The sequence below is a fragment of the Dermacentor albipictus genome, chromosome 1, assembly GCF_038994185.2.
Source record: "Dermacentor albipictus isolate Rhodes 1998 colony chromosome 1, USDA_Dalb.pri_finalv2, whole genome shotgun sequence".
Taxonomy (NCBI): Eukaryota; Metazoa; Arthropoda; class Arachnida; order Ixodida; family Ixodidae; genus Dermacentor; species Dermacentor albipictus.
This window is the reverse complement of record NC_091821.1, coordinates 395,146,982-395,288,656: the sequence shown is the minus strand read 5'-3', so window position 1 is coordinate 395,288,656 and position 141,675 is coordinate 395,146,982. Positions and strand designations below refer to the sequence as shown.

The window sequence follows — 141,675 nt, the reverse complement described above, 5'->3', positions numbered from 1 at the left end:
TCGCACGTCAACTCTGAAGGAACATCATGGCGACGGCAAAAATGCACTTGGAGTGTCCACATAATTGCTATCGCAATAAGCGGAAACTTTATAGATCGGGCCCAGCTCCGACGCGGCCTGTTCAAATACATGTAAAACGCAAAAAGCTTTTTGTCTGAGATAACCCCTGCACCGATGTTAATGGAACTAATTGTATTTGAGAAATAAATCTGTTATAAATTTTGTTATAATTTGGTATATATGATTTGTTATGACGTAGTAGTTCTGCGGAAACCCGCAAGGTGGATAGAAGTAATTAATTGAGGGAAATCATACATCCACGCGTTCGTAGCAATTGCTACAAAGGAAACCCATACGGGTTCCTCGAAAGAAAAGCCCCAAAAAGTGCTTTTCTTTCGTAGGAACCCGTATGGGTTGCCTTTGTAGCAATTGCTACGTACGGGTGGATGTCTGATTTCCCTCTATTATAATTTGTTATATATTACGTTATAATTTGTGAATGTTTTGTGAATTTTGTTATGAAGGTTTTCAAAAACTCGAACGTTTGAAAAAGTAGAAGCACGAAGTTTACAAATTAATAGCTCTGCGTCAAGAACAGAAATCGCGGTTCTGTAAACGGCATCCGCTATACAATTGAAAGCGGACAAATTTGATATGTTATTTTATATCTTACGTAAATTTGATACATTGTCTACAAGGGTTCTGCAAAAGCTTTATTTCTATATTTCTAAGTTCTTTAGATTCATGTGTAACATTTAAATTTTGTCCGCTTTAGATGAACTATTACGTGCAATTCTCATAATTGTGATATCGTTTTTCATTGCTGAGTTGCCGAGTTGTAAATTTGATAGTTTCCTTTTCTGACATTGCTTTGTTTGACACTTTTGATAAGAAATTTACGACCTAAATCAAGAATTTGAAACTTACAGTCACTAGATTTTAAGTTTTTCTTTTCAATGCAACAAACCCCGCCGAATTTGGCGCAGTGGTTCGCGACAAACACGAATTCTCCTTTCACATGTATTTAGACAGGAGCGCCCGAGCTAAAGCTTCCTATTAATCGGGGGTCATGATCTGGTCACTACGACATGCCTCATAATGATATCGTTGTTACGGTTCGTAAAACCACACAGTGACATATATATATATATATATATATATATATATATATATATATATATATATATATATATATATATATATATATATATATATATATTACAATGCCCGTGGCGCCGACGTGGTAATCCTCTTCTTGGTGAACACGTACATATGCGGCACTGGATTTCATGTACCTTACTTTGGTGTCTGTTGACTCCATAGTTTTAATTCTCATAGTATTCCCGATTACTTTAGCTGGGTTGCGCGCGCAAACAATGCGTCAGGGTGCGAAGACGCACATGTTGCGCTTAAAAATGCAACCTTGAAGCTGATATGACCTGAACTAACACCAGTCACAGTCGGTGCGCGTGCGCTCCATGGTGATCCCATATATGGCGCCCGCACTCCCGACCGGAAGCTTCAAGTCTGCTCACGCCAAAATAAGAACGTACTATTCACTTTGTGGCCGCTTAGATAGTGGCACGGGCACAAACGCTGCCTTTATTGCTGGCAGGAGACCACGTCAACACTGCTCAAGTGCAGTTATAAGGCTGGATTTCTACAGGCAAGTCTACAAACACAGAGTCACACAGCAACATCATTCCAGCTGGCGCGCCGACATAATCGAAATGACCACCTGTGTGCAGTACGTGGGTCCCGCAGAGCTTTAAATGACTGTGCTCGCTTCTGCGAGGCCACACGTCGGAAAGCACGCCGCGTGAATATGGCTTGATTGCAATCTGCAGCTGCAGACAGCTGTCCCAGCTCTTGACCCGCCGCAGCGACGCTGCAGTGGCCATGGCGTTCTGGTGCTGAACATGAGGCCACACATCGATTCCCAGCCGGAGCGGCCGCAGTTAGATGCGGGAGAAATGCAAAAACGAAAAAAAAACACAAGAAAGAAAAAAACACTCGTGTGCTTACATTTGTGTGCGAGATAAAGAACCCTATGTGGTCAAAATTAACTGGCGCTCCACCCACTATGACGTCTCTTACATGTATATCTCAATGTTTCTTTGGGACGTTAAACACCATGATTCAATCAGTAAGCCACTCAATCAGCTCTTGACTCTAAACTAAGCTGTCTGTACCTGGCTTACGCAAGCTAACGTATACATTTTCATTGACGAACGGAGATGTTTGGTTCTTTTGTACACCTGGGAGTTTCGTTGTAACTTTTTAACAAATTGCACGAAACTCCACTGTAAAAAAAATCTTTGCACGTTTTGGGGTTTATCTTGTCCTCACGCGATGAGCCTCATCTGTTTTCCGTGCGTTCCTTAACACTCAGCACTCTTTACTTTCCTACCAGGAACGCTGTATGTCATGTTGACACGCACATGGCTGTTTGTGACCTTAACGTACCGGGAATATATTAAAGTAAGGAGATGTAGGCAAGATAGATGACCATTATTTCAGGGGGGGGGGGAGGAGGGACAACAACGTAAGCTTCAAAGTGTGAAAATTTTTCTAATGTACGTAGTGTGGCATTGACACTGGCGCTGTCATAAACCTGAAATTACCTTGACGAATGGGTGTTCATATACTACGCATAAAATGCAGCTTTCGTATATTCTTTGATATTTGTGCACACATCCTGAAATTTAACTAAGCACGGAACATAAAATGCCACATCCTTTGAATATGAGGAAATTGGTGGTGGATTCCAAATTGAAAAGGTGCGCCAACAGTCACGGAACTGAATTCAGCAGCAAGTATACAAGGCAGTATTTCAAAACCGCGATAAGCTATTAGTTTGTTGGCCGAGTTGCAAACGACTTGTATAAACAACAGGGTAACTTTAATTCTTCTTCGAAATAGAGGGCGTCGAGCCAAGTTTGCATCTTATTTCGTCAGAGAGTTGCTGAAACAATCTTCTCTCGTTTCTGCTCTACCAGATATCCTAGTATTGTGTGCCACTGTATGACTATAGAACTCACGAGAGGTCGAAGTGCATATGCTGTGACGCCGATAGAGACGTTACGCACTTCCTTGAGGACTTGCAACACACCGAAGGAAGTGCGATGTGTTGCTACGTAGCTTAAGACAGATGACAGCAGTGCCCACAGCTGAGCACATCGATATGCGGTTCCACGCAGCTAGACTCGATAACGCAAGTCCGCTTTCTTTTATTCTTCATAAAAAGGGTGTTCTCTGTACCACTGACAAGGCTACATTAATTTGAGAGGGTAGAAAGTTTTTTTACCGGTGCGTTATTATCGCGAGGAAGGCGATGATTGCGGGCAACTGGAGCAGCCTTTCCCAAAACATCGCGTAATGCGAAGCGTATAAAGTCATCTTTAAAGGTAAATATTTGGTACAGTTTCATTTTCTTCTTCCTTTTGCAAAAATCTCCTCTTACGTCCTACGTCTCCGGGGTTCTTCAAGGCAATAAAATTAAAATGAAAAGCAGTGCAAGTATGGTAACTTCTGTAAATGTTATCACCACAACCGTCACTTAAAGGCGGGGTAACCGAAGAACGTAGAGTAGGTGCACAAAGGAATCCACGAGAAACTGAGTTCAAGCTAGGCAGTACACAGCAGGAATCGGGAATCACGAACGTTACGTGCTATCTTTTGGGACCATGGCTCGGTCTAGAGCACCTTAATCCAAGGCTCAATCCCACCGGCGACTTAAGGAAGTCGCGCTACCATTTGTGACTGGCGACCAAAAAGCGACTGAAGGCGACCGATGCTCAACGGGCAAGCTCGGGCGAGCGGGACCTACAAGTCGCAGTCCCGGAGATTATCGTTCTCAGCGAGAACTCTTGGGATCTACGCAGTTCGCGCGCACTTCGCTGGTTTCGCGTTCAGGCAACAGCCATGGATTTTGATTCGAGCGAAGAGGAAGACGTCGTTACTGTGCTGATGGTCTCTGCCGTGTGTGGTGTCAGCTGTGGCAGCGGGGAAGCCTATGAAGAAAAAGCGAAGCCTGTGGGTGCGCCCCTGCCACCTTCCGCGACAAGTGGCCGGCTACGCAAGCCGCCTTCTGCTCGAACTTCGCGCGCGTGACGAGGAGTAATATCGAGAGTACGTTGTAATTTCTAGTTCGCATTGCCTGGGAATCGGTGCATAATTTTTGTGCTTTCTTTTGCTGCTGTTTAGCTTCCTGTAAATGCTACCGCGTACATTCGACACGTTGCAGGAACTGGCGCGCCAGCATCACGAGGCAAGACACCAATTACATTCCTGTAGCCTGCCGTGTTGGTGTGGACTTTGTGTTTGGAGCGACGCAGGAGGCCGCCGGATGAAAACACATGCTACGATAACTTTCGGCGCGCCGGTTATTGGTTTAGCAGTTTTGCGACCGCAGTCGCGCGACTGACAATTCGAGCAGCGAGCGAGTGGCCACTTTGGGACTGCTCACTTTGCGACCAACTGGTCGCGCGACCGCTGTCAGTCGCCGGTGTGAATGAGCCTTAACGAGACAACCAGGAAAGTCTCGTGCAGAGGAGCTACACAGCGTCGACTGATAGCATTACAGGGCCTCTTTGAAGTTCCCCCTCTATGTGGATAAGTAGCGAGACTTGTAGACGCACACTCACCAGCGGCAGAAGCCGGTCTTCAGGGGACTGCGTTGGCTTGCAGCTCGCGATGCGGCGAGTGCCGGAGAGTGCCACCAAGCGTATCGCGGCCTGTTGGTTACCCGTGGAGACCCGACCGCACAACAGGCCCACACTGGGCTCGGGCCCACCGTCGCGCTCGGCCAGACCGCGGGTTCCGGGTCAGCGGTCTGCTCGCGGGGCTTCCTGGATTCGGCTAGATGCCGGCTTGCAGCCTGTTGGGCAATTCCCGTCCCGTGCACCTCACTGTGTGCGTCGCCCGCGCTCTAGCTGGGTTGGCCCCGAAAGGGAGCTGATATGTACATGTCGCAGTTCTCACGAGTCGATTGGCCTCGCACTGTGCGTCGGTGCTGTTGCGAGTTGGAAGACATCCCGTGTCCACGAAACTTACTCGCTTGGTGTGATTAGTTCACGGCTCGTTACAGGATAAGTCGACGCACGCATGCAGAGAATAGGGCAGGGCGGGAAAGGATGCCTTCTTAATATGAGCCGCACAGATGTGAAAAAAAAATAAAGGGAATGTTAAGATAGTTGGAATACAAATTCCTTTAGATTATTGGTCCAAGGGTGCAGCGAAAATTTCGATTTTATAGCTTCTTTAATTGAAACAAGTATACCGAATATCGCGTGCACGAGTGATTCACTCTTGAATATGGTGAGTTGCGTCTACAAAAGTTAGGCAGAGATAGATGGTGAAAGTTGCACACTTATCTTACTATCTAAGTTTTCCAGTGCAAATTACGAAATAAACGACGCTTTTGTAGTTGTGCTAGGATGCAGCAACAGGCGGTGACAGTTCGAGATTTGGCGGGAGAAGATCGAGAAGAACGACTGCAGATGATTTTTGCAATTTATTATGTCGATTCCAAGTCCACATTTCTGGTGTGAACGTTGAACCTTCAGAGGCACCTCAACCAGTATTAGGTGTTTGTGCTTGCCCCAGAGTGACCTAAGTTACTATATAGTAGTCCGGGCCCAAGGGCCTTGCTTACGCCAAGCCCGGACCAAATTATTGTTGCCATCGTAAGAGCCTATATACATTCATGGCCTACTTTATATAACTATATTGCGATGCGGATGATATTCGTGAGGTTACGTGGTATGCAGTTAGCCAAATCTTAGTCGCCATGGTACGACGCGCTTCTAGTATTTAAGAATGTTCAGAGCACTTTAACTGAGCAGACATACTGAACATGCAACGAAACAACGGCGAACATCCTCGACAAGAGCAGCGGTGGGGGAAACCTCTTTCGAAGTTCCGGCAAAGCTATGCGGCTGAATTTACTTATGACAATTCTTTTACATATGTATTCACCCTGTGGAGGCGGTTGGCAGTGACGTTACAGAGGTTACGCAGAGCTGTGTTCACCAGCGTAGTTGGTCATGAATTTCAAATGTACCTAAATATAGGGCAGGGCCTACACGGCCTGCAGCGCTGCCACAACCACCGGAAGTTGGCAACCTAGTACAATGAGCCCATTGACACAGCCAGATTGGCCACCGGCGCATTTTCTATAGGCTGAAAATGACGTTTTGTCTGATCGTTGCCATTTTATGGAGTCAAGATAAATGGCCGCCGTGCCACCCTTCGCTTAGACAGACTCGAACTCTACTGGTTTTCAGGCACGGCTAATTACCCCGACTTCGTAAGCAACGTAACGGCCAATCAATCAATCAATCAATCAATCAATCAATCAATCAATCAATCAATCAATCAATCTTTATTATTATAACAGCTCACGTTAATTACAGCATAGAAAATGTGCAGACGAGGGTCCCAAAGAACAAGACTGCAACGGCACGCTCGGTGAAGGTTACATACAAATAATATCGGGATTAGCAGCAGTGAGAACAATCGAATCGGTACATCAAATAAAAAATAACACGAAGCATAAAGCATAAAACAAACATAAAAAGCCCGAATGCAAAAAGAGGAGAAACTTGAGAAATAAGTACATTATATAGAAACGCAAATCTGGTGCAAGTACTAAAGATGCACGAGCACAAAGATTTTAACATAAAATCTTTTAGTGAATTCTTGAATGAAAGTAATGCTGGCTTTTACATCCGTGGGCAGGTTTCGTAATGTGATCACCCAGAAGGGTGAAGATGGCTTACCATAATTAGTAAAAATCTTAAAAAAGTTCAAAATCAGTTATGTTCAATTAATAAAAAACTTGGAACAAACACTTCAGAACATTACATCTGCCGTGGTGTGCTGCAGGGTGGAGTGTTGAGCCTTATTTTGTTCAAGCTCGTCCTGGCGCAGGACTAGCGGAGTGTAGGCGAGCCGGTGATCCGGTAACGAAAGGCGTTTATTCATGGGAGGGAGCGATATAAGTACACTTCAAAAGGGGTGACGTAGGCGTCACATGTTAACAGTCTGGGCGCTATCAGAATGACAGTGTGATATGGCCACATCTCCCCTTTAATGATGATAAGGTCTAGAAGTTTCATCTGGCAACGGGTATCGACAGGGTTCCCGACGCAATCTTGTGCTCCTGCGTAACTGCTGTTGTCCAGGCTGGAGGTCGTCTTCTAAAGGCTCCTGCGAGGTTGATTCTGGCTCCGGTTGAGGTGCTGCCTCCCGCAGGTGTTCTCTTGTGCGACGGATTTCATGGCCGTCTTCGGTCTTCACAATCGTAGATCTTGGCGTTGCGGCTGGCCTTAGAACAATAGCTGGAGCCCAGGTTCTCTGGAGAGTGTCGTACGTCGTTACGCGTTGTCCCGGCGTCAGCGGGGAAAGTTTCCTGGCGCTGCGGTCGTAGTGGATCCTTTGCCGGCGCCGGATCGTCTGGAGACGGTCGTGGACCTCCTTGCTGGGTATGGCCTCTGGCTCCAGGTGAATTGTTGGTACCGGCAGGAGGGTCCGGGTCTGCCGCCCCATGAGCCTCTGCACAGGAGACTTCAGAACTGGGTCCCTGGGGGTATTACGCCACTCAAGCAGAGCAATTTCAAAATCTGGTGTGCGAAAAGAGCACTTTTTGAGCAGCTTTTTGGCCTCCTGAACAGCTCTTTCCGCCATGCCATTAGAACGCGGGTGCTATGGACTTGACGTGACATGCACAACGTCTAGTTTACTAAAAAAATCTTTGAAATCTGAGCTACTGAAGGGGGGCCCATTGTCACTATACAGCTTCTGTGGCAGCCCATGCACCGAAAAAACTTGTGCACACCAAGTCTTGAGCGCATTAGACGTGGTGTGGTGAAGTTCTCGGACTTCGAAGAAAAAGGAATAGAAGTCAACCATGACGGCGAACTCCCGACCGCCATAGTGAAACAGATCCACGCCTACGGACTCCCATGGCAGGGTCGGAACATCATGGCTCAAAAGGGGAATTTTCTGGTTTCGTGGCTGGTGCATTTGGCATACCTTGCAGGTCTTGCAAAACTGTTTAATATCTGCGGACATATTTGGCCAAAACATTACACTGCTGGCCCTCGCTTTCATCTTATCTGCTCCAGCATGCGCTGCGTGGAGGAGCTGCATGATCTCTGCCCGTTTCGATTTCGGTATAATGACCTTGTTGCTTCGGAAGACTAGCCCATCTTGTGCGTGAACTTCTTCCCTGTAGGTCCAGTATGGCCTTCCCGGCTCTGGGACACCATGCTTGTGCTCTGGCCACGCCGTCTCTGCGTATTCACGGATGATGATCAGTCCCGGATCCTCGTTTGTCGCATCCCGCAAGGTTTTCAAGCGGTGTTCCGACGCTGAAACATAGTCAAGCACATTCACTTGAAACTGCTCGGTTTCTTCTTGCAGTGCCATCTTATTAGGAAACCGCGATAACGCGTCCGCTAGGAATAGCTCTTTACCCGGTTTGTATTGCAAAGTTATTGCGTAACGCTGCAAGCTGAGGCGCATTCGCTGCAAACGAAGCGGGCACTGATGCATGGGCTTGGAGAAGATCGGTATCAAAGGCCGGTGATCCGTTTCGACGATCACGTCTGCTTGGCCGAAAATATAATCATGGAACTTCGTGCACCCATGTACTATCGCAAGCGTTTCTTTTTCAATCTGCGCATAACGCTGTTGTGCCTCTGTTAGAGATCTGGACGAGAAGGCTACGGGATGGCCGTCTTGCATCAAAACAGCCCCTACGCCCGACTGGCTAGCATCGACAGAAAGCGTGAGTGCCTTCTTCGGGTCGAAGTAGGAAAGAATCGGCGCTGTTATCAGTGCCTGGCGCAGTGCTTCAAAACTGGCCTGTTGTTTTTCTGTCCAGACTCATGCGTTATCTTTTCTCAGTAGTTCTCTTAGCGGTTCCGTCAAGACAGACATGTTGGGAATGAAACGCTGTACATAGTTCATTGTGCCGAGAAAAATTTGCAGTTGCTTACTGGTCTTAGGCTCGGGTATTTCCACAATGTCCTGAACACGCTCCGGGTCGATGCGCAGGCCTTGCGTAGTGAGGATGTGTCCCAAGTAGCGAACCTCTGCCTGCAGGAAGGTGCATTTTTTTGAGGTTGAGTCGCAGATTGTGCGCACGGCAGCGTGCCAGTACGAGTGTCAGGTTGCAGTCATGCTCATCCTTTGTCTTGCCCCAGACTAGTATATCATCCATTACAACTGCGACACCGGGTAGACCGTCTAACAAGCGATGCATTGCAGCTTGAAAAATTTCTGGGGCTGACGATATTCCAAAGGGCATTCGCAGGAAGCGATAGCGCCCGTATGGCGTACTCATAGTGCAGATTTTTGAACTTTCTTCCGTTAGCTTAATCTGCCAAAATCCCGATGCTGCATCAAGCGTAGAAAAAAAATCTTGCCCCGGACAGCCGCGGAACTATGTCTTCTAAACTGGGCATGGGGTAATTTTCTCGAAGCAACCGTTTGTTCAGGGCGGTTGGATCGAGGCAAATACGCACTTTTTCTTTTTTCACCACGGTCACCATGTGGCTAGACCATTCGGTTGGTAAATTTACCTTTGTAATGACGCCCTGCTGCTCCATGCGCTGCAGTTCTGCCAGAACTTTGTCTTGCAGGGCGATGGGGACCCTCCTAGCAGGCACGACGGTTCCCGCGCTGCCAGGCTTCAGCTTCATCGAGTACTCCACGCCTTTCAGTTGTCCTAGCCCGCTGAAAACATCTGCAAAAGGTTGGGCTGGGCGATATAGTTCTTCACTATAGACTTTCTGTATGCGGTATATGAACCCCAGGCGTTCTGCGACTGCCCCGCTGAGCGTGACTGGAACATCGTGCTCGACGACGAAAAATTGTTCTTCACATTTTTGTTGTTAGCGTAAAGCAGAAGCTTGATTTTTGCTTGTGCCGTAGTCCTGTGACCAAAGAACGCTGTTAGAGTCACCTTGCAGGCTTCCTTTGGCTTAGCAGGTAACCTTTCCAGCTCGTTTTTGGAGATAACGCAACAGTTCGCTCCTGTGTCCAGTTTGCACGTGACAGGTTGGCCTTCGATGTAAACTGTTGCTGTCCATTTATCAACTTCAAGCGAGTTTATCGCTAGCCCCGCAAGAAAAAAATCTGTCTCGGCCCGTACCTCCCGTAGCTCTTTTCCTGGACGGCTGGCGTTATGCGTGGCGCCGACTGATTTGCAAACCTGGGCAAAATGGTTCTGTGCACCGCACTTCCTGCAATTCTTTCCTCTCGCTGGACAATTTCCACCAAGATGCATCTGGTAGCCACACCTACTGCACAGCTTCTTTTCCGTCGCAACCGAGTTCACTATCGTAGTTTGCGCTCCGCCTGTTGCTGCGCTTATCTCTTGGAAGTGCTGCTTCTCTTGCTCTTCAATGCGGCAAATGTCTACCGTTTTTTGGTAAGAAGGGTTTTCCGCTAATAGCTTCTGCTGCAAACGCTTGTCTCGGACGCCTAGAACGATACGGCTGCGTAGCATACGGTCTTCTAGAAGTCCGAATTCACAGTTCTTGGCTAAAATTTTCAGTTCGATCAACCAGTCATTAAATGGTTCGCCTTCTTTCTGTTCCCTTGAACCAAAGCGGAATTCGTGGAGGGTTAAGTTGTTTGCTGGCTTGTAGTAGTCCTCGAATTTCTTGATCAAAACTTTGACGTCATTTCTGTCCTCGTCCGCGTCGAACTTGAAAGTGCTGAATGCTTTCCTGCCTTCTTCGCCTATGCTCACGAGAAATGTTGCTGCCTGCACATCGGTTGGCTGCTTAGTCAATTGAGTAGCAGTGGCAAACAGTTCGAACTCACTCTTCCATGTTCTCCAACCAAGCCAGGCGTCGTTTGACGTATCCAGGGGTTTCGGCGCCGGTAGTAGAGTCGATGGAACTGGCAGCGTCGTAGGCGGGGGTGGTGTCGTCGTCATCTCAACTGGGCTCCGCTGCCACCATGTAGGCGAGCCGGTGATCCGGTAACGAAAGGCGTTTATTCATGGGAGGGAGCGATATAAGTACACTTCAAAAGGGGTGACGTAGGCGTCACATGTTAACAGTCTGGGCGCTATCAGAATGACAGTGTGATATGGCCACATGGAGTACCTACCGCAGGCAGTTCATGTCTCAATATACGCAGACGACATTTGCATCTGGGCCTCTGCGGTGACTCGCCCTCAGGTACGAGCCAGGCTTCAGCGGGCGGCAACCATGACGGCGTCCTATCTCCGAGAACAAGGCCTCAGTGTGTCTCCTGAAAAGTGCGCATTGGTTGGCTTTACGCGCAAACAAATGTCATTGTATCCTGTTTTGATCAATAGTCAAGCTGTATCCTATGTTAAGACGCATCGCTTTCTGGGTGTAATCATTGACCACAGCCTCTCGTCGAGCCCTCACTGCGTCCATCTGAAGAAGAAGTCAGCTGCCATTGCACAGGTCTTCAAATTTCCTTGCGGGAACAACTGGAGTACACCAGTCCATTCTATGATGCATCTGTACAGGGTACTGTTTCTCGAACTCTCTACGTTACAGTCTACCAGTGTTGTCAAATGCATGCAAGACGAACTTTCGTGCTTTGGAGAGCATACAAGGTCAAGCCCTACGCACGTGTTTAGGGCTGCCGCGGTGCACCTCAACTGCAACAAACATTGCCATCGTGGGAGACCATATGATCCAGATATATGTAGCTGTCGACTCTCTCAGAGCGCACATTCGCCATCTGTCAAGGATCCCCGACCATCATTTGGCCTCCCTACCAGCCGAGAGACCTCAAGCGACCTTTTCAAGAGTGATTAACGCTCATCAAGAGTACATACCGTCATCTTTTACACCGGCGGCGAAGCCTTCACCTCCACTGTGGTGCCTGCGACAGCCTCAAGTGAATTTTACTATTCCTTCAATTACAAAAAAGTCCAATCATCCATCGCCGGCTCTTCACCAACTTACGCTCCTATTACTGCACCAGACGTATCATGACCGCATACGTATACATACCTATGGTTGGACCTCACCTACCAGCTCAACTGTCGCATTCGTCGTTCCAGCTAAGCAGGTTACAGTTAGATTCAAATTGCCACACATGACTACATCTACGTCGGCAGAACTTGCAGCTCTCCATGCCGCTATGACGTACAGTCGCGGACAGAATATTACGGACCATGAATTCTTAGAAAAAGCTGAATATCTCCGCAACCTCACAACGCAATCTGGTATTTGCATTTTGGACCTCAACTAGAATATGCTAACAACGTTGTTGTGGGCAGTTTTACTGGTTACTGCTACAGGCTGCTCGGGAATTGAACGTTTTCGGAGATCCCGTGGTCCATTTTATTCTGTCCGCGACTGCACATCACCGAACAGCCGACAAATAAGGGGGTCGTTTTGGGGGGATTCTAAGGCAGCTCTTCACAGTACCAAGTCTCTATTACACCGCAGAACGTACGAGCCGATGATATCTGACATCAGGGAAGTGTACCACCATGCTCTGCAAAGAGGACACCACATCATATTTCAGTGGATTCCTGCTCACTGTGGCATTGTCGGCAAGAATCTAGCTAACAAGGCTGCCCGATCTGCCCAGACGCGCCCAACACCTTTGGCGAGGTCGAACGCTGCCAGGGAACTTCGCCTACTTGCACACAAAAAGTCACAAGATCTCTGGATTTCAAGTGCCTTCAATTGCCGATTACGTAAACTGGACCCCATGCTACGGCTACAACTGCCATCTAGCCTTTCCCATGGTGAAACAACCTTGCTGTGCCGTTTGTGACTGCGAGTGGCGTTCACAAACGCATACTCGTATCGTTTGGGAATGGCCGAGAGCCCGATGTGCGACTCCTGTGGGTGCGAGGAAACCACCGAGCACCTATTGTGTAGCTGCCCTCACTACTATACACAATGCCTCTCTCCGCGGGCGACTTTGTACCGACTGGACTCAAGACCGTTCACTGACTCAAAGATACTCGGACCATGGCCACACCCGTCACTGGCACGAAAAGCGATTCATGTACTAGTGCAATACTTGAAGTGTACCTGCTTAAGAGACCGTTTATAGGGTCCCTCTGTATAGTGTCTCTCCCACACGCATTCAGTGCTCACTCTCTCCCTTTTTTCCTCTCTCTATTCCCCTTTCCCCACTCCCAGTGTAGGGTAGCAAACCGGGTGCTCTTCTGGTTGACCTCCCTGTCTTTCCTGTGTTTGCTTTCTCTCTCTTGGAACAAACAATTTGCATTTTAGGATCGGCTCATGCAAAGCAAAACGACATGGCTTTTGCTACACAGGCCGTATAACGCCATGCAACGCAGCGCCAGAGTCCAGAAACTTATCGTAGACTTTGATAATCATCGGTAATTCTACCGGAACTTTCTTTACTTATCGCTTCATGACAGTCGGGATAAGCTTCGTGTCTGCAGAGTGAAGACGATTTTCTTATTCCCTCATGGACACAGCACGTTTCTAAACAAGTACACAATAATAAATTATTCTAGCAGCAATTTATTGCTGTGTTACGCAGAACAGAGCTAGCCTTGACTGGTATGCAATGAGCTCAGCGTCAGCCTGTTCTCGTCGTATTTGTTTGCCGCCAGCGCTCGCTCGTCAGAGTTTTGTCGTCAGCTGCTTTGTCATTAAACCCGCACCTTGTTGGTGATTCCGCCCTTGCCCGAGGTGGTGTTTCGGGTGAGTCTTGCGATCGCTCACGTCAGTTCGGAGCGCAATATGTCCCGGTAAAGCTCGCTGTTTTCCAATCCGGCGCAGTCAGCTACGCGATGTGCTCCTAGTATCCGAGCTGCTACATAACCTGGACGATGCAACCGTGCACGCAATAGTGGAACTATTCAATATAGACTGAAGCAGAGGGACCTTACCCTCCGAATTCAGGCATGCGGAAATTGCGCTCATACACAAGCCCGGAAAGACGCCATGCCTGGAGAAACTAAGAGCCATTTAGCCCAGGCCTTGCCTCGGTAAACTGATGGGACGCGTGATTCTAGACAGGCTAAGACGCATCTAGGAGAGCACCAACTGATGCCGAACGCGATGTTTGGTTTTCGGCCAAACTTGTCAATGCAAGACGTTCTTCTGCTGCTCAACGAGGAAGTACTAAATGCAACGATGCCGTGCCGCCCGAAGGCAATTCTTGCACTAAACGTAAAGGGGGCCTTTGACAACGAGGCGCACGAAGCCATGCTGGCCAATCTCGGTGACACGAATTGCGGACGACGGACATACAACTACGTGAGGACTTTCTTCGTAGATCGTACAGCCACAATAGTGCTGGGAAACGTGAGGTCTCAGGGAGTAGACGCACCGAATGGAGGAACGCCACGAGGAGCAGCGCTGTCGCCCACATTTTGCAACGTGGACATGCTGATACTTTCAGCCCAACTCGAGAAAATAACGGGAATCACACATGCCTTGTACGCAGATGACATCACGATATGGATGGTCGGGGGGTCTATAGGAAAGCAACAAGAGGCATTACAGGACGTAGGAGACGTTGTATAGCAAGATACGCGGATGCAAGCAAACTGCAATGTGCGCCGAAGTCGGAGCTCCTTATAATCGAGAAGCGCTCATTAGGACGATCTACAACCTTGGCACCAACCATCGACCTACGAATAGGTCCTATACAGAAATCTCCAATGTAGACAGACTCCCACATCAGCATACACTCACAAATAGTCGGGGACGGAGGATACGCTATAGAGACGCTACAACACACGACCACGGAGATCTTGCGCATGATGCAACAACGAATTATCAGCAGGAACAGGGGATTCAAGCAACTGGACCTGATCCGACAACGGCACGCTCTGATCGTGAATTGCATTAAGTATTGGACACCATATATAAATTTCGGCAATGCGGAAGTGGAGGCTCTCGACCGACTGATACGCAAGGTGTATAAACTAAGCGCTTGGACTCCCACCCGGTACGGTCACTTTTCGCCTCGAGGAGACAGGGTTGCACAAAAAGGCACATGATAGCATAGAGGCCCACCTAGTAAGCCAGAAGGAAAGGCTACAACGCACGATAGCGGGACGCTGGGTCTTGACACGTCTTGGACGTGACGTCCGGAAGACCAACGCACTTAGAAAAAATCACCAAACAAATACAGGAAACTATGCACGTCTCCCCGATTCATCAAAACTGAGGGCTGAGTGAGTTTGTGTGGATACATCTTAACAAAAAGCCATCTTGAGACCATCGCTGAGACCACCGTCTATTAAGAGGGTCTCATCGATTCCCAAGGAACATGCACCCGAACTTTCACATCAGACGGCGACAAGCCCGAGCGCAGGCGCTCGTAAGGAAAAATTAGAGCCACACTCAATGTGTTGTACTTAGTCGCGGCCAGCACCGCAAGAAGCACCGCATTTGTCACCGGCGTTGTTTTTTCATCCATTTAAATTTCCATTACCATTTCGTTTCTTTATTTCATTTACTAAGCACAAGTAATTTCCCCTATGTTGTCCTTGGTGTCAGTGTGTGTTGGCTTCTTATGATATGACTAATAAATATCGGGCCCCTCGGTTAACCCCCTTTCTTCTCGTTTATAACATAACGAGGTTCTCGAATCCGGCAACATTGATGCCTTCAGGTAGCATGCGTGGGTTTATTGACCAGTTGCCTTCACCCAAAAAGATCACGTTCTCGTGACGCCTGCGGGAAAAAGGACGTTCCACGTCCGCCGCCCAGGTCTGTGAGTGGTGGCGCTGGCTAACAATCCCAGGGTTTTACTAGGGCACATAAATACCCAAGAACGTGGATGGGCAAACGCCGCCGCTGTAGCTCAATAGAGCATCACATGCGAAATACGAAGGTTGTGGGTTCAATTCCCACCTGCTGCAAGTTGTTTTTTCATCCACTTTAATTTCCATTAATTTATCGTTTCTTTATTTCGCTTACTAATCCCAAGTATTTTCCCCTATGATGTCCTTGGTGTCAGTGTTTCTTGGCTTCTTATGAAAGGCCCAGAATAGCAACTCTGGTCTATCGGGAATCAGCGCTGGCTGCAGCAGGCGCTACGGAAGTTTGACCATGCTTGAAATATGCTGACGCCGTCAGGTGGGGAGGCCGCGAAAATGGTATGCCATTTTGAACGACAAAAGCTGCGCCACCAGTATATGCAACGTTTGCTTTTGCCCGATGCGTACAGCCAAGTCCTGCCTACGGTCGCCATGACTAGGCGCGTCGACCGGGGAGCGTGTGCACGCGCTGTTACATTCTAGTACGCCGGGTGCTCACGCAGTTAGATGAGAAGCTGGACACATGTACCTCAAGTTGAGTAGTAAATTTGATGGCGCGAAATCGCAGCATGCGCTACCGAAGATTGTTTCCCCCAATCATATAGCTGGGTGTTAGAGCGCTGCTGTTGGCACGCGAAGTTTCACAGCTGGTTGCTCATCGGCAAATGCTCATTACTCGATCACGACAGCGACTAATAAAGGTTCACAATAGAATTGATGCTGACACACCCGATAGCTACCGTGTCTGTCTCCTTTATACGACATCGCGCGATAACGATTCGTCAGGATCCCCCCAGCGCGCACCTATATATACACTTTCCTTATCTAAATCTTAGCTCCGCCACCACATTTTCCTCCTCTCCGCTCCTAGATACATTCTTCCCTTTCCATTGCCCTATCCACGTCTCTCATCCAACGGGAGCGACCATGCCATCCTGCAATAGAAGCAAACAATGCTGCAGCTTTAAAAAACAATCTATACGTAACCGCATAGCGCGTAGCTTTATTTTATCAACATAGTCTGCTCAGGAGCGTCGCAATGCGGGATCGTTGGTATGGCGCCTCGGAAGACAAGGACGCAAGAAGGCACATAAATGACACATACACGGCGCTCAGGAGGCATCGATAATGCTGGCAACCGGCCTATTCAAAACTACTGCGCAGCAGCACACCGCGTACGTATACCGTTCTCAAGTACGGAGTGCATCGGGCGGAAAAGGTAAGGTCTGCTATCCAACTTACAGACGCTGCCTGTAGAAACTGAAGCTCTAATGTAATCCGGCTACTAGATCAGCGGGGGCGTGCTGGAATGGTAATACCATGTGTGCTAAAATTAAGCTTGAAACGCAGTGGAAAACGGCGGAAAAGGTTGGTTCACTAAATGTGGAAACCCGGTAAGCTGCTCGGAAAGCAACCTACCCCGAGTTGAAGACAAAGAAAAAGACGGGTGGCGTTCGGATGCGGTTTAGACCTAACGCGATGCGAACAGCTCTCGGTCCGATGACAACTAAGACGCTATACGGCACTGGTACGAGCCCTCTCATTCTCGCGTCCTATAAACCTCTCCTTTCACTACAGTTTTGAACACCAGTCCACGCTATAGTATTTTACTACACCGTGGACTAACATTCTTTTTAATATTCGCTACTACTACTCGGAAAGCCATAATGAATCCTCAGCTATATATTATATTGGAGTTTAAAGCGATGCGCAGCAAATTGACCAGCAAAGCATTTTTTGACGCGTGATCTGCGAACTCTGCTAGTGTCTTACGCCCACTATGTGCATCTCGGTGTTGTTTGACGGTTTCTAGGGCTAGGCATCGGCTAACGCGTTTCAATCAAAACCTTTTAATGGAATAATTATTCGCGTAACTACATTTGTGAATTTACTCAAGGGATCCAGGGCTGGCGATTTGTGCGCACTGATTCATAGAAAACCAAACAAGCAAACTCTGCGGTTTCATTCGACAGTTGCCTAACACGTCAGTGACGCATTCCGTGAAAGGAGATACGAAGTTCACTCAGATGCTATCGAAGGTCCAGCTGAGGAGGCAAAGAAGTTTGTCAAAGTGTTCTGGTATCTGGCAATTCTGTCGCTTATTAAGTCATGATAACTGCACTGAAGCACGGCGCTGGAATTTCTCACCGCTGGATTTAAGTGTAGAACAGGCGGGCGCCATCTTTGTCGAATGATTTCAAATTTAATCTGCGCTTTCTTTTCTAGCGATTCGGCAAGCGAAGTGCTGATACATCACTGTTGACGCTTGCCTAATTGACTTCAAGCTATTGTGGCCTGTCCTTAGTTGTAGAATTTTGACTTGAAGTTCTTTGTGTAAAGCACCGATTTGATGCAACGTTTGTCTTCGTTTCTTCAAGCGCCACGTCTGCGGCAAGTCTGACGTCAGGAACGATGGGCTTGTATTATTGCTGGCTCTTGGTGCTCACTGCAGCAGCAACTGGTGAGTATACTGCTATTCGTCGTAATAGAAAGGGGCAACACGTAGTTCAACAACAACAGCAACACGAGCGCAACACGTAGTTCTGTTGGCACGACCACCTTACAGTGGAATGAAAAATTTTCTAAATTAATTTCAAAAAATTCTACTGCACCACTCTATTGTTGCTCACTAGCGTCTACACCAGAGTTGACTGGCCAGGGCTGGCTGCCTTGTAGAACACCACACTGGTCTGGTACCCCATCGTGGGCATGGTAGATTATTTTGGGGTGACTTGATGGCACTCCGCTGCCCCCTGGTGCATGTTCGGGCGTTAGCTTGTTGAATATTTAGGGCTTCTCGACACAACGGCTTCTCGAAGCCGTTGTATTGTCGAGCTTTTGTATATTTCTCTGCGATTCGGCGCGCTAGATAATTCAACTACAGTCGAGAAGTTACGCCTGAACAGCGAAACGTTGAAAGCGATAGCAAAAGTTTAGCCTTGACCTGAAACTCTTCGGACAGTGTTCTAACAATACGCAGGGACTTCGTGTTGGCGCCAAGCAGCTCACGAGGCAACTGTTGCTGTGCAGTAGCGACATCGCCCTGGCAGCTGCTAGGCGTCTCGAATGCCCGCGTGATAGGAACGGCCCACTAGCGTTGCAGGCGTCACACCTCGGTGGTGCACACGAAATGAGACCGAAGGCAAACCGCCCACCCTTCTAGTTTGAGGTGTGCGGTCCGTTGCACTGAGACCACCGGTAGCATCAAATGCTACCGAACAATGACGGCGACCTAGTTTTCGCAGGTTGCTATCCTGCCGCATATTCTATACCATCGAACTTCGGAGGCGGGGTTACTGCGGAGCGTTGCCATAGCGTGGGCGCAGTATCGCGACGGATTCGATGTTTGTGATTTGTTGCTAGACAATCTTCAGATTCCCTAGTCCCCTCGCCTAGGGAAGACGATGGTATTAAAAGCAGATTCTTTTCGAGAGTGAGGACAGAGGGTCCTGATTTGAACTGAGACCTTTAACTTGCTCCTGCATGGAGTGGGCTTCCGTACTGGAGCCGTGTAACTAAGCTAAATAAACCCTTTTTCCTTCATTTATACTACCGGGCATATTCGTTGATGGGCTTAGTGGACCCTTGCCCCAACGGCACCCTAAGCTGCAACAGTACGAAGATAACTGCTATCACAGTAATAATATTTACGGGTAGTGGAATGTACAACGGGGTAGAAAACGGGGCAGGGCAGATAACGCGAGTATGTTAATTGTAGGGGATACGTAAATTTAAGCAGAGACGGGCTGATTCATCATTCGGGTGTCCGATGGGCTGCCTTCCAGTGAGGGTGCTTGAGAGATCAAGAGATAAGAAATAATGATATTTACCGAAGACTAACGAGTAGAAATATGCCGTTAGGAAAAAAAAACATATGTGCACTTATATTGCGCTTCGTATGTCACTCCACGCTTTCACAGGTGTTACCTTGTGGTTTTGCACCCATGATTACCGTAGAGGCGCAATACTTCGTATGAAGTTCAAAGTTTGTGGAAGACGGTCTCATCCGGCCAGAATATGTCGGAAAATGACTATACACACTGAAGCCAATGTCTTATGAAATAAAAACTTGACATGCAAGAGATTCTATCGCATATGTTTACATGGGAAGTAACGGGCTCAAATGCATAAAATTTTGGTGCTTTTCAGATGCACGTGCTATGTCATTGAAAGCCTGCACAAAAATGTACCCAAAAGTAAAAAAAAAATTGCCCTGTTGGCGTCTTCATGTTGATCGCATGCCATGTCAATGGTGAGTGATGGTACAGAACGCTCAAGATTACGTGTTCTCTCATTAGGAAACAAACATGTTACTTCAATAGTTATTTTAATGTTGCAATAGTTTAACCAGTGATATACCACAATCACAGTCGGCACAAAGGTATTTAATGTGAGCCGGTACCTTTTCTTTTACAGCTCGGTTTGTCACGATGGCTAGGCTTTGGGAAGCGGATACGCGCTCTGGATACGCACTTCGACTTCAGTTATGGCCGTAGCCGCAGTAATTTTCATATGAGGGCAGTTAACTCCGTTCGAAGAGGAGTTTAAATATTGTCGGAAGGACGTGCTTCACGCGGCACCTTTTCAACCTCGTTTAGAGAATAGACTTCATAGCACCATTATCAAACACGCTCTTTCTTCTTTCTTGAGTCCGAAGCGGCTCGGTCTATATGTAAGTATGAGCGGCGCATGTTAGTCATTGCATTACTTAAGCTTTACTTGATCCTTAAGTAGATACATACTTTCAGTCTGTCTCTCTGTCAGTGAGGAAACGTTAGGGTCAAATTATTCGAATCACATGAACGCCACTTGCCCGTTTGGCCCCTTTCAAGTATCATAACAAGGAGGACTGGCAACACGTGCATCACAGTGAGGATGCACTTTAGCACGGAAGTTATGATTCCATCTTGCACAAAAATGGGGGCATGTTACTTTCTATCGTTACACCAGTGCCCTAGGCAGAAAATTCTTGGGCTTTCCGACGAGACTTTCAGACCTGACCAACACGGGAAGTTGGCCTAAAAGAGTGCCGTCATAAAGTTTTCGTCTTTCTGTATTTATATAAATATATTGGTGAAAAAAAAATTTTCTCTCGTAAAGAATTCAATTGTGCGTGTGCTTCGAGCTAGACAGTTTGTTTAATAAAAGGCCACACAATTGACTGCGACAGACATCAATATAATTACTCCGCAAATACGAAGACTCCCTCAAAGAAAAAAAAAGAACACACAAAGGATCATAACGCCACCTGCACTTCCTTCCTGTGGAGCCTGAAGGACTTCAGAATAAAGTTACGTAACCTTAATTGACGCATGTTTGATAGTCGATCATTATTCTTGAATGAAGGGGGCTGTCTGTGCCTGTACATTGCATATGTCGCATTTTGGGAATGGCGCAGCGCTGGCCGTGACCCCACTTTCCGCAATGGTCAACGAACAAGTGGACTGCGTGCTCCAGAGTGGCGACCTGTGCAAGTTCGAGAATGAGGACAGCAGCTGCGACGACCTTGCGGGGTCCATCAATATGTGGAGTGGCGCTGCGTCTTCCTGTCGTTCCCAGTTCTACGAAGGCTACATCACCAATCTGGACCAGGGTATTCGGCGAACGGGCGACTGCGCCTCCGATCCACACGACCCTAACGTGGTCACGTGCGAACTGAGCTTCGTCGACGTCGAGCTGCACTACCGCTGGCTCCTGCTGAGGGCAAATCCCAAGGTGGAGGGGGACGAGTATTCGGCGCAGTCAGACGCACACATCGAAGCGGGAAACTTGAAAGTCACGCTGACCGAAGGATCGGGACTGCTGTTGCTGGAGGAGGATGTCGGTGAGTGCTAGATACAGTTTGAAGGGTCTCGCTTCTAGCCGTAGAACGCGCATCACAAGATTTGCGTGCCATACTTGACAGCGGCGATTGGATCGGAGGTGTGACGGGCAACACAAGCCTAATCCAGCATACGTGCGATATACCGCCACCCAGTGGTTACACGAACAGCTTTTGGAACGCTTTAACGTCACGATAGTATCTTATGCCTCGTTCAACCCAGCCAATTTACTATGCTCTGAGAAGGTGGAGTCCACAGGCAGCTTTCTTCGGTTATGCGCCTACTTCTATAGGCTTAAATTTCACGACCAAAGGGCGGCGAGAGGCTGCATCTGGGGCATCACCTGTGAATATAATCTAGCGCACAGCGAGAGCAAACTGAATAATCCTCACTGCCTTTGCTCTTTTCTCTCTTGATGTACGATACACTCGCTTCAGAGTGATTAGTAATGTTGAGTTCTCGAGTCCAAGCTTTGGTTCTCGTGACTTTACTTACATCATACTCTACCAAAAATCAGTCCGGCACAAACATGTCTGTTGAGCTGAGCTATCTCGATTGTCAATATATTGACACCATATTTTGTCGACCCGTCTTCTGCTCGCAGCGTACGGCGACTTCCAGGCTACATCATTCGAGGCGGACACAATCGAGATCCGCGAGTTGGTATTCGACAACCCTACCGTCACTTGTAACGGGGAGGTGATCGACACGAACGAGGAAGCGTTTCAGGTCCAGCTTCGAAAAGCGCTGCTTCTAAGGATGGATGAATACATCAGCGGTGGGCGGTTCGTCGACGCCTTCAACGAAGCACTTGAGGAGGAATATAAGTAAGCGCTGGAAATTGTTGGCCGATTTAAAGGGGGCGTTGTATTCTTGTACCTTGTACCTTCTGCGTTTTTTATTTCCTTGCTTGCAACGCCCACCAACTGGGATGAATAAATGAAGTGGATCGTGCTGTGTCTTCACTGCCGTATGTCTTCCTTACAGCACTTTAACTACGGTCGCATTCTATATGTGAATAGTGTCCGTGGTCGAAGGCTGTTCTGTTTATATTGCTACCGCCGACTTAAACAGTGTGATTGCTCTGTCTCGTTCATTTTGTGTTTTTGTTTAGTTTAGTTTGACAGCCACGGGGTACCAGCACCTTAACTGACATAGAAAGGTCCGGCACGAGATGCACAGAAGGCTTCGCTTTCGTGAGGCAAATATTATGCGGAGCAGATCCTACTCTGCGTGAATGACAGCCTGCGTGAACGTTACAATGTGAGGCGCAGTATAGTATTGCCTCAGGCTGTGCACTGGAGCGAGTGTGGCTGCAGACTGAAATATTAAAGGCTGCGTAAGAGAAATCATTGAGGAAGGGGCAATTTCTGTTTAAGTGTGCCGTCAACTGCCCTCACCGATAATGACTTAGATTATTTGAGCATAACAAGTGCCTTCGATATATCGTAGAAGTAACAGTGGTTGCATGCGATGTGATTAGTTGATTTTGACTGATCATTTTAATTTCAGTCTTTTCATTGCGCAAACCTGTATAAGTGTTCTTTCTGCGAATAAAATCAGAAGTATGTAATGTCCGCCTTCGTCCGTGTCTGTGTCTACGTCTAGTCCTGCGATGTAAGGATATTTCGGAAGGCCTACCAGCTAGCGCAAGAGAGAGAGAGAGAGAGAGAGAGAGAGAGAAACTTCATTCAACTAGTCCAAACTTTGACCTTCACAAGTGGTACACTCACTGCAGTGACAGTGCTTCGTTTGTTGACACAGTCAACTTCCGTTGATTCGACCTCAAGTAATTCAGCTTGAACACAATGAAAAGCTATGACGAGAAAGCTTACATTGCTTTGAAAAGAAAACTCCTTTAGTTCGAACTCGATATTATGTCGCTCCGGTTAATTCGACCGCCATCCACTCGCATCGGCGTCCCCTCTGGCGCACAGCGGTTATTATAATTGCTGCTGCGATGCTACTGCTTCCCTAGGCAAGTTGCCGTTTTACATAAATGTATTATCCTTTAGCGGCCAACGATGCCTTCGTCGCTGAAGCAATTCGTTGCCGCTCAATTCCTTCGTGGCGTGTCACGCTGAGCCAGTGTTTAGACATGTGGGCGCCCTTCGCCTCGTGCTGGTTGAGCCGTGCTTCAAAAAAAAAAGAAAACAGAAATAAAAAAAAAGAAAGAAGGCCTTACAGACAACTTCAAGCAATAAAGAAAGCATGATTTGTTCGCTTTCCATGCATTTTTAAATCGACCTTTCGGATAATTTTGCCAAATTTTGCGGTCCCGCATGGATTAAAGTGACGGGAGCCGACTGCAGTTGAACGGCGACCCAACATGCACGCCATGGCAATGTACATGTGCTTGCTTCTGAGATGCACTTGCAGTGCTGCGTTTGCTTGTATTACTGAATCCATATGAAGGAGTACTTCATTGTGAGAGGAAATATTATGCATAATTGTAGTAGTCCAACAGGGGCAAGAAAATCTGCCTGTTGTCTGTGTGCACGATCATGTCTGTTCATGAAACACCCACTTGTGTCTTTCGCGATTGATTTTATACTCCAAGAAAGAACAGTTGGCCGCACAGATGAGGCGTAAACAAATTCGGTGTATAAGATTCGTGTTGCTCAAAGGGCCGCTATTCATCTCAAAACTAACAATATTTTCTTTTTAGTTATCATATTAAATAAACGTGTCGTAGCCTTGCGGCAAGCGGCGACAAAAGTTTATGCTTGTACCATCGCGGCAGCAGCTCGCATCCCCATAAACAATGGCAAATTTGAAGTTTTTCCTTAAAAGCCAGGCAATTAGCTATGCCATGTACCTGCTGGACTGAACGACGTAGGCGCTAAAACGCGATTTTTCTGCATAATTTTACCAAGTACAGTGCGCGCGGTAAGTGCAAAATCTTTTTTCGAACACGTTAAGCGAATTATGCATGTCCAAAACGTTTTAGTTTTAGTGGGAAAGAATAAAAAATTGTCTGCTGTCTAAGTTCATTTCACATTGTTTTTTTTTTCTCGATGCTCGCGTCAAATAATGGATGGAGTTGAAACTAGGCGTGACGTGTTGCCTGTGGCCAGTTTTTACTGAGTGTCCCCTCTTGTTGAACTTCATGAACCCTCATAGATCAGTGGTATCTTTATGGGTGAAGGAAGGCTCCAACGGAAGGCGCATACCGCGACCACCAAAACGCTACGGGGATGTGGCGTGTTCGGCATTAAATTTTCGCACAATAGAAATTTTCCTGATGTCTACAATGCACCAAGTCGCCCTATACACGTGGATCCAGAAATTGACTTTATTCCATCATCACCAAATATTTCAACAAAGCCTTCATAGAAACAAAGTTTTATACATTATTTTCTTTATGGGGATTCGCCTTACGTGACGGACAGGTTTAATTTCTAGCTGAGTAGGCATAGAAAGGCTCACGCATTTAAAAACTGTTTTGTCTAATCATTCGCAAGAACAGAGAACTATTTATTGGGGCGAACGCAGTCACTGCAAAAAAGTCTTTCTAGCCTTCACCGCATTGCACGCGACGTATGAAATGTGCTCTAAAGCTAATGCGATAGCAATGATACGGACGCTCAATGCGCGTTCGCGCACTCGGTGCTGTGGTGTTGTACGGGTCCTGCCTATCAACGGCACATACAATCGCTCGCAGAGTGCTGAATGGTATCCAGAGAATCGAGTGCGTTGGCTGAAAAACACCATAGTGGAACTATGCAAGTATGTGCGTCTCTCTGTGGAAAAACAACGAAGCGATGTGGACGTACTGTCAACGCTAAACTCAATCGCTTTGGTGGCGTAGCCAGGGAAAACGTCTGCCTTCAGCTGCTTGCAAGAGTGGTGTGCGGCCGCAACTTAAATACTCTGCTCGAAATGCTGTGTTTTAAACGCTTTCGAATGTAACTTGGTATCCACCAAATAATATGACAACGTGGCGTTTTTTTCTGTATTCTCCAAGTACTTTTCACAGTATCTTGCACCGAGTGTTTAAAATAGCACCTTCATAACTGCTCTGTGCTGTATCGGCGCTCAACGAGCTTGGCGCGCCATGCGAAGGTGGACGGAACCGCCCATTTGGTCTGAATTGTTCGGCGCCCCGAATGGTTACGACACAGATGAAACGGGCGGAACTGCAGGCTTACTGCAAATAGAAACAAAGTTAGAAGGTGCGATCCTCAAGCTTGACAAACCAAAAGTAATACCGACCATGCCTTTCCTGCAGCAGGCTTACAGCATGCGTGGTTCGATTTAGAATAGGAAGGGCGATATGTTGCAAAAGTTTATCAGTCTACATCGGCGACACTGAACTGAATTCGCACCCTGCAGCGATGGACACCAAGGACCCGTGAAACAAGGTTGGTGCGGCCTGGGCCCTACTTACGAGAGTTATTTGAATGTGTGTAAATTATTGAGAAGAGGGTCCAAGCAGGGTCAAGTTGCGAGAGAAAAACATTACAGTGCAGCTCTTCCTACGGGCCAATAAGGCTTTCTAGTAAAAGTTCGATTCGCTTTACTTTCATTCACGCTTCGGAGCAAGAGCTATCGCTTAAGTATCTTTGAAGTAATTAAATACTTTTACGAGTATTTAGGCCGCCTCCATCTAAATACGGCCGCCACGTCTGGAAATGGCAAGTGCATGCGACAGCAAGTAAGGAGACGCCAACGCTGGAAATGAGTGTGTGGAGTTCCGGTCCATTTCGCCAGTTTCATCGGAGCAAATCACAACGACGCAATATTACCTGTGATTGACGTCTCCTCTAAATTTGCCGATTTGAACAGACTTGATTGGAAGAGTGCAAAAAAACACTAATTTCAGCACACCAGAAATGTACACTCACTTTCAATATACGAGTTGAAACACGGTGCCCGTCATCGAAGGAGCTCGAAAACGGCACGGTGGCAGCTGGCCAACATAGGAAAATTTACCATAATAAATACCACTAATAAGAATGCACAGTGCTGAACCTTTTCTTACGTCAGCACGGCCGTGCTGACGTACAAAAAGATAAGCCCCTTTGACCATGAGCACCATTCATACTGAACGCGAGTCTCCTTGAAGCACCGTGAAAAACATGCACGACACTGAAGACAAAGCGCGAGCCACTGAATTTATTCGTCCCAGCTGGAGGGCGTTGCAAGCAACATCATTAAAGCGTATGAAACACAGCGTACAAGTATGCAAATCCCCCGTTAAGTGGGCGACCATGTTCCCGCGTTAACTACTGCACCAGCTCGAGCACGTCGTTGAAGGCGTCGAGGAACCCCTCACCGCTGACATATTGTTCGATCCGTTCAGCCAGCGCCTTTTGAAGTTCGACCCGAAACACCTCCTCGTTCGTGTCGACCACTTCTCCATCGCAGCTGATGGTGGAGTTGTTGAATACCAGCTTGCCAATCTCGATCGTGTCCGTATCGAATGATGTGGCGTGATAGGACATGCCGTCGGCTGCAAGCAAAAAAAGAGGACAAGATATTGCGTGGTCAGAATTTTGGAAACTGAGGTTGTTTAGTTCAATACGCAAGTTTGAGCCTGGCTGATCTTTGTTGTATAGAGCGCACATGGCGTAAATGAGGTCATCAGAACTGCAGTTGGCTGCAGACAAATCTACATTGTGGATAGCATTGAAACTGAAGAATGAGTAGTCCGAAACGGTAAATCGCACGCCAAGAGAGAAAACAGCCAACAACAGTGAAGATAATCAGTCTGCTACTCAGTTCGATACCTTAAAGGCACTACTACTCGTACAAGCAACAAGTTTCTGACGGAGTTTCGGCGTCGACCGACATGACGCGGCATCGGTAGATGTCCACCGGCTTTCATGCACTGCTAGCCACATTGGGCGTCGGCACTGTTATCTGGCATGGACAGACATCACATTGCTCGACGATGGTGGCCGACGCTGCCTGAAGACGGCCGGTGCCGACACTCTAAAGTCAATAAGAAACCCATTCCTTTTAACATGATATCGTTAAAAATAATGGGTTTGTCTCGAAAATTTCTGTATGTATTTAGGTATACGTATATGCCACGCCTTGCTGTATGACATGCGGTATATGCGGGTTATATTGTAACACCATTATATCACTAGAGCTGCTCATACTCTGTCGTACATTCTTGAAAAAGTTATTCCTTGGAATTTAGAGAATGACAGCGCACAAACAAATGTCATCAAACAAAACACCGACAGCGCATGCCTTTTATCTTAAATCTTCTCAGACCTCAAGCGACCTTTTCACGAGTGATCAGCGCTGATAAAGAGTGTATACCGACATCTTTTACACCGGCGGCGAAGCCTTCATCTCGCCTGTGGAGACTGCAACAGCCTCAAATGAATTTTGCCATTGCTGAAATTACAGAAAAGTCCAATCATACATCACCGGCTCTGCAGCAACTTACGTTTGTATTACTGCACCAGACGTGTCATGACCACATTCATATATATACCGATGGTTCGACTTCGCCTACCAGCTCAACTGCTGTATTCGTCATTCCAGCTAGGCAGGTTACAGTAAGATTCAAATTGTCACACATGACTACATCTACGTCGGCAGAACTTGCAGCTCTCCATGCCACTATGACGTGCATCACTGAACAGCCGACAGAGAAGTGGGTCGTATTTTGTGATTCTAAAGGCAGCTCTTCACAGTATCAAATCTGCATTACATCACAGAACTTACGAGCAGATGATATCTGACATCAGTGAAGTGTACCATCATGCTCTGGAAAGAGGACACCACCTTATATTTCAATGGATTCCTGCTCAATGTGGCATCGTCGGCAACAACCCAGCTGACAAGGCTGGCCAGTCTGCCCATGAAGATACCCAGATGCATCCAACACCTTTGGCGAGGTCGGACGCGGCCAGGGAACTTCGCCTACTTGCACGCAAGAAAGCACAAGATCTCTGGATTTCAAGTGCCTTCAATTGCAGATTACGTAAACTTGACCCCACGCTACGGCTACAACTGCCATCTGGCCTCTCCCGCGGTGAAACAACCTTGCTGTGCCGCTTGTGGCTGGGAGTGGCGTTTAGGAACGCATACTTCTATCGTTTGGGAATGGCCGAGAGCCCGATGTGCGACTCCTGTGGGTGCGAGGCAACCATCGAGCACCTATTGTGTACCTGCCCTCGCTACGATGTCCAACGCCTCTCTCTGCGGGCAACTTTACACAGAATGGACTCGAGACCGTTCACCGAGTCAAAGATACTCGGACCGTGGCCGCACCCGTCACTGGCTCGAAAATCGATTCGTGCACAAGTGCAATACTTAGTGCATAAGCGCACCGGCTTAAGCGACCGTCTATAGTGTCCTTGTGTGTGATGTCCCTCCCACACGCACTCAGTGCTTACTCTCTCCCTTCTTCCTCTTTCTATTACCATTTCGCCCACCCACAGTGTAGGGTAGCAAACCGGATGCTCTTCTGGTTGACATCCCTGCCTTTCCTATCCTTGTTTTCTCTATCTCTATCTTCTCAGACTTGAATATTAAAAGTGCGAAACAATAACAGAAACCTGAAAATTATGTAATTTTCTTAGCGTGGCTTTGCACTACCTCGGGGATCGGCCCACGCAAGAGGCCACGTTTCTAAAGCTAGGAGAGAGACTCTTGGAAGTGTATAGTAGCACTCACCGACATCCTCCTCCAGCAACAGCAGTCCCGATCCTTCGGCCAGCGTGACCGCCAAGTTTCCCGCGTCGACGAGTTCGTCCGGATGCGCCAAACGCACGTTCCCCTCCATCATGGGATTTCTCCTCAGCAAGAGCCAGCGGTAGTGCAGCTCGACGTTGGCGAAGCTCAGCTCGCACACGGCCATGCTGGTGTTGTGCGGGTCGAAGGCGCAGTCGCCCGTGCGCCGAATGCCATGGTCCAGATTGGTGACGTAGCCTTCGTAGAACTGGGGACAGCAGCACCGCTCAGCGTCACTCCACATGTTGATGGAGCCGATGTGGTCGTCGCAGCCACCGTCTTTCTCCGAGAACTTGCACAGTTCGCCGCCCTGGAGCACGTAGTCCACTTGTTCGTTGAGGAACTCGGTAAGCGGGTGCATGGCCAGCGCTGCGACATTCACAATATGCGGCATATTCAATATCGATGTGTATATGCCAGGTGCTTCTGGGAAGGCCTTAAGCAATTTTTTTAGGCAATAGCACGATTTCAGTCCTTGGGCTGGTCTACTCGAAGGAGCGGACATCACTTGCGCGAGGGATGGAAATGCGTTACTCATTAACAAAAAGGTTTGTAACTAATTACCATGTGGCACATATCGCAATTTACAAATTGTAGCTGGACAGTTTGCGAAGCGGATCCACTTGCAAAGAATTCTCAGGGCGAAACCAGTTTCCAGACACTAATTACCGAAATTTGCGAAGAATTGCATCGGTGATCCAATTACTTTTGTGCTTCGATATATGAAATGACCTCTTCTTAAAAAGGTAAGTGGAACGACAGGGCATTCTTACCGTAACTATGAGGACGCATGTGTTCAAAATTGTATGATGTACAGAATTCGTTTGATATGGACATGGCTTGCAGTCTCACCATCGGCAATTTGTAAATTGCGATATGTGCCGGTTGGGTAATTAGTAGAAAATTTAATTATTTAATTTTTCGTACCTATTCTATTACGCTTTTCGTCTTCTCGATCAAATAATACCTGCCTTTTCGAGTGGACCAGCTCAAGGACTAGAATTGTGCTATTTGTAAGAGGCGATTTTTAAAAATGGTTTCACTCTCGTTATCGCGTTTGTAGAAATCTGTCAATGTGATCGACAGTTTTTCTGCGCGTTGCTGTAGATTACCGTGTGAATCATTTTACTTGCAACAACATGCACCCTCTGCATCAACGACTGGATTTTAGCTATTTGTCACATTTTACAATGTTAGGCAGATTGGGGAGCCTGGAAAAGTAAAACTTCGACTGGAGGTATCGTTGAAATTAGCCTCCGGTGCTCCTAGCACTTCAATAAAAAAAAACCAAAAATTAACGCTTTGGTTGCCTTGTAAAGATATCTTTTTTTTTTTTATGACAGCAGCATCGAAGCTGCAGAACCTTCTCTCGGGTTGTCATTTTTTTATCAGACGTATATAGGCTGTTTTAACGGTATATCTCAAACAAATGTAGATGCTCACGAGTGCGTGCTATTTTGCTAATTGTGTTCGGCTAATCTGAGTTAGGTCACGTTGTTCCATTTGGTAAATTTACTAGGCTCGAAGCACGTTCACCAGTTATATATTCTCTGAAGGAATTGTGAGGGAGAAATACTGTATTATTTCAGCACTGCTAATGGAACAGGGCATGTCAAACATTCTGTCAAAGAGAGAGAGAGAAAGAAAGGCGAATGACAGACAGGTAGGTTAACCAGAGGATTGGCTATCCTGTACCGCAGAAGAGGGAAACGGGTGCGAAAGGTGACAAAAAGACAACATTGCAGCGCTTTCAATACTTGGCCATGTACAGCAACGATCTGCACAGTGGAATAGAGTAAGGCCACTTTCGGTTAAGAGAGGCTTCAAACTATCCGCACCTTGGTGTCTGTTTCATTTGCCCCTGCTGGACGAAACCGGAAAAGGTAAATCGCGTACAAATTTGGGCATGCCGTGACAAAAGGGGGTAAACGCGCACTACTATGACATTTTCGGTGGTCTTCTGCGCTGCTGCAACTGGCCGCTCACCGTTCACTCAGTAGCAGGCAACGGGGGAGTTGGATCGAGTGCCTAAACGTAGTGATGTCGTGCTACCACGTGACCACCTCCTGTGGCATGACGTAGCGACGCCTACACTTCCTGGTAAACGAAACCGGTTCGCAGAAAAATGCTATTATAAAAGTTTAGGGCGCGCTGTGACATGACAGTACATTTTTCTGCTGTTACGAGATCCGGGACCTTCAAAATAGGAAAACGAGCAAGAATGCATCGTCATTACTCCGTTAAGGCCCGCTGGCCAGTGCTGGCAGGAGTCATCTAGCATGTCGGTACACGCGCACATTTCCTGCGTATATGCCTCTGGGGTACAGATAAAGAGCAACGTGCATCCATTTTCGTACAATGAGGAACCATAACTTTGATGCAATAGAATGCGCTGTGCGATGTACTGTCGCACGCAATAGAGCGCGCGAGCCGTGGCTGCTGCGTTGCTTTCAAGAAAAAAGTGGAGAGGGCGTAGCCATATGAGCAATGCGCATGCATGACCCCTTCCTTTTCTATTGTCTGCTTTCTCCGCTGGACGATAATACACTGGTCCACCGAACAGCTATCGCTGTATCGCGGATAAAAAAAATATTAGAACACCGGTGCAATCCTCAGGATTAGTTTTAGTCGATATGCCTGCATATGCAATTCCTATATTGAAATATGTGCTGTAATCAATAGAAAAATTCATTCGCGCAATATGTTAACTATTTAGTTAAGCATTTTGATTTCTCTTCGACTTAATGGCCACTTCATCGAGTAAGATCAAGAGCTAGAAGCGAGCTATGTGCCAGAGACAATATTTAAACATTTCGTGCAGATAAAGAAACACCACCTTGTATTTGTCTGCACCCCCTAGCAGACTTACCCACACACATCAGGGGACAGTGTCACGCCACCAGGTAGCTCCAGGATAATCTCCGATGCCCCCTAAGTGACATCAGACCCCCTGGTGTTCAAGCGCGTGGCTGTCCAAATGCATCCTCATGTAATAATTAAATTATTGGGGTTTTACGTGCCAAAACCACTTTCTGATTATCACGCACGCCGTAGTGGAGGACTCCGGAAATTTCGACCACCTGGGGTTCGTCAACGTGCACCTAAATCTAAGTACACGGGCGTTTTTGCATTTCGCCCCCATAGAAACGCGGCCGCCGTGGCCGGGATTCGATCCCGCGACCTCGTGCTCAGCAGCCCAACACCATAGCCACTGAGCAACCACGGCGGGTATCCTCGTGTACGCATCAGAGAACATCAGTAGAGCTTTTCAAAATGGGCATCTGTAGTGATTCGCTGTACGTCTCTCCTGCTATCGTCCCACCATTTCCACCGTAAAGCGGACGCGTCAAAAGCATTTCGAACGGCGCTTTTCGTTGTCTATTTTTATTCGGATGGAGTAGCAGTACTCACCAGTTGCCCCTGCAGCGAGCACCAAGAGCCAGCAGCACAAGCCCATCGTTCCTGACGCGAGACTCGCCACCGACGTGATGCTTGAAAAAACAAAGACGAACGCAGCATCGAATAGGTCCTTTACATACTTCATTCGAAACGAAAATTCTACAACTGTAAAGCGCAGACCACAATCGGTTCAGACGAGATTATCAAAATCGTGCAACCGTAAACGCCGATGCCCTACCATCGCTTGCCTGCTTAATTGTAGCAAACAGGATATTACCGTTGAAGCGCGGCATCACTGATCTATGGCCTCGTACGCGTAACGACTCGCTACTTTGCGGCGTCAGCTTCTATGCGCGGCGCCTGTAAAGAATCGGACGGCAGGGCTTACCGTTTCCACTCGATGCGTGCTGTGCTTGAGACGCACGCTGTGTGCCGCTGCGCGTAGTTTTGACCAGACCTGTTGGTAGCATTATCGACACTGCTGCGCAGATTACGTTGATAAAATATAGAGCTTCGGCTACGTAGGCCGTTTGTAAAGCAGTAGCTGTTTTTTTTTTTCAGGCACTTTCGTGGCATTTCATGGTCACTCTCATTGGACGGCAGAAGTGCACAGGACAACGGAATGGGAAGAATGTGCCCTGGAGCGGAGAGGAGGAAAATGTAGTGCGGCGGTGCTGAGAAGGCTTAGAAAAGGAAAGTGTAAAGGTGCGCGCAGGGAAGGGCTGACAATGCGATAACGCGCGACGTCGTAAAGAGGGACACACGCGGCTGGTATTGCGGCGTTAGTACCAATTATGAAGTTCACCTAGCTTTGTTAGTTGCCGTCGTGAGTATAATAATAAAAGTTCTTTCTTGGACATTTGCCTATGAGCATCCAGCGCTGAAACTTCGCGTGCCAACAGCAACGCCATAACGTACAGCCTAGTGATAAGAAGAAATGGTTTAGCAGCACCGTGCTGCGAATACGGGAGCCTCCACGCGTTTACCGTTCACCTTGAGACACACGTGTACAGCTTGTGACGTGACTAGGCACCGGCGTGCTAGATGGTGAAAGCGCATGCGCTCCCCGTAACACGTGTGGTCGTGGCAGGCTTGGCCAACGCCTCCTAGGCCTGTGCACCTTGCTTAATGACATCTTGCTACTTGGGCCGAAATTTGCGCTGCCAAGCCCGGCGAGACGAAAGCGGTGGCGTGAAAACCACCGCGGCGTCTCACTGGGAGCATCGCCATCAGATTCTATGGCAGTCGGGCAAGGTAGTATGACATCATGGATCGAATTGTACAGATCTCGTGCCGTCTAGGAGGCGTTGGCTTGGCTGGACACACCGGGCGAAATCAAACGTTGATACTGTCGCGCGTCCGTTATCGTCCATAATGTCGGGAAGTTTTCGTGGTTTCCCCGGACGGCGTTAGTAGATTTCAACTGTGACGTCAAACTGCCATTGCGCCTTCTGCTCAGCGCTGGTTCCACCATGGACTATAATTCTTTACTCGCGCACACGGCTTAGATGATGCGCACGTCTCGACCCCGTCGCCGTCTGTCCCACCAACTCGACGGCCTGTTTGATGATGGAGCAGCTGACGCCATAACCGTGAGTCCATGACTGGCGAACGCTGGCGGTAAGCATACGACAACAACGGGCTGAGCCATTTTGTGCTCAAGCTGGGACCAAAGTACCAGCGAGAGCACCTATGTTGTGCGTCATACGACATTAAATCGCGACATAAAAAACCTGCAAATATACGTTGTCGCCCCATAGCATGAACTATCTGAAATAACTATATGTTAATGCTACATAGTAAAATATCTGCAGCACAAACAGACATCTTAGTGGAAGAGCGCGTGATACTTAACAACTGAACGGCTTCTCAGAATTTTCTTAAATTTGCTATTGTAGTGGTGCCAGTGGCGATCACACTATACAAGCTTGCCTAATGTGCTGCGCGCTTGTCTTTCATTTGTTCTTTACGCTGTTTATGCAAAAATGCCTCCGAAATGCATACTTAATTCTGCTGAGATATAGAAGGGGAAAAAAACGAAGTTAGAGAAATCTTGGAGAAGCATCTCGACGTCGTTGCACTGCTAAAAAAGCTGTAGATAAGGAGAAGGGATGGACCTGATTGAAGAAACTTGCAGTGTCCGTGAGTGAATTAGAACAAAAGACAGCAGGCTTGTGCAACATTGCAGAATCCCAACCCAATTTGCAGATGAGGTTGTTCCTTACGAGAAGTTGCATTAAGAGTTTCAGTTGACTGAAATTAAATTATGTTCTTTAAAAAGTTGCCTGTATATAACTGTTACGTTTGAAACCTTGCCCGCATATAGCTTTCGTGCACTTCTTTCGTGCACTTCTTTACAAAAAGAGCAATTCATCCGCACACATTTTGCTTCTTTACAAGGTTGACCATGTTATCCCCTCACCTTCGCCCCCATCTTTGCTAAATTAGATCTCAGCTGCGCGTACATTTCTCCCAGGGCAGCGGGCTAAATTCCGCGTTGTTCGTAAAGCACAACTTAAAGAGCTCCGAAACACTTGAGTATGTAATTTACGATGGAGGTCGTCCGTAATTAGTCCCTACAATTATAACTTTGCCCGCACATTACCATTAACGTGCCCATTATTTTCGATAAATATAAACAATGGGCCTTAATTAGTTTATTGAGGACACCGGAGTAGGCAAGTATGAACGTCGATGACGTAGATGTTGTTATATATATATATATATATATATATATATATATATATATATATATATATATATATATATATATATATATATATATATATATATATATATATATATATATATATATATATATATATATATATATATATATACATATAAAAACAAAGGAAGCAGGTTAGTAGGTTTCAGTAATTATTTGCAAGTGCTCTAATTAGACCAGTAGCGTGAAACATTGTTACGAATTTCACTTACCATGGCCTCCTTTTCCACGAAATAGAAACCTGGCGTAACCAACACTTATGTCGGTAGATTGGAAATTATAGTAGATCGCGGCCGTAGCACACGTTCTAACATTTCATTAAGATTTTTTTAACAAATACTGGATTTAATATAACCGCATTTAAATTCGCACTTACAGAAATATGCCATAGCGTTCCATACATTGTCACTAAATTTGATCTTGATGAGACTCGCAGTTCTGCCAGCGCTAAGGACTAAGTTCAACGCCACCCGTAAGACACGCTCATAATGTTCCCAGAGCACGTGCATACTTAATTGATTGACAAGGCCCAAATTGACCCACTCACTTTGAACTTTGCCACATGGAAAAGTTCTGTTAACCGTTAACCATTACCTGGTCATTATTACTTCGACCGAATAGAAAGAAGCTGCCTTGTTTATTTGACAGAGCTAGGACACCAGAAGAACATCACAACATGCATGAAAAAGACCTAAAAAAAAAGAATCGAGGATCCAATAAATATTTGTAAGGCTCCTAATTAACCAGGAATGTTAAGATTCCCCACACTTTTGCTAAATGTTAGCTTTGTGCAACACCAAGTTCTCTCGGGGCATTGTAAAGCGTAACTGATAGCGGTAGCGCCAAACTTGCAGCACTTATTAAATGAATTTTTCACACAGGCTCTGTTTGATCCACACGGTTTTCAGTAGACACGCTTTGTTATTTCGCCTCGACAAATTGTCCACTCAATATTGGGCACCGGCGTTTGAGGACGTCGGAGCGAATGCGCTTTCTTTTGCAGGCGTGGCCGTTGAGAGAGCTTGACTGGACGTGCCGGACTAAAGGGAAATGTCGATACAGTCGCACAGCTGTAATCATTCAAAATTTAGCGCCATTTTCGTTGTCTCTCTGTACCGGGCAGCGTCAGCATATTTTTGTTTGCACACTCAAACTGTCGTAACGCCTCCTGGCTAGAAGTGGTTCCTCATAAGGCGATTCTAAACGAAGGTAGTACCTTTTTATAGGCTTAATTGATGACGATTTGGGATTTTTATGGCGCAGCAGCCATGCAGGCTACGATGCGCCAAATAGACTTAACTGCCCATTCGATGCACGAGCACAGAATTCCTCGATGCAGAATTCGGCGCGTGCGTTCGTATGATCTGGTGCGCAGCTGATCCTTGCTGAGTGGACCTGAAATGCGACGCGTTGGCTACGTCGTAAGAAATCTGGGAAATAACATAGGCTACACACAGGTGACCTCAGCTATCTTCAACTATCTTGAAGCGAAAGTATTTTTTATTGTTTGCGCAATCAAAAAGGACTTCCTTTAAGAAAATAATAGTATGAGAGCGCTATTGCATGTATCGCTTTTTGCACACGAAGTCTACAAAAAATGAGTTAGAAACACGAGAGAGAGAGAGAAAGATAAAGCGTAATTCCAGCCGCCTGGCTTGTGATTCCGGGTTTTAAAAAAGTGTGCTTCAGGAAAAGATACCTGATACTAAACGTCGGACCCTTAAGTGCAAATCACGTGCATGCGCAGCGGCGTCGGCGTCAGCCTGTGTCTGTCTGAAAAAACGACAGTTGTTTGCCGCTGTGTTGTGAGAAAGAAAAACAGAGGAAAATTTCGCTGGTCGCACCCGCGACGACTCGCACGTGAACACTGGCCAGAAAGGGGGAGCAACCAAAGGAGAAAAGAACAGGGGAAAGCAAACGACGTGCAGACGAAAAAAGGTAACAAGAAAAGCACTGTTTCGTATGTTTACAACCTTTACAAGAGTGGCTATTGGTTCAATTTACTCGAGACATTTTGCCTTCCGGGCAGGCCCTCTCGTGAATCCGTGCCAGTTCCATATTATGCAGTTCTTCCCGTGAGCACTTGTGGATAAGGGTGAGATTGCTGAAATTAGGACGGTCCCCACCTTTGTAGAAGGGCCAGAGTGTGGAGGTGCTGTTGAAGGGAGCGTACTAAAGTCATTGGAACTTCCAGTCACTTTAGGACCAGTGACTTTATAGTTCCATTGACTTTAGGACACACAACCTGCCCTCTCCTCTCCCAGCCTCCCAGGCGCGTACTCCGATATCTGGCCGGTGCAGATCTGAATGCCACTCGCGCGTCTCCTCTTGCGAGACGCGCCGGCAGAGGACCGAGCGAAGGAAACTGAAGGTGCCACGCGCTGCAGGAATCGGGGGTTTAAGCAAGGAGTTTAATTGCTAAAAACGCTGTTCTCGTTTCACGATCATTTGCGTATGAGCATTCGCACTTTCGAGACACGCTGGCGTCGTTTCGTGTATTTTTGCCGAAGGCGCAGAGCGGTGACGGGTTCCCGGCTTACGCGGATTCTGCCACTTTCGGCACTTTGCAGAATTGCGACAAACGATGGACGGACGGAACATGGCCGTAAGTTCATTGTGCCACAACGCAAAAGCCGCTGAACGTCAGTGAAAGTATAGGCCCCCGCAACTATGCAAAGGTTAAGAAACGAAAGAAGTTGTGGGCAATAAAGCTGCAGATCAGGGAGAGAGAGAAGTGGTTCTTGATGGGAAGGGAAAAGCTGACGCTACATTCTGCAGCCTTTATGGGACGTGGCTCAGATCGGGAAGAACGCGAGAGACCAAGTGATCGCGTGAGGCGGGAATTTCAAGAAAGAAGTCGTCTTCTGAGACCTTTTTGTGCAAAGGGGAGCGCCAGAGAGGTATGGAAAAGAAGAAGAGTACTTGGAACAACAAAAATAAATAAATAAATAAAATCCACTCTATGAAGTTCGATGACCAGCGCAGCTGTTGAAAGTCGCCACTACAACTGCTGAGGGTGCTATACAATGCTTTATGGCTTTAGAGTAATATAGTAGTGCTATGTTAGAGCAATGGTAGGAATGGGAGCAACCGTAATTTTCACAGTGCGCCACTGCCGATAGCGGTGCTGCAGCGACATTGCAATCAGTTGCTAGGCTGGTTATTTTATATACGAAAGGCTAAGGACGTCACACCGCACGTCGAAAGCTGGCGTCGCCACGGCAGCTTGCGCAACAGTAATCTCTACCGGGAAATATATGCGGGGAGCACTGCATGCTTCGCATTGCTATCACGAGGTCCTGCCTTATAATCAATCACGGGGTTTTGACGCTTGTTTTAAGCTTGCTCTTTATAGAAGCATATGCTATACTATGTTGTATGCGTGATACCAAAGAATGTATGCACTGTTCGCTGCACTTTGCCTAGTGCTTGTAACCTCTGCCATATGTGGATATGAGCCATTTCATTTTCTGCTTCCTTACGGGGGTATGAGCCATTGATGATGACATTTTACAGTGAAGCTGTTTATGTGGGCCCTAGCTGTGCCGTCGTTGTCGTAGTTCGGTAAAACTATCATCATCAGCAATGGCTCGAGCATCGTCATCTTCTTCCAAAGATGGTTCGCTGGCGCCCCTCGGCGCTACCACGCGAACGTGCTCGTGCCACCGCTCCCGCGTTCGTCGTCGTTGTCTTCCACAGCTGGCTTCGTTGCCGCTCGTCATTCCAGCGTAGAATTTCACTTCTCTTCTGTCGTCGCAATGAGGAGACCGCGTTTACGGGGGTATGGGTCATTGCTTAAAGGGGTATGAGTCATTCGTTGTCTTAGTGACGGACATATTTAAGTTAGAACAATTTAATTTTGAAGAATCGCAAGTGTCAATGTCGGGCGGATGATGTTAACCATGCTACGGAGCAAACTCGAGACATCGAACGCACACGACAACGGCGGACTGCAGGCATATCATCACTGACGTTGTTCTCTACGTCGCAGCCGAATGTGTGTGCAATCTCATTAAGAAAACAAAGACGTCAGTCGTCAAACCAATCCAAGCAATCGTCAAAATGATTGATTGCAGCGCCTGCATATCCAGTGGTGGGCTTTGCGCCCAATATACGGAGCTTTGGATTAGTGGTTCCGCCCATTCCATCCCAGCTACGACAGCGAGCTGTGCGAACTCCTGAGGAAGAAGTTGCCTACTGCGAGCCTCAGCGGAAGTTGTCTTGTCAACGGGCTCGTTGTCGTACGGCCTGTCTCTCACACACACACAAAAAAAAGACGCTGGGAGAACCGAAAAAAGAAACATTCCTAAAGCATGCTCACCACGATAAGCACGCTAAAGTGCAAATGAGGGAAAAGAATGGCGAAACAAAAATTTGGAGGACGCTTAAGCTTCGCCTTTAAGAGTGGAACGCGATAGCATTCAGAGATACCTGTCCGCTTCTCACGCTTCCCGGCAATTTCAGCCTATGTAACCGTAATGTTTACCGGGAAACGCTCTTGGCGAACGCTATGCACGAAGGCGTGCTTTCTGGTAGAAACGCGGCCTCTTGCGTGGGCCTCGGTGCGGCGGAGGCGAGCGCCATCTGGAAGTGTTTCAAGGAAACGGACGCGCCGTTCCGAGGACTCCGAGATAGTCTCGCGCCGGCGCGTGCAAATGGCGAACGCCTTGGCCAGCTTATGAATGGTAGAAACGCTGGAAAAGGGGTTTGCTTGAGTTTTCGCGTAGCAGAATTTTGTTTTCTCTGGTATTGAAATTACAATCCGAAGCTATCATGTCTGCAGGTCGTGTCTAAGTGATACTTTATAATTTTTCTACGTACTTTGGCTTGAGAAGTACAATTAGTTCAGTAACTTCCTTGCGCCGCATAGAGAGCCTGGGTATGGATGCTCAGAAAATGCCCGAAATGACGTTCGACGCTGGACGCCAGACACCTACGTGGAACGCCTACGCCGGATTTTATGCGACGCGGAACCCTTAACGCTATCACGTTAAAAGATTTACAATGTACACTGCTTGCGAAGTTTGACTTGCATGGTGTGGTGTAACACTCGGTGATACTAACACAGCTTCGCTGTTTGACCATCTTCACGGACTGGAAGGGGCGGTACTTTTTTGCATCTGCTGTGTACGTTGCATGCGTTGTATGGTTCCAAAGAACGCTAGCACTGTTTGCTTCATTTTGCCGATTGCTTGTAGCCTCTGCCTTACGGGTCTATGAGTCATTACAGTTTTTGCTTACGCACGGGTCTATGAGCCTTTGATGACAGTTTTTATTGACGGAGAACAAGAATGCACGAAACCCTAGCCAAATACAGCTTCGCTATAAAACGATTAATTGCAATCACACATCTTTAGCGCTTCCCTTTGATGAAACTGTTCTAACAACATGCCTAGCAATTCACTATTTCGATGTGCATATCTTCTGGGGCCATTTTGGTTAGTAATTTGAATGTTGCATGACATTCTGTTCTTCTGCTTCGATTATATTACGAGTAATTGTGATACACTTATTATATCCTTATTCCGGAAAGATAGAGTTCTGCCCATCCGGTACACGAAATGCGACGTAGTGCGTGGGTGGACTGGTTTTTATGTTCTTCAAGACGTTCTAGGAAAACGACTGGTCCAATGTTATTCCCGGGAAAACTATGACCCCTTGCTACGGGCACTAGTAGCTGGTTGGTAAAGAGATTTATGCCATTCTCCGTCAAAAAGCGCGCGGCAATGCCATTTGCTCTCTTGAAGCAGGACTTGCCCTTCAAAACAATCGGAACCCGACGTTCATACGCATGTCATACGAATAGATTGATATATTAATAGATGAGGTTAGCACATCAGATCGCTTGCACATTACTACATTGAAAAATATTTGTCCTAAAACCCTTCCTAAGAGGTACTCATTGATTTAAATCCATAGGTACACAGCGCCTGTTACTCATCATCATAAATATGCTGCTATGTGACAGAAAATCTGCAATTCACCGCAAGTTTCCTCCTTCAACATTTCGGTCATGAAGCCTGCTGAGTTCTTGCACATGTCCGACTCTGTGAAAAGCGTGGCGGATGTCTAAAAAAGCTGCAGCTGTTATTCTGGCAGCGTCTTCCGGACTACGGCCCATCGTGAGCTGTCAATCCTTGAGGAAAGCTTCTTATAAGTCGGCATCACGTGGAAGGCGATCAAAGGCGGACAATAAAAAAAGTATTTATTTCGTTTATTTTCTGACGCGACCACACCACAGGGGGTTGGTGAGACGGAAACACGTGAAGCAGACCGTGTGGCCCTGAAGTAAACTGTCTGCTTTCGCCACCTCCGACAGACGCAAAAACGCCTTGGGAATACCAAAAGTATCTCGTTGAGGGCGCAACCTTCCGCGCTCCTCCTTCCCGTCCCCAAAATAAAGTATGTTCTAAACGCTGAAAGACGGAAATTACAGATTGGTTATTAAACACTTTCACACTTTCGCAGCATTAATGACCAATCGACTCCCAAAGGGTCAACTCCAAACTCCCAAATCAGCGTTGTCCTGTCTGTTTCTACTTCTTGTGCTCGCGTCCGTACTTGCTGGAAACCATTATACGCTTCCCAAAGGGTCCTTTTTCTGCTCGAAAAGTGAGAAACAGGTCGATTTGTGCGTAGTTAAGGAGAAAAATATACTGTTAGTCATCTGAGCCCTGCCGCGCAACAAATCAGCAGAAAATAATTTATAAAACCACGTGCATCTGGGACAACGTTTGCTGTTGTTGTACTTCGAGTGTGTTTTTGGAATCAGCAGACTAAGCAAAGTATGAACAAGTAACGAACAAAATCAACGGTTTTACAATTGTAAAAAAAAAAAGCCATTTCATGTATTGCAACGAAATTTTACCTGAAAGTACGTCACACTGTGATCATTCAGTAAAGAGAAAATTAAATATCGAAGTTACACGAGATAAACGTTAAGTTGATATAAATTTCTCTTTTCTTAGTTTTTGAACTTACCTGGAGTTAAAACCTTGAGAAGAAACGCCAGTTATGAACCGTACGCACCTGGATTAGGACCTCTATGGGGCTAAGCGCAAGATATTTGGGCCCTCGTGCAGTCAGTTTTGCAGAAAAGCTCGCAGAAAAAGAAAATGCAAGCACGGTTCCCTTAGTGCGCTTTTCTTTTCCCTTTCAGTGCGTATCATTAGAATAAAAGCACCTGAGTTGCAGAGAAGCCATTCGTTGTAAAAAGGATGTATTAGGCTTTGATATATTATATGCATATTTATTATATTCGGAGCACATCAGAGGCAGCGTCCGCTCAGATATGGGCATGTATCTCCAGACGGCGTGGGACCGCCACTTACTGGAAATCATTATACGACCTTTTTCGCAATGGTTCCCAGTTGCCTAGAAGTATGTGTGACACCGAGTTCACGTTCGATGAAAATGGGCGCCATATTAAAGGTGGTGCGTGCGGAAAGCTTGACATTTCACGCTTATGATCACTGGAAAATATTACTGAACACCCATTTTCTGCCTATTTCCGCACGTTCCATAGGTCACGTGTCAGGTGTCCTCAGGTGTCATCGCTGAACTGAACGATGCACCTGCTGTGTTGTGTATCGGTTAAAATAGTGACTAAAATAAGGTTAAAATAAGGTTAAAACAGGTTAACGTAAGGTTAAAATAAAGGCTAATTGTTATCAATACTCCTGCTCACAGCGATGTGCTATTCTACTGCGATGTGCAAGCGTTATTTAGTACTATTTCCAAGACTGACTTAACATGTACGCTATAGCGTGTTCCAGCTAACGTTAGCCAAGGTGTTCAACTAAAAAAAAAAAGATTAGAAAGTCACGGTATAAGACACGATTTTACCACCTACGGTGCTCGCTTGTCAGACCTCTGACGACCGAACACCGTAGATTTTATGATGGTATCTTGCAACACGTTTCCTAACTTTTTTTAACAGCTCGGCTAAGGTTAGGAGGAGCACACGATATATCGGAACAGAAACTAGCCAACAAGAATATTGATCCGACAATATCTTACTTTCAAAGTACGGGTGACTGAAGATGTGTGGAACCTTGAGCATCCAGTTATTGAAAATACATCATGAGGTAAAAAGTTTATTCTTCCCGTAGGAAGGACGTCCAAGCCGACAATGTAAGCATAGAAAGCTGAAACGCTTCGAGTGATCCGGCCGAGACGCCTGCAAAGCTCAGTTCTGCAGATCGACGAACGCCTTCTTCAAGTGGTCGAAAAAGGTGTTCGTGATGAAGTCGTGAGCCAAGTCGGAAAGCGCACTTCGAAAAAGGTCACTAAACTGCCGCTCCATTGTGTCGATCGTCTTTCCGTGCCAGCCGACGGTGGGGTTTTCCACGACCAAGTTCTTCATCCGGACACTGCCTAGGTTGAGCGCCACAATGTGGAATCGGTCATCTATTGCGAATAGAAAGCGGGAGATACGTGTTGGTGCAATTTTATAACCATGCGAGGCTTGTTAAAACGAACACAAATTTCGGCGCCCGGAAACGGTCATAGCTGATCCTACGTTAAAAAAGAAAGTACACGTAGCTTCAACGTTGGAGTTTGCAGAGGACCGCTATGAAATTAATGCTACGTATACCCTCACAGAAAGCCGGGCAGAGTGCTCGTCAAGTGGTGCAATTCAGTCAGCGTTCAAAATAGGCCGTCAAGACAGGTATTACCCAGGGGTCAAGGAGAAAGGATGCCGACCTCGCTCACAGAAGGGGATCTTAATCTGCTCTTTCTTTGGGCACTAAACGTTGTACAAAGATGATATTGCCTTTTTTTTTTGTCTCGCGGTCCACAGAACGTGTGCTGGTCATATATAAAGTAGCGTTTCTAGACAAGTAGGCAGGTTAAAATTCGCAGGTTTTCCAGATTACGTTTTGACTAGAGCATGGGAAAAACAATTCGTAGAATCAAGTTAGGAGAAAGCTGTCACGGTAGTGCAAAAAAAAAACGAAAAATTGGAGGAAAGACCAAGAAACTAGATATTGAATCATCGCAGGTCTCACGTACGGCGGTTTCGCATTTACCCAAAGGCGGAAGAGAAAAGCAGAAAGATATATCAAACTTAACACACCATAACACAGTTTGCCTTGTGTTGCTGTTGTAAATAGGATGAGAATGTGGGACTATTTTTTCATAGCGCTCTTACTTGTGCGCGCTTTGTTTCCGTAGCTTTCGCTTCGCTACGTTCACTAGTACATAAAGGTTTTCGCGAGTGTGGACTGTTTCCTCTTTCTCTTGAGGGTCGTTGAAGGTTGTCCTCATACGAGAGGTGTAATGCTCACCAGACTCCTTGCTTGTGTACAGCGTTGCCTGCGCGTCTTCCACGGTGGCGGACGCATTTCCCGCTTCGACGACGGCCAGTGGTCCGCCATGCTGCGTGTTTGTGGCCGCCACGCGCCAGCGGTAACTCGTGCGGATCTTGGAGAAACGCACGAAGCAGCTGGCATTGCTCCCGGACCATGAACCGAAGATGCACTGACCCTTTCGCTGGATGCCCCTGTCCACGCAAGAGACCCTGCCCTCGTAGAACTCGAGCCAACTCCACCACGGATCGTGCCACTGGTCCGACGAGAATCGACGAGTCTCGTTGCCGCATGCTTCGGCGGGGATGATCTTGCACAGTCGACCACTCTTGAGTGCCTGGTACAGTAGGTCGTCCAACGACGGCGGAGCGGGCATCATGCGCCCCTCTGGGTTGTTCGCTGTGCGCGCGTACAAAGAAAAAGTAAGAATTACATCCCTATATATACACAGATCGGTGCATTTACTACTACATCTCCACAGCCGAGTGGTCTAAGAATATGAGACATCCAATTTTTTTTTTCGGTCGTACAAACAGATGACGTTCATTCATTCTGCGGATCGGATCAATGCGCTACAATATCTTATTTCTCAATACTTTTACGCATACCTTTTTTTGTTGTTGGTGGTATAATGAAAGCGAAACGCCGACGAAAGGCGCTAGTAGTTGTCTGGGTTATAAGCATATACCGCCTTTTTGCCTACCGACGACGTAACTGACCTAGAAGTATAGACGATATGCAAGACCTTCAAGTGCGCTTCTGCACACACCTAGCTCGACCTAATGAAGACTGCGGACCTTGGGATAGGATTGTATCTAATTGTAATTAAAGTGTTAACATACGAGACTGTGGCATCGCTCCTGCCGCCCTCCGTTCCTCGCACCACTCAATGTATACTGGCGAAGTAAAATGTGTGTGCATAAATCACAGCCTTCGCAAGATTCCCTTAACGTTGGAAAGCATTACATGCGGTTGAAGTTTCAAACGAAGCAATTGTATGCGGGCAACGTATTAAAGTACGCGATTTAATTACAAGCGACTGAAATTCTTATAGCATCTATACTCAAGAAAAACAGTTTCGCTGGAAATTGGGTTGTAATGCTGGAAGCTCGCACAAATCTACTTCCTTTTCCTTTTTATTTTTCCTTTTTGTGCACTTATTCATTTTACTCGGTCAGATAGTTATTTCAAGCGATCACAACTGTCACTGTAATGCTCAATTTTATGCGACGCACGATTTCCCGCTTAAATTTCCTGGCCAGGACACTGCCCGACAGTGTCCTGGCCAAGGACGCTGCCTTCAAGGACACTGCCCATTTCGCTAAGAACGCTTCTAAATTTATAATCAGCGTCTGTCTTTCTCGCTGTGCGCGTGCGTGAGTGTACGCGTGCGCCTGGCTATCGACCGCGCGCACACACGTGCGCGTAGGAATCTTGACCAACCAGACTCCCCTTTAGTGTTACAACTGTGGCCTCCGAGAACTGTCGGCGCGCGCCGCCCGATCTTGGGTGCCGTGCTTTAAGCCATAGAGTTTCTCTACAATGGATGACTATAGGGAAATTTGGCGCCGCAGTCATACAGCTTCTATGAGAATGATGAGCAAAGTACATGAATTTGTGTGTAATATTCGTGCTTGCGGCTTCAGCTCGTTGTTCTGGCGTTATCTTTCTTACGCTTTATCTTCGTAAATGTTTCTAAGAATGCATACTTTTCCTAAAACGCACTGAGGCAATACAAAGCTCTGTGCAAATGCGTACCCGTACTCATCACCAATTGTCGCATTTCTTACAATGAAATACATTTTGTTGGAGGTAACCTGCAAAGTCGCAGAGTCGTCTAAAGCCGGGAGGACGAAAGTTTACGCAAATCTATGTTCTGCCCATCATTCTCTGGGTTTGATGAAGCGAAATACTTGCAGGTCCCGTAGATATACCAGCGCCAGAGTTCCCTCTAGCGATTCTTGCAAAAACTCTATGACACCGACTTTTCTGATACCCCACTGAAGTGTATGTCTGGCAGTTGCCACTGAAGAAAAATGTCTTATAGGCATTCGCAGCAAAGGCCTACAATGTCCGGCACGCTGAAGCTCCGCCGTCATGTCAAGTGGGACGCAGGTTCCATTTCTTTCGACGCTCAGCATGACTGGACAGCCGCTTGAAGTTGAAACGTTAATCTTCCTCCGTGCTGAAAAGAGATCACGGGAGAAATTATCACGCACAGTGTTGCGGGCTATCACCATGGCGTTGCAGTCTCCCGAAGAGCCTTTAAAAAGAAAGCAACAAAAAAAATGACACTGACTAACTTCGGACTGATTAAGTGTTCTTTGCAAACACTGCGAGCAACTGAGGTGAGGTAAAAGGTTGATTATTAGCGGGAACATTGAAGGCCAAACTATTTCCCTTTCTTGAACTTCCGCTCGAACCAGAGCACCGAACCATGCCCTAAAATTGCGTCACATGCCCAAGGCCGCAACACGAAACGGAAGGAAGAAAAAATTGCGCTGACTAAATGCCGTTGAATAAAAAAATGTCGCAGTTTCACCTTAAAGGCAAAGCAGTGATTGCGATAGCAAATTATTAGACAGCTATGCGAAGTAAGTATAGCAGTTTTATCGGCCATGTAAACTTTCAAACATATGCTTAACTAAATTAACAAGCATAATGTCACACACATGATGTCATTTCTTTCTGCACGTTGCTTATATTGACGCCAAGAATCTTCCTTCAGCAGCGCCATGCCGCGTATATGATAATTCGGCTGTAATATTACTGATGGTCCGATTTGGCACTATTCAACACATCGGAGAATCGGAAAAACTTCGGCAGGATTGAGGCATCATCGAAACTGGCCTCCAGTACTCCCGTAGAACTTCCACGATCAGATAACGCGAAATTCATGCTTTTGTTAAATCGACTACAGTTATTTTTAAATGACAGCAGTAGTGAACACGCAGGAGTTTCTGTCGAGCTGTCTTACTCTCAATTCCGACGTCTAAGCTGCTTTAAAGATGCCCAATACGTGCTCAGCAGTGCACGTTGTTCTGATTAGTGCGTTTGACTAATAACAAATGCAACTTTATTTTTTCTGCAGTCAGCGTATACGTAAACATTAGTTTTAACTTGGACATAAATTTGTTACTGTTTAGGGATTTCCGGGTTACCGCTGAGGCGCAGATGGCAGTAACAAAGCTGGTAGCGACATCTTGGGACGCTTTGTCCAACTAAAATGGGCATGAAAATTTTTTCGCGGGAGTTATCGCATAAAAAAAAGAATGCACAAAACTATTTCACCTTAAATATTACGTTGCTACGACAGCTTTACATCGGCAGTTGAGCAGAATGTTTCAGGTTACTGTCATATTATCTTTGTGAGACCTCTGTTTAAGCTCTGCGTCAAAAGATACCGCCAGCAGTGCTGTTGCCACCGTAAACCTCCCGATTATGCAATCCGGTATTCCGAAAACCTTAATACATTTACGGACGAGCTAAATCTGTCTGTGATGAGAAATACTTGTAGACGTGTGGCGTTTTCACTCACACAGGGACGCGCAGTCGATTTCTGAGACTAACCTTCCACAGAAGCTCAATCTACATTCCGAACACTTTCTTTTGGAACACCGCTTGCGCAAATACCGATATTTATTACTGTGCGTTAATGTACCGCAGTGACTAAGTACCATAAGAAGTACGGGAAGGCTACAGCGCCAGTTTAGGGGTGCCTGCCTAGGCTAGCTTGGCCCTACAGAAAAGCTGATCGAGTGCAATAACCGAGCATGACGAGGCTTGTGGATGCTTCCCAAACTGAACAGTCATTGCTTCAAGAGCCCAATCAATTCAGAAGAAAAAAAAACAGCCTGGCGCTTGCTTCACGACGTCAGAACAAACGCTCCCTGACAATAGAGGCACACCAGTTTTACCATTTTCGAAGCCACCGCTTTCCAGCATACAGTCTAAGGAAAATTGCACCCTCGCAGGTGGACTGGATGCCAAAACTCTCTTTGCGCCCTTACTTTCTCTGAAAATTTTGAAAATGGGTGCATTCGATTGCTGAACACCCTTACTGCAGCCTTTAATTTGAGGGTGCTAAAAAGCGCTTTGTGCAAAACATACGCCTTTCAGAATTGAAGGATGCTCGGGTACTTAGTAGCCGTAAGTGGGTATCTTCCAGCGGTTTGCATCAAGTCGCGAACGCTTACTCCTATCATATCGGAATGGCCGAGAGCCCGATGTGCGACTCCTGTAGGTGCGACAAAAGCATGGAGCACCTATTGCGTACCTGCTCTCGCTACGACGTACAACGCCTCTCTCTCCTAGGGCAACTTTAACGGTCATACCTTGCTGGTGAAGCAGCGCACTCACACGGACATAGTGAAGACACACAAGACGACACTCGCTGCTTGTGTGTCTTCACTGTGTCCGTGTCAGTGCGCTGCTTCACCAGCAAGGTATGATGATTAGTCACCAACTAGCCCAACTTTCCATATTTCTGAACTTTAAATCGAATGGACTCGAAGCCCTTCTCCGAGTCAAAAATACTCCGACCGTGGCTACACCCGTCAGTGGCACAAGAAGCGATTCATGCCTTAGTACACTATTTGAAGTGCACCGGTTTAAGAGACTCTGTCCTGGGCATAAGCCGACGTGCACTCATTGCTCACTCTCACCCTCCTTTCCGCTTCCTATTCCCCCTTCGCCTTACCCCCAGTGTAGGGTAGCAAACCAGGCACTCGTCCGGTTGACCTCGCTGCCTTTCCTTTCCTTGCTCTCTCCCTCTCGCTCTACAATTTTCTTATTGACACTCTTCATTGAATTATAATGTTTGAGAAGTTGGCTAATTAATTAAGACTAATTATGCAATTAGGTTGAACGCAAAATGCAATCCGAGTATCTCCAAGCGACGGCAAACAGCGTTACCTTGTTTCTGTCTACCTACGGAGCATTCACATATCTTTAAACCTTGGTGCACGATAGTTTGGACCCCCTGTATATGTCTACGCATGCAGCGTAAGCGTGCCATCTATAACCACACTAAGGGAATAACCCCTTGATAAGGTTCGGGATTTTCTTTTTCGAATTACGGTGCTTAACAAGCGCAAAGCTTACAGAGTTCACTGATCTTGTGGTTCATAAACTGATGGCTACAGCCTTGCTATCAAATGTGGTTCCGTTTCACTTCCTGTTATGAGCGGACCGCTACACTCACCATCGTGGGTCCACTGTGCCCATCGAAGCAGTGTCGGGTCCAGCTGTCCCGCGACATGTCTGTCATGCCACAGTGGTCCTTGAAGAGAACGCGCAAACTGACATCAAAGGTAACGCGAAATCTCTCTCTCTCTCTCACACACACACACACACACACATTATATATATATATATATATATATATATATATATATATATATACACGCGCAAAGAAAAAGAAAACATCGCATGAAAAAGATCCCCCCGAACGCTATGACACTCCGTCATATTGAGAATCCGGTGCTGGGCTCACACGGGTCCCTTTGAGAAATATTTATTTTTAATCTCCCTTGTTTATTCAACCATGTGGCTCCCACGATGCAAGTTATCAAACACACAACTAGGGATTGTAGTTTTCGTTCTTTTTTTTACCGATAAATGCCGAAAACAGCCTGCCGATTCCAATTACAGAATTTTGGTTTAAACCGATTAGTGCCAAATTTGGGAATCCATCATGGCTCGCCACACTTAAGCAACCGTCATCCACACAAGCAACCACACAAGTACCCTTGAAATGTACCGACTAAGTGGCCATGCCTCTTGGATGCAGCATTTAAATTGCTTTGCTTTCCTTGTATTTAGCGTCAATTCGGCGCACAGCTTTGCCCAAAAGAGAAGAATAATGAGAAAGGAGCGCTGCCAGCACTCTGATGCGAATCCATATGGTGAGTGCATTTTAACAAATTTCCAGTATAATTAATTCAACTCACTGCTTTGGTCTCAACGAAGCTTTCTCATTTACTATTGTCTTCCCAATACAGAAATGTGTTGAAAGCAGCTTTTCAAGGGGTCGAAAAAGCCGGAGCTTTCGAGGAAGGCAAATGCCAATAAATGCCTGGGTAATTAAAAAGAACAACCGGAAAGTCCAATCCTCACACATAATTGTTTTTTATGGGAGAGGAAACCATGAAAGAGTGATAGTGTCGCCGTATGTTTTTTACGTTTGTCGCTAAACTCGGATCGTAAGTCGCTAAACTTCCCCTAAATCTAGCTTCAAGGTAGTTTAAATTGTCGCTGAAACTGTCAAGTGAACTTTATACACTGTAGGTGTTTGGAAATGTGTGAAATGAGCGAACGTAGCGTGAATCATCTACCGAAGCGTTTCGCATTTGTCCAGTGTGCGTACAGGTCGAAAATGAAACAGCAAGTTTACCGGAAGTGTGTACGGGGATTTTAATTTACTAATCTATTTACGCAACAACGGATAAGGCAAGCTGGAATTTAGAGCTTGCCTTCAGATTGTAAGTTTACAAATACAGGACGATGATGAAAAAAAAAAACGGGATTGCTGATTTTCATAGCACGAAACTTAACGCACGTGGACCACACACTATCCCTGCAAATATTGTATTTTTTTCGGAGCTTGTGAAAGAAGAACAAATTTCTTCGACACGAGATTCGTCGTATGTCGATATAATACGACAATGACAAAATCGTTATGTATAGGTGCACGGCCGGTCTGGAACACGAGTCTGGTGCACCAGAAATGAGACGGCATGCTCAAGACCGGTCGTAGCAGGGCAGGTACTACGCTTCATCCCCCCCCCCCCGTCCACCCGAAATCTTCGTGGAGCGTTAATTTGTACCAAAGATGAGAGAATCGGAAGCGGTGCGCTCAAATTCAAGTGCACCAGCCGAGCCGCTCCGATATATGTGCGCGCCTTTCTGCAGCCGATGTGTCTCATTGTGCATCTGCTGCTTCACCACACAACGACCAAACCCTGGCCGTCCAGAGTGCCCGCGGTCGGGCCGTCAAGCTCGGCTTGGCTACGTGGGACTAGCCTAATGTCGGCTACGTGGGACTAGCCTAATGTCGGCTACGTGGGACTAGCCGGGTGGCCGCGGCGCCTCCTCTGCGTCTTCTCTGGACCGAATAAGGTTATTTGGCTCACTCACTCACATTTTACTGCAATATAGGTTTATTAAGTTAACTTACTGCCACGGTTGCGAACATTCAGCCATCGAACGGACTTGCGAAACGGCAGAGCTTTCAGCGTTGAGACCCATTTTAAATTGTTAAAAAAAAGATTGTGCAGATCTAATGCAGATTTTGGAATCTACGCGAAGCATTCGTGAAGTAGTTAATGAAATGCTATCGATATGCCTATTTTATTCCTGCGCCTTCGGCATAAAGGAAACTGGCTCGCGCATGTGCACCCGCGCTACGAAATCTGACAAATCTTATACTGGTTTGTATATTTCTTCATCCTTTTCTTGTTTGATTTACATGCACCGGCCGCTTCTTGCCCGATCCCCCGTTGTGGATATGTGCCACAGTATGGAAATTATGATCATCATTAATACCAGGCTACTGCCGCTGACTTGTAGTTTTTGAATAACAAAGAATTTGAACTAGAGAGAAATTTTTCAAGCAAATTTTATTATTACTAAGTCGCTGAAGGCAGCCAATTATTCTTCTATGTCGCTAAAAGATCTCGTCGGCCACAAACTAAAAAAATTTGTCTCCTGCTAATTTTGACATGCTGCCGTTGCGGCGACAGCGTGCCGGTGTGCTCAGCGGCCAGCTTCTTTACCACGTCGTCCGTGAAATGCACACGTGCACACGTCCTCGCCGGCGCAGCCATGTTCTCCGTCGGTGTGGCGGGACGGGCGGCTTGTCTCGTTTCTCGCAAGTTCTCATACACCGCGAGAGGCCCGTGGGTAACGTGACCTCTTAGGGTCAGCGATGTTTGAGGCTTCCCCAACAACCCTAGGACGCAAGTAGACGTAGCGGTCTGCGCACGCGCAGTACCGTCGCCCCTATTTCTTGCGTACGCAAGCCGCTTGCGTCCCCTATACTAAAGCTCTCTAATCTGTGTACAGTATTGCAAAGCGTGCGTTGCAAAGGCTTCAAGCACTTCAAAAAAGTGGCGTCACGCTGATGCGGGAACACGTTTAACCTTATAGGCCACGTAGAGCAGCGAGGGCACTGCCTTGATGGCATCCGATGGCGTAAGTGCTAGAAACGACGGGCCTCTACAGTACTCACCGATTGCCGCAGCTGTGATCACCAGAACCCAGGAAAAGGCACGCATGGTACTGGATGCGGAACCTGCTCGAGATGTTCCTAGCGTGGGAACAAAACAGTTAAATGTGAGTCATATATCGCAGTGCTTCGATAACTTTTTGGCATTAAGATTTTGCGGCGTATTACTATTATAACATGGCTAAATTATCCCCGACCGCACAGGCAGAAATGGTGAGACAGCGGTAATCAATCAATCAATCAATCAGTCAATCAATCAATCAATCAATCAATCAATCAATCAATCAATCAATGATATTAATACATTACAGGTTAATCACAGCTATAAAACGCACATACGATGGTCCCAAAATACAAGACTGCAATGGGACAATCGGTTAACTTTTTATATAAAGAATACAAGGATTAGCAATAGTGCGAACAGTAGAACCCAATATGTAAAATAAGAAATAACACTACGCATGACAGAATAAAAAACAAAAAGCCTAAATGCAAGAAAGCAAGAAATTGAGTAACAAATACCTTATATATGAACACAAATCTAGTACAAAAAAATAAAGAAGCACAAACATTAAGAACATAACTAATAAACCTTTGATGAATTCTTGAATGAAAGGAAAGGGGCGATGGATTTGAGAGACATAGGTAAATGATTCCATAATGTGATCGCACGGAAAGATGAAGATGATTTACCGTAATTAGTAGAAACCTCGGCTAGGATGAAGTTATTGGTAGCAGCAAACCTGGTACAGTTAGTATTAATTAAAAGATATGAATCGACGAAATTACTAGAAAGTTGAGTTATTTGTTTATACAATAACACAACCAGACTAAACCGAAACGAGTTATTAACAGGCAAGATATTGTTGCAGCGAAGCAGGTAAGTGGCGGCGCCGTCGCAAGAACAGTGAAAAATAATCCGAACAGCCTGATTTTGTTAATGCTCAAGGGACGAAATATGACACTAATACGCATTCCCCCATGATACGATACCATAACTGATGCGACTATGCATGAAAGCGAAGTAAACACAAAGATGAGTCTTATTAGAAAACCACACTCTAAGAACAGTTTACACCCTTTGGAGTGCCCCTTCTGCCACACAGCAATAATCGTCATCTGCCTTGATGCGTTTCCTTTCTTTAACGATGCGAACCCGGAACTTTCCAGTAACGAACGGCACGCGCGTTATCAGCATAGAACAGTTTACACCCTTTGGAGTGCCCCTTCTGATAACGCGCGTGCCGTTCGTTACTGGAAAGTTCCGGGCTCGCAGCGTTAAAGAAAGGAAACGCATCAAGGCAGATGACAATTATCGTTGTGTGGCAAATGGGGCAAGCCAAAGGGTGTAAACTGTTCTTAGAGGGCATGCCGAATGCTGTCATCTTTGCTTTCCTCGACATAGTATATATACGTAAGGTTGTGAGCCTTGATATGGCACTTGTCTGTTCACAGGAAATGTCATTTGTGCGTTTTTGTGTGTGTGTGTGTGTGTGTGTTTAAGGGCACTGGCGAAAACCTTTTGTTCTCGGGAGACGTGTGATTACATAAACCAGCCTTCGAGAGCTACCGGAGAAGCCAACATCAAAAAAGACTCGGACGGTCTTACGCACAGTCTTTTTTTTTGTTTTGTTTTCTAGTCCCGGCTAAAAAACCACGCGACAATGTTCTTTTCATTTGTTTTTGTTGAGACGCGATGAATTGTATCGAATTCGCTGGGAGTGATAGGACAGTGAATAGCTTGCCCAATCCGCTTCACAATGGCCGCACAGTCCTATCCCCCGGAGGGGCTGGTATGCCCTTGATTTAAATATTACTTAGCCGCGAGCCCTGCTCAAGTTCTGCGACTCTTCTAGTTAGCGCCTCATTTTGCACAACCATTTCATTGTTAGCTAGTGTCTATTCATCCTGTTTCGCCCGGACAGAGTCAAAACTGTCACGCAAAAATCGCACACTCTCACTTAGGAACAGGTGTTACCCGAGGCCTTCCTGAGCTAACTTCTCTTTAATTTTAGCTGTTAAATCACTTAGTGAGAGTGTATGTCAAGATTAGGGCGAAGGCAATGACTCAGGCCATCTCTGCATTGGATGGCATGGTCAGCACAGGTAGCGAATACACACAAAAAAAAGAAACATGCACTAGGAGGCAGCAGTCACGGCAAGAAAAAACACGCAATTGCGGGTAGAAAGCAAAGGCAGCAACCTGCAGAGCAAGCAAGAAGCAATCAGCACAGGTTCTAGTTGCCACGACCGCTGCATCAAAAATGGTTCTGCTTCATAGCGCAAGTTCTGTCATTGGTGGCGTCTACACTCCTAAGTGAGCGCAAGTTAATTTACCAGCTGCAATAGACCCAACCACACGAACAACCGAGCCAAATTCGGCTGAGAACGATGTATCTCAGGTAAGGGTCACGTCGCTGCTCATCGGCGATGTCACCAAACGCGGTAAGCGCGAGGACGGAAGTTGGCTCGTCGATTTCAGGCTGGTCTGGTGGGTCTGCTGGATGACGTGACAAGCAATCAGCGTCCTCGTGGAGTCGGCCTGTCATATACATCACTGTATAAGAGTACTCTTGGAGCCGTAGAGCTCACCGACCAAGCCGTCCAGCTGGATCTTTCATAGACGAAAGCCAGCATAGAACGTGGGGATTGGTAATAACCATGGAAGGCCCTCCGTAGAGGTAGGGGCAAAATTTACCTACTGCCCAAGCGAGGGCGAGGCATTCACGTTCGGTTATCGAGTAATTGCGTTCGGCTGGTGACAGAAGAGGGCTAGCGTACGCAATGACATGGTCGCAACCGTGCTGTCGTTATGCCGAAACAGCGCTGATACCATGGCCACTGGCGTCGGTGCGAACCTCCGTTGGGCGGACACGTCAAAGTGGCTGAGAATCGGTGGCGACGTGAGTCGCGTTGTCAACTCAGCGAATGCACTAGCTCGGTCGGGACCACCGACAAAAGTCGCGTCTCTCTTAAGAAGTTCCGTCAGAGTGCGTGCGATGTCAGGAAATTTCGCGCGAATCTGCGGAAGTAGGCGCAGAGAGAGGACTGCAAAGCTTCGAACGTCCGTTCCGCAGGTGGGCACAGGGAAACCCTTGACCCCGCGAGCTTTCTCCGGATCGGGCCGAACATCGGAATAGTCGACGAGGGACCCGAGCACGGTAAGTTGCCGGTGGCTGAAGTGACATTTCGTCGAATTGAGTGGAATTCTCGCCTTGGGGAACACTGAAATAACTGTCGAGAGACGCTCGAGGTGTGTGTCAAAAGTCGGAGAAAAGACGATGACATCATCGAGGTAGCACAAGCAGATCAACCACTTTAAGCCGAGAAGAGGGCGTCCCTCATTCGTTCGAATGTGCCGAGAGCATTGCATAGCCCGAATGGCATCACCTCAGAATGATAGGGTCCATCAGGTGTAATAACCGCCGTCTTTTCACGATCCATGTCATCAGCTGCAATCTGCCAATACCCTGAACGAAGGTCCATCGAAAAAAAAAAATACTTGGAACCACTGAAATAGTCAAGGGTGTCATCTATCCGAGGTAAGGCGTACACGTCTTTTTCTGTTACTTAAGTTAAGATTCCGGTACTCGATACAGAAGCGCCAGCTGTTGTCTTTCTTTCTAACGAGCACGACAGGAGATGTCCATGAACTTGAAGGTTCGATGATATCACGGGCGAGCATTTTGTCAGCTCAGTGGAGGAGACACGATAGGCGTGCCCGTCGGTCTATAGGTTTGGCATCGCCGGTGTGAATCGGACGCTTGACCACTGTCGTTTGGCCCAGTGAGCGGTCATTGAGATCAAAAATGTCCTGGTTCAACATGAGCAGGCCCGGAAGCGCTTGTATGTATTCGGCCAGAAGGTCAGCGGCGTTCATCTTCATAATGTTACCTAACATCGTTGGGTTCGAATCAATAGCAGCAGGAGGCGGTGTGGCAGGCTCAGTGAAGACGGAAGCATGATAGTTGGAGGCTGGAGCAAGGGTTGCAAGAGAGATATCCATCTGCGTCATACCCGCCATGGTTGCTTAGTGGCTGTGGTGTTGGGCTGCTGAGCACAAAGTCGCGGGATCGAATCCCGGCCACAGCGGCCGCATTTCGATGGGGGCGAAATGCGAAAACACCCGTCTACTTAGATTTAGGTGCACGTTAAAGAACCTCCGATGGTCGAAATTTCCGGAGTCCTTTGGCACGTAAAACCCCATAATTTAATTTTAATCAGCGTCACCGCGTGTGCGTCACACCGTTACCTTCATCATGACTGCAGACGGCGATGTGTTTAACATTCAATCACCACAGCGACGGAAACAAATGCGGCGGTCAAGACGGGTTATGCATGAAACGTGCAGTGCAGCGCGGCATGCCTCTTGCGCGCTTCCCTGAGAACACACGCCGCCAGATACCGCCGCCGCCGCGAAGCCTGCAATTTGGATGCAATTGGACGCAATTTGTTCCTGCAGTTGTACGTGAGTGGCCCAGCTTTCTTGATGGCCCGCGTACACTACTGCACGTTCCTAAGCCAGTCACCCAAGTTGTCTTTTCGTGGGCATAGCTAGTGGCACTTACACAATAGTCCAAGTTGTAGCGTTGAGGCCGAGAGAGCATCTAGTGACAGCTGCATTGTGCAGTTCCGTAGAGGAGGGAAGAAAAGCTGGGAATAAAAAAAAATCCCGACCCAACCTCTTCCCTCAAACAGAAACTTAACAACACACAATAACAACACACTGTATCAACGGATCAACACTATATACAATATATACAGCCCTGCAGTGGAGGTCTGCGGGGTGTGTACAGAGGGTTTTCGCGTACATCCTCCATTTGTACGCGGCCTTCGGGGCCGGGCTTCGAACCCGTCCCACTACAGCGCAGTCGCGCAACCCCCAAGCCACTGCGTTACCCCGAAGGGTGTAAGTTAAGGGTTCCAGCTACCTTATATGATTTGCGTTGGTGCGATGGCCGAAGCGGAAAGCAAGGCAGAGTAATCTGATCAATAAATAAGCTCGATGGTACGGTGCCTTAGGAAATGAAGAGAATGTATTTCCCTATACCATTCGTATCTGGCAATAGGTGTTAATCGAGGCTGTCGGCGACGTTTGTGATATTGGTACATGTGATGCTGGAGAAAAGAAGCTTGACAATATATCTACAAGATATATACAGCGGGCCGAAGACAGGCATACAAGATGGCGCCCGTACGCACGACTATCGGCGATGGTCATCCTCGTCAGTCCTCTAATCATCGTTCGCTACATGCAGCGCCTCATAGAACTATCAATATCTCGAGCTTTGATTTATTCGCAAACGCAGAGAAGACGGGAGTGAGAAAATGTTCGAGCCATGAAAATCCCACGTTTCTTACATAGGACTCCTCCCATTATCCACTCCCTTTAACAATATCTCGCGAGCGTCGATTAGCGCCTTATACAAGGCCGAGAAGCGGTGAGATTGGCGATAGTAGACAGTTTTAGTTTGGCGTCTGCAGGAACTCTGCGTACGCAGCAAACCCGCGGAGGCGTCAGTGTACATCGAAAGGATCGGAGTCGGGCATGAATTAGATGGTAGCTGGCCCATGGCGTCGTCCAACTCATCCACGCTTAGGACGTTGTTGAAGTGAGAGACTTGTTCTCATCGAGAACGAAGAATATGGGTTTATTTACAGTATCTACATAAGGACGTTGCACATCATCAGTCTAGCGTGACTGCGTGAGAAAAGCACACTGAGGAGCCGCGCGACAGCCCCTTAAATGCACTCTGTCCTCCCTAGATCCATAGGTGAGGGAAAAACGTTCGACCAGAGTCATCGTAGCCGAGCCGCCCATGAGCGGGAGGGCTTACACACACTTCCGCACAGGTTTCACTACCCCCACCGAGGTGAGACGGTCTTCGCAGAACTGGGTCTTGCGTCTTGAAATGCGCGTGGGACGGTGCCGCCAAATACATTCCTTCGGGAACTACCCCGCTCCCGAGAGACCAGGTCGGTGGTAGCGAGTTCAGTAACAACGCCTGGTTCGTCGAGCTCGTCCCGGAATTCCGGCGACGAAGAGTTGCTGACTCGGCGTATGGTCCTCCTCACACAGACAGTCGCCGCAGCAGACATCGTGAAGCCAAGAGGCTGCGGAGCGACGCCTTGTCGTCCTTTCGAAGCAAGTCTCCACAGTAGACCTAGTGGCGCCGTTCGGTTGGAGAGTGATGGTCGGTTCCTAAAAAACGCCAACCCCGCTGCTGCAGCTGGCTGGGAAACTTTGCATGTCGGCACCTCTGCAGGCCGTTCCTAACAGCATGCGCAGTACGCAGGAGCACGCACGGTATCTTGCGTGCGCGCGCAGCTTTTCAAAAGCTGCGTAGCATCCGCTGCAGACTCAGCGGGTTTTGCGGCACGTTCTTCGCTTGTTCTCGCGTTTCCGCGAGAGCGCGTTTTCCGATATCGCTCTTGCCGAAGATATGACTCCCGCTTGCGGTTTGACTTCGTGGCGGCTGATATTGGCTACACAGTTTCAGAAGGTGGCATATCGCGGCGCTCAGTGGCACACTACTGATTCCTACTCAATAATAATAATAATATTTGGGGTTTTACGTGCCAAAACCACTTTCTGATTATGAGGCACGCCGTAGTGGAGGGCTCCGGAAATTTTGACCACCTGGGGTTCTTTAACGTGCACCTAAATCTAAGCACACGGGTGTTTTCGCATTTCGCCCCCATCGAAATGCGGCCGCCGTGGCCGGGATTCGATCCCGCGACCTCGTGCTCAGCAGCCCAACACCATAGCCACTGAGCAACCACGGCGGGTAATTCCTACTCATGCAAGTCGCCAATCCACTTCTCAACTTTCGCGTCTGGCCAACTATTGCCGTATCGAGCGCGCGCGCGCTTTGCTACGCGCGAACAACCTCACGCGCTGCGCACGTGGATGGTTACAGACGCCCAACTAAAGCTGCCTCGTAATACGAGTGCAACACGCTCTTCAGTTCCCAGCGTTGTCGGCTACGCCCTTATATTTGGTTACCCGTGAGGCCCAGCCTGTTGAATAAACTCCTTTCTTCTTACATGGCAACGATCGAGCGGATGCGGCTGCCCGATCTGCCCATGACGGCGTCAACGGCGTTGCCATTCCTCTTTCGAGAGCCAACGCAGCGAAAAAACTTTCCGCACTTGCGCGTGACCTGACATTAGCTCCATGGAATTCATCCGAGTTCACAAATGCACGCCTTAATACCCTGGACCTTAATTTACAGCTCCGTATTCCGCCCGAGCTTCCACGACGTGACTGCACCCTTCTTGTCCATCTATGGCTTGTTGTAGCATTTTCAAATGCGTACGCTTTTCTTATCGGAATGGCCAACAGCCCACTTTGTGACTTCTGCGGGTGCAATGAAACAATCGAGCCCCTTCTTTGTCAGTACTCTCGTTTCAACCCGCAAAGAGCAGTCCTCTCAGCCACCCTAGACAACCTGGACAAGCACCCAATGACAGAAAACAGGATCCTTGGAAACTGGCCTACGCAAGCATCAGCGAGATCCGCTATGAAGGCGCTGCTGCGGTACTTCAAAGACGCGGGACTTTCTGATAAATTGTGACTGTAAACTGTGTGACGTAGGATTGTACGGTGGCACTGCGTAACACTAGGAACGTCTTTGCTGACTGTGTGACAGTGGCCACAGAAACAGTTCGTGTGTACGTGCGTGTGTGTGTGTGTGTGCATGTTTCTCTCCTTATTTTAATTTCTTATCCTTCTCTCTCTCACCTGTCGCATCCCCTTGCCTCACCCCAGTACAGGATAGCCAAGCAGAGATAATCTCTGGTTAACCTCCCTGTCTTTCCTTTGCCTTTCTCTCTGTCGCTCTCTTCTTTCTTCTCTGGCGCGTGCGCAGTTTCAGTAATAAAGGCAAAATGTAAACAAATATAAACTCATTGCAGATATGTCACAACTTGCTCGTTCACGCGTTTGGCTTTACACGGTGTTTTGTAAGCAGAACCGAGCAGCGCTCTAGCAGTGCTTGCGTGTCGTTCTGAAGTGAACCACGCAGTAGACGACGCCCACATTCGAGCCTGTATTGTGCGCTTGCACGCAACTATCCCCGTTGACGTCACTCCTTACCGTTAAATGGCGCTGAATGGCCATCATTCGCGTAATATTGTTAAAATCGTAATTAATCGTACGCCTCAGTCTGTTACAGCAATCTTGCGGCGCGCGTCGCAGACCCCATTGCGCTTCAAGTCCCGAGGAGAGAACATACTCGCAACCAATTCTCGTCATGGTGGGTAAAATGTGTTGGCATGAAAGCACATCTGGAGCAATTGTTACAACTTTTTTTCGCTTGCAGCAACGAACACCGCACATACGTAGTCCGCAGCTAGCGTGCGTCGTGAACAAGCATTCACTGTTCAGCGAACGTTTCTTGCTGTATGCTTATCGCTTAGCTGCAGTACAAACGACTCGTTTCACATCACTTAAGCCTGGGGATCTGCTACCACAACGAGCACACGTAATGAATGAGATGGACTGGCTTACCTTGTCGCCTGCTGTACTACTTCGCCTCTGGGGCCAGAAAGCGCACTGCGTGCCACTGCCCCTGGTTTTCTCGGAAGAGGGCGCCACCGTAATTTTGCTAGTGTGGGTGAGGTCACTCGAAGACAGCCACTAATCGAACGAAAACGTTGGTTCTTGCTGTTTTCACGACCATGAATTCATGATCAGACGCTGCGCGTGGTTGACGAGCTTTCCACAACTAACGGGGCCGTTTCCGTCCTCAATTTAAACGTGCACAGCCTCTCGGCATACGCAGAATATCTGAAGGCCGATTTCATGCCATCTAAATCAGATATATGCTAGCTCTTATAGAAACGTGGGCCACTCAGCCGTGCAATATATCACAGGGCTTGAACGAGCGTGTTACATCTTCGCATATACACGAATTATACTGCGAAATTTGAAATAGGCAAGTGACAGCGTGCCTACCTTGGGGTTAAATAATGAGTACAGCAGACTCGTGATGCTTCGGAACCAGACGAAAGGAAATGACATACGAACAGCCATATACGGCCATACGAGCATACGCCATACGGCCATGCGGCCATACGAACACATAATGCTGTCTGCGCTCGTACGTGGGTTGTTTTGTCCTGATTTAAGCAGATCTAGTTTTGCAGATGTCAATTAGCGCGACAATCTATTTTCGTAAAAGACGCTGCCGTGCCTGTTTGCGAGGGGCCCTCTGCAGGGTGTGCGAAGCGGTATTAGCGGCGACATCTTCCGCATTAAAACTACTGCGCTTTGATTTCTTCTGGTCGCTAAACCCGGTCCCTTCGCATTCCACATTGCATGCAAAATAAGGACTTGTTTCCCACCTGCTTGACGTGCTGCGGCTTCCCAGATAATCATCAGGTTCTATGGGATTATCCCGGCAGCTGTGCAGCGGGCTCTGGTGCCACAGTCACATATCTAGTGCACGTATACCAGCGACTCTGGAGGAGCTCGTTGATGGAATCCTACACAAACTTAATGAGGGCATTGTTTCGACACCTGGCTGACGACCGTACAGCCATCTTTTACAGCGAAGCTACATATGGCTAGTTTCCAGCAGATCGATGTCCGTAGACCAAAAACCATGGGCCGATTCCGAAGATAGTGCAATACCGGGCCGACCTGCGGCGGAGGTGAAGGAGGCTTCAAGCACTCCGCCAACTTGCAAAAATAAGTTTATCTTGGTTCCAAATACAGCCCGTTTCGGATATTAAGGATGTTAATCTGATAAGAACTGATACTACACTTTGACCCGTGTCGACCATGTCTACGTTCGCACCATCCTCTCTTTGTCGGCGTTCCGAGCGCTTGCGTGTCTCCTTTCCTCCTTCCGCTCTCCCGTGGTGGCGGTCCCGTCGAAATGTCACGCGTTTGTAGTTTCCTCCGGCTTCTCGGGGCGGCGGTCCCGTCGTCCACACGAATTTATATAAAAATCACGGTAGATGTTTTCGTACCTATGTTCAAAATTATATGCCACATCTGTTTCGTATGCTAAACAGCTTCACTGCTCATCCACCTTCACATAGAGGAATGGTTCATGTTGTTTACAGAGAAGCTCTTTAGGGCTAGCCAATTCGTCCGTCCGTCCGTCGGTCGCCTATACGCCGCAAACTGCAGCACCACCCCATATGCATTCGCAAAAAAGGAGAGAGGGAAAAGCACGCGATTAGCCAACACCACTTAATAGCACAAGGCCTGAGTACTCCGATGACGTCACGCTATCTGGCCCAAAATTTCCTTTGACAAGGCTCGCATGGCCAAAGTAGGGAGGTCAAAATCACTGTTATTCACTCGGGACCATCCCATTATATTCTATGGCAGTCGAGCCAGGTAACATGACATCACGGATCGGAGTGAAAAGGCCTTCTGCTATGTGGGTGGTGTTGGATTAGCTGCGTCAGTGGTGACGCCGATGCGCTCCATCGCAGCCGAGCGCGCGCGCAGCAGTTTCTCTCCGGCTCCGAATGGGTAGGTCACGCGTCATACGCACTCCTTAGGGGCAGACAGCTTTCGATTAGCAACGCCGCAAACAGAACCGGGAATGAGCTCGTCTACGCCGTGCCGATGCTGCAGCCCGGGCAAAAGAACAGACTCGTGCAGCCAAGCGCAAGCAGTAACTGCTTGCCGAGAATCCGGCAGCCTATAGTGGCCAAAGCTGATGGCCAAAGCCATCAACTTTGGCCACTATATGGGCTCATGGTCGTGAGGCGTTCATTGTTGGTATATCGTCGTAATTTCAGCTTCGTGATCCGACTCGTCATGCCATCATCGTCACGCCTTCTACAGCGACCCAGTGACTCAAGTTGTCTCAAAGCTTGGGCCACTGGGTATTTGCTTGTGGCGTGATGTCATTGTGGTCGTTACATTGTTGTCATTCCAACTTTGACATACGGCTCTCGTCATGCTGCCGTCGTCACGCCATTGACGTCATACAGTCGTCATGCGTTCATTGTCACATGGTCGTCGCGATGCCCTCCGAGTCGTTTCATTGTCATCATTCTAACATCGCCCTCCGACTTTCATCACGTCGTCGTCGTAAAGCCATCATCGGCGCACAGATGTCGTCATATCACTATTGGGGTTGTCGTTTTACCATCATAATCACTTCAGTAAAGTCATCTTATTGCCATAACGTAGTCGCCATCGCCTTCGTCGATCCACCGACTTCACTCCTTGTTCGTCACTTATCATAATCATGGGGTCGTCGTTGAATCGGGATTATGCCGCCGTGGTCATGCCATCAATCACCATTGCGTCGTCAGCAGACACTCGCTATCACACATCAGTTGTCATACCGTCGGCCTCATGCGGTTTTGGTCGTGCCATCAGCGTCATTCCAACTTCGTCATCCGGTTGTCTTCATGCAGTCATCGTCACGCCATCATCATCACACTCTCATCTCACTGTCCTCTTGTGATCGTCGTCACGCTGTCATCGATAAACCATTGTCATCGATTAAAATCGACATTTCATTGTCGTCATGCCGTCATCCTTATACCTCTTTAGTCGTTTCGTCGATGCCATTTCATCGTCGTTAACGGCATCATACAGTCGTCGTCATGTCGCCATGCTCATGCGCGACCTTGACAAACGAGCGCCATAGCAAAGCGGGACGTTATCGGAGGAGGAGGAGGAGACAGGAGGGGGGAAAAACAGGGAGGTACTGGCTGGCTACCCTGTGCTGGGGAAAGAGGTAAAGGGAATAAAAGGAGAAAGAAGAATAGGAAAAAAACAATGGAAACCAGAAAATTCACACAGTAACGCGATACTACGCGCTACAACATTCAAAGGCGGTCGCACCGTTCGCACGTCCTTAAAAACTTCAGCAAAGCCTTTAAGGTCATGAGTGCCGAAGCCCGTCTGGGCGAGTGTCCTAGAGCGTTTTCCTCTGTAAAGGGGCTATTGTCAAGTTTTTCGAGCGCTGTCACGAGCACTTTTTTGCGCTTTGTAACGGGTACAGTCACAAAGGAGGTGCTCAATCGTCTCCTATATATATATATATATATATATATATATATATATATATATATATATATATATATATATATATATATATATATATATATATATATATATATATATATATATATAGGAGACAGAGGAAAGGCAGGGAGGTCAACCAGACGAGCGCCCGGTTTGTTACCCCACACTGGGGGCAAAGGAAAGAAGGAACAGAAAGAGGAAAGCGGTCAAGAGGGAACACTGTGTGTGCATGTAGCAAAGCGTCTTGAAATCAGTCAAGTCCAAGCAAGCCCACCGCTGATATATTAAACGGCCATCATTCGGCTGTATGAAGCTAATCTTAGTGCTTCCCCATAGCAGCCAATGCACGTTGAAGTCACCTGTGAAGACCAAGGAGCCACAGGTCTTCAACAGTACGTTACAGTACGTGGCGCAGCTGTATCACTTGATGTGGCTCCGCCCCCGTCTGTGTCATCGGCTGTGGCATAGGCGAAGTAATGAAAGTCTCAGAACGACCATTGCACACGGCAAATAAGCTTGACTTCAGGAATGTCAAAACATTGCTCGAATGCTAATCGCATTACCGTGGACAGTCATCGTGAGACAAGTATTGCGCTATTTTTTAAAGCGAAACTTGTATGGATCATAATTGGCGTTGTCGTGATCAGGCAAAAAAAAAACAGTTGCTCCCAGAGCAGAGCTGCTGCGGGACAGGGCGGTTGGATGAGTTGACAGCTGCGCCAGCGCCGGAGCGTGAGTCATTAGCAAGGATTCCAGCTGCATAGGCGCGCGATCAGGCCACGCGCGCAACCAATCAGAGCTGTGTCGCTTCCGCCGCCGAGAGAAATGGTAGGAAAGGGTATCGCGCACGCTGCGCCGGCTTCGTTTCCGTTCAGTCTCAGAAAACGGATGGGACGGCCACGTGTTGTGCGTTCCCCCGAGGAATGGGCAGCGTTCGACGAGCGGCGGCAAAAACATGCCCGTGAAAAGGCCGGCCGTCGGCGCGCCGATCCAGTCGTTAGAGCCGCCCGAGCCAAGCAATCTGACAGCAATGAGAAGAAGATACCGAGCTGAGGGAGCGGGAGGCCGAATCAGCCCGGCACCGTTACCTGTGGGTTATTTAACCGGGACGAAGGTCAGGTGCATGCTGGATAAGCTCCGTTTACCCCCATTTTCCGGTAGGGGAAGGGTTGGTCACTCTTTTCTTTCACCCCCACCTGAATGACGCTTCCGCGGCTAACATAAAAAAGTAGAAAGGCGGCACATACCTACTCGAGATCTAGGTCACGTGGTGCTCCACTTAATTTTGCTGGAGAAATAACTGCTCCGCGACGTTATACCAGCTTCACATCTGCTGTCCATCAGTCACGTCAAAACTTCAATACGCTTGATTGAAAGAGCAGGAAAGGTTGTTGTGACTATGTTTGAAATGTTGAATTCATGAGCTCAATAAACGTTTATAGGAATGTAGATACATCACCAGCCACGGGATTATAGTCGTCCCCAATTGACGAATTTGCAGCCAACGACACTTAAAGGGCCCCTCACCAGGCCCCATAACAAATTTTGGTCGTACGCTGGAAGTTATGTGTCCTCTAGGGAGCGTTCTGCCGCAAAAACTTTTCAGATCGGCTCATTAATAGCCGAGATAGAAATATTTCAGTGCCGCGAATGCATGATTTCAGCAGGCGGGCTGCACTGCTAAGCGAGACGCTCTCTCCACCCACCCCCTCTAGCCTTCGCAAGCGAAATTCCTTCCCTGCGTTCTCCCATACCAGACCTCGCGGACCGCGTGACGCATACGTCACAGGCACCGCCTTCATTTTCTTTTCTCCTCGCGTTTTTTTGCTTTCCGGCGCTACGCATTTCTGCTGACGGCGTCGCGCGCGAGCTGTTGTCTCGTTCGCGCAGCGCAAGATTTTGGGCGCTGTGCACAAGGAAACCTGATTAGTGGTACAATTCAGTGCTACAAGAATACTGAGGCAGAACAAGCGGATAGCAAAGCATGATCACGTGCAGGAACATGGTAGAAAATGGCATAGTTTCGGTACCTGCGCACGGGACTGCACGACCGTACGAACAAGCAGATGAAGCGGAAGTACATCTCTCTTGTTTCGGTACGAAGTAAAACAAAAAAACACGCAAGCATTCCGTTTGTTTGTTTTATTGTTGCTCTACACTTCAGTGCTTCAATTCAAGCAGCAGGTCACACAACTAACAGATGTTGCCTTCAATATTTCTTGAAGTCACGTGTGACTACGAGTGAGGTCACACTGCGGACACGACTACGTAGGCGCAGGGAAGCGACTACATGTGACTACATCACCGTCCGGCTCGGAGCGCGGCGGCCACGAGGAGAAGGAAAAGCGGCGTTCGGTTTGACATTTCAGCCCTTTCCGCGGCGCGTAGCCATGTAATACTTTGCAGACACGACAGTTAGCGCGCATTGTGTGCTCTGCGCTTCCCTTAAGGCACGCGGTGAACAAAGTACAACACAACTAATACAAGTAAATTGCCTTTATTTATTTTCTAAAATTCCCAGTCTCCTGCACATTCTCAAGAGCTTCGTTGAAGGCGGCGAGGAAAGCCATACCACTGACGTATTCATTAAGACGTTTGGCGAGTGAATTCCGAAGATGGCCCTGAAAGTCCTCGTCGTTCGTGTCGACCGTGTCTGCGTGCCAGATGATGGTGGAGTTGTCGAATACCAAACTGTCGAATTCAATGATGTCCGTCTCGATTGCTGTAGCTCGGAAGTGGCCGCCTACTGTGGGCAGAAAACATGAGAAGACATTCGTTTATCAAGATTTCAGCATTTAAGAATGCTTACTTCGACGAACATATAATTGCGTAGTCATGACAACTGAAGTCCTTGCGTCCGAGAAGTGTCTATCTTATGGCGCTCAAATCTGAGTGAGTAATGCGAATAGTTGTATAGGCCGTCGAGAGACAAAAAAAAAAGTGGAGCAGTGACGTTGACCAGTGTGTTCCTTGCAGTGCTACCGTATAAAGAGGAAAAGGAAAGCCGTCTGAATGTTATCTACTGCCACAAATTAGAGCATTCCAGAGAGTTGGAAGGCGGCTGCACTAGTACCTTTGAACTGAATTGAATTTCCGAGTTTTACATGTCAAAACCACGATTTCATTACGAGGCACGCCGTAGGCACGCCGGACTAAACATGACCACCATGGCACCTCTAACGTGACCCGAATCTATGGTGCACGGGCGTTTTTGCAGTTCGCCCCCATTGAAACGTGGCGGGGATTTGATACTCTATAGCCGCTGAGCCACAGCGGCGGGTGCAATTATAGTGCCTTTATTTAGGGCATGCAGTACGGTTTTAGCTGCTTTTAGTACAGATACCAGTCGAGACCAGAGTCTCATGTGCATTGCATTGTGAGCAGTAAGCCAGCCATTGCTTTTAGGGTGGATTGTAGAGCTTTTCTCCAAGCCACTGGGCTGGACTCATGGCTTTAGAGATGCTACAACTCTGAATTTGCATATACGCATCTCTTCCTTATACCATCATAATCATTCATCAGCCCTTTCCCTCCCCGTCCCTTTTCCCCGTGTAGAGTAGCAGGCCAGAGCAAGTTATAGCTCAGGCCGACCTCTCTGCCTTTCTGTAACTAAATTTCTCTCTCTCTCTCTCCCTCTCTCTGAAAGCCTCAGTTGTCAAAGAATCAGAGTATTTGCGGAAGAAATGTCCCACAGCCGTAAAAAATGATGAGACGTACCAATACCTATACTGTGAGGTGGCATAGCAAAATTGCTCCGGGAGTAACACGCGCTGGAGTTGAGTAGAGACCACCCGCTGAGAAGACGTCAGGGCCCGCGTCACGGAGCCATTTAGTCATGGTGTCGTTCTGCAGGCGACTACATGAAGAATGGTTCGGGAAGTGGGTGCAATATTGGCCAGCTGTACAGAGTTCTCACGCAACGCAGTTTCTTCAGGAGAGTGTCGGCGCACGCTATGCACTTATTGGCATGCACTAATTGTGTTGGTTTATCGTTTGCACTGTCGCTGCCCCCATTATGCTGCAGTGGCTCGGCAGTAACCGTGGTATGTGGAATGCACGTTCAATAGCGTGACATTATGTCAATTTTATTTCGGAAGCCAACTACTCCCAAGGGCTTTGGGGCATGAACGTACTGCAGACATTGCAAAGCCACCTTCTAATCGCACGTTATTATGCTTGCTGCATTCTTTCGGCAGTGCGTAAGAAATGAAATAAACAGTGCCTTGAACTACAGTGCATTCCAATTATATCGATACGGTTGCACAAGAGAAAGGAGCTAAAAGTAAGAAAAATCGTTTTTATTAAAGGGGTGGCCTCAAAGCCTGCCGCTAGTAGCTGCCAACCTTGATGTCATCGTATCGGCCCGCTGCTAAGCCCAAGGGCGTGGTACTGAAACCCGGCCATGGCTGCAACACTTCTATGGGGGTGAAATGCAAAGACGCCCGCCTACTGAGCATTGGCTGCACGTTAAACACTGGGTGGTCAAAATTAATCCAAGGTACCCCTCCGCCACCCCCCTACAGTGTGTCCCATATCAGATCGTGATCTGACACGTGAAGCCACAGAATTAATTAAATTTCGCCTATGACACCTCCGATGATCCGATTGGGAGAAGCACGTGTGGTAGCACGTTTTTAAGCGCACTGCAGCATGAAGTGCGACTCTTGGAGAAACTCGTATAAACAGGCTTAGCTTGGTTAAGCCAAGAATGCGTTGCATATTGCGCGAGTTGGGGCCCAGCTTTTCCTCTGGCTGTCGTGACGTCACGTCACGTGGTTGCGCTAAAGGTCAATGGTGGCTGCCCGGCCGCGCCCAAGGGCTGAACTGAGTGATTGCAATATGCAACGCATAAAAACTCACCGATATTCTTCCGCAGCAGCAGCAGTCCCGTTCCTTCAGCCAACGTGGCCATCAGGTCTCCAGCTTCTACGATTGGTCGCGTGCCGTGGAACTGCTCTTCCCGTTGCCGCTCCGGATCCTTCCTTACCACGACCCAGCGGTAGTGCAGCGTGAGATTGGCGAAGCATAATTCGCAAGTGGCCACGCTGGCGTTGAGGGCGCAGTCTCCGCTCCGCCGGATACCCTGGCGCACACCGATGACGCGTCCATCGTAGAAGTCGGGCCGAAACCACTCATCGTCCTTCAACATGCCGAAGTTCTGCAGGGACCCTTCGCACTCGTCGTTGTCGATGACCTTGCACAGTTTGCCCTTCTGGAGAACGGCGTCCACTTGTTCGTCGAGGGATGCCGGAGGTGGGCCCACGGCCACGGCTGCGTCATGCATGGTAAGCGGCATATGCAGTGAACGGACAATGCAGATTAAAGCCCACTGGCAAATGTTGGGAACGTCTGCCAGTCTATCGGCACGGCAACAAATTTTCTAAGTAGGCGGCTGGTGAACAGATAAAGAACAATATGTACCCTTCTTTTGCGCAAGAAGATGGAGTCATAATTTCATTGCTTGAGATAATGCAAGCTTTGTGCGATATAGGTGTTATATAGGTGATATAGGTGCGATATAAGACACTCACGAGAAAGCGTCCACCATTTGTGTGATTTGAATTGTGGCCACAATATCTATTCATTTACATTGAGATAGAATACAAGGATGTGTTTACTTCAAGTGAAACTTCGGTGCTTTTCCAGTAACTAACATGTCAGCCCTTAATTTCATGTAGAACGTACCCCGTCCAACTCGAGAAGAAGGTTACGAGTAAAGTGTTATCTAAGTGACTTCGTGAACATTGTACCTCTGTATATGATTCGACGCTTTTTCGAAATGGGTTAAGAAACAAGTGTGACCGTGATTCCCTATTTCCCATCTGGGTCTGTTCGCTCATGCTCCCACCAAAGTTTTGTGTCTGCCATCCAGGATGAATGGTCCTAGCACATCACCCTCATCGTTGTATCGTATTGTATAATTTACCCCTGTTAATCCACTCCTGCTATAGCGCGTATTGCGCTGCAGTATGTACAAATAAATAAATAAAAGAAGGCATAAGCCATACTCCGATTTCTTACGACGTCGAAACAACCAAGTACTCGCTCGCCAGAGCCTGATGAACGAGATAGACCATCTAGTGAGAAGAAAAATTACCGGACTACATTTATTTTCTCATTCTGTTTTCTTTTTATTCATTTAGTTTTTAATAAAGACATTTCATCACTCGCTCAGAGCTATACGACCTTTGTGCCGACTGGGACTGCGTCATAGCACTGGCGAAATCAGCAACATGAAAGGAACGAACGCGAAATGTAGAGCGCCTTGGATCAACACTCAGTATTCACGTAGAATGAGAACAGTGGGGAAGACATGCCTGACCGAAGAAAAAAAAAGCGCTAACGTGGCATTTTTTTTTTTTACCTTGAGTGCCTGACTGTGGTCCCAACGATACACGGAGTGCAGCGGGAGAGCTTTAATATTATACGTATCTAGGACCGATACTTATCTGACTCATTTAAACGGTGGTGAACGAGTAGCTTGAACGTTCCCTCACCTTTTAAACATGTTGGCTTCGGTGCGGCAACCCATATTGTCATTTTATGCAATCTTTCATCCTGACGAATGTGTCCTCAAGCAAACCTATGGAACGTCGTACCAAATGTGGCCCCTCTAGCAAAGTCGAAAACAAGAGCGACGAAAGTCTGCAGCGGCGCAAACAGTGCAATATAACTGTACATTTATTTCACCTGACGGTATAATCGCCCTCGTGCTTCCGTTTCTTTTGTTGTCTCGCATATCTCCTGGTTATGAAAGGTAACAAATCGGGCGTCTGATTAACACGCCTGTTACTTATTCTTTCCTCTTCTACTCATGTTGTTTTAAATGTTAGTAATCTCCCCAAACATTCGTCTAGCCGTAAATATCGTGTAGACTGAGTCGAATCGTAACGGTACGTAAGAAAACATGACAGTGCAGGGACATGGGAAAAGTTAAATCTGCCCTCACAACAAACGACACCGAGATTCTCTACGTGGCTGCAGTATATTTTACTACGCCATCTAGCTGGCGTTACATAGGCACTTTCGATCACAATGGCTCCCTTCAGCCAGCTTGCGCAAATGAACCAATCGCGATCATCTAATGGGATTCTGATTGGTACCCATCACCATCGAAGCTGCCAGTGTGACACCGGTTTCAGACCACCGTGGCATGCAAGTGAGGCAGCGCCAATCTGGTTCTGCTGTACGAAGTAGGGAATACCAAACGACATCAGACCGGTCTAGAGGAGTTTTAAACAATAAATTGAGTCACTTAAATAGTATGCTTACGTTATTTGAATGCGAAAGCATTATGACTTCTCTAATTTATTGGTTGCGTCCATGATACGTGACGTCATACATTGTCACATGTTTTTCACAACTCTACCTTAATCCACGTAAATCCTCCTTGCTCTAATTTGTACCAAACTTCATCTTCTTTAATTCACCTTAATTCACCTTGCTCTAATTTGCACCAACCTAAACCAACCTTAATCCCTATTAATCCACCTTAATCCACTTTATTTCACCTTCGTTCACTTTACTTCACTTTAGTTCACTTTACTCTGAGTTGTTCTAATTTTGTATTGGTACTGACGTCATACAAGACGTTGATGACGTCACTGATGAGGATGTTTTTTTCTTACCACTCGTTCAGGATGCCAGCTTTTCTGCCTCATAACGCTTTCGCATTAATAAATATGGGGATCTGTAGTGGTTCAGACTGTCTCTATATACAGCGTCCCTTTATTTCCACCGAAAACTGGACATGGCAACAGTCTAGTTGAACTTGGTGCTGGGAGAGTTGGTACATCTCATTGAAAGCCTGAAGGGCTCAAACTCAAGCACAAGCAATGTATAGTGACTTCGTTATACATTGCTTTTGCATGAGTTTGCGCCCTTCAGGCTCTAATTATGGCAACAGTAACACGATCGCATATATTGATGGCGGGTAACAATACTCACTAGTCGATGCGGCACCGATCACCAAGAGCCAGCAAAACATGTTCATCGTTCCTGACGGCAAACTTGCCTGAAATGCGGTGCTTGAAGGGCAGAAGACGAAAACGTTATCAGATTGGCTGTTCAGACAAGGGTATGACAAAAGAACATTTAGAAGAAATCCGCCAAAAGCCCGGTGTAGAAGTAATGCTTTCTGTACAAAATATTGCCCCACAAAGCTTTCTTTCTCTTGTCAGTACGCTTTCATATTGCAGTGAGTGCAGTGCTACTAAAGACAGAAATGTTGGGCAAATCTACGAGTATTCAACGTGCTGGTTCCTCTCATCTCTTCATTGTTGCGAAAAAGACAAAGCATGCAATATTTCCCGAATTAAATGCGTTTCAGATCTCCTGGACAGGTGATCCCCGAATGCTTATGCAAAAATTTGGGCAAGATAAATATATTAAACGAAACAAGCTGCTGGGGAAAGAACAGGCATGACTTGTTTTTTATGATTTGCTTCTACATCAGCTTGTCGCTTATAATATTAGATTGGTGGTTGCAAAATTTCTATGTGTCAAATACATATTTAACTACAGCGCACAGCGGTCCATCAGCTTCGTCAGACCTCAAGCCACCGATAAGGCAGTGCTTAAGAAATGAAACATAATTGTTAGCTCAATAAAAGGTGAAGAGTTCCTCAGTGTGACGAAGGGGCACACGTTCACGTCACCTGAAGTCCATAAGCACACGCCTCTTCAGCGCTTTGAAAAGCATAACGCGTGGCGTTTCAGGCCATTTTACAAACAGCGAAAGCTTCCTGCGCATTTTTCACAGCGACGCACTGGCAGAATCATTTAGCGAGGCATAGCGTATCCGGATACTCGAGTGTTCGCGATAAAAATCAAACATCTACTTTTCATGTAGATAGTTTTCCCGTGACGTAACGGACTCAACTCTCACCACGCTAGTACCTGAATATGGCGGCTACGATGACGTCAGTGCACCGTATATTATCGGGCGCACAGTGTTTTGCTTCCTTACAGTGACTGTCACCGGCTTATCTCTGTTTTCGATCTGCCATTCGGCGCAAAAACACGAGCCTGCGGCGCAGTCATGCTGTCACGTTTCTTGTTCACACCTCTTTTCGCCATGCTAGGGCTCCAAGATGGCGGCCATCATGACGCCAATGCAAGCTATGTATAGGTGTACGAAATTACCCTGTCCCAGTTCACGAGCCAAACGCTCTCCCGCAAAGGAAACCAAATTTGGGGGTTTGATATACCAGAACAACGACTATAAAGCACGGCGTCGTAGGGAACTCCGGGTTAATTTCGACCAATCGGGGTTCTTTGACGTGTGCCCAATGCACGGCATCACAGGCGTTATTGGATTTCGCCCCAATCGAAATGCGGCCGCCATGACCGGGATTTGATTGCCCGACGCCGTGCTTCAACGCAACACCAAAGTCACTAAGCAGCCACGGCGTGTGTCTCCACGTAAGCATTAACTTGCTGCACTATAGCTCTAATGTTACTGTGCTGCATACCTCAAGAGCCATTATCGCTTTTTGACTAGTAGCAGCGAATACAGTTAAATTAACGGCTAGCGATCACGGAGCTGCTTACTTTGCCAACAAAAAAATACGTTACTTAGCGAAGTTCTTTTGTAGTTTCCCCGTGCATTTTAAGCCTAATTACAACACACGAGCTACCCCCAATTCAGCACGGCTCCGTTGGCGGTTGTGCCGATGTAGCACGCCACCTAAGTGCCACTCAATATAGGAAGCGCCTGCAAGGAATAGGACGTTTAGACTTACCTTTTAGACTTGCGAGTCCTTTCCTCTAGAATCGTACGCAAATTGTGGCTCACTGCACGTTGTTTTGACCATATTTGAAGCAACTATTATCGACAGCTCATGCGCAAACTGTGTAGATGAAACAAGGATATCGTTCGCCATGGTTGCGCGGACCGTATTTATCTTTTTTTTATTGTTATGTTTTTCTCGCCTTCTATGCGCTATAGTCACAGTAGCTTAGCTTCCTAGCTACAGGTTCCGAGATATAGCAGCTTGTTCTCCTCACCCGAGTTTGTCGGTTTCGTCACGGTTGCGCGGACCGTGTTTATCTTTTATTTTTGCTCGCCTTCTATGCGCTATAGTCACAGTAGCCACGCTTCCTAGCTACAGGTTCCGAGATATAGCAGCTTGGTTTCCTCACCCGAGTTTGTCGGTTTCGTCTTAGAAGGCGATGACTGACAGCAGCTCAACTCCACTGTCTTAGCCACTCAAACTTGTTGTGGGCGTTTTGGAGTGTTGTGCGTGTATTCCTTGGCTTTGGCGGCAATTTGCGCTTGCAGTGGACGACCGACCACGGGACACTTCGGAACCACCCGCGTTTGCGAGGTGTCAAGAAACGAGTGAGGCAGACTAGCTTGGATTAGACGGCGCGATGGCTGTGCCGGAGAATCGCAACACTTGTGACGCTCTGTGGTGTACGACAGGTTCTTTCGATTGATGAAAAACTACAAACAAACGATATTCTGTTCTGCAAGCGTTTTATTTTCGTTATTCAGGCATTTCCGCGTAGTCGCGAAAACCGTATAGACGAACTGGAGTATCCTCGTGCCTATGCTTGGTGAAAGCTTGTAGTTTAGCGTATACGCTGAACTACAAGCTTTCGCCAAGCAGAGGCACAAAGATAGTTCGATGGATTTGCGTTGACTTTATTCTTGCGATGCGTCGTAATAATTTTTTGCCCGCCTATACGCTGACGAGCGCAATCGAAAAAAAAAGCAGATTTGTTTACAAACCAGGTGATGCGTGCGCTATTTCATTGCTGTATCTCAAGGCACGCAGTGAGCTTGCAACGATTCCATATCGTCACAAGTTATTGTGCACGCTACCGGGCTTGCATTAGTGAGTTCTTGTTTTCTAAAATTTGGTTCTTCAGAGATAGCAAAAAAAAAAGGAATCCCTCACCGTAGGCAGTCCAACGGAGTTGGGGGAATTTCTACTGGTTTCTAAACAGCGTCTCCACCCCTCCACTCCCGCTGAACGACATTCAGGCCCTGGCCCCTGTGTGAAATGTTTTATTCTATATATGCTGCGTGGCTAGATTACTACTGTTAAATGCACGCGGCGCGAAGCACTATCTTTACATTCCTACAATTGCGTTGGCGTGCAGGCACTTGCGTCCTTTAGTGAAATCTGATGAACCTTCTGCACGGTAAGCTGCTGTCGATTCATTTTGTATTCCCAGGACATTTAAAGGCATTATATAGGAGAAGAAAAGGAATCTGTCGAAAATATGTCTTAATATTTTTCTCAGATAGATAAGTAAGAAATAAAGTTCCAGTGTCGCTCGAATGACGCAGCATTGACAAACGATAGCAAAGCATAAGACAACTGCACAATGGTTCGTAGTTTTGTCGGCCGTATGAATTGCAGTAAAGGTTCACTTACAACTTAAATCAGAAAGCAATGCGTCACGCGCGCAAAGGCAAACAAGGGCGAGATCTCGCTCGACGGCCGCGAACGCTCGCTCTCACTATACTCCGTTCCATACATAGCAGTCAACGCTGTGGAAGCTACGCAAGAAGATCGGGCAAGAAAAGTTATCACTACGCGCATTCCGTTTATGCTTCGCTGCGCGCAACCAGCATTCGCTCGCACAAGCATGCGCGTGAGGCTTCTCACAACGGGTTGCAAATGAAGAATCCGAACAGAACAACAAAAATAGAAATGATCTAAAGTCACGCATTAGCAGCCGCGTACCACACTGTTTGTTTCTAAGGATTAAAACTTGTTTCATTCAATACTGAGCCTATATAAAGAAACAGTGGCGCACAATTGTGGTCAAAGAGCATCGAACTATATCCAAGCGCGAGCGAAGCCGCGGCAAGAAGTCTCTCTAGTCTCCACCGCGTTGACTGCTGTGTGTGGAACGGGAGTATGCGATGGCGTGATGAGTGGCAGCAGCGGCGAGTAACGCCTTTGTGCTGCCTCTAACTTCAACGCTTCTCAGACATTCGAGATTACGCGACGTCCAACAATCGACGCGCGAGAAGGCAGCGCACACGATGCCACCGGCCATCGCGGCTCGACCAATATTTGCACCCGTCACCGATTACCTCCAAGACAGCACACGACATGAGCAGCCACGGCGGGCCACAGGAGGAGACGCCCGCTCACCTACCGCGATAGGACTATGAGGCGGCACGCCGTAGGGGAGAGCTCCGGATTAATTTTCACCACCTGGAGTCATTTAACGTGCGAGACTAATCTAAGTACACGAGCGTTTTTGCATTTTGTTCCCACAGAAATGTGGCCGCCAGGGTCGGGATTCAAACCCGCGTCCTCGTGCTCGGCAGCTTGACGCCACACCCACTGTGGTGGGTAAAGCGAGAAAGGAACAGCTAAAAGCTCTAGTCCTGTTGCCATGCCAATGTAGCGTGAGAGATAGGTTGGAGGCTGGTGAGCTTGTTGCCGCTTGTCACGTGTATACAAAAAAGTTTTTGCAAGCTTAGCTCGAATTAAGGGAGAACCGCGATAAGCTGCCTCACTACCTCCATTTGATTCTAAGGGCCGTCGTTTCGCTCTGTGAAAGGTGAACAACAGCGTTTCCCGACATATAAGAAGTTCAAAAGCAAGCGAAGCTTTTTAAAGCGAAATTTTCCGCATCATGGTAGTGGAGCAATTTGACGAGCTAGCGAGTATATTTGTTCCCGACACCTACAGGCTACAGAAAAGAAAACACTATTACAATGACTTCATTAAAGAATGTAATTGGTTACAGTGATCAGTTACTGCCACAATAAAGCACTTGAAAAAATACTAAAAAAGTAATCAATTACTTCTAAGTTGCTTTCCTACACACATTTATTAAGGTTGCTAAAACACAGTTAATAGAACGAGCTGGCCTAGCTCTTTCAGCGAGTCCTCTGCGGCCCCTCGCGTTCTGTTTATCTTTCCTAACAATTGCTGTGAAGATTTTCGTCGCTCATCTTTCTCCGTTTTCTCGTCAAGACATCATCAACGGCATTGAAACCTCTCTAGGTGCGCGCGCTGAAGGGAAGGACGGTGTTCTAGCGTACGAGCACCTTGCCAACGAGATGATGATTAATCGATGCCGCGACACTCGCATCTGGCTCCTCTATAAAGCGCATGAATTTCCCGGTTACTGGGTCTCGGGGAAGGAACTACCGGTAAGGCCAATGAAAAGCTGCAAAATACCGTCCATTGATGATTCCCTGGCATCAAAGTCTGCAGTGGTCATCGATATGGGGTCTAGCAGCGCCAACATCATCAGCCAACATACGGTTGAGCATTAAAAGGGAGAAATGAATAATGAGCACCCAGTTTGCCATTTTGAACGTGCACATCTACGAGGCTGCTGCGTGGCGAGGCCGCGGGCGTTCTACGGTACTTCCCGCAACATCCAAATGCTTAACGCTGCTTCTCCTGCTACAGCTTGTCTCTTCAGTATTGGTTACGTGCAATTGCTTACTGCAAAAGAGGAGGAAATAAAGAGAGAGGTTCTGCAAAGAGTAACTGAGTAACTGTAAGCGTCAGCGAGGCAAAAAGCAATTGTCGAAATGGAAAACTACCAGAAAATGTAACTAATTACAAGTAATAATTTATTGGAATTTCTCACGTAACAAATCTGAAATTCGTTCCATCTCGATGGCGTTGCAGCCAATAAAGCCGTACTTAACACGCTGTAGAACACCTTTATTTTCAACTGGACAAACTCTTCTGCGGCTCACGGCTTCAGCGTTGTAAGCGCCTTGTTGAAGATGTCCTTGAAGGTCATGGTCTCGAAGTAATCTGTGACCCAGAAGGCCAGCATGTCCCGCAGCCGCCACTGAAAATCTGGCTCCTTCGTGTCAAGTTCCTTTCTTCGCCACCTTAAGGTTGAGTTGCCAAAGACCACCTCCTTGATCTCGGTCTGGCCCGTCGTGATACTTTCGACTCGGAAATTACCGTCATCTGCAGGCAATTAATAGAAAGCACGAAGTTGTCGCATAGCTTGAGACCTGAATAACTTTTGGTGCTCACAGGAAGGAGCCTATCCAAGCGCTAGTGTGCTTATTCAAGACAAATAGGCTATACGAGTGTTAGCGGCCTTAAATGAAGTAACAGTCATCTTCGGGTGGGCACACTGATCACCTTTCCTTCTCTCTCTTTTCCCCTGCCCCACGTCTAGGGTGGCCAACCGATCTACCCCACACTTCCCCAGCTTCATCTCTTATGAGGTAATTCGAAACTTTTTGATGAAATCAGTATACGATGTTGGCGTATTTGATTGGGCCAGCTGCCCTTGGTCTAACGAACACGCAGTGAACACACTAGATGTGTATTTTTGAGTAGGAAGTCATATCTGCACAGGAGAGGCGATTAATGTACTTACCGCATGTATCCTTCAGAGCAGTGCAGGTAGATCGTGCCTCACCTGCTGCATTGTCAAAACAAAGTAGACAGATTTATCATTGTACCTAAGCACCACAAAGCCTAACGCGTCACTTTTGCTGTGCTTAACTTTATATCTGAAAACACTTATCTAAGGGCGCGAAACAACTCAAAGCGCAGGGTAGAGTCTTTGATCTGCTGGAGAGAGAGTTTTCAGTTCTTGATAGTTCAGCAAGCATTAATCACTGAATCATTAAAACTATAATAAATCATTTAGCTAAGTTATCATTTATTTATCATTTTTCCTTTTGTATAAATATTCCCCATGGCCAGAAGTAAAGGCGAACAAGTTTCTTTAACTATCCTTGCCGTGGAGTGGTGTTTCGAATTTGTAGGGTTAGTACGAGTACAACTGTGCATATTGGCCGAACACTTAAGCAATAGCATAAAACCAACAGATGTGAAAACTCACAAAAACGAAACATATTCAGTTATCTCGACAGACGGCGAGTGGTGATGTTCAGTTTAGCTGTACTTAATGGTGCTAATGAACCTAGGAAATTTTCAAAAGCAAATATCACGCGCGATGCTTGCGCTTAGGCTTCCTTGTGGAAAAAAAAAGCGTATGGAATTATTAGTATTGTTTAGTAGTAGAAGTGGTTAGTTCATTCTGTAAGGTTGTCGGCTTTTCTTTGTAATCCAAGCAGGTTCACATTGTTCACAGAACATTACGATACAGTTCATAATTTCATATTGACCATTCGTGCGTTTGACCGTTGGGGATGCTGGAAAAGGTGTGCGTGTGCGTGTGCGTGTGCGCGTGTGCGTGTGCGTGTGCGTGTGTGTGCGCGTGTGCGCGTGTGCGCGTGTGCGCGTGTGCGCGTGTGCGTGTGTGCGCGTGTGTGCGCGTGTGCGCGTGTGTGCGCGTGTGCGCGCGTGTGCGCGTGTGTGTGCGTGTGTGTGCGTGTGTGTGCGTGTGTGTGCGTGTGTGTGCGTGCGCGCGCGCGCGTGCGTGCGTGCGCGTGCGTGCGAGCGTGTGCCCTTTGGAACGGGGCGGTGGATTGCACCTCCGAGCTCTTGCTATCACATTCAGTGTCCTGCCTATGTTAAAAAGGGAATAAAGAAAAGTAAAAAAAAAACGATGAATTCCCATAACCAAAGATTTTGAGCCCCTGTTGTGAGCTGTGTTTTTGTAGGCCTCCGTTAGCTGTTTGTCGTTCCCCTGCTTTTCTTCCCCCAATCTTCCAACCGCCCCTTACTAATCTCTATTGCGGACATGTTTACTTTCCCCCTGCTCTCGCTGAATCCAATGGCTTCAAGGAGGCCAGTGGTACCTAAACCGACCGCTGGGCAGATATCCTCACATTCTAACGAAACATGCTCCATCGTTTCCCCAGCTTTGCCGCAGGAAGCACATGCTTATTCTTTCCTCTTATATCTCTCTTTATAAGTGCCTGTTCTAAGGCATCCTGCGCAAAAGCGCCGCCACCGACATTGGACCCTGAGTGTGAACCGAGTTTGCTTTTTTGACGTTGCTTCATTTTCGGCCCACTGTTTCTCCCGTATGAAAATTGCGAGTCCCCGAAAATCGGGGTAGTTGTGGGCGCATTTGATTACGGAAGGCTATAACTCGATGTCAACACGAAACAATTTTTGGAGGGATTATGTAGAAAGGCGAGAGGATGGCTGCTAGTTGCTGGCGGGCTTGTATAGCATTCCAAGCATCTATGGGCAATTCCATCATCGGCGCGGCATCCCTTAAATGCGCCAGATGCCGAGTTTCTAACAAAGAAGGAAGCTGGCTGTGCCGATGGAGTACGACCATTGTCGAAAGCGCACCATGAGACGTGTGCACGAGATGCTGTAACAGGACGGGCTTTAAGAAAGCGCAGCCGCGAGGAACTCTGCGCCTTTATCCTTAACTCACAAAGGCAGCCCACCTACACGACTTCAAGTACCTCACACAGTATCGGAGCTGTTCGGATTATAAATGTTGCTCGCTCGATCAATCAAAACACAACGTATGTCCTGAAAGGCGCGAATTTTGCCCATGATAGCTAGACTAATTGGAAAAGTGCTCGTGGCGAAAGTTAGAGGAAATTTCACTCGTTAGAAAACGTGGCCAGTGCAAGTTACATTGTAGGTTCGGTCTTTAATTTCGGAACTCCGTTATTTTTGGATGAAATTCATTCTATTTTAAGTAGTCGAGCAGTTAGGCATTCGAACTCGAAACTACTGATTAGGGACAAATTAAAGGTCAAAGCGAAATCTGTGTGTGACATGTAGGGTTTTCTTGAAAAATTGGTTGGCATCACTGCTGGTGTCACGCCTAGCATGTGACTTAAGTCGAATGAGATGATAAATAACGCGATACGCACGCCCAGCGTGGACAACTCATTTATCATTGCATTGGACAACAGGCGTAACGTACTAGGCGTGCCCGCAGGACAGCTGCCGACTAAACGACTCCCGCAAATATACACAAAACAACACGTTCGCGCGGCGGAATGCGAAAGTGTCGGTGTACTTTTAAGTAGGTCCACGTTAATTAAATAATTAACTAATTAGGTCCAGACTTTTAATTAGGTTCGCATTAAAAAACCATGGGGGATCAAAATTAATGACCGAGTCAATCAATAAGACCCCCGTCATAATGAGATGGTGGTTTTGACACGTATAACCCCCAAAAAATTAATTTTTTTTTTTTCAGCGGGAGTTCAGACATCTTCGATTAGTGCCACTCATACTAGCGGCAAAGCCTGCTTACAGGAAACAGGCAAACCGCGCGTTGGTGCGTGCCACACTCACTGGGCTCCCTCTGCAGTGTCATTCGCATGGTTCCTCCGGCCACGGTGGCCATCATGGATCCCAGCTCGACGACGGCCCGCGGATTGTCTTGCTGGTCTGCTTGCGGCAGCTTCCGGTCCTTGACTTTCACGCGCCATTGGTAGCGCAGCCAGAGGTCCGAGAAGCCGATTTCGCACGTGGCGAAGCTCGCGTTGCCCAGCTCGAACGCGCAGTCGCCGGACCGCCGGAGTCCCTTGCCCAGGCCCGAGAGGCCGCCATCGAAGAACTCGGGCCAGAACCACCACGACTGGTTCCACATGTAGAAGTCGCTGATGGGCTCCACGCATCCGTCGTTGGAGATGATGTCGCAGAGTACGCCGTCCTCAAGAACTCGATCCACTTTGTCGTTGATGAGAGGGGCCACGGGAATCACGGCCGCAACTGTGATGTACATAGTATACGTATACGGGGTGTTTCCGAGGTAAGAAACAAAGAGAGGGTGCCGAACAATAAATGAACGAGTTGGGTGCTGCGAGAATGCAACCAACACAGTATTGTTCACGGTCCTCTTGAGCAACTCCAACTATTTTTTACTGTAAGCTTACACCTATAATTACCAAAATGTAACTCATTTTTAAGGTTCAAAGTTAAATGAAATGATATGATCCAGTGGAGAGGTTGATGACAGTATTAAGAAATATCCGAATGATTTACTTCCCCGTAGATAGGTCTGATGGTTTTAATTTTTTCCCAGGCTGAAGAGACATCGCACGATATTTTTAAAAAATGTATACTACGTTACAAGGAGCCTGCGCGCAGCCTCATTTGTGCTCGCAGATACGCTGCGAACGAATAATACAGGTGACACGCAGACAGGATGCATGAATTTACCGTAAGCAATGAGGAAGGTGTATCACCAATGACACAGTCTAACTTCACTTCATGAACACGCATCTTTGTAGACGATTGCGTCATACGTATCGAGAAACATTAACAAAAGGCGACGAAATTAAATTAGTGATTTAGGAAACCTAACCGAATAGTGAAACACATGACGGACGCACATTAATGTTGGCACTTAATATCTAGTGAGGAGCAGTGGGAGGCTGCCTTGCGCAGCTCCAGGCCCGATCTTCAGGAGGCCATCCTAGAGTGGGCTGAGAGGATAAAGGAGGCCTACTTCAAGTAGTTCCTCCCCCCACTCTCTATTCCATTGCCCCCTTCTCTTTAAAGAGGTATAAACAAAGTTTTTCATCATCATCATCACGTGAGATTCGCTTCAGTTTTGAACACTGACTGGCAACCTTACAGAATATATGAGTGCAGCATTGACACAGTGCCATCGATGAAATATCTAGCTGTAATCCTTAACATCAAACTGTCATTTCGTGATCATATAAAATTTATTAGGAAAGTTATTAAAGATTTGAACTTCTTTGAAGCCGTTCATATTGGCCGCTAGAGGTACTAGACTACAGGCATACAGTTCACTATTTAGGTTATCATTAAACGACGTCAGTTATTCGGCACCCTCATTGCGCAAATAATACTATACTTTGTGGTAGTCTGTTTAGGACGAAGCAGCCAGATTTATTCAGCCTTCATATTTGCGGCACGAAAGAGTCTCCCAGCTGAAAAGATTACTTCACCTTCCAGTTATTGCCGTGCGCAGAAAGCTTGCATTGTTATAATTTTTCCACTTGCTCTAAACCAAGCATATTAGCATTCTTATCGCGAACGTTTTAGGCCGCCAGCCCGTATCTCATCACGCGTTCACCACGAACACAGGATAAAGCCTACTTTCGCCCACACAGACAAGAATCGAGAGTCGCGACTGTCATTGCCAGTAGAGGATTGGAACGCCCCACCTGCAAGCAATGTCAGACTAACCGAAAAGGATTTCATTCAGACAGTCTTAGTAAACCATTTAAGAAATGAATTTACTTTGTAAATGTGTAGCCCTATCATATTTACCCCTCTTTACGACAAGGTGAACAAGGTCGGCTGCATCGTGACTGGCGACGAGGAAGCGGCAGGACGTTCTTTATCTCATCGGCAGCGCTCGGCCAGCAGCATGCATTTTCGCCGTCATCCGACGGGAGCCGACCTTGTTCACCGAACGCACGCTTGAGAGCAGCACGATACCACTGCGCAAGCGCTCCGTCACGTGGCTTCTTTTCATATTTCACGGGCTTTCTTTTCAACCCTGAAAAAAGGACTGCGTGAGACGTATAGTAAAGGAAACAACTCGATCGGTGGTTTCTGAAGGTGCTCTACAAATGTGCGTACCATACTTGGGGTCCTCAGCCTATAATTAAAAAAACTGGGTAACTAAACGGAATCAATTAGTGAAATATGGGGAAAACAAGTAATTGCCTAAGTTGTCTATAGGCTATTGAAAATGGTATGCGTTCGGTTCAATTCACTTCCGACGCGCCTTTCATTTTTAAGTTCTGGACTGAAGTTATGTGGGGCATCCTGTATATAGGTATATACTAAGGTGTTTCAGCGAATACTTTCAAAATTTTTTAAAGCTTGCCTGTGGCAGATAGCTCAATTCTAGTTTATGAGCCGGTCTACACTACTTGCACAACAAAATGAAATCCTCAATTGAATTATTAACAAGAATTCATTAATTAACATTTAGCTAACCTTTAGTTAAAAAAACTTATTTAGTATTTTTTTATTAATTAGTCGACTTTGTATCTAAATTGTTTGTGCAGATATTGCCCGCCGCTCCCTGCCTTTCCTGTCTTCTATTTCTCTCTTTCGCTCTGTGCGCCGCTTCGAGTGGACGAGCTCATGAACTAAAATTGTGATATCTGGCACAAACAACTTTTAAAGATTTTTGAAAGCGTTCGCTGGAACACCCTTCAGTGCATAGTTCAAGGGACATCAGAGCATAATTTAAACTGCTTCTTCCTTGCTTGCTTTTGTACATGATTTGTTACACATTGCGTGCGTGAAGTAAATAGATCATTTACCCTGTTATCACGAATGTTCGCTGGTTGAGTACGAGCCTTGTCCAACCGATTTTCTAGTTTCAAAGCTGGTTAGCAAGGGAGACACGAATTACGTTATTCACTGTAGCTTGGAAATGTTGGCGACAAACCTACGTCACCGGATTCTGCACAAGGTTAAACCGCTAAATTAATGGACGATAATGACTGGTAGCGTTAAACACATCAGGTCTCTCGAGAGCGTCGAAGATGCCCCGGCGGTAGCTCTGGCCAGGAACCTCGCATGACGCAGGGAACGTATAGCACAATACTACGCACTGCTTGTCTTTTGCATATTTAAATTCGGATGAACAGTAGCACGAGTCACTCACCGGTTGTGGCTCCAGAGATCACAAGGAACAAATAAAAATTCATCGCTCTTGACGTCGCAGCAGCCGCGGCTTCAACGCATCAGGAAGCGAACAAGTACAGGTTCACAGGGGTCCCAACACCAGAGGCGTTCCGTGGAAATCTTATGACAAGTGTCGCAAGAAACGCACGTTCACACACACTTTCTTTTTCCGCGACGCGTCTAGCGAAGCTTGCGAGCACGCACTATACTAAGGGCCCGAAACCGTGAGAACTACTTGGTATCTATTGCAGACACGTGTATTTGCCATCTTAGTTATCAGGCTGACGAGCAAAGCACACACCGTTTTGGAAAGGATGTCGTTAGATCTTAACGGACCGATATCTATGGACGGCTGTAAAAAAATTAAAGTTATGACGCCTTTAAAAGTCGACTGAAGTACCAGAAGAGAGAAAACCGATTTGTATTTTTTTTTTGCGGCCCCAATTATATTCACAGGCACTCGCAGCGCCTTCGCCAAGGTATATGCAAACTGGTAGCGAAGCTTTCATAGAAGCCCACCATTTCAAGGAAATGGGGCTAGTTCTAACCATCGTCATCTACGTATCGCAGGGACAACTAACATCAAGCAAAAAATAAAATATAGAAAAGCGACGTCACAACCGGAAATGGCAGTGACGTCAAAATCTTATGCTGCTCGGTGCGAATGTTGAATTTCTTTAGTGTCGGGCATTACGGTCGCTACGACAGCAGTTATTAGATATTTTTTTGAGGCGGAGCCAACCTTGCGAGTCGCGTTAGTTGAAGCGCCAGCGTGTCCTTTAACTAGTAGGAGGGGCGTATGTGTTAATGTAGGCGCAATTAGGCTGTTATTGACGCCAATCGCTCCAGTAGCTTCCGTAGGAAGGTGAGCGGATCGGGTGGAAATAAATGACACACTCGAAGAGCTTTCAAAATCAACTTTTATTAGTCTAGAATATTGAAACTAATATAACTGACAAAACAACATGTTTCAATGGACGAAAAGTAACATGTCCAGCACACAGTCGTTCTGCGCAGCAACCTATGCGAGTCCTTTTCACAGAATCATTCGTAATTCCTTGCGACACCATGTAGTCATATCCAACAGTTATAAGAAAAGACAGCATTGCCCCTCATTTAGGAAACATTCCACTTACTAATTTTGCTCCCCGTCAGACATTCGCAGCCTGTGTTACGGAGAGTAAACGAACATAGTGCGATGGTTTCTTCGCGGGGTGTTCCGAATTTATCGTCACGACAAGACAAGCGCGTCGGATGCCGCAGCGCGAATTTGCACGATAACAAAAAATGCAGTGCGCTCGGTCAGGCAAAATTTGAAGTGAAGCGCACGCCACACATTGAACAAACACGCAAGGAAATAAAAATGAAAAGAACGTGAACGAACCCCCCCCCCCCCCCCCCCGCATGCCGCCGCGTTCAAGTGAGCAACGCCACTGCGCACATAATAGCTAGAATGTTTTGTCATAAAGGCTGGCGGTCTGTCAGATTCTGATGTAGGCTGTTGCTTCGCTGATTCCCACTGTCTCTCCAATCCTGGTGTCGCGTCAAGATAGGAGAGACAGTCTGAATTGGCGAAGAAACAGCGTACACCAGAATCTGACAGACCGCCAGCCTTTATGACAAAATATTCTAATGCATCCTGAAACATAAACAACATCCAACGAAAATACCACCCAATATTATCAAGTATAACGAGCGTCTGAGAAAAGCGTTCTCGAATGTACCGAGGCTTACCTATCGCCGCAACAGGAACTTTAAAGACATGTTAGTGCACACAAAAGTCAGCCAACATCATTTCTCCGTATTAAGAGCATGTTGTCGCCCCAGGTGCAAAACCTGCAGCATCTTCAAACTTAGGTTAAAATTGAAAGCACTGCAAATAGTTATACGCACGAAGTCAAATCAACCCGCCGTGGTTGCTCAGTGGCTATGGTGTTAGGCTGCTGAGCACGAGGCCGCGGGATCGAATCCCGGCCACGGCGGCCGCATTTCGATGGGGGCGAAATGCGAAAACACCCGTGTACTTAGATTTAGGTGCACGTTAAAGAACCCCAGGTGGTCAAAATTTCCGGAGTCCCCCACTACGGCGTGCCTCATAATCAGAAAGTGGTTTTGGCACGTAAAACCTCATATATTATTATTATTAAGTCAAATCTAGCTTTACTTGTACAAGTTCGGATGAGATTTATGTGCTTGAATGTTCTTTCTGTAAGAAACGATAGATCGGTGAAACGGGAAAATCACTGAACATCAGATTAAACGTACATCGCGCGGACACAGCTAAAGAGCTCTCAAAGCCATCGCCATGTCAACCAACCACGTAATAACATTGATGAACTTAAACTCTGCATCTTGCAGTCAAATTTCCGTTCTGAACAAGAAAGAATACACAGAATGATACCTCATCCACGAGTTCAAGACATAGCAACCAACAGGCATAAACGTTTCAAAGGGAGCTTTAGAAACTATTCCATATGCTAAATTTCAAGCTATAGACAACATTACTTAGTTTGATTGCTTAGTTTCTTCCCCCTTTCTTTCCCTTTTTATTTATTTATTTCATTCTATTTCATTATCTTTTTCCCGGGTAACGGTTTCTGCTGCTCCTTCTGTTATCTCTCTCAGAGACACAATAGCTCACGTCCATTAGCGAAACAGGTAGGTAATAGAAGGGTTCCATGCACGCCGTTGACACGCCGGCTGACACACGGCCATTGACACGTGATTGACAGATGGCCGTGTCACTGGCCTTGTGCACAGCACTCCTTTATTCTCAATTCTACACCCTCGCCGCTAACACACCTTCGCTTATTGCCGCACCCACCCGTCTTACGCCCTCTCCCCTTTAAAAGAACCCCACCTATATATACTGTCCACAAGTCAAGACAAGTCTACTTGTCGAAACGTTGGCTCCTGCTTTCACCTTGTTTACGTTTTAATCATCTTGAATTTCCATCTCCCACCTTCTTCCTATTTTCCCAGTATTATGAGTAAAAATTTGAGAGCATATTTTTTTTACAGAGGTTCTCTAGTTTCGGTGTTTGTCCCCCCCCCCCCCTCACCTAGTCTCGCTTCAATCGTGCACCCCTAACTGATATCCTTAGCGATAGGTCTTGGCACGCTTTTCGTAGCAAGCTTCGCGACCTATTTAGATGGACCTTGCCATCGCGATGTCTTCCACCGCCGTGCTCATGGTATGAACGCGCTTGAGAGAGGGAGAGAAAGGGAAGAGAAGGCAGGGAGGTTAACCCGACTGAGTCCAGTTTGCTACCCTACACGTGGGGAGGGTAATGGGGAGTGAGAGAGAAAGAAACGTGCTTGAGCTCGGGGAGAGCCAGGCTTCTAGAGACGCTCAGCGAGTTTGGCTGCAAAAGCGACGAAGCCAAGCGCACGCACCATCGCGCTACGCTCAATCGGCCCTTCCGGAGCCGGCGCTGCAGCGTTCTGGCTTCCGCTGCTGGTACGAGCACTGTGCGCACGTATCACCGTTCCTGCAAGGCAGGAGTGCCATCCTGCACAGCGTTTTTCACTACATTACCTAGAGGGACATCCGACGCTGCTGCGATGTATGCATAGAAATGCCGGTATATGATGACTTCGGGTTGGCATCGCTCTCGGAGAGCCAGGACACCTTGAAGACGCACCTGGCTAGCACTGATCCGTGTGTCACAATGAATAATTTCCTACCAAAGCAGCACGCAAAGATCTGTTTCAACTTCATTATTACACGAGAACGCGTTTTGTTTAAATACGAGGACTTTTGATTGGATCACGGATGTACGATTATATACGAAACGTAAAAACAAATATCAGCGGGCGTCTAAAGTTGGACAGACAATATTTGCGCTCCCTTTGGAACAGTTTATCGTCTGTTATTGCGTCTCTTCGCTGAATTATGCATTGTGGGTGAGCAAACTTTGTTGAAAAAATGTAGCATGGTTGCATGAAAACCTTTTATGAAGAATTAATGCACAGCCAGTCGCCTACGAGAAGACGCACCGCTTTCTAGGGGTAATAATCGACCGAGACCTTTCCTGGAGTCCTCATATCTCCTACCTAAAAAGGAAATTAGTCATGATAACCCACGTGCTCAGATTTCTTGCGGGAAAGTCATGGGGTGCGTCTGTGAGTGCGATGCTCCAACTCTACAACGCACTGTTCCTCGGTCTCCTGCGCTATAGCTTACCTGTACTGGGAGGGACCGGTAAGACCAACCTCCGTGCCCTCCAATCTGTACAAGCTCAAGCTCTGCGAATTTGCCTTGGTCTTCCCAGATGTGCGTCCACGGCAGCAACAATAGCCATCGCGCATGACCACCCCATCAACACGTATCTTCAAGTCGACACTTTAAGGATGCATATCAGGCACTTCGCCCGACTTCCATCGCATCATCTCGCCTCCCTTCCTGCCGCTCGACCTCGTTCAGCGTTTAGCAAGATTATTGCCGCCAACCATGGAACTTTACCGTCAAACTTCACGCCTGCAGCACGACAATCTCAACCGCTGTGGTGCCTCCATTCACTCCAGGCTCTTCTTGTTATTCCCGGTATCAAAAGGAAACCAGAGATGTCGCATCCACGTCGCATCCATGTCGCAAACAGAGGACGCATCCACGTTTACACAGACGGTTCTGTATCCTATAATAGTTCAGCTGGAGCAGTGGTGATTCCCACAGAGTGCGTCACCCTCAAGTTCAAGACATCTCACATTACATCATCGACAGCTGCAGAACTCGCAGCTATCCGTGCTGCTCTGGAGTTTATTGTTCAGAAATCATCACATTCATGGTCCATCTTAAGTGACTCAAAGGCAGCTCTTCAGTGTCTGATGTCCCCTTTCAACCATGGACCAAATAAGCAACTAGTAGCAGACATCCGACTACTCCACCATGACGCAATCAACAAGAGACACAACATCATCTACCAGTGGATACCGGGTCACTGTGGAATTTCAGGAAATGACAGTGCGGATGACGCTGCCCGGCCGGCTCATGATGGCGCCCAGATTATACCCATACCGCTGTCAAGGACAGATGCAGCCACAAGTCTTCGCTCCCTCACCCGCGAGCTTACACAGAATCTGTGGAACACCAGTGAATTCACGAACGCACGTCTCCACAAATTGGATCCACGTCTGCAACTCCGCCTACCACCAGGGTTGCCACGAGTGGAAGCAACACTTCTGTGCCGCCTGTGGCTCGGCGTGGCATTCACGAACTCATATTCATTCCGCATTGGAATGGCCGACAGCCCTACTTGTGACACCTGCGGCTGCGAGGAGACGATTGAACACCTCCTTTGTGACTGTCCCCGTTACGCAGTGCGAAGAACAGTGCTCGTGACCGCTCTCGCAAAACTGGACAATCGCCCCTTTACAGAGGAAAAAGCTCTAGGACATTGGTCCAGACGGGCTTCGGCACTCAAGGCCTTAAGGGCTTTTATGAAGTTTTTAAGGACGTGCGAACTGTGCGACCGCCTTTGAACGTTGTAGAGCGTAGTTTCACGTTACTGTGCGAATTTTCTTTTTTTTCCCTCTTCTTCTTCTTTCTCCTTTCATTCCCTTTACCCCTTTCCCCAGCACAGGGTAGCCAGCCGGTACTTACACTGGCTAACCTCCCTGTCTTTCCTCTCCTTTGTCTCCTCCCTCCCTTTATGAAGATTTTAATTTAAGAACGCATTATTTGTGTATAGCCATATCCACGTTTTAGACGAAGCCTCGTAATACGCCAGCCGACACAAGCCTCGCACACTTATACCGTCATCCCCATGACGGCACAGCGCTCGTTAGAAAACTCCGATAGACGGCGGTGCGAGATTTCCCTCTATAAGATAGTGAAACTGCTATTCTAAACGCTGACAAATTATGCCATATGGTTGATTTCGCCAACATGTCAGCCTCTGTGCGGTCTCTTCGACTGGCTAAAAATGCCGCCATTACACAATTTGACAATATGGTGGAATTCGACAATGTACAGGATAGTACGTGCTCCAGCTGTGCTCATACCAGACGGTGGTGCACACACTGGTCTGAGAAGAACGAACAGTAAACGTCAAGCCAAATTTATGTAACATTTTTTTTGTTGACCGGCACTGAAAAACGCCGAAGATTTTCCCTCGTTCTCACCTCGTGCACCTTCGATGTGCGAAGCCGGTTACGCCGGTGTTCTCCATCGCACCAACGTTGCGACAAGCCTGGTATCTGCCAGGGCGCTCACACTGCGGCATCGCATTATCACCTCGGCGTGTTAGCACACCGTGCGAGTCACTCTGGCTCAACTCTATGCCTCGCAGTCGTTTTCTGTGCTTCGCCCTTCGGGCTGAAGAGCCAGTTTTCTTATTGTGTCTTAATTTCTTGCACATGATTGTAGTACACGTACACGTGCGGGATCGATTACTAGCTGCGGAACAACAGTGCAGTTGGAATGGACCGTTGCAACGTGCGCCGAAAACAGGCGCGGGCCTTCTCATTCTACTGTGTCAAAACGAGGACATAGTTGGCGAAATATCGAGATTGGAGCGGTGTACGTACATACCCGTCAGTGCATCCGACATGTACACCCGTGAGCAAAAGTATACGGACCAGGGATCGCGCGATAAAACTTATTTTCTGCTCTGTCAGTTGATGAAACTCGAAATTCGAGACTGCAGTCCAAACTTGGTATTACGAATTTTCTAGTGCACGCATCAGTTTCCATTTATGCATGTTAATTACGAAGAAATTCTTTTTTTCGGCGACCCTCTGGTCCGTATACTTTTGCTCACGGGTGTACGTCATTGAATATATAGGTACTCCATGGCATCCAAGGTACTTGGAACGTAAGAAATTTATTCGGTTATGTTATCGGGTTTTGTGGGCAACAAAGTAGAAGGACAAAAAAATCCACGATTTAGGGCTCCAAGGACACGACCGCCTTGTTAAAAATCATGAAATCATGTCCTTGAAGTACTTGTAGAGCACGTACTCAAGCAGTTCCCGGAGCCTACTCTGAAACACCGCATCGTTCGTGTCCACTTGTTTTCCTTCCCAGGTGACGGTGGCGTTGCTGAAGGCCAAGTTCTTGATCTCAAACTTGCCCAAGTCGATCTCTTTAGCAAGGAAGTGGTTGTTTTCTGTGAAGAAAAGAAGAGCAAGGAGGTGTTGCCGCAATGTTTTAGCATTCAGAGAATGCTGCATTCAAAGGGGTGCAAAAAAAAGCTGAAGCATGCAAGTGATGCAACATACATACAACATACGACCTAAATATGCCCACCCCTCATGTAAAACCCCTAATGGGGTATTTGAGGTAAGAATAAAATAAACAAATAAATATGCTTTCAAGAGTGATTATTTGGGGAATGTGCATTTATATCGAAATACCGAAGAAACAGCGCAGATAAGAGGACTAACGGAAGACAACACGGGCCCTGACAATCAACTCATAGTTTGGTTACCTCCCACATACCCGAATCCCGCGCCGCTGCACACAATGTACCCCGAACGGTTCCCAAGTCCGGACTGCCCTCTGTGTGGTAGTTATGTGGACTTCGAGCATGTTGTGTGGGGCTGCGCCTCTGCCGGTCCCTCTTTCACCCAAGAGGAAATTATGAAGCCCATTAGGGCCCAGGACCAGACCTCTGAAATCCTGGCAGTCTAGAGGGCTCGCGAGAGGGCCGTCAGGTTTCACCTGACGGTCCCCAAGTGAGCCTAGCCAGGTGACGTTGAGTTTGCTCGCGTCTATTGTAGACCAAATAAAGTTGTTTCACTCCCTCACTCAACCCCTCCCCCCCGCCCCTATTTCACCACTGCTTTCGTTTTGTTTTGATACCACGGATAGATGCTGAAAATAGGGTCTCCAGGGCCCCGTCAAAGTAACCATCTCACGCTTATTCTAGTAAAAAAGATTTTTAACGGCCTAAACAGAGGAATAAACATCTAAAAGAATTTCGTGTATTGATATGTTGATGCTGCATGCAGAATTTTCCTGTGGTCTGAGTTCCCCGCGTGCGATCTCCAACAGCTTAAACCCCCTCAGGACCTCAATAAAGTTCTTGACTGGCTGGGTGGGGGTGGCTGTCATCTTGTAACAGGATAATTTATAGTGGCAGTGTAAATGCTTGTAGTGACCGTTTCCTTGAGGGGTAGGCGTCGCCTTCAGTTGTTGAAAACTACAGCATGGATTTGTCACAGGGTTACTGCTCCAGTGTAGGCATACGCGCTCCACGCATCGAGAAACGTGCCATCGTAGCCGAGAGCTGAGGTACTCCATAAGCGTTCGTCCACGTAAACGCCAGAGAATATGGACACATGTTGCAACGCCACTACAACTACATGTATAGGTCCTCCACTACTTCGGAAGCATGTGCTACCTTATGTCGGTTGAGGACCTCGCGTGCCTGACGCAAACATAGCTGTGCAAGAGTTCTGTGCACCACGAAACGTAGGACCATCGGAAGTGGAACACTCACCAGGATCTTTCTCCAGCGTCATCCGAATCGGTCCTCCGACCATGGTAGCCGTCATGGTCCCTGCGTTGATCAAGAGCAGCGGATTGCTCTGCTGGCGGTGCTCGTCCAGTCTCGGGTCCTTGACTCCCACGCGCCAATGGTAGCGTAGCCTGAGCACCACGTGGCTCACGTCACACGTGGCGACTGCCGCGTCACCGATATCCAAGGCGCAGCCGCCGAACTGCCGCAGTTCCTTGCCTAGGCCTATGATGCGGCCGGCGTGGAACTCTGGCCAGAACCACCACGACGAGTTCCATATGTAGAAGTTCCTCGTGAACTCAACGGTGGCGGCGTTCGTGATGACGTCGCACATTACGCCGTCCTGGAGCGCACAGTCCCCATTTCCGCCGACGGACAGTGCAGCCGGAATGACGGAGATCACTGCGCCGCGCAACGTACATATATACACAATCGCCGCAAATTAAAGCCTTCTGGCGCGCATGAATAGCCAATTGTCAAGGGTACTTGTAAGTATTGTAGGAGTCACCCAAACTGTCCGTGCACGCTGAACAAAATGAGAATATACATATATATATACATATATATACACATATATATACATATACATATATATATACATATATACATATATATACATATATATATATATATATACATACATATACATATATATATACATACATATACATATATATATACATTCATACATATATACACATATACACACATATACACACATATACACACATATATATATATATATATATATATATATATATATATATATATATATATATATAGTCATATCATAAGAAGCCAACAAACACTGACACCAAGGACAACGTAGGGGAAATTACTTGTGCTTAATAAACGAAATAAAGAAATGATAAATTAATGGAAATGAAAGTGGATGTGGAAAACAACTTGCCGCAGGTGGGGAACGATCCCACAACCTTCGCATTTCGCGTGCGATGCTCTACCAATTGAGCTACCGCGGCGCCGTTTCCCCATCCACTTTCTTGGGTATTTATGCTTCCTAGTAGAACCCTGGGAGTGTCAGCCAGCGCCACCACTCACAGACCTTGACGGCGGACGTGGAACGTCCTTTCTGTCGCAGACGTCACGAGCACGTGATCTTTTTGGGTGAAGGCGACTGGCCAATAAACCCATACGTGCTACCTGAAGGCATCAATGTTGCCGGATTCGAGACCCTCGTTGTTTAATAAACGAGGAGAAAGGGGATTCACCGAGTGGCTCGTTTTTTTATTAGTCATATCATAAGAAGCCAACAAACACTGACAGGAAGGACAACATAGGGGAAAATTACTTGTGCTTAATAAATAAAGTGAGGAAACGATAAATTTATGAAAATGAAAGTGTATGAAAAAACTATATATAAGGTTATTCAAATTGTGAGACAAACTAGGTCAGCACAGAAGCTGAGGCTACAGAGTGCTGCATCACAAGCGAAAGTAGCCACAGAGAGGTATACACGGAACGAGCGGTCCCCCAGTTTGCGCTATCAGCGAAACCAAACTAAGCCAGGTATCGGGCTGCGATTTTTAGCCACATCGGAACGGAAGCCGAGATTCGTCCAGCCACTGCGTTATAAGGGCTAGTCGCCAAGTGTGCGCGCTAAGGAGTCGAAAATGATTTATAGAAGCGTCTTGTGCATTCGGATGTTTGTGAGCGTCAATGAGTGTTTCAGCCATCGCAAGGCGTGAGAAGAAACGCCGGAAGGGTGGGAAGTGTTCACGTGTTTTATGCCGATTATTATTATTATTATTATTATTATTATTATTATTATTATTATTATTATTTGTTTTGCACACATATACACATATACACAGTTAACAGGAAAGGGGAAGCGAGGAGCAGGCTGGCAACTGCCACCGAAAGGGGCACAACGCCTGCCTACTCTTCTGAAGGGAGGCGACAGCAACGCAGAAATGGAAGATAGGAAGGAGGGGAGTAAGAGCAAAAGGAAAGGAGAGCAACAGGACAAATCTAAAGACCAAAGTGCCGACGCCTTTATACTCTGTTCCATGCACAGGAGTCAACGCTATGGAAGGTACGCAAGAAGTTCGGTGAAGAAAAGTTATTGCTTCACGTGGTCCGTCTACCCTTCGCTGGGCGGAACGTTCCGTCCAGGCATCGCTGTGCGCAACAGCGTTAGCTCGCTCGATCATGCACGGGAACTAGGTAGCATTTAGTCAGATAGAACACGGTAAACATCTGGATGCTTCGACGGAACGTTGCTCGCCTCGCGCCGACAAGGCACGTCACATGAAGTGCTTGCTGAGCACCTTTATAGGGTAGAGTAGTTGCTCACCAGTGGCCGCTGCGGCGACGAGTAGGAGCCAGCGAAACGCCATTGTTGTTGGCGTCAAACCTGCCGGAGAAGATGCGTGTCAATAAGTGAACATGGATGCCATTTCAGGTATGTCGGTCACGCCAGATTTGTTAGGCGATAACTGTGTTTTAACTCTTAACTGTTTTAAATCTGTTGATCAATTTGATCAACAGATTTTTTTTTACGCGTTGTTAAACAGTACAGGAAGAATTCTACTAGCAACATCAGTCTTGAATGACGACTGAACTTAACTATTTCTGAGATTTGACAATTTTCGGCAGATTGGTGAATCTGCAAAAATAAAACTTCGACTGGAGGTACCGTCGAAACTAGCCTCCAGTGCTCCTTGCACTTCAACGAAAAGACGCAATATTTCCGCTTTGATAGACTCGGCAACATAATTTTAAATGACAGTAGCACTGAAGACAAGCTTCTAGCGGGTTGTCAATTTTCTGGTCCCACACAGACTGTTTTATCGATGTCTTGAGCGACGGTTCATACACGTGAGTACGTGTTATTTTGATAATTGGTTTCGCTTAATATCAAGAACAACCTTATTTTCCCTCAGGTGTGTTGCTGTTATCCACCAATCCTTCAATCGCGTATGTGCAAACTGAAACTGTCACGAGCAAGCTTTCCAGTCATGTGGGGTTTTCACTCTCACAGAAACACGCAGTCGATTTCAGACCAGCCATCGACCGAAGCTTGAATAGCTGCGTAATTTCACATTTTGGGCACTGTCTGGGTGAGCGCCCTTATTTGTTACTGTACGATATCATGCAACTCTCTGCATTACTGTACAGCAATGTACAGGAACTGAACACAACATGTGGAAGCTCCAGTGCCAGTTGAACGCACACTAGACTACCATGCTTGCACAGTAAAGCTGATAGAACGCAATAATAAAGTATGGCGACGCTTCTACATGCTCCCTGGTATGACAACCATTGCGTCACGAGCCGAAAGAATGCACTAAAAGACGAACCAGGCCCCTGCTGCTGTGAGTGAAAACAAAAAATTTTCCCTGTACAAAAAGAACTTGTTTTCGCACTGCGAAGTTACGGCTTTCCCACATAGCATGCGCTTCCCTATGGCTAGTATCAACGCCAACAAACCTTCATGTTCTTGGGGGATCGGACTTACAAAATTTGGGAGCTAGGAAGCAGGTGTGTATTTTATATATTTTATATTTCTTTTTACTCTCTGCACCTATATTAAACTAGAAAATTATTACTTTCATTCGTGCTTTTTGAGGTGCTTCTTTGAAATTACTCAACAATTCTAAAAAATTTGCCTGAGCAATCATACTACTATTCAAAACACCAGTGATCAGGCTAGAATTTTCTGTATCGCAGTATACGTTGCAACTACTACGTCTTGAAGCGAAATAACTCACTGGAAGCATTTTCGTCATGAAAAAAAAAAGCAAGAAAGCTGCTCATTTTGCAGGCAAAACACTTTTTACTCGAGAGGTACGCGCTCCGCTGCAAAGCTCGTGCCGGACCCGGCGGTGATAATATCAGTTGACATGTCGAGATGGTGTGGTCGGCAGCTCAGCGTTCTTTCTTTTATTATTAAATTCTGGGGGGTTTGTAGGTTTGCAGGTACGTTGTAGTGGGTGGACTCTGGACTAATTTTGACCCCCAGGGGATCTTTAACGTGCCTCCAATGCATGGGAAACGGGCGTCTTTGCATTTAGCCCCCACCGAAACGCGGCCGCCGCGACCGAGATTTGATCCCTCAACCTCGCGCTTAATTAACAGTGCAACACCATAACCGCTCAGCCACCGCGGCGGGCGCAGCTCCGCGTGGTCAACGCAAAATCTGGAAAGCGGACTGTCATATAACGCCGTGTACGCGAGCCAAAACAGTGACCTTGTCCTTCGTGTAAATCTATCGATCAGAATACCCAGGGGGGACACCGTGTCACTGCAGCGTGTTATGTCTGTCGCATTTCCCAAGGCAGAATCGGATGCTTCGGGGCAAATGAACAATGACGTTGCAACACCTATGCGGAAATTCCTGGAGAAGGCACGTCAATCTTAGAAAAAAAACGAAAAATAAAACTTTCCTCGAGTAACGAAAACTGTGGAAAATAAAAGGCAGGGGAAAAAGCGGGTTACTCATCACCATGCCTGTAACCCTACTGATTTCAGGCCAGTGGCCGACAAATATTTTGTAACTGGCAATCGCCTATGTATATGTGTTCCATCTTAAGTGAATCGGAGCCAAGCACGTATAGGACCATGCAAGTACAGGCTAGTGCCGAAGCTCGTTGCCAAATTTGTATCATTTCGGTTGCTCTCTTTCGAAGGGAACGCACGTGTGTGTTCCTGCCGTAAACAGGCAATGCGTGAAGGCAACTTACAAAGCAAAGAACATTTAATAGGCTTTGTCAGTTTCAACAGCGCGACAACTCATGCAGAAGTTGGGTCGCTGCAGTGAAAAAATAATATCTCCACGTCAGCAATGCAGAATCAAGACGGTGCCGGTCTTAAGTTCAGTGGGCGTGCGGCCCTTTACATCATCTGCCACAGCCGTTAGTAATAAATTCGCTGCTGCGCGGGCGTGATGCAAGTCAAGCTGCAATTGAGCAAGCCAACGCGTCTGTTTTTTGCCTGGTATTAGAGGAGAAACTGAGCTTCGAACCGGCTTCGCTGTGCTCTGTTGCTTTTCTCGCCCTGTGCGGAGTGCTCCTCTTCCAGCGCGGTTTCACGAAGCGTACTGAAGTGTAAGATCGTCAGGCACCTATGTGCCCACGCATCGCGCAATGTAGCTGGTGTCCCTAAATGATCGGACGGCTGGACTTACCTTGCAGTCCAAAGCGCTCTGTGCTCGGGGACAGCTGGCCTGTGTTGTGCCACTCACAGTATATTTTGACGAAAGTGAGCGCCACATATGTCGCACATGCGCAGATGACGCTGATAGACGGCAACCATCATCTAGTCAATGCGTTTTTTTTAGTGATCGCGACGATAGCCTCTGGCTATACGCTTCCAAGTGGATTACCTTTATCTCTGTCAGCGTAAACGAGCAAGGCATGTCGTATAACATTACGCATCCGTGGAAATTGACTTGAACCGCTTGAAGTGACGTTGCACGGGACTAGGAACGAATGCGCAAAGCGTGCTCAAATAAGCGAGCCTTGACAAGAAATGCTGGCTCTCGCGTAATTGAGAGTAGATGCAAGCATGACATGGCTACCGGCAAACCAGATTGGTGGGAGATGATACTGGCCGCAATCTTAAATGTGCGTGTTCGCAGCGGCACCCCCCACCACACCGTACCACACCACACCACACCATATTGTGCACTAGTCCATATGGACGCAACAGTTTCCTATCACAGACAAAACCTCATTGCAAGTCTCGTTTCAGCCAAACAGCCATCCGCGGCTCGCCGGACCCGTCGCGTAACTCATGGACCACTGGCGTTAAAAGAAAGCGCAGGCAACCCTGTCTCAGCGCCAAAAGATGATAATCACGTGTATAGTGCCCTATATCTGCCTTTTGAACGTCGCCATTGGAAATGACAAATAAAACTTAAGCGCACTTGAAGTTCCAGTTTGAGTGATATTGTGAACAAATATTAGGAAGAAAACGAAAGCAATATTTTTTGTAGCTCTTTTTGGCAGTAACTAGCGTGTTTAATGCGGTCCTGTACGATCAGTTGGGGACCAAAGGCTGCGTTTTCTTACGTTTTGACTGGTTGCCCGGATGATCTTTGGTTCTCGCTACGAAGCCCGGATGTTTTCGTTCCACCAGATGATCTTGTTTGGCCCTCGCCACGATACCACAGTTGTAAGCGTGCCTACGGGTGAATAAGTTTCCTTGTCAGCCACGAAGCCCGGATGTTTTCGTTCCATTCCCGTCTTGAGTGCCCGGGTAACGGCTCAGGATTTTGGCTCAAGGTCTCTCGAAGGTCGCCGACAACGGGATCTAAAAGCTTGTGATGCTTAATACTACCGCAAGAGAAGGTATTATCCACGTGCGTTTATATTATGTTTTCATCGTGCGCATTGGTAGGGCCGCTTTGTTATCGATTTTCGTGCTGCGACACACTAGCAGATATATACGGGGTGATCGTTTTTAAGCTTTGTACAATTCTTAAAGATCGCTTGTTGCAGATTCCATAATTTTAGTCCTGGAGCTGGATCGTTCAGAGAGGTGGACATAACTTGCGCGAAAAATCGATATTAATAATCAAACGTTTAACAAACGTTTAATAATGAAATTTTAATTAATTGCATTACGTCACTTATCGCAATGTATTCATCGTAGCTTGTGAGTTTGGCAGGCGTATCCAATTGGAATGAATTTCCGGAACCACAACAATTTAGATATACGCGCCATCAAATTCGCCTTAAAAATGCACTGTTTGTCCACTTACTTCTTTAACAAAACGGTCTTTCATGCGTTGAAACAAAAAAAGTAACTGGCACGCTCATGTATTTCGTCGCACACTTTGGCGAAATATTTTCTCGAAACTGGTGTCATCCTGCATATTAAATTCAAATGAATACGTCTTCTAAACTCACCGACTACAAGAGGTACGTAAATAGCAATATATGCAGTAAGGTGATTAATTGGCAAGTTAATGAGTTCATTCTGGTAATTAGCTGAATATGTGCTTCAATTTCTTGTGCCAGTAATTTCCGCCTCTTCGACTACCCCAGCTCAACGACAAGGATTATGCAATCTGCCGCAGGCGATTTTCGAAAATTCCGTAAATCTTAAAAACGATCATCACCCTTTTGGCTTATCTAGAGTAGCTGGACCCGTCATATCAGTTTTAACACATGCTCCGCGTCGATTTTAGCACTTCCTAGAAAGCACTTGGTCGCCAGCGCGGCGCGGAAAATGTTCGGCGACGGATGTATAAATAAATAACCGGTGAGTACGGTGGCATTCGATCGACGGACGCCAATTGCGTTTGCTCCAATTCACCGCCGCAGAATTATTGTTCGCTTTGCTTTTGGGCCCAAGTTCACCCAACGAACTGTTGCAGCTTATCGTTCGACTTCGCCCTGCTGTGTTCTTGCCTGGGCACATTCCCCACTAGGTGGCAATAATGTAAGGGTACGAACGCTGGCATATGTCCATGACAACATCTACCCTGAGTTCACACGTCGTCGCGCGAGAGCCAGTGTCAAATGGTAACAAGACGAAATTCTAACGCTGAAGTGCTTTTTTTTGTTCTAGCCCAATTTCCCCCTTTATTCTGGTATCATTTTGTCTCCTCTTCCTGTTCTCGATAGCAAGATATCAACGACGTTCAAGGTGTTTGTTTCCGTCTCCGGGTGGCTTTGAAACTTCAACGGTGACAGTGGGACGCCGAGACGTCTCACTACCACCTGACTCTTGAGTTGCCTGACTCTTGTTAAAAATGGCCAGGCTTAGCTTGGTTAAGCCAAGAATGCGTTGCATATTGCGCGAGTTGGGGCCCAGCTTTTCCTCCGGCTGTCGTGACGTCACGTCACGTGGTTGCGCTAAAGGTCAATGGTGGCTGCCCGGCTGCGCCCAAGGGCTGAACTGAGTGATTGCAATATGCAACGCATAAAAGAAAGGAGACAGAACATTGGTGTTGGCGCTTGATCCGCAGGTACACATCAACCCCACAGTTGGCCGCTGAGGTTTGTAGACTTCAGGAACTGCACCAATTTGCATGTCGCTTTCGGAGCTTGACATGTTGGTTACGGGGCTGTGCCTCATGAGGAACATACGTGAGGTCCATGCAGATGTAAACGGCCACTTTGCAGTGTTGGTCAGACGTTGACGAGTTGATGAATTCGTTGGCCGATAGTGTAATGAAACTGAGAGAGCTTGGATTGGAAGCCGGTTACTGATAACGCATTGACGTAAGAATTAAATACGAGACATGATGCCTCTAAGATTCCACTGCAGGCACATAGACGAAGTTTTCACTTATGTCCCTAATCAACCTCATTTCGATGGGGGCAGGATGCGAAAACACCCATATAATTAACTTTAGGTGCACGTTAGAGAACCCAAGGTGGTCCAAATTTCCGATGTCCCCCACTACGGCGTGCCTAATGATCAAAAAGTAGATTAGGCGCGTAAAACCCTATAATTTTTAATTTTGTCTCAAATGATGACAACACCTAGGCGAACCATGATGCCTACTGAAGGCTTGAAAGTATTGGCTGTAGGGAGTCCACTATTTGTAAGGCGCTAGTGTTTATCTTGCTGACAGCGGCACTATACCGACCGTATTACAGAGCATATAGTGAGCCGTACAGTTTTCAGCATTATAAAGACGCTCTACAATCTTGGGCAAACATTTCTAGGAGACAACGGGAGTGAACATGTTGCTCTCGGTCCGTATGGAATGCGGTTAGAAAAAATTTTGGTACACTGAAATTGTGGCCGAGGTGAAAACAGTATCTCTTTGTTAATCCTCAGAATGGTGTAGCGCTAAGGATTAACTGCAAGTCGCGCTTCACGGTACTTAGTCCGATTCTCGTCGCAACGCCTGTATTTGTCCCTCTCTAGTTGATGCTCCAATGTACGACCAAAAATGTTTCATTGACGTGAAATATTTTGTCAGAAGCTGGCACATGAAGGAAAGCGGTAGGTATTCTGTAATCACTCGACTGTCTCACTGGATGTCGTCTCCTTGGGGCGTACGTATGAGTGTACAAGTTTTACCGATGTTGCAACTGCGCGAGCACGGCTGAAGAATGTATATACAAGTATGTAAAACATCATCAGGGAATAAAAGGGCATGACTGTCAGGCTATAGCAAGCCAACAAGATAAGCTAGAACTTCACATGCTAGATGCCACAATGGAAACCAGTACTCCTTTAAGCTGTGAGCCGTTCAAGGAATAACGCTGCCTCCATGGGCCAGGTAAGATAGATACTCTAGGCACTAGACCAGGCGGTGGGTCGCGGTAAATTTATAACGCAGATATCACATCTTTAACATAGGATAGAGAGTTTCATTTTTTTAACAAATAATTTATTGGGTGCTATAATCGCCTAATGTTTTCTTCTGGTAGCTTCCGGGCATCTGACGCTTGTGTGATGGCACTTTGTCGAGTCTTTGTATTCAGTGGCTCCCATTCTTCGTGGTGCGCCAGGTCCGGTGCTTTTCTAGTAGAAGCATATTGGACGTTCAGCGTTCCCTTTTGTTCCTGTAATGATATATAACAGCAGATAAATGATAACTATTTGTCAGTGAACATCCTGTCAATGTCAAGAGAATCGCTTGCAAAAGCTGAACAAAATCAGACTTTAATGATAAACTAGACTGCATGGACTTTGACCTCTAGGGGAATGCATCATTCGCGCGCATGTGGTCTGCGCAACTACTACTTATTTTGCAACGAAGGAATCAATGACTCTACAATTTATCCACAAATAGGGTCCCGAACTGCCTACAGTATCGGTCAGCATGGTTTGTTTTGGTTTGCTGCACTTCATTCCTGGTAAAAAAAAACTGCGGTCCCCATAACGGCAAGAATACACAACTACACCACTGCAAGTCCTTCGCCTTCATTCTTGTTAAACCTGTCATGCCAAGAAAACGCCGTAGTGAACTACGAGAGCATTTGAAGTGTCGCAATTCATTTAGCTCATTTGCCCCACAACGACAGCATCTAGATTCATCCGTCATCTCAGATGGTTATTGAAGACAAGGATGTTCACCCAAACACTAAACGTTTATGGTATGATAATCATAATAAGTAAACAAATTAACAAATATCATTTTCGCAGATTTAGGTATAAATCAGCCTGCTTTCAATCAGTTGTTAAATGAGCCATCTGACCGCCAACGAGCGTGAACCACGACATGTGGGAGACGAAATATGGTCCGTGCACTTACGTGAAGAGTTAGAGGTGGCAGCTTCCATGTCAAGAACGTGAAGAGACGCAAAATAGCAAGGCTGGGAAAGCCATCATGACTAGAGGCCCAAGTTAGCGCAGAATTCGCTCAGCGGCTGGCTGTCACCCAAGACGTAGGCGTCCATGGCGTCTGCTGGCGAGGGTTGGTCGCTCGTGCGTGGAGAAGAGTGTCGTGCAGCGCGAATGGCTGGGACGGTGGTGAAAATCGCGTCCCACGACAGCTTATATGTGGAACTCTGCACTGCAGGAAGGCGCCCGTTGACATTCAAGAGATAACAACGACGCCGCTGCAAAACGTCAGTGCAGTTGCACTGAACGTGAAATGTCAGCGTTGCACGAGAGGGTTTGTTCCCGACTTTCAAGCGCACTTGAGAAACGGAACAAAGCGTATATTCTCAAGTGCCGTGTATGCGCCTTCGACGAATCTTATTCTGCATGAGCAAAGCACTTCTGCAGTGTAATATCTCTCTTTCTGCCTATTTAGCTAGCCAATGCTCCCGATGTCTGGTCGTACGATTCCAAGAAGCACGTCTCAAGTATTAGCGTGCACAGATAGTGGTTGATTTGTCGCGGTTGTAAGGGAACATGATACTTCTTTTTTCCTCCATCACAAAAAGAAAAAGGATGTACTGGCTCCTATTTCTAATGCCTGACCGATTGAAAATGTTAAAACCAGCCGTGAAGACTGACTTACGTTAAAACGAAAAGAATTTAAGAACTCCTTCTGAGCCTAGCTACAGTGTGCAATTAATTATCCACTAGGAATGGTGATCGCGGTTTTGCTTCGCGATCATGGCAGCTGTCTTTCGTTGTAGGTGAAATACAAAAACACTCATTGCCGTATTCTTTGACGAACGTTTTATTTATTATGAGGTGCATCATAGGGAAGGATTGCGGAATAATTTTGACCACCTGGGGTTCTTTAACGTGCCCCTAATGCATGAGACACGGACGTTTATGTATTTTGCCTCCAGGGAAATGTGACCGCCGTGGCCGGGATTTGATCCCGCGACCTCGGGCTTTGCAGCGCAACACCAAAGCCACTAAGCAACCACGGCGGGTATAAAGTAGATGAGTGTCCACATTTCTGCCTTATACGTCACACAAAATTGATCTAAGCTAAGAAATTATACAAACGCCAGTGTTCTTTCAGACCTAGTTTCACACATCTTTTTCGTACATTCAGCACATAGTAAACCTAAATTACAAGGAAACGAACTGTTGACAAATAAATATTTACGTATGACGAACACGTCGCCATTCTCAACGAGGTAAGCTTTTCGCGAAAGATCATTTTTCTTTCTTTCAACTGCCTTAATTTCATTCATCTTTCTTCAGGACTGCAACAGGTCATATGGAATTGGTACTATATGCGCTGGTTGAGAGGCAGCTGCGCTAATTTTGTATCGAGAGTCTTCCCGCGCCAAGATAAAGCGGGCGGCACCCTCCAAGGGCACCTGTACTTCGAGACGTATCGCTCCTCGCATGAATAGACTCATTTCGCAAAGTCGGCGACGCTGGAGTTGCCGGCATCTTATCTACATTCCCTCTACCGTATCTGTAAGACCATGCACTTGATACTGCCGTCGGCTCTTTGCTGTATTCCTTTCTCGACTCCTTGATCATGCCTGCCGTCAGACACGTGTTCCCGTTCACTGCAATAAAAAATAACTGCGTGTATGTTTGCTCAATCTGTTTTGTTCACCAGTTAAAAAAATTATAGGTACCAGTACCACTGCCGTGGCTCCGTGGTTATGGCATTGTGCTGTTCAGCACGAGGTCGCGGCAGTGAATCCCTGCCACAGCAGTCGCATTCCTACGGGTTCTCAATGCAACAAACGCTATTTCATTGTGCTTTTGCACATTAATGAACCTCAGGTGGTAAGAATTAATCTGGAGCCGCCCCACTACAGCGCCCCTGTAACCCACCGGGACGCTTCGATCGAGATGCAAAAAGACCGCCACTTAAGACGAAGTTTCAGCTCCGGGACTTCTATCTAAATAAGATACTGCACTGCACCAATACTGCACTCCACTGCACCAATTAAATTTGATGAGATTTATTGCAAAAAAAAGTTAGAATCTAGTGACTGTTGGTAGCGAATGTTCGATTTAGACCGTCTGTTCCTTAATTAGGATTCCTGAAAAATCACGAACTTGGAGAAAGCAAAATTATTAAGCTTATAGCTCTGTAACCAAGCAATGAAAAATGATATCACAGTTCTGTAAATTTGAGTTCACAGTACACTTAAAGCGGACAAAATTGATTTATTGTGCATGGCTTTAAATAGACCACTAATATGTGAGTAGGACGTTTGCAAAACCGACGTAAACATTGCACAAGGTCATATAGCATAAAAATTTATGTATCAAATTTCTCCCCTTTAGATGTTCTAACGGATGCAGTTTATAGAAGTGCAATATCTGTTCTTTGAGCAAAGCTACGGATTGGTAAACTTCTTGCTTCTATTTTTATCCAGCTTACCAATTTCCGAAAACACCTGTTAAAGAAATTCAGGCCCTAAATCAAGATTCCACTTACAACAGTCACTAGAAGTTACCTTTTTTCTCAAATGCAACAATAGTCATTAAAGTCGGCCCACCGCTCACCGCAGAAATGCGTTTCTGCGTTTTAAATTTACATTCAAACATATTTAAAAATGCGGCATTGGAGTTGGACCCGAGCTAAAGCTTCCCCTTAACTTGGGGTTCCAGCGGAACCTCAAGTTCTCGATCGGGCTTCCCGGAGGACGTCTAATACATTGATCTCTCGGTCTTGACAAAACTCGACGGGTGTAATAGGGCTGCGAGTTTTACACTGCAGCGTGCCATATCTGCTCCACGATGGGCACCTCAAAGGGTCGCTATGCACATAAATATGGTGGTGCGCGGTACTACTAAATGGCGTGGCATACCACGCTATGCTACGCCCTGCCATGCTATACTGCTGTGCAGTCTAACTTAATTACTACGCCACACTACTGCTCTACACTTGATCAACTTGAGGTATAGCGTAAAAGGGCACGCAGAGCGAAAGCGGAGACGAAGACACAGCGCGGCCCTTTGCCCTTTCTGCGCTGTACCTCATGTTATGCAGTACGAATTAACTCGTCACTCTGTTCTCTGCTTGTTCGCTGACGTTTTTCTTTCTTTTTCCCTTCTTTATCTTTCTTAACCTTTTTTAATGAAGTTATTGCAGTTTCGTTGCAAGAAAAGTTGCAGTAACTTCAAACAAGGATCAAAACAAACACTCTTCTGGCAGCTAAGATCCCTTGCATGCTCCATGCTAACATGTAACCCCTCTCTTTCGTGGTTTTAGTGGCTGCGTCTTTCCATCGTATATTTCCCGCGTCCCTTGTGGACGCCACTTAATACATGCGCATTGGTATTCATAGGCCGCTTACCACTTGTGGGAATATACGTCTGTTGGTATTCATGACGCCGTATATTCATGACGTCACTGAATGTACGCGTGTTTGCATTCAAAGGCTACTTACGTTTTCTCATTATTTTTTTATAGAGTCACTGTACACGTGTTTGTAGCCATAGGCTACCTACGCTTCCTTTATTGTTTTTTTCACTCTTATATAGAAAATGCACTAATTGAGGCTTGAGCTTTGGCTGCTTGCAAATACACTCTTGAGGAAGGCCGGACCTCGGTAGAAAAGTCGAAATTAGGTCTTTGTGTTTGCTTTTTTTTTTGCGTGCACCTGCTGCACTTCTTTCAATTTATAAAATAAAGGATGTCAAGAACCACTTCCTCCATATATATATATTGCTAAGGCAGTGAATGTCTCATTATATATCCCTCTGACAAAGGCTGGTCCACTAGCCCAAGCGTCTCACATTAAAAAAGAACGTGTTCACACGTACGACGTTTATTATTTTATGCTGTACCAATGAGGCCAGTGTGCTTTTTGCGCCACCGTATCTGTATATACATTTATTTATTCATACTGCAGGCCAAGATGCTGGCCCATGCAGGAGCGGCGAGACAGTGCCAAGGTAATCACGATGAAAAAAAAATGATAGAAAACGTAAACAGTGCATGAAAAGGATGCAGCCTATAGCAATGTTACAAAACATCTAAATGCTTGCCTCAGCCCAGTAACTACAATAAAAAGAAGAACCACGCAGATGAAATTACACGTGGCCAAAACGCTGTACCAAACAATAGAGCACTAAATGTAACAAACTATAGAAAATTTCACACAAGGATGAGAAAATAGTTATAACCACTGCCTAAGCTTGCGCTAATTTATAGGATAAATGGTTTTCCAACTCTTTTGTGAAGTTCCTTGATAGTAATACATGGAGAGGGAGGAAATTCCGTTCGTTTATAGTACGCGGATAAAAACTATTCACATGAGATATTGGATCAGGAAATACTGGCGTAAGGAAAAGTTGTATCTATGTCTTGTTCATGTATGAAGAAGCGCTACTTAGTGATGCAATTGACACCAGATTTTACCATTTATGATGCTGTGTAAAAACTCGAGACGGCTAATTTTACACCTACGTTTCACGAACTTATTTTATATCTAAGCATTAGTGAGGACGGGGAATTCTCTTTTGTATTTTCCATAGATAAATCTAACGGCCTTCCTTTGTACACGCTCCAAATTCATTATGTCGTTTTTGATATGCGGATCTCATACAACCCAACCACCAAGTATTCGAGTTTAAATCTCACGAATGTGCTGTATGCTAGAATTTGTATATTTACCGGTGCCTATTTGAGTTTCCTTTTCAAGAACCATAATTTGCGCAACACTGCTGAACATTTAAGGGAAATATGGTCTGACCAACAGAATTCGTTAGTGAATGCTAGTGAAGATAAAGATAACACGGCGGAGTTGTTTATCGCTAGTGAGTAAACTTAGTAAAAAAGGACAGAAAATTACGCACTGTTGACTAGTATTGGGACGAGATCATGAGATCGATCACGTGTCAGCGACCGGGCTATGGTATACATCTCGATAACGTTGCAGATCATTACCAACATCATCATGAGCAAGCTTTCGTGCCGCAGTTCCCGTGGAAAAGATACATGGGCCAGGAGCTTGCGACAGTATCTTTAGTGCAAGGCAAGGCTTCAGTTGCTTTCTCTCGCTCGCGAACTCTTCAATTTGTTTTGCTATTTCAGCTCTCACTAATTCAAAGAACCCTTTCGTATTTAAGCGAATTGTTTTTGCCCTGAGGTGCTACTTCCGAACTGCTATTGATGTGGTCTTCACATACTAAATAAATATTATTTTATTATTCACCAACGAGTCTTTGCACCGTTCCGTAAACCCGAAGACATTGGCACGCTATGTTGGAGCTCGCGAGTCTCGGAACTTCAGCCTGGAGCTAGCATTAGCACATTAGGCGTGCCTTTACCTATACACCTGCATGTTTGCAATAAATCGGCTGTTCAATATGACGTTGTGTTTAGAAGAAGAAAAAATGAATTATTACTTCATTGATTTTGGACGTTGTTCCCGTTGTGACACCATATTTCACGGGTATGCTACTGCTGCCCTCGCCGGACGTACGTTTGAAGCAAACCCTGTAGCCTGTGCCTAGCACGTCTAGACGCGTTAGTGTGCTTTGAGTTCATGTGTGCTTCGTGTGTGTTAGCGTGCTTTGAGTTCAAATTATAGACCGATCAGCTTACTGTCCGTTGCCTACAAACTATTTACTAAGGCAATCGCAAATAGAATCCGGAACACCTTAGACTTCTGTCAAGCAAAGGACCAGGAAGGATTCCGTAAAGGCTACTCAACAATAGATCATATTCACACTATCAATCAGGTGATAGAGAAATGTGCGGAATATAACCAACCCTTATATATAGTTTTCATTGATTACGAGAAAGCGTTTGATTCTGTCGAAACCTCAGCAGTCATGGAGGCATTACGGAATCAGGGTGTAGACGAGCCGTATGTAAAAATACTGAAAGATATATATAGCGGCTCCACAGCCACCATAGTCCTCCATAAAGCAAGCAACAAAATCCCAATAAAGAAAGGCGTCAGGCAGGAAGATACGATCTCTCCAATGCTATTCACAGCATGTTTACAGGAGGTATTCAGAGACCTGGATTGGGAAGAATTGGGGATAAACGTTACTGGAGAGTACCTTAGTAACTTGCGATTCGCTGATGATATTGCCTTGCTTAGTAACTCAGGGGACCAATTGCAATGCATGCTCACTGACCTGGAGAGGCAAAGCAGAAGAGTGGGTCTAAAAATTAATCTGCAGAAAACTAAAGTAATGTTTAACAGCCTCGGAAGAGAACAGCAATTTACAATAGGCAGCGAGGCACTGGAAGTCGTAAGGGAATACACCTACTTGGGGCAGGTAGTGATGGCGGATCCGGATCATGAGACGGAATTAATTAGGAGAATAAGAATGGGCTGGGGTGCGTTTCGCAGGCATTCTCAGATTATGAACAGCAGGTTGCCACTATCCCTCAAGAGAAAAGTATATAATAGCTGTGTCTTACCAGTACTCACCTACGGGGCAGAAACCTGGAGGCTTACGAAAAGAGTTCTACTCAAATTGAGGACGACGCAACGAGCTATGGAAAGAAGAATGATAGGTGTAACGTTAAGGGATAAGAAAAGAGCAGATTGGGTCAGGGAACAAACGCGAGTTAACGACATCTTAGTTGAAATCAAGAAAAAGAATTGGGCATGGGCAGGACATGTAATGAGGAGGGAAGATAACCGATGGTCATTAAGGGTTACGTACTGGATCCCAAGGGAAGGGAAGCGTAGCAGGGGGCGGCAGAAAGTTAGGTGGGCGGATGAGATTAAGAAGTTTGCAGGGACGGCGTGGCCACAATTAGTACATGACCGGGGTTGTTGGAGAAATATGGGAGAGGCCTTTGCCCTGCAGTGGGCGTAACCAGGCTGATGATGATGATGATGATGATGATGATGATGAGTTCATGTGTCTGCGCAATATTTATTTTCTTTTTTTTTTCATTCTGTATGTCAATATTTTGAGCTAGTTGAATCATTAGATAAGTTTACCTCTCCAGGAGCCCATCGGTGCAGGTTTAGACCAGCACAAACACCACGTCTCATACGTTTCAGAGAAGCACGTCCGACACGGTGCTGTAGAATGGCGTTGACCTGTCGGCATTCAGTTCTCCGCCACCAAGTTCTGAAAAAAAATTGTAATCTCTTTATCTGTCTATCTCCGTAGATATAATTAAACCTAGCATTCTTCTTCTTCTCAGTTAATCATCCTACCTTTATCCCTGCCTTGGCATGCTGCTTTATTCTTTTTTCCACTCCATGCTTCGACAGACCAGACCAAAACACATCACGCTCAGAAGTACTATACGGTTTCTACATCACGACCGCTTCCACGCTTCTTCATTGAAGCAACCCCTGCCTAATGGTATACGCGTAGCTGGCCGCCCAATATGATTCCTCCTGTCTGGTTTAACGTCATATTGAGTCACCGCTCCTTTTTCTCGTCTTCAATTTGGTCTTTTTAAACGGTCACTCACCTGAGTCAGTTATTGTTTTCATTATGTCATATTTAGCATAGCTGTGTTTTGAAGGCGTGGGCTTTCTTTCTTTTACGCTCGTCGAAGATGGTGTAGTGTGACTACAAGTGCTCGAAAACGTTATACGCGTGTTTTTTCATGGCGCCTTGGGAGAAATAGATAACTGACATAATTTATATTTAGAGGTAATATATGGGACTCAGTAAAATTTGTGTGAAGAAAAATTTGAAGTGTGTGGTTTTATTATACACCGAATAAATACGGCTAAGGCCTCGTTTTATTGCTAGTTTTGAGGCGTTATGTGAAATATAGTTTTCCCACTACCGTAAGAGAACCTACAGCATAAGCAATTCTATATTTGTAGAACATGAGGCCTATGTTGTTGATGACGTGTAGGAATCGTTTGAAGTGTGCACGATAATTACAACCTTTCTAGACAATTAATTACCCAAACCTTCCAGAGCTTTACAAGTGTATCGCACGAACCACGCAACGAGTTTGCCCCTGCGTTCTATAAGAACTCAACGCGCGGCTTGAGTTGATATTTCGAAGATATATGAGAAATCTTATGCGTTGTGCCTGTGCAAAGAGTCAAGAGCGTCAGTTATTTACAGCTTTCGCAAAAATTTATTTAACCAAGTGCTCGAAAACGTTACACGGCCATTATCAACGATGTTTCCCAGTGCCCTATGAGAACGGTATGTGAAAACCTGTTCAAATTCGACTGGCATAGGGACCACGTTATAAGGGATGTGTGGAGAACGTTCGACCCTCCCGTAAGTGAAATCAATTTCAAAATAATTACTGAAGCCCTATTTTTCTGCCGATTTCAATGCGTTCCACGAGCCCTACAGTAGGCCTCCCCGATGTCCTCGGGGAACTAGACGCGACACTTGCTTTTTATTTGGTGAAAATGTGCATCATGTTACGGGCAATTTGGAGCCAAAGTTCGAAGTTCGTAGGTCAAATGCAGCATTTCGAGTAAATTACTTACGCAAGCGCTCCGGACGTTAAATGTATGTTTTGCGAACGACGCAGAATTTAGCCTGCTGTCCTGAATATAAAAAACTATAGCTGCCACCAATATCAAGTTTGGTGAAAACGAGTAAATACCATATTCAGTGCTCCTATGCGAAGTTAAATGCGTGTGCCTGAATGACAGTCTTTTAAAAGAAAGTAAATTCTTCATAGCGGACTCGAAAACGTTGTACGACCGTTATCAGCTACGTTTCCCAATGTACCGGAAAAATGTACCTCATTACCTCATACCAAGGGGGGGGGGGGGGGGGGGAGGGGGAGTCGTATTAATATTTAGCCCAAGGCCTAAATGTGGCTGGCAAGTGCTTGTGGATCCGCCATATGAATGTAACTCACGACTTCGTGCTTAGCAGCAGAACGCCAAGATCACAGAACCATAAGTTCACGGGTGATTCCAGTGAAAATGAATATATGCGCGTTTGCGGTACACGTTTGCTGTATGCAGTTCAGCTAAGCGCATGCATGGAATTTCGGTGAGGAATGTGCTCACATGCTTAACGCTCGTTAAAACGATGAGAAAGTAAATATCTTCAACGCAGAACTTTTTTGTTGGTGTTTCGAGAAATCATTTTATTTGTCCACAGATGACGCGGTTCTTTTTTCTCCGCGGAACTGGTGATCTATTGTTTCACAAATGATGAAGCAGTATGAAGTTCTTGGACGATGTTAGCTTTCCATCTTCCAACTTCTTAATGGATGGCTTGACGCGGGATGAGCCGAGATGTTGTGGTCTATTCACCGAGAGCATTGTGTAGACGCAGAGTTTGTCCTTTTTCTGTGACAAAAACAGGCAGTGCAAAGGAAGAAAAATTGTGTTATTTCTCTCCTCACAGGCCAGTAATGCCCGACTAGACCAGCTACAGCCAGTAGAATACCAGTGGCTCTTATTACAATGTTAGCGCATGGTAATACTAAATACAGACGTAACACACAAACATATAGTCAAATATTTTATTCTCTCTGCAACATCTATATCTTTGTGTGTATATCTCATAACATTTTCGTTTCACTCAAGGTGCACTGTGATGTCTTCTCACTAAAGAATACTACAGGTACTATTAAAAGGTACAACTGACCAGGCGTCCAAAATCCCGGCCTGCGCAGGAAGGACCGGGCCACATTCCCACGATGAACATGTCTCACCTAACTCATCACCCCGAACATGCTGAACCAAGAGCGCGATGTGCATTTTTCGTCACCCTGAGATGGAACCGACCTAATCTCCAAGGATCCAGGGCGGAATTCGGATGGAAATATTAAGGGAACGTATTTAGCGTGGGTTTATACCCTCAGACAATGTGATCAGCCATAAGTGTTTGAAGGAGAATTGTGGCAGTGGGGCGCTTGGTTCTTCAGCGGAGGTTAAAAAAAGCGCACCAGAACTAATGTTCAACCGAAAAAGCGTTGCTTTTAACTTTTCCATCTAGTTCTCCACTACACTCTGCGTACCTATTGACTAATCGGCCAATACAATGTTAAGAAAAACCAGATAATAGGCGACGCGAGCTGTTTAACCTAGGTAAAAGCATGTTTATTCCCTGTATAGCGCTAAAAATGCAGTTTAGGCTCAAGAAATAGAGAAATGGAAGAGAGAGTGATGGGTATGTTTACCAGAAGGCATTTTGGTTGGCTGCCTTGCTCTTGGGAGAAGAAAATGGAGACAGAAAGGCCAGGAAGGAAGAGGAACAAAGGACGCGGTTTGGGCTTGAATGTAGTGGCACTGTACTGAGGTCTATTGGAAGGCTTTGTCCACAATCTCGTTTCGCCATGGTAATTGCGTGGTTAGAACTAAATGAAGAGATCCCCTTGCTGCCTGTCGTAATCCATAACCAAAAATATGAATATACCACTCATAGGTGGAAGGGCTATGACAACCACTCTCCAGAAAAGCAAGCCCTCTTTCCGCTTTCTCACACTGCCTGTGAGTCAACCACTATTCGCCTTCTCCTAGCTTCACCTACTGATCGCCTGCGGACAAAAACACGACTAAAATGTGTCAACTGTGTGCCACTACTTGAACCGAACTGGCAACCGCCTCCGCCCATTGTCTCATTGTACAACTTCCCACACCAAGCGTCACCTCCGCATAAAATGTTATCTGAGCGTGCTTGAGATAACAATTTTAGCTGTTCTTAAGCCGGTCCGATGCATAGCAATAATCGGTTTGGAGAGCTCACTCACTGTATGTTCTGCACTGTTATTAGGCGCCACCAAAAGAATACTTTTGACAAACGAAAAGTTGTGCAAAGCTTTCTTTTTTGCTCAACTTTAAAAACCCGGCACCGGCCACCGTATCATTCATCAAAAGATTATACTCATTGTTTATCCCAAGCGTGCTCTTGCTCAATCACGCAAAATATTGTGCAAAAATAAAAGAGCGATGATAACCTCTTCAACATATATACTCACGTCCAGAGCCGGGGGTGACGGAAAGCCAATCAAACATCATCAGCAGGGTGAGAAAATGAGCAGGCCCGAGGACCATGATTGCCTTACTAGAAGACCAGAAGGACGTCGCCGTAGTCGGTGCGGACCAACATGCAGAGGTCCCTGTCCATGGTTTTGTGCGGAGGAGCTGCCTACGCGCCGGCACGCTGAGTATAGTGCTCGAAGGGGGGGGAGTGCGATCTCTGACCGAGTGTGGATTGCGAGCCCCTTTATATATCGGAGAGTCTTCAGCCGTAGAAGCGCTACGCGATCCGATAACGCTGGGACGGAAACGCCAATGCGGGAAGAGAGCGTGGCACTCCACTGGGCGGCATTTGACCGTCACGTGGTTGGCTTTCATTTAATCGCGCCGCGATGTACCTGAGTGCCGTGATTTGGTACATCTTGTATACATCGCACATGTGATGCGCACGCAAGGGGGCTACCTTGTGTCGCTATCTCTAAGGACACGCTGAAAGCGTGTCAGTGGAGCCTGGACGCTGGATTATTGAGGCTTTTAGTTCCTGGTGTCCCTCGGCTGCTACGTTCATTTGTTTATCGCTTCGCGGAGAAGTTCTCTCTATACGACACGAAAAATCCTGCCTTTGAGGCCTGACGCGCGCTTTAGTAGATTATGACCGTTTATGCAGCCTTTGGAAAGCAGCGCATCTTTTGTAGTGAGACACCGCTACGCTCTTAGGGAAGAAAGAGGTAGCAAGTGCTTCATTTGCTAACTGTTCGTTTCGGTTACTAGCCTTATCGTAACCGTTTACTCGCGCGAGATATGCTAAAATTTCATTTGGATGCTAAACTACAGTACACATATTCGTTCGAAGATTGGAAGGGAGTTATGTGGGCAATATTTCTGACACCTTAAGCCCTTTGACTTGCTATGATTCAGCCTTACAAGCTGCCGCAGAAATTTGCAATAATAATTAAAATAAACTCTCAATGAAGACTAAAGGAAACGTGGCATAGAAAAATTGGTTGAATATAGTTCGTGCGATCAGCTCACACACTTTCACGCTTTTAAAACGAGCACAGTGCGACAGAGAAGCAGGCGGCACCAACGTCTTAAGTGCACTTAATAATAATTATAATTTAAAAGAACTGGTGGTAGACGTAGCTGAACGTCTATGTTAATTCAGTTTGTGTACTTAAATTAGGAGTGTCACCACTACGGCGTCTCTCGTGGGCTTGATATGTTTTGGTGTGGGCGTAGTTTTAGTGCGTAAAATTACATCCGTGAAACCTACAAGCACAAGGGTTTTCATCCGCCGGTCATCGCGGTGCGTGTTTAAATGGTTCCATGATATGGCGCGAACATTTGTGGAGTTAGCATTGTAGCATGCTAAATCCTTCGTACAAGCGCAAGGTCGCTACTCTATGAACGATAAAGCTATCGTAAAGTGTGAGCGAGAAAATAAGAACTGGTGCCGTATAAGTCTAAAGAAAATACCAACTTCGGCCTTAGCAGACCTTCTCATCCCTTATTACATTTCTCGCGAAAACATTTTCATCTGCTTCGGTAATCGCTATCAGCTCCCTCTGGGTTCTTTAGCGGCGAGAATATGGGCAAAATTGCGCCGCTATACTTTCATAAACACATTCACATTTCCACTGTCAGCAACGTCCTTCAGCAATTCATTCTAATATTTTGTAGTCTCGTCAGATGACGTATATAAGTATACGTCATTTAGGGCACCTAGGTTATTTGATCATTCTTACGTGGTTCTGGCGGGTACTTTCACAAGAAACGGGACTCATGTAAAGTGACTTGTTAATGTTGACTTTACTTAATAATTCACAAGAGGTACACAGGAACAAAGCCCGCAAAGAAGAACGTGGACATCTATCAATGAAAACTGCAATTGTTACCTAAACACATTGCGCTTTTCTTGTAGCATCATAAGACCCACAAACAAAAGTCACATGGTGTATGTATATAACTTGGTGCAGAGAAATGAGACGTGAGGCAGTCACTTTACGATTGTGAATGTTTCTTAAGCTTTCCGGAGTAATAATTATGAAACAGGATGGCTATGTACCCCATTTTGGCTAAGCCTCCCCCCCCCCCCCCAACCAGCCACCCACCCCCACCCTTTAAAAAGAAAGGATAATCAGTTTCGAGAGCCTAAAGTTCATCCTCGCAGAAAGCCACATCGTGCCGACGAAAGTGCAGAGGAATGTTTGCTCAACTACTAGTACATAATTAAATACGGTACGTGAAACTCTTAAGACAATAGAAAAACCGCTGTTTACTTGCATCCTGTACTGCCTAATTGATTTTTAACATTCCAATTCTTCTTCCCACCGTGATTTAGACCTACATACTCGATATGGCGCGTACATGTCGATCTAGAGGGGCGAATTAAGTTTGCTCGACACAGGCGGCAGTAAGCAGCTTTAGTGACCCTTGATTTATTTAAAGCATGCGCGACGGCGTAGAGCATGTCACACTCCTTAACTCTTTAAACAGCATGAGTTTTCCTTGGTAAGTCATAAATTGGATATATGAATTTTTAAAGGATAGGAAAGTTTATTGTTTCCAACGTGGCTTGACGAAAAAATATAATCAATCAAGAGGAGCTCCCCAAGAATCTGTCCTTCCTCGTTTTTTGTTTAGCATTTTATTAAGCTCATTCACATTTGCGATGCCCTACAAGTATATATCTATGCAGACGACATAGCATTCTTTGCATATGCGAGTGGTACTCACTCATTACAAAGAACACTGAAATCGTACTTAAGAACGCTTGAAGCTTGGTTTTCAGTTATTCGAACGTTGTTTAAGGTGAACAATAGTTCCTTGACTGTGTTTCCATTGAATGTACCAGGTAATATCTTTCTCCAAAACGATCAGGAAATAATTCCGCAAGGTGATTTTGTCAATTATGTAGGTGCATTATACGACGACAAACTGAGATAGAAACTGCACGGTAAAAGAAGCAGCAAAGCTTCTTGCGGATAGAACCCGAATTGCTATACGTACACCGGGCTAGAAAAGTCTGAGAAAAAGCTTAATATCTCAGCAGCCTAACAATGGAGCCTGGTGTTCGTATTTCCAGCCGCTGCGAGTATATGCGAACAACATAGTGCACCTGTCTTACTATGAAAGCATGGTGCGTTCAAGGCGTCCGTCGTACTCTCTAGCTGTCAGCAACACTGCTTAACAAAAGTCTCGCTACAATATTATTGTGCGCCCGCGCTTGTGCGTGCGTGTGTTTGTGCATGTGTCCGTGTAGTAGTGTTTTCACTGGTTATGCACTCACACAGAGCTTCGTTGCATATAGATTCCAACACGTTGGATTTGCTGCAATTCTTAGCGCGATAACCACAACCACAATTTTAACCACAACCACGCAAGCCCTCCGCGTGGCGCAGAGGCGTTACTGAAATTATTGAATTCCTCAAAGCAAAATGCGTCAGAAAAATCGTGAAGTACAACCTACAGACGTGATAGCGTCGTATTGTAATTTGTATGTGCTAGAAAACATAGTTATGTTGCGTGGAAACTGATACACAAACCCCTTTTCCGGCGTTTCTACCATGCATAGAGCGGCGCGTAGCACTCGGTTCCTTACAGCACCACCACCCAGATGGCGCTCGCCTTCGTGCGCGTAGCCTTCGCCGTTGGCCTTTCCCAGTAGACATTACGGTTACATAAGGTACAGTTGCCAGGAAGTGGGAGAAGCAGTCAGAGATCTTTGAATGCTAAATTTCGTTCCACTGTTAGAGGCGGAGCTGAGGCATCCTCCAATTTTTTTACACTTTTTAAAAGCCAAAAGCCTCAAGTGGCTCGTTGCAATAGCTTATAACCCATTAAGACGGCAAGTTGGGCCAGTTGGTTAGGCTTCATAGTAAGGCTCGTAACAGCGCAGCACAACACACGGACAAAAAGTGGACACGGTGCCATGTCGTCGTTTTTATCTTCCTTTCGTACGCATTTTGTGTTACGCTGTTACGAACCTTTCAATGAAGCTTGTAGCCCCTTAAGGCGACGCGTATAGTCGATTGGTACAAGAATTATCATCATTAACAGTTACTCGTACCCCCGTAAGGAAACAAAAAGGCAATGGCTCATACATTCGTTGGAATCACTCATACAACACGCAGAACAACATACGTTTCAATAAAGAACAAGCTCAAAACAAGCATCCGACCCATCAATAAAGAATTGCATACCCTCTCGGAAGTACGCTACTGCCGAAGATGCTTGCCAAACGAAAAACGAGGTGCAACGTGTGAAGCGGCGGCAGCGAAGCCTTGTGACACGCAATACAGTTAAAGAAACTGATATGAAAGAACATGTAGGCACGATAAAACAGGACATCTGTCGCAAAGAAACAAGTTAGACAGTTCTACATTATCGATAATTTAATCAGCGTTTCACAGGGGAACGGTAAGCCGAGAAAACTAAGAGTAGTCGCTCACGAGAGCACCAGTTGTGTCCTGAAAAATGGAGGCGGCAAAGCATAACAATATTCAGGCACAGCATAAGTTAGCAGCGATCCCAATAGTGCAGAGATCACAAAAGTCATCGCCCAATAGCTATGAAAATCTCTTATATCAAACCATAAAACTCCGTTCTAACGACTCCAAGCACACACAGACACACGCACAAAAAAGGAGGTTTCAGATCCCTTAATCACAAGCACTTTTACATCATGAAGTCGAGTATCACATTATATATAAAAAAAACAGAGTGAAAACCAACACGGACCGCAGAGATGACTTCAAGTGGGGTGCTGGCCGAGGTCAAGACACTGACGAGGTTTTGTCATTGAAGCATTCGTGGCGCAACTGAATGTCTGCGCAAAATCCTGAACTTACATTAAGGGCACGCTGGTCTCGAAGTACGCTTGCAGCCACTTCTGGTCCGGGCAGTGGTGGTAGCTGTTGAATATCTGAAAGAATTGCGCGTGAGACAGTGTCCGGAGACTCCTTGTTCCCAGAGCGTTGCAGCCAACTTGGCGGTACCCATTGTTGTCGCTGTCGAATTCGTAGTATACTTGAGCGCGTCCACTGTAGCATTCAGACAGTCCAGAGAGACGGTGTCGGGATTACAAACAAGGTCGATCGCCATAAGGACGCTCCCAGTTCCTTGGTAAAACATATCGATGCCTGAAGTAAGAGAATACGTGAGAGACGCCGCCACGTTGAATACCATCGCGCTTCGAGAGTCCACTTTCTTCAGGAGGCCTCCCGCTTCCTGCAACAAGGCACTCGCAAGTGAGGTGGCGAACGACTCGCGCTGGGAGGTGGTCTTCACGCACGTCTCGTAGGATGAGTAGAGGAAGCTTCCTGCCTTGAGCATTGTTACGTTGGGCGGCATCACGCGTGTTATCGTGGCGCTGTCGAGTCTAAAGTCAAGGCTGGTGTGTTTGTAGCGGCCGAGCTCGATCGAACTTGAGCAGACGTACGCGAAGAAGTCGTCGCACGGGCCTACGCTCGTGTTGAGGTACCTGGCTATTTTCCCGACCTCGTCGGGGCAGCAGAACGAGTGTGTGTCTGTGTAGGAAGGCTGCTTGCTCCTTCTCTTTCTCACAGTTGCGTAGACACTGAAGGACACGATCGCCACGATTGTGGCCGCAGACGCTGCACCGGCCCACCCGGCGAAGAACGCGCGTTTGCTGGCGTTTTTCAGAGGCGTAGCGTTGATGGGACTGGTTGCTGCGGGAGCACAGGAGACGCGAAAAGGCGCAGTTGCCGGTCGTGGATGAGCACCGTCCGCCATGGTGTCGTTCTTCTTCTTCGGCGCCTAGCTTGCGGCCCGTGACTTGAACGTGCTGTTGATTACGAAGAAGAAGTAGAAGAAGAGGAAGAAGAAGAGGAAGAAGAAGAAGAAGAAGAAGAAGAAGAAGAAGAAGAAGAAGAAGAAGAAGAAGAAGAAGAAGAAGAAGAAGAAGAAGAAGAAGAAGAAGAAGAAGAAGGAACTTTATTAAAGAATCTGAAATCTTACAGCGAAGCTGCTTGGTAATGCGACTATTAAAGCGCTCGAAAGCGTCATACGTCAGTTATCATGGTTTCCTTAAAAAAAGAAGGAAAGAAAACTACACAACACACGATGATGCTTATGGTTTGACAAAGTGTGGTGAATTATAGGGGCAATACACAGGCAAACTCTGATGTGCGCCCATCAGAGTTTAAATAAAAATGGCTAGACCCTAGTTTTCGGGCCGCTTGGAAGCGTTATACGAAACGTTTCAAAACGTTATCCGCTTGCCTGAGTGGAGCAAAGGTGGCAGGTAATTCGTATTTCCAAGAAATTGGGGTCACATTATGGGCTGAAGTGTACGGACAGTTTGAAGTGTTCAGGTAATTATGGGTATTAAAAAAATAGTAAGGCACAAGGTCTCCTCGATGACTATTTATGTCATGCGAAACATTTATGAAATGTATATAGACGACGCAAATGCGAGCAAGGAGTTGGGAGGATGGTATGAAGACGGTGGCACGACGACTTTGAAATGACGACGCCTGAGCGGGCGATGACGGTATGGTATGAGGACGGGGGTGAACGCTGAAGCATCGTCTGCCATAGAATCACTTTCATTTTGCGCGTCGCGTCCAGTGACTTTCACGTGCCGTGAATGTGAAAAATACCACGCGAACATCACTCCCTCTTTTCGATGCGGAAGTGTAAACTGGGTGTCCCAGTTATGATGAATGTTCAATTTTTAAATTAAGGCATTCTATACATGCGGATGAAACCAACGCTATAGCTGTAGCAGCAACCTGAAGAAGCGTCGAGAAATTATTCTGCTGTTGCCAATTAATTCGTTTGTAGGCATTATTTACCAAATGCAAAACCTTATATAGGTGTATTTATATATTATATGAAAAAGCATTCTTTATACATTAAACGTTATACCAACGGCAAAAGTTTAAAATAAACTAAATTTTGGGGTTTTACGTGCCAAAATCACGATCCGATTTTGGGGCACGCCGTAGTGAGGAACTCCGAACATTTTGACCACCTTGGATTCTTTAACGTGGAACTAAATGTAAGTACTCGGGTGTTTTTGCATTTCGCCCCCATCGAAAAGCCGCCGCCATGGCCGGGAGTCGACCGCGCGACCTCGTGCTTAGCAGACCAACACCACAGCCACTAAGCAACCACGGCGGGTGTACCTCTAATGTCTCAACAGGATACATTAGAACAGATTCAATAAATGCAGCTAATTAAGACGCTCCATTTTTATTTCTTACAAGTGTGGCTCTTTAATTGTTCAACGTCCAAAAATAAAGAATAAAAGCATTGAAACTAAAACTCTCCCGGCTTCCTGCTCATGCGCCACAGAATTGCTACTCTCAAACACTCGTCGAACGAATTCTGCTCTCTTAATGGAGTATTTCGCTCATAAATGTGACATTTTGAATTTCTCCTAGGTCCCGACTGCATCGATACCTTCTACATGCATGTGGCACTCGGACTCACACAGCAAAATAATAGCTATGCATCTATAGCTAGCGATAGGATGTTTGATAACTTGGCTCTATCAGTATGCTAATTGCTTTCGCAGACGCTCGTGCGCTAGGACGATAGGCTCACAGCTGGGAAGCATTTCTGACCATCATCAACGCTGTAAAAGTGGTGCAGCCGCCGGGTCAGACTTGGAGAGCGTGAATTTTGTTCCTTTGTATCATATTTGAGTACAGTCCTGCCGCGGCGTGCCAGCTGGACACAGGGACGGATTTCTGGAACATAATGGATGCGGTTCCGATTTTGGCCAGCATCATAGACAGTCTACGTAGACAGCTAAGAGGACAGCTTCGAGCCCAAGTGCAATGGAACGCGTCTGTAACCATCTGGAACACATCTCTGTGAATTGATGACACCTCGAGGTGACTATAGAAAAAAGCATAGGAAAGGACATACAAACGTGGCATTTTAACTCTTTGCGTGGGCGAACCTATGAAAAACGCAGCGTATATAGCTCACTTAAGGCGCAAAGGAAAGCGTGACTATGCTTTCTTGTCTGCAGGCAATCTTTCCGTCGAGTTTCCAAACTTGCCGATGAGCTGCCATCTTGTTTAGAGAGCAAAGCAGCGTGCATCGTTTTTTACTTCGATGCTGCATTCACGAAGCTGTCTTATTTGACCACATCCTGAGAATTAGAACGACACTTGAGATGTCCGCTAGCTGCCCTTAGCTGTCTACTTTACCGTCTACGGCGAGCATTGGAACCTAGCCAGTGCCTTTCCTGACCAGTTACTGCCACTTCTCCGTATCGGGTGCGTTGTTTCTATCGCCTGTTTCTAGCCTCTTTCGTGGGCCGATTCCGGGGATATTGAAATTCAAGCATAAGTGCCACTGGGGCACTGGCCATTTTCCTTTGGGCATGTTTTACTGGGTATCTTTTATCGGGTACACGCCGCTATTGAATGAAGATCTCTGACGTTAACTCTGGTGCGTGCTACTGCAGGGTAATTAATTGCGACTGGGCAATTTGCAACTAGTGCCACTTGCATCACTATGATGATGATGAATATTATGATTATCATGAAGAGGACGTTGATAACTGGTGACAATGGGATGACTATGAATGTTGGAAGGCAAGTGAACCTCTATGGCGTCGATAAAACATTGTCACTCCAGCGTGGCTCTCGCAAGGGACGGCGAGCACTGTCAATGCACTCCGACGCATGGAAGGAATAAACGACGCGGACGAAATGTGTACGTCTGCGCGACGGGCGGTGAAGCCACCCCTCCCCCTTTGTGTTTCAGCGAGCGATCAGATCCAGCCGGAGATAGGTCACACCACAAAGCCACTGCGGTGATGAACCGAATTAGCGCACTGTGGACGCAATTTGCGCATCATTCATCTCTCATAACAGCGTAATTAGCGCGAGCAGTTTCATTGGAGGAAACAAACAAACAAGACAAGAGACGCAACAGCTACTTCTCAGTGGAAAAGAGTTCTTGCTTGAACTCGGCAGCGGTTCTCATTAAGAGATCATTGACACCGCAACGCCCGACGCACGCGGAAGCTCTAATGTCGGCAAAGGCACCGCCAATACTGCCGACATACAGCATATCACGGCGCAGCAAGAATGAAAGCCCCCGTTCAGGTGGCGTTGTGGGTATACAGGGCGTTGCGCGGCTAGGCCCAAAGGCGCAGAGTCATATCCCAGCCGTGGTGGCCGAATTTTCATGAAGGCGAAATGCAAGAACACCCGTGCACCGTGCCTTAGATACACGGTAAAGAAACCGAGGTGGTCGACATTAATCCAAATTCCCCCGCTACGGCGTGCATGCCTCATTATCATATCCAAGTATTGCCGCGTAAAACCCCAGATTTTTTATTATTATTTGAAACCTTAATAGGGAAGCTCATCAACGCAGCGTGTTGTATTTTTTTTCCTTGCTTGTCGCAGTATTGCACACAGAGAAGTGCGAGAGATTAATTAATGTTATCGTTTTAAGCAAGTTCTTGCGGTCATCGAATCGCCCTGGCATACTCTAAGGGCGTCAAGTGATCGAATAGAAGACAGAGCAAGAAGCGAAGTCCAGCTGTTTCTTCCTTCACAACAACGCGCTAATGATTACGAGCAGAAAATAATGCTAAATGACAAGACGGAGAAGGACACATACCACAGCGCTAACAACCGAGGGTTTCTATTCTTTCAGTCCGCATAAGAGGGCGTTTCAGCGAACACTTTTAAAAATTCGTAAAGGTTGCCCTGTGGCATAGAGCACACTTCTACTTCACGAGGTGGTCTAGTTGAAGCGGCGGACACTACTTGCACAAACATTGAAATGCATAATGGTCAAATTACCAAAAATTATCTAATGAAGTTTTTAACTAATTATCTCATGGCTCTTATTGTAATTTACAAATTCCAGCCGCGGAGTTCGCATGGCAAACCCACTTGGAACGAGCTCTCAGGATGACGCCAGCTTCGAGATATTAATTCCCGAACTTTGCGCAGAGATGCATTGGCGTTCCAATTTTGTTAAGAAGGTAACTAGAAAGTAACTGGACCGAAGCCTTTCACATTTAAATAGCGGTTACATGCGTCGCCGCTATTAAGAATGTGAAAGGCTTCAGAAATAAGACGGGCGCGTTCATCGTGGCATTTTGACAAGAAAATAACATCTTTAAAAGACGGCTTGCAGCCGCATTCATCGCAATGCAGTGACAATTGACTATCGCTAACTTGTTTTTAACCTCGTTTGAGTGTTCGCGCATGCGGTCATTGACGCACCGCCCCATTTGACCGATACAGAAACGCTCGCACGAAAGAGGAATCTTGCGAACTACACTGTCACAGCAGTCAATAACAAAGCTCTGCCTGTAGTGGCTATATTTACAACTTTTTTTTTGCTCTCGGTCTCCCGATCGACTTGTTAGCACAGGCTACCTAACTTATTTCAGGCACTGAACAAACAACAGCCTAACGCCTGCCCGGCTGACAACCTTATTGAGATTATGCGCGACTTTGGCGCACATATGGGATAACCGCAACCATTTGCTGCGAGTAATTTTCAGATTGAGCGGCAGCCGAGTGCTTGCTTTCAAGGCCTGCTGGGAGGCTTTCAGCTATGCTAATCAAAAGCGTTAATGGGAAACATGCGAGCTTCAGTCGAGCTACTTGCAATTCGAAGCTTGCATCTACTTAGTGGTCACAAGACCTAACGAGGGCCGCCTTCATGCAAGAACTTGCAATACCGCGCTTAACTATCTTGAGGGCACGGAGTGAAAATGGAGAAGGCTCTTATGAGACCGAGGAGCATAAGCCCAACATACATAGTTGTTTGACAACGACAGCTCCAAATCTAAGAAGCGCAGAATAAAAACTGAAAGAATAAAAGCACTTGGTTGTTAGTCGGCGCTGTAGTCTGTGTCCCTCTCTTCGTCCTGTTGTTTAGCGCTGTTTTCGGCTCGTAATCATGAACGAACCAGCCCAAATGCGTACCCTTCTGCGCTAGTGATGTATCAGCGTGTTTGCTTCTAGACGTAAGTTAGATATAGCCATTAAGAAGGCGTCGAAAGGTAAGACTCCGCTCAATTTTCCTGCCTATAATGATGCTCTAAAGAGACTGAAAAGTACAGACTAGTTAAAAGCCTCCCTCAGGACATTTAGTTTCTTGCTGCACACTATAGGCCCTAGAACACAAGTGCTATTTGCCTTTCTCTCTATATTTCCTTTCGGTAAGCCGAGAATTAAGCTCTAGAGTCTCAAAGCACCGCTGCATTTCAACATCGTTAGCAGTTTTCTGACTTCTTCCAGGCGAGTGAATGAACCTGCCGCATCAAAGCCTCTCGGTATATTTCGCACGAGTTAATGCGCGTAGCCAGGAACCACTCCAAGTGGTGCATTGCGGATCGTTATTTTATTCACCACTGCCGTTTCACGGAACTATGAAAGGGGATATTTACTGTCTACGGACTACGTTCCACAGCATCCTATCTCGCTGCGTGACAGTTCAAGACGCTTGTTAATCTGTTCAGAACTGAAGGAAGCTTTGGTTCGATATTTAACTACACACTCGGCGATCGTTGCCGTTGTCGGCATTCCTTCAAGTGCCATTTTTAATTGGCGATGGATCTGCGAGAAATAAAGGAATTGCGACAAGCAGCCCCAGAGAGACGTCATGTAACGTTGTAGTTGATCGCGTCACATTCCCAATTTTTTTTCTTTGTGTAGCAAACTTCTGAATGGCATTGATAATGGGGACGACTACAGACTTGCTACTAGCGTCCTATTGCGCTGACTTCCATCTGCTGACTGTGCGGCTGACACCATCTATCTCTTCTTTCGTATTGCTACATGAGCGTGAATCGTTTGAATGGTGCAATAGGAGCAGCACCAGCGAGGGAAGAATGTGTGTCTGGCATTCTTCTTTTTTCTCTGCGTGCGGCGTTTATATTTTATTAACTCAAGCAATGGAACAGAGCTAGACAGTGGGAAGGTGAATAAATTTGTCTCTTTTTAACACACGAATGTCTTTTTGCCTGGGTCTTTCCCCAATTCACTGTCAAATTTTTCACATGACAATTTAATTCAATCCCTAGCATAGTGTAAACAAGTAAAAAAAGTAGCATGCTACTTGTGCTTCCTTATAGCTTGAGATTTAGTGTCGATGCTTAAATAGCTTCCCTGATCAATTACGCTTATTCTGCCCCATACACTCTCTGTCCTCTTCATCAAATTACGGAATAACCTATCTCTCTATATACCCTCTCTCCCCTTCAACATCGCAGTTTAATTGAATCGGTGGATAAGCCAACGGGAGAGAGAGAGAGAGGGACTCCTTAATGATAGTGACAGAGGCTTGTTTCGAAGCTTGCCTAATGCATCACTCTCGACGAAGACGATATCGTATATCATGACATTTACACTAAAAGCAGTTATTGAACTTTCAAAGTGTACCGCAATAATGTAGGGGTCTTCGAAGCAAAATTTTAGAAAAATGATCTTCGAATATTTAATGCTTCCAATTTATAAGCAAATTTAAAGATAATGGTATCGCGCCATCTGCTCGTCAATTGAAAGATTTGTATAAGGTATTGGATATGTTTGTGGCGTTAAGGACTAGATTTCTAGTCAGCTGAGAAGCTTGTAAATGAGAAACTGAGACAAGATTATCGTATCTCATGCACCATAAAAGTGACCGTACTGAAAAAAAAAAAACACTGCACATCACCAGATGTCCGAAGTACAGTGTACTGCTCGTTGGAAAAGCAAAGTGCAGTTCTGAGCACCGCATCCCGTTTTAAAGGAATTCAATCATGGTTTTATTGATTGGAATCCTGCATCAAAACCATTCATAAGAATTTCTACGTGCACCAGACTTTCTCCCTGTGGAGTGTAACAAATGCTTGTGGACTGTAACAAATTTCTTTTCAAATATTCAAACGGAACAAATATTCGACATGTTGGAATAGTCAATTCTCTAATCGAGTACATAGGGCTCCATATAAAATGCATGGGGAAGCCTATAGTATGGGTGGGCCAAGTTGAAATTTGGGGTGGGCCAACTTAAATTTGGGGTGGGCCAACTTGAAGTTTGGAGATGGGCCAACTTCAAATTTGGGAATGGGCCCAACTTCAAATTTTGGGATGGGTCAACTTCATATTTGGGGGATGGGCCAACCCGAAATTTAGGGGTTGTCCGACTGTAATGTGGCAAAGTTGGATGTGGGACAGACACGTTGAAACTCCTAGGTATACGAAGTCTTATTTCCATGAAGCGGCAACGTGTATGCGATACAAGACCAGCCGCTACACACTGGATTTTTTTGTTTATTTCACGCATGTGCAATTTGACGCAATTTAAGATGCGCGTTCGTGTAGAGGTTTACCGACCTCTGCGTCTGACTTTCGTGTATTAAAGAGAAAAAAAGTCCATTCAAGGCCCAGCTCTAAGGCATCGTGCTGCTGTGTGAGGAACTTGTGTGACGCGGGTTCGGGTCCACCCAGTACCTGATAAATTTTAAAGTTTCTTTCTTTTTTTCTTTTTTGAAGGGCGACGTAAGAAAGCTAGATAGATAGACCCAGCGTTCCTGAAGTATGCTAAGAATGCTAATCGTATTACAGTTAAATTAGTCCAGTTAATTCATTCAGCATAATGATCGTTGCAATATTTCTTGCTGCTAATGTCCACGTTGCCACGTAGCTTATATCTGCAAGAACGACATGGGCCTAGATATAACAATGTCTACCGCGGAAGCGGTCTTTCTAGAGGTGTTCCGCAGAATTACATTTCGTGGTTAACTACGTCATCATCCGACAAGACTCAACACAGGATCAGACATATAACGAGGCATCTGCACTACCGATTCAGATGGAGAAGAAAAGAGAGACAGAGGGCTTAGCCAGTGCATAGGCTGGTTGGCTACGGATGGTGGCTTGGCAGGCGTAGCTTCAGGAATTAATTAATTAATAATTACTTATAGGGCTTTACGTGCCAAAACCACGATATGATCATGAGTCACGCCGTAGTGGAATAGACTCCGGATTAATTTTGACCGCCTGGGGTTTCTTAACGTGCACCCAATGCACGGTACGCGGGGTATCCTCAGGAAGTAGGCGTAGCAATCTTCCTCCGGCTACGCCTTCGGCACGAGCCATGCAGCTGAGGAAGCAAGCGAAATTAGAAGCCAATGATGACCAATAAGAAAAGATCTATGCCCTGGCTAATCTGCCTGGCTGGAGATGGAGGAAGAAAGACAGAAATGGAGGTTAGGCCGTGCATAGACCGCCTGGTTACAGGTGGTGGTTGGTCAGGCGTAGCGACAGAAATTAATTAATTCATTAATTAGCTCTGTGGTTTTACGTGCCAATAACGCGATATGATTATGTGGCACGCCGCAGTGAGGAACTCTGGATAAATTTTGACCTCTTTGATTTTTTTTAAAAAGCCCGCAATGCACGGTACACAGGGTATCTTGAGGAAGTAGGCGTAGCACTTGTCCTGCGGCTGTGCAGCCGAGGAGGCAAGCGAAATGTAGATGTACAGCCTAGGTGTTAGTGAGAAATACTTCGAAATATCGTTCCGAAAATTAAGCGTTGCTATAAACACTGAAAACGTTCTCTCCTTCGGGGCAACTACACTGGGTTTAAGTCACAAGAATGTATGCTGAGCCGTATCCAAGTTCGTTGGTGGCACAAGGAGAATACATAGTTAATTTACTTATTTATTATTTAACAAGATTCCAATTTACGTTAATTTAGTTATTTACTATTTCTTAATTAACAATACTCCAGTTCCGTTTATTAAAATTCATTACCTGCTAGCTTTCTCTCCTTTCAAAAAGCGCACGTTTTCCTACAACCGTTTTCCGTTCAACCGCCGGCTACTTGGCCAATCCCCCGTAGTGGGTACGCGCCATGGCAGAGCAAGCAAGCAAGCAAGGTGTTAGTGTCACATAGCGAATGAGAAGCAAAGGAAGAAGAAGAAATGGCCGAACGGGGGAACAGAGGGCACGAATGTCCCGAAGCCCAGGTGGTGACTCCCCCACCGAGTCCAGCACCGAGCAGTGGACCGCCGGTCCGCGTTTGCCGCTTCTGCCGAGGCACCAACGACCAGTTGTGCATGGTGAAGCCATGTCGCTGCACAGGTCAGCACGATCGAGCATCTCTTGGCCTCCACTGTTATATACTCACTTGCACGCTTATAGCGCTGCGACAAATTGCACTGTGTGCGATACTAGCTGAGAGACCGTTAATTAGGGCAGTCGCATTGGTCGAGCGGGCGGGATTAGTAGCTCTGGTTTATTATCTCTACCTTGGCTTCCTTGAAGTGCTTGTATATTATCAGTGCTGTCTCAGCCCTTAAAGAACTCTTGCGGCGTAATATTCTCCCGTCCTATCCTCTCGTCTCATCTATTCATTTACTATACACTACACGCGTCGCACCTGTACGTGACAGCTAATCTACGCTCGAAGAGCAGGAGTCAATGGCCGATCTTCAAATCGTCGCCTCGGGTATACGGGTTGAAGTATTGTTGTTAAACTTTGTAACAACAAAGTAGGTACAGTGTAAATAATGACGAGAGCTGTAAATTATGTATTGTAAAATATTAGAACGTGTAACTATATTCATGGAAGTTGAAGCCTTGGCATAGCAGAACTTAGTGGCTTGCCTTGAGTCTAACTTCGTTCTTGAAGTACATGCGTAGTAAGAGTTTACATGGGCTTCTCTTGCGCAGGAGACTTGAGCTACGCCCATGCCAACTGCATTGCAATCCAGGTCTTCCAGAACAATTTGTATTTCTGCCCATCTTGCCATTACGACTTCATCATCCACTGGGAGCAGCAAAAGGTGAGTATGCGCAGGATCTTCACGGCGTCATCTTGTTTACAATATCTTGCATTACCTCTCGTGTTAATTTACAGAAAGACCGTCAAGTGACCTGCCATGTCTAGGTATCCCCCGAAACTATAACCCCGAGTGCAGGACTGACTGATCTAAATATTCATTAAACTTTTGCTTGGCTGCTACCATGGTTTCTTCATTTTTGTTTGTGCGCGTGTTTACTGCCCTGTTCTGATGAGGAGAGGAAGTTTGGCTCCTTAGCACTGCACGATGTGTGATCCGCATCCTCTCCAGCCAGCCAAAGCCCTGAGGAGTTTAGCGCTCTGATGGAGCCTTGTCAGCGTGAACTATTAGGACACGCTTCCTTCTGTGCTGCCGAGCATGAGCGCACAGATACGATTCCTGACCACGCGAGCCGCATTCGGACGCAGGCGGGGTGCAATATCTCTCACCTATGTAGATTTACGTGCATGTTAAAGAATCCCACATGGTCGAAAACAGTCTGGAGTGGGAGAGGGGGGGGGGGGTGGAGTCCACCTAGTGGATACGGCCATTTCGTCTGTTGCTGACGTTCTGTTTGGATGGGATGGAATACGCGTCAAAAGGAGACAGGTGCTACCATCCAATCAGCACTTTAGCAGCAGACGAAAAGGACATGTCCACTAGGTTAAAACTTGCAGAACGCTCCTCCCCCACCCCCAGGAAACCCCTACTACAGCGTGTCTTATCGCCCGCGAGTCACTTTTTAGCCGTTCAACCACACTATGTATTTGTATACCCTGCCTCAGTTTTTGCCACTTCTCTTAGCATGGTGTATAATGTCGCGGAAACATCAAATCCTGAGCGGTTATGTGCGCTGGTGTTTCGTGGCGGTTTGCACGCCCGCTGTGCAGTCGTTCCGCGAGTGGCTCCTGAGCGAGGAGACGTCGGGCCACCAGCGGCGGCTGCTGTTCAATTTGGCGTTCGCTATCTCGATGGCTGTGGTGCTGGTTCTGGGTTGGATACAGGCTGCGCGAGCCCTGGCCCGCTTGCCACGCCTGATCGCCTTCGTGCTCGCCATCTTCCTCATGGTGCACACGGCGTCCTGGATCGGATACGCGTTCTACAACTTCTGGTCAGCCTCCTATTCAAGCCGCTGGCTGAATGAAATACACGTGACAGTAGACAGGACAGCGCTTAAAAAACGCGAGGATGAACAAAAGAAGACATTCTCGGGCGTCCTCCCGTGAAACACATGCATGCGCCTTTTACAGCTATCTTCATCCATAGTTACACTTTGACAAGTCTTGAAGAAGGGTGGGAGGATTTTGATGTTAAGCAGTTAAATAGCAAAGGCCATGCACAGGCAGAACTATTACCACGCACGTGATCACGCAGCACCTTTAAGCGTCCCTCACGCTTGGAACAACCAGACTCTCTAGCCTATACTTGTGTACCGCACTTAGCAAACGCTTGTTGGAGCGCAACGTAAAGAGCAATCCTGAAGGGGACGCTCTGTATGCGCCACGTATGTGGCACTTTCGTAACACGGCAATTGCTTATGTGAACAAAAAGTGAACAGTGTGGCTAGACCCGGCACCATGGCTCGTGAACTCTTTGCATTTTATTTAGCGGTTTTTGGGGTCCATAAGAAAGGTTATAAATGAATGGGGACCAGCATTGCCTTTCGTTCAAATGAATGAGGACCAACATTGTCCCGTTTCGTCGTGTGTTCCTTGTATTTCATGTTCGCTGGTCGTTTCCGTTGCATTGTGACGATATTTGCCCAGCTCCAAATTCTGCCTGTTTGCCACTTGATGTCGATGTTCACAGATTCAATTTCAACGAAAGCCCATCCCCGGGCCTTAGAAATGCCCTGAACTCGACAAGTTCCTCAAGTGCACATAGGATTTACCCGCTTAATCCTTTCTTACCTAGTATGCATACTCGACTGAGTCAAGTTGAGTTCATCTGCCAGCTCTAAACTTTATCTTGGTAATACAGCTGCTAACGACCCGGTTGGAGCGAGTGGCGATGTCTCTCTTGCGCTATGGCAAGATGATTTGGCCGACCTCCGTGGTAAAGTGCTAAGGTAAATATGATCGAGCAGGGATCTCAGGACAGCCGCATGCAAATGCATCTCGATGGAGACTGGATGCAAGCGAGATATCGTATTGACGGGGCTACCGAGAGGTAAATCAACCTTCCCGTTTTTCCGAGGACCTCGCTCTTCATCATCGCGTAATGCACGTCAATGCGGACTGCGACTGTGGCTCGGTAATTGTACTCGCTAAACGTTGATATGGCAAGTTGCGATGACCTTGTCTGTCTAAACGGCTCACTCGACGCTGTCCGTCGAGATTAATGCGATTGCGCCTGTTGATTTTATGCAGCAAACGGACAGATTGCAGCAAATAATTCGTTGAACCTGACTGGTGGCGTCAAGTGGTAATCTGACCAGAAGTGGTCGTCGCAAAGCTGTCACAAGCATGCAACAAGGTTATGCTTATTGCTGCTCACACGTATAAAACATGTATGCTTTTTTTTCAGTAAGACGCGCTTGCATGTAGTCGTCTTTTGTGGGCGACCTTGTAAACCAGTCATGACATTGGAGACAAGAGTTGCGGTGCCTTCTGAATGTAACTGTAGCTTTCGAATACGAATCTAATACGAATAGAGAGACTGCAACATTGAATCGAATAGTAAATAGTCAAATATAGGTGCATATATTTACAGCAGGAATATTTATTTTGGTATAATTGGGTACTATGCTTGTACTGACTAGTGAAAAAAAAAGAAAGCTAACCTTCACGGACAACTACAACCAGTTGTGTACACAACATCCGTAATTGTCACTAAAATAACTGCACGAATAGTCCCTTCACATATTTACAGCCTGGTTGCAAAAAGCTTTTTCGAGAATGAATGTCTACTGTGCGACTAGCTTTCCAAATACGGCAATAAATCGTTGTTAAAAAATAGATATTAAGTTGTGGAAAGAGAAAAAAATTCGTTGAAGGGCAGTGTATGTGGCATACATATGAGAAAAGACCCGTTGCAAGGCAGACATCGCTAGTTGTAGCCTAAAATATAACACTGCTACATCACTAGACTTCAAGAAACGCTAAATGGCAGACTACAAGTAAAGATCCCCTGTTGCCATGTAGGTTTCCGCCGCCAAGACTAAAGCAAAGCTTGCATTACCCATTTTATTACTGGATTTCTTTGCAATCTTTCGTCATCGTTTCACTTCTGATAATTCGCGATCCCTTCTTTAGCAGACGGCCAAAATCGCTCGGTTGCTGAGAAATATTTGGTATGTTTCACAAGTGAGCATGTACTTCACCCTCTTCTTTCGTACTTATATTCCAAAATACTTAATAGTTCATTTTCGAATACGAATACGGAATAGTTAATGAGTAATATTCTATTCGTATTCGAAACTTCGAATATTCGCCCAGCCTTAAAGTCTGTAGATTACCGCTTTCATCTTTTGCTTAGACATCCGCAACCTTTTTTTTTTTTTTTGTCAACTCTTCCACTCTGATGAGTATGTTACATTCGTCTTTGTGTCGTTTTTATAGCCTCTCTTTCACATATTCCGTACTTATTTTACAGGCTATATCGGCAGGCTTACCTCAAGTGGAAGGCTCTCCCTCTCAAGGCGGCTGAAACCCCGGCCCAGTGATGGTCTTCGGCGCTTCACCTATTCTCGCACTGCGACGCATAGTTTCTGTAGTCGAGCATGAAAAAAGTTGCGTTAATCTTTTACTTTCTTTTTACCACGGTCAGCACAATTAAGATTTTTTTTTCAAGATTACTTCAAGAATTAATGACGCGGCATTAGCATAAATATGCGTGTAAAGCTTATCTCGTGTTTGTCGTTCGTGTTGTGTATTCGGTGCTCATATCATCCGTCTAAATAATTTCCGCAAACGCATGAAAATTTTCGCCATTAAATGTCTTCGCCCGCGTCGGCACTGTTTCGGAGCCGCCTCCTGATCTGCACAACTGAGTTACTGCAACTCGTCCATGCCCAAGTCCGACAGTATAAGTGTCGTTACCTCGTTTTAACCCTGCCAATTTTCTTATTCGAAGTAATGTAGCTTGGTCATCACTGCACGCCTTTGACTTGTGTGATACTTCGAAGTGTTCTACTTCTTTTCCGAGGGAACTCTAAAATGAACTTTTACCTCGGGTGCCCCGGTCTAAATGCATGGAAACAAAAATCCGCTTACTTGGTATCCACTGCACCGAAGTTGATGAAGTTGTGTTTGAAATAAAAATTCAAAATCTGTCACCTGTAGAAATAGATATTTCAATTAGGCCATCAATGTTTCTTTTTTTAATTCCTGAAAATCTCAAAATGTCAAGCTGCAGTATGAAGTTTAGAGTGCCAATTGAGCAATAAAAACCGCATCGTAATCCTAAAAGCAGAACTATTGAGACGTCTAAAGTGGACAAAACGGATGTATTATAAGCTGTAGTGCAGGCCCTGTTGCAGGCGATCTCGTGGGCACCGCTATGTTTAATCACTTGGTGATACGTCCATTGCTTGCCTCAGCTGCCTCCATGTTTACAATGGATGTACACGCTCGTCCACTCTTAGGGTGAACACGGCTCACCGTGGCCGCGTAGGGTGCCTCGATGCCTGCCGCGGCGGGCAGGCATCGAGGCACCCTATGGCCGCGCTCCGCGGGGCGCCAGTGTGTCCGGCGCGGCGGCGCATCGAAGCTGAGCGGCGCAGGCGCACACGGACTTCGGGGAGGCGCTTCGCGTCGTCTGCTACAGCGCTGGAGCGCGCCGCTCTTGCTTTGCTGTAAAGTACACTTCGCTAGACCCAGGTGACTGAGCGACCGAGGCGGCGTGGCGGGAAGGCGCACTTCACTTACTGGAGCATTTTCCAGCTGGTTCGGTCTACAGCTTCTGAACAGCCTGCTTAATCAATATACATTAACAGAAACAAGCTTATCACCACATAAATCACTTAGCATGTTTTTAATAAGTGATGAGGGTAAAAATACAGTCACTTCTTCGCGCTCTTTATTAGGCTGGTGCCATTTTATTTTACTCTCACATCACTTTGTGTAGTGCATACCGAGAAACCTATTAGGCGCGCTCTTCTTCGTTGGAGTCATCATGTGATGAGCCGAGCGCGCCATTTCGCGCATGTCTTGATGCTAGAACGAATTTGCTTAATTGACCTAAAAAAGCGACCTAAATCCGCAATAAATTCCACAGAAAGTTAGAGAACGATTGTTCGATCATGGATCATCATGTTTGCCATCGATTTTACCATTAAGGAGGGCAATAATATTACTTCGACAGCAACTAAGAAGTGACATCCGCTACTTCGCGACTTTCTTATTGACGCGTTAATGTCGCTGGTATGGGTGCATGGAGCGCTTTACGCGATGTTGGAAAGGGCTCTCCCCTGCATAGCAACTGATTTGGCGGCAAGTTTACTCCCCCTTTTCATCTTTCTACATCATATTTTTGTTGTCACAGATTGGTTAAAATCGCCGAAGCGGTGCCGGTCCTTTGACGGCTACCTGACGTGAGAAGTCGCATTCTTATTTAGAGGTTATCGTCGGTCAATTATTTGATTACATTGATTAGGTGGAGTGAAACATGTGGCGCCGTCGTTTATTTGGTTGTTTGTTTTTTTCTCCTTGGAGACGATGCACGCCGCATGCGAATGCCCTTTCTGTCCTTTTTGAATAGGTAATTGAATGGATGGATGAATGGATGCAAAACTTTAATAAGGTCCTGAGGTACGCGACTCAGCGCGCTGCGGGCCGCTCCCACGTTGGGACAGTCAGGCCTTGCCCAACCGCGTAATTGAAGTGGAAAATCTATAATATACATGTCTGTTTTCTAGCTTAAATTACGTCTTGCCGGGTAATTAAGTCGTTACTCGCTTGTATTTCATTTCATTACTTCCTCGGAATAGGTCATATGTATATTCTCACTAGCATATAATTGTGCGGTATGCGTCCCGAAGCGGCACATGGCCTCTGCGTTACGCCATATAGGGGGGCATCGGATAAATTTGGAGAAAAGGAGGAATTGATTTCTCTTTCTTTAGGGGTTAGAGGGGTGGCGAGGCTGAGTGGGTAAAACTGAAATATGAATACGGCACAGGAACCCTTGCCTTGAACAAGCGATGCTGTTGCAGTCGTGGGGAAGTGGCCGGTCCGTGTGTTGGACAAACGTGGCCATGATAATTAAACCGGCGGTCGGCCAACGGACTCGACATTTGTAGAAGCCAAGCCCGGCCCAAGACAGATTGCTATGTTCGGGCAAGTCTCCTTTTTAACTGACCATGAGCGTCAGCCGGATCTACCGCCGAACCCCCCCCCCCCTCCCCCTTTTTTTTGGCCTAGGTCATGCTACTCCATTTTAGCTTAATATGGTGGCGTGGTGCAGCCAACGGCTGCTCAAGTGAGTGACTGGCCGCTCACGAGTTGAATATTCTGGGAAGACTCGTCAAATCGAAAGACACCAGAGATGTTTCCATTAAACGCATTTCTATCGACTTGCATGATGAATTGCATTTTGTTCGCTTGTCGGTTGCCGGGGTACTTCGGCGACAAAAACGCTGTAACAGTGCAGGATTTTATTTCCCCAATGCACTGTCGGAAACTGGCCATGTCGCGGGTACTGGAAAAAGAAAGACGACGCATTGTAGATCTGTGCCTACAAAACTATTCTCAACGCGTTATATCGTAGATGACAAAAAGGCCACTGAAAACTGTGAATCGAATAGTCCAGGCTTACAAGAAGGATGGAAGAATTGCGGATGCTCCCCGTAAAGCCCGGCAAAGAGCGACCACTGAAGCTGAATACATGACCATTGTTGCGGCGGCTGCTGCAAACCCGACCTTTATCGCTCGGGAAATTAAGAACGGCCTCTGTATGGGTGACGTCTCTGACACGACTATCAAGCGTCGCCTCTACGCCCCAGCCTAATAAAGAGCGCGAAAAAATGTCTGTATTTTTACCCTCATCACTTATAAAAACATGCTAAGTGATTTATGTTGTGATAAGCTTGTTTCTGTTAATGTATATTGATTAAGCAGGCTGTTCACAAGCTGTAGACCGAACTAGCTGGAAAATGCTCCAGTAAGTGAAGTGCGCCTTCCCGCCACGCCGCCTCGGTCGCTCAGTCACCTGGGTCTAGCGAAGCGTACTTTACAGCAAAGCCAGAGCGGCGCGCTCCAGCGCTCTAGCAGACGACGCGAAGCTCCTCCCCTGGGTCCATGTGCGCCTGCGCCGCTCAGCTTCGATGCGCCGCCGCGCCGGACACACTGGCGCCCCGCGGAGCGCTGCCACGGTGAGCCGTGTTCACCCTAAGAGTGGACGAGCCTGTACATTACGCCGGGACGGCTTAGCAAACCTCTGTTTCGACGGATATTGAAGACGGTGACTGGGTACGACACGAAGCTTTGGCCGCAGCTTCAGAGGACACGTAAGCATCATATAAGCTCGTTACGCCTTTCTCAAACTGCACGAGCGGTATATAAGGTGCTTGTACTAAACGCGGGGCAAGAAATGTATTGTTAGCTGCCCAAACTTTCCAGCTGTGATCTAAATCAGGATCAGTGTGCATTACTCTACGTTCTTTAAGAAATGTATTCTTAGCTGCCCAAACTTTCCACTTGTGATCTAAATCAGGATCAGTGTGTATTACTCTACGTTCTTTAATTGGCAATTATTTTGAAGCAGCGGCTTGTCATTTTTCTGGCTCCATAAAGTTCATCGGTGTGGTCACGTTCTGATTGCTTGTTTTCTGTGTAATCGCTCTCGTGTGTACTCAGTTGCGATAGATTTGTTTTTGCTGCACACAAGGCCTGGAACGTAGCTTATGTGTGCTTTCTAATAGCTCGAATTAAATACGTATTATCGCAAGTAACTTGGTTACTCTGCGGACCGCCACGAAACGTTCAGCTTCGAACATTCGTTTGTTACCGGTGTAGTCGCAATCACCCATGCTTCGGAGCATTTATTCTCAAGTGTGAGCCTGTTCACTCATTCTTGATACGTTGGCGACAGAGTGGGCATAAGCTTGCGTGCCAGTTGACATATATGTGTGTAGATAACGTGCGAGAAGCTTACTTTGTCAGGAAGCGACACTGTACTACCTTTGTCACTGTATAACGAGTGGCACATATTCTTGCCGATGCTCCGAGGGTCAAGTTCTTTCTTTGGAGATTAGCGATACAACGCTGGCGGACGAGTGAATCTTTAATCCTCGAGAAAGGTCGCGCATCGCGAAAGGCCGGCGACACAGGCAGTCCTTATGTCCGTGGTCTCGGTCATACAGATTCATTCCATTCCTTATCATTCCAGTAACTAATTTCCCAGCCAACTACTGCACAAGTCTTCCCTCTACCGCTCCGCATTTCACACCTTAAAGGAGCAAAGTGCGTTAGCGAACACGCACTTGTATTTCCAAAAGCTGATAGCAGGTCACTCCTGCCAGCTCCCTCACAACAGAAGTGGGAGGAGCTGCTCGGAACGCCGGATCAAGAACTACAAAAAGCCCTCGTTGCCTGGGCCGAAAGGGTCGCTCCTCGTGAGGGGCCATCCTAGGACTCGGGCCTGCCAGATCATAACTGAGCAGAGTCTAAATAAAGTTGTTACCACCACAGCGGCAGGGCAGAGGCATTAATGGTTTCCCTTTCGCGCGCTTTCGCTGAGGCTACGTGTGGCGCGCCGCCGAAGGCGCCATCTCGTTCTTGTGAAGGGAACTGCTCCGCGAAAAGGGTCCGTATGCCACTGATCTGCGAGCAAGACTTTTCTAGTAGCCTTCGTAGACATTGTGACGATTTCACGTAACCTGTTAGCTTATATAACATATTTGTCCACATTATACGTGCTGTAATAAGTGCAGTTTACAGAGCTGCGGTATCTGTTTTTGGTACTGATTTACAAAACCGTTAAATTAGTGCTTCAGATGTTTTCTTTGTGTTGCCGATTGATGTTTAAGAGGTATTGTAAAGGCTATGTGACCTTAAACCTCTAATCTGCTTCCTACAGTGGGTAAAATCTTGAATGCGACCAAACAATTTCGTTTAAATTGGTCCTGCGGTTGTCTAACCAGATGATTATTTTGTTTCACACGTATTTGAATGGGTAGTAAAAGCAGCGCAAGAGGAAAGGCAACAGAAAGTAGAGAAGTACATAGCACAGGCACTAAACTAGCAACTCGCGTTTATTGAAGACGGAAGAATAAATACATAGAGCACGTCTACTCATGCACCCTCATGCTACTGGTATTTTCCCATCTTTCGAGGAGGCTGAGTTCACAAACGTGCAGGTTGATAGAGGGGACGGAAATGCAATGCGCATGGTTTTTTTTTTTACATATATGTACAGGGTGTTTCAGCGAACACTTTCACAATTTCTTAAAGGTTGCCTGTGGCAGTTAGCTCAATTCTAGTTTATGAGCCGGTCCACTCGAAGCAGCGGACACTACTTGCCCTAGCTTCGACATCCCGCCACCAGTTTCGACGACACCAGTTTCGAGATATGAATTCCCGAACTTTGCGTAGAAATGCATTGGCGTTCCAGTTACTTGCGTGCTTCAGTGCGTGAAACGACGTTTTGTTAACAAATTAACTGGAACGTCAATGCATTTCTCCGCAATGTTCGGGAATTTATATCTCGAAACTGGTGTCGTCCTGAGAAATCGTTCCAAGTGGATCCGCCTTGCGAAGGCCACTGCTAGAATTTTTAAATTGCAGTATGGGCCATAAGATAATCACCTAAAAGTTAATTAGTGAATTCTTTTTAATTAGTAAATTTTGCATCTCAATTTCTTGTGCAGGTATTGTCCGCCACTTCGAGTAGACCAGCTCATGAACTAGAATTGTGATATCTGCCACAGGCAACTTTTAAAGATTTTTGAAACTGTTCGCTGAAACACCCTGTGTGTGGAGAGTTTCAATTATTTCACGTGCTTTTTGATGCACGTGCCTGAAGGTGGCATGCGTTCTTTTAAAAAATGGCGTACAGTTTGGCTTTTTTTTTTATCCACCCAATGTAACCACCCGATTCATAACCAATCTCCAACTGTGGGTTTGCCCCAGAACTATAGATGTAAAATTTCATGAAATCTTGAGGGGCGCGAAAAGAATTGGTTCTTTTCGTTTTTGTTTTCACAAAAACTCGAAAACCTCAAAAAAAGACTATTGAGCACAGAAGTATGAAAAATCTTACACATTTATTTCTAGAGCGCTGAGGGAGAGAGAGAAATAATCTTTATTGCTAGACCAGGCTTCTTGAGCCCAAAGGTGGGTGGCCTCCTCAGTCCAGGTAGCCATGGCTCGCGGCCACCGCCCACCGCCCGAGCCCTGTTCACCAACCGTAGCTGGTTGTCAGGGTCTTGCATCACAAGCAGAGCCTCCCACTGGTCTTCCAATTGTTCCTCTGAAAAGAATATAATTATTACATTATTTCATCACAAAAGGCCCAGCGGAGTTTCCAGTTTCCAAATCTAAGCATGATTTCACGTCAAGGCATTCATTTCACATCAAAGCGTCCAGACCGACATCCGTATCATTCTCTGTCTGATTCCTTTCGGCTTGACGCGTCAACGCTTCGGTGTGCAGTGGACGACGCCTTGCGGACGTTGAGGTTCGAGTGCACTACACAAGTTTTCGAACGCGATCCCATGGGAGCCTTGTTGCGTTGCTTAGTGTGCACATTTTTAAACTCGTACCAGTTTCTTTCACATGCTGCAGAAGAACAGGAAATCTGCAGTACGCGATAGGCGAGGGGGCTCAAGGGTTGGTTGAAGCAGAGCCTTTACCTCCGCGTTGATAGATCCAGGTGCTTCGCAAACTCCCCAACT

At 46.6% G+C, this 141,675-nt stretch overlaps 8 protein-coding genes, 1 long non-coding RNA gene and 1 other non-coding gene across 21 annotated transcripts; 2 read left to right on the top strand and 8 right to left on the bottom strand.

The window, feature by feature from the left end:
• Positions 1–8,372: 8,372 nt before the first annotated feature.
• Positions 8,373–22,552, top strand: LOC135914996 (uncharacterized). 7 transcript variants are annotated; one of them, XM_065447966.1, is made up of 5 exons: positions 16,693–16,988; positions 18,148–18,230; positions 19,919–20,021; positions 21,168–21,593; positions 22,196–22,552. In XM_065447966.1, exons 3-5 carry the CDS (start codon positions 19,997–19,999, stop codon positions 22,420–22,422), a joined length of 678 nt encoding a protein of 225 aa, XP_065304038.1. In that variant the 5' UTR covers positions 16,693–16,988; positions 18,148–18,230; positions 19,919–19,996; the 3' UTR covers positions 22,423–22,552. The 7 variants fall into 7 exon arrangements, with proteins under 7 accessions (XP_065304035.1, XP_065304038.1, XP_065304015.1 ...); XM_070532055.1 differs by lacking the exon at positions 16,693–16,988 and adding an exon at positions 17,129–17,297; XM_065447963.2 differs by lacking the exons at positions 16,693–16,988; positions 19,919–20,021 and adding an exon at positions 8,373–8,794.
• Positions 22,553–26,694: 4,142 nt separating this feature from the next.
• LOC135914978 (uncharacterized) lies at positions 26,695–33,838 on the bottom strand. 2 transcript variants are annotated; one of them, XM_065447917.2, is made up of 5 exons: positions 33,682–33,838; positions 33,077–33,326; positions 32,701–32,780; positions 29,233–29,658; positions 26,695–27,046 (listed from the first exon to the last, which is right to left on the bottom strand). In XM_065447917.2, the coding sequence occupies exons 1-5, from the start codon at positions 33,821–33,823 to the stop codon at positions 26,820–26,822; spliced, it is 1,125 nt and encodes a 374-aa protein (XP_065303989.2). In that variant the 5' UTR covers positions 33,824–33,838; the 3' UTR covers positions 26,695–26,819. The 2 variants fall into 2 exon arrangements, with proteins under 2 accessions (XP_065303989.2, XP_065303995.1); XM_065447923.1 differs by lacking the exons at positions 32,701–32,780; positions 33,682–33,838 and having other exon boundaries at positions 33,077–33,272.
• Positions 33,839–43,496: 9,658 nt separating this feature from the next.
• LOC135913634 (uncharacterized) lies at positions 43,497–62,440 on the bottom strand. 3 transcript variants are annotated; one of them, XM_065446174.1, is made up of 6 exons: positions 62,303–62,379; positions 52,958–53,035; positions 49,931–50,008; positions 46,796–46,912; positions 44,707–45,126; positions 43,497–43,825 (listed from the first exon to the last, which is right to left on the bottom strand). In XM_065446174.1, the coding sequence occupies exons 1-6, from the start codon at positions 62,334–62,336 to the stop codon at positions 43,605–43,607; spliced, it is 948 nt and encodes a 315-aa protein (XP_065302246.1). In that variant the 5' UTR covers positions 62,337–62,379; the 3' UTR covers positions 43,497–43,604. The 3 variants fall into 3 exon arrangements, with proteins under 3 accessions (XP_065302246.1, XP_065302252.1, XP_065302262.1); XM_065446180.2 differs by lacking the exon at positions 62,303–62,379 and adding an exon at positions 61,467–61,730; XM_065446190.1 differs by lacking the exon at positions 46,796–46,912 and having other exon boundaries at positions 62,303–62,440.
• A 117-nt stretch (positions 62,441–62,557) lies between these two features.
• Positions 62,558–62,743, bottom strand: LOC135915088 (U2 spliceosomal RNA). The gene has a single exon (XR_010568505.1). It is a non-coding gene; the product is annotated as a U2 spliceosomal RNA (small nuclear RNA).
• A 4,699-nt stretch (positions 62,744–67,442) lies between these two features.
• Positions 67,443–74,848, bottom strand: LOC135913623 (uncharacterized). The gene is made up of 4 exons (XM_065446171.1): positions 74,705–74,848; positions 72,909–72,988; positions 69,822–70,232; positions 67,443–67,707 (listed from the first exon to the last, which is right to left on the bottom strand). Exons 2-4 carry the CDS (start codon positions 72,952–72,954, stop codon positions 67,463–67,465), a joined length of 702 nt encoding a protein of 233 aa, XP_065302243.1. The 5' UTR covers positions 72,955–72,988; positions 74,705–74,848; the 3' UTR covers positions 67,443–67,462.
• Positions 74,849–78,501: 3,653 nt separating this feature from the next.
• LOC135913614 (uncharacterized) lies at positions 78,502–85,791 on the bottom strand. Of its 2 annotated transcripts, none has more exons than XM_065446161.1 (4): positions 85,413–85,791; positions 82,103–82,522; positions 79,296–79,337; positions 78,502–78,874 (listed from the first exon to the last, which is right to left on the bottom strand). In XM_065446161.1, exons 1-4 carry the CDS (start codon positions 85,453–85,455, stop codon positions 78,648–78,650), a joined length of 732 nt encoding a protein of 243 aa, XP_065302233.1. In that variant the 5' UTR covers positions 85,456–85,791; the 3' UTR covers positions 78,502–78,647. The 2 variants fall into 2 exon arrangements, with proteins under 2 accessions (XP_065302233.1, XP_065302223.1); XM_065446151.1 differs by having other exon boundaries at positions 79,296–79,340; positions 85,413–85,777.
• A 6,446-nt stretch (positions 85,792–92,237) lies between these two features.
• LOC135913611 (uncharacterized) lies at positions 92,238–98,902 on the bottom strand. Its single transcript, XM_065446136.1, has 4 exons — positions 98,879–98,902; positions 96,209–96,268; positions 93,877–94,296; positions 92,238–92,541 (listed from the first exon to the last, which is right to left on the bottom strand). The coding sequence occupies exons 2-4, from the start codon at positions 96,249–96,251 to the stop codon at positions 92,354–92,356; spliced, it is 651 nt and encodes a 216-aa protein (XP_065302208.1). The 5' UTR covers positions 96,252–96,268; positions 98,879–98,902; the 3' UTR covers positions 92,238–92,353.
• A 1,174-nt stretch (positions 98,903–100,076) lies between these two features.
• Positions 100,077–135,319, top strand: LOC135913599 (E3 ubiquitin-protein ligase MARCHF2-like). Of its 2 annotated transcripts, none has more exons than XM_065446124.1 (4): positions 100,077–100,205; positions 130,732–130,844; positions 131,732–131,952; positions 134,436–135,319. In XM_065446124.1, exons 1-4 carry the CDS (start codon positions 100,181–100,183, stop codon positions 134,503–134,505), a joined length of 429 nt encoding a protein of 142 aa, XP_065302196.1. In that variant the 5' UTR covers positions 100,077–100,180; the 3' UTR covers positions 134,506–135,319. The 2 variants fall into 2 exon arrangements, with proteins under 2 accessions (XP_065302196.1, XP_065302188.1); XM_065446116.1 differs by lacking the exon at positions 100,077–100,205 and adding an exon at positions 129,937–130,140 and having other exon boundaries at positions 134,436–135,272.
• Positions 103,177–104,269, bottom strand: LOC135913592 (uncharacterized). The gene is made up of 2 exons (XR_010568067.1): positions 104,078–104,269; positions 103,177–103,385 (listed from the first exon to the last, which is right to left on the bottom strand). It is a non-coding gene; the product is annotated as an uncharacterized lncRNA (long non-coding RNA).
• Positions 113,225–120,852, bottom strand: LOC135913586 (uncharacterized). Its single transcript, XM_065446099.1, has 2 exons — positions 119,903–120,852; positions 113,225–113,417 (listed from the first exon to the last, which is right to left on the bottom strand). The coding sequence occupies exon 1, from the start codon at positions 120,804–120,806 to the stop codon at positions 119,904–119,906; it is 903 nt and encodes a 300-aa protein (XP_065302171.1). The 5' UTR covers positions 120,807–120,852; the 3' UTR covers positions 113,225–113,417; position 119,903.
• Positions 135,320–141,675: the final 6,356 nt, after the last annotated feature.

Excerpts from the sequence above, each read along its gene's own strand:
- LOC135913611 (XM_065446136.1), bottom strand. The coding sequence starts at position 96,251 with ATGGCGTTTCGCTGGCTCCTACTCGTCGCCGCAGCGGCCACTG. Across the intron at positions 94,297-96,208 it reads CGTCGCCGCAGCGGCCACTG|TGATCTCCGTCATTCCGGCT; the intron begins GTGAGCAACTAC and ends TGCGCGGCGCAG. Across the intron at positions 92,542-93,876 it reads GACGCTGGAGAAAGATCCTG|AAAACAACCACTTCCTTGCT; the intron begins GTGAGTGTTCCA and ends TTTTCTTCACAG.
- LOC135914996 (XM_065447933.1), top strand. The coding sequence starts at position 16,864 with ATGACACATACACGGCGCTCAGGAGGCATCGATAATGCTGGCAACCGG. Across the intron at positions 16,989-18,147 it reads GAGTGCATCGGGCGGAAAAG|CGCCACGTCTGCGGCAAGTC; the intron begins GTAAGGTCTGCT and ends CGTTTCTTCAAG. Across the intron at positions 21,594-22,195 it reads GTTGCTGGAGGAGGATGTCG|CGTACGGCGACTTCCAGGCT; the intron begins GTGAGTGCTAGA and ends TTCTGCTCGCAG.
- LOC135913599 (XM_065446116.1), top strand. The coding sequence starts at position 129,981 with ATGGCCGAACGGGGGAACAGAGGGCACGAATGTCCCGAAGCCCAGGTG. Across the intron at positions 130,845-131,731 it reads TCCACTGGGAGCAGCAAAAG|TCGTTCCGCGAGTGGCTCCT; the intron begins GTGAGTATGCGC and ends CCCGCTGTGCAG. Across the intron at positions 131,953-134,435 it reads TACGCGTTCTACAACTTCTG|GCTATATCGGCAGGCTTACC; the intron begins GTCAGCCTCCTA and ends CTTATTTTACAG.
- LOC135913614 (XM_065446151.1), bottom strand. The coding sequence starts at position 85,455 with ATGAATTTTTATTTGTTCCTTGTGATCTCTGGAGCCACAACCG. Across the intron at positions 82,523-85,412 it reads GATCTCTGGAGCCACAACCG|TTGCGGCCGTGATTCCCGTG; the intron begins GTGAGTGACTCG and ends TGTACATCACAG. Across the intron at positions 78,875-79,295 it reads TGCTCTGAAGGATACATGCG|ATGACGGTAATTTCCGAGTC; the intron begins GTAAGTACATTA and ends AATTGCCTGCAG.
- LOC135913586 (XM_065446099.1), bottom strand. The coding sequence starts at position 120,806 with ATGGCGGACGGTGCTCATCCACGACCGGCAACTGCGCCTTTTCGCGTC.
- LOC135913634 (XM_065446174.1), bottom strand. The coding sequence starts at position 62,336 with ATGATTATCTGGGAAGCCGCAGCACGTCAAGCAG. Across the intron at positions 50,009-52,957 it reads GATCACAGCTGCGGCAATCG|GACCACTGTGGCATGACAGA; the intron begins GTGAGTACTGTA and ends GTTCTCTTCAAG. Across the intron at positions 43,826-44,706 it reads GTACACAAGCAAGGAGTCTG|ATGACCGATTCCACATTGTG; the intron begins GTGAGCATTACA and ends TATTCGCAATAG.
- LOC135914978 (XM_065447917.2), bottom strand. The coding sequence starts at position 33,823 with ATGTCATTAAGCAAGGTGCACAGGCCTAGGAGGCGTTGGCCAAGCCTG. Across the intron at positions 29,659-32,700 it reads GCTCGCTGCAGGGGCAACTG|CGCTGGCCATGCACCCGCTT; the intron begins GTGAGTACTGCT and ends TGAATGTCGCAG. Across the intron at positions 27,047-29,232 it reads GTTGCTGGAGGAGGATGTCG|CCGACGGCATGTCCTATCAC; the intron begins GTGAGTGCTACT and ends TTTTGCTTGCAG.
- LOC135913623 (XM_065446171.1), bottom strand. The coding sequence starts at position 72,954 with ATGAACATGTTTTGCTGGCTCTTGGTGATCGGTGCCGCATCGACTA. Across the intron at positions 70,233-72,908 it reads GATCGGTGCCGCATCGACTA|CCGTGGCCGTGGGCCCACCT; the intron begins GTGAGTATTGTT and ends TGCATGACGCAG. Across the intron at positions 67,708-69,821 it reads GCTGCTGCGGAAGAATATCG|TAGGCGGCCACTTCCGAGCT; the intron begins GTGAGTTTTTAT and ends TTCTGCCCACAG.